Source organism: Ictalurus punctatus, chromosome 21, assembly GCF_001660625.3.
Source record: "Ictalurus punctatus breed USDA103 chromosome 21, Coco_2.0, whole genome shotgun sequence".
Taxonomy (NCBI): domain Eukaryota; kingdom Metazoa; phylum Chordata; class Actinopteri; order Siluriformes; family Ictaluridae; genus Ictalurus; species Ictalurus punctatus.
The window spans coordinates 664,192-808,370 of NC_030436.2; the positions used below are offsets into that span (position 1 = coordinate 664,192).

Consider the following 144,179-nt stretch of genomic DNA (forward strand, 5'->3'; position numbering starts at 1 on the left):
TAAATAGAAACTTAATGCAGTGACCTTTTAACATAAATTACAGAGGCCTTTTTTTGCATTCAGATTTTATTTAACACTGGTGATGTCATGAGGAAGAGAAAGGGAACAGACATAAGGCATTTTTTTACTAGCAAGAAAAAGACGAGTAATTTGAGGAGTAGTTCAGAAGTACTTAGGCCTACTACTTTTTGAAGGCATTCATGGCACTATTCGTCACATTAAACTGAACAGAATTGTATGAATTGTAGCATTTAAAGTATTGTGTTCAACTGTTTTAACCCTAGGAATCCTGTAACGCTAGGACATTTCACAGTGATTCACTGAAGCAAGTATCTGCATTACACAAACTAGTTAATCTGGGCAAACTGAAAAAAAAAAAAGGATCAGCGGCTGACTTCAAGCTGTGCATGCAATTTTTGCAATTTTGCAAAAAATGTGTAATTTTTGTTTGACTTGAGACGACGCCGACGCCACATGAATATGATGTATGGCATCAAAGTACCGCGATAGTGATACAAGAACAGCCAACTCTCTCATACGGAAGGCCAAAAGGACAAATATGTCTTTAGGTGTTACATGTAAAGATGAATTTCCTGTAAGGATGACATACCACCTGTATGCATTATTGCGCCTAAACACATAATTAAGTGAACAAATGTCTACTCATGGACACATGATTGCGTGTAGACACGTTAAAAAATATATATCTATATTTTTTCATAATAAAAGCACATGGTCTAGCAATGCAAACACAAACATTTAAACGTGTATATGTATTTAATATTTATTATAATAAATAAACATTAATTATCGTGAACATACATTAATTTTGTTCTATATAACAGTTAGGAACTATTAAAATTTTCTTTTAATATATATATTTTTTAAAATAAAATGGCCTATAATGAATTAATACCAAAAACCGGATTGCAATTTTGTTTTTTTTGTTTTTTTTTCTGCATGGGGTGTACATCTGATATAACAGTATATTCTCACTGTTTATGTCAGTAAATGAAAATTACATTAAGTGACAATATACACCCATTTCTGTTAAAATTATAATTGTAATTAAAGATTATAAAAATTTAATTATAACATTTGTTACTGTAAAAATAACATTTTAGTGAGATGTTCTAATTAAGTTGTATTTGAATTATTACCAGATTTTTTTTTCAACCAGGGTTGACCTCTAGTTCTTGTCATTTGTGAAAATGTTGTACCATTCTCTATATTTGTTTTTCAAAAATGTATTATTTAACTAAACTTATAAATTACATGCTCATTACAAATGACACATTTGTTTATTTAAAATATATATTTTTTAAAGGGTACGTACAATATATGAAAACATGTCAGAAAATGTAAAAATAAGTTTTGTAATATTAACATTTAACCTTCATTGCATAATTGTTCATACAGTGACAGTGAATTTGGTCACGGGCTACCATTCGGTCTAAGATCTTATTTTTATACATAGTTGTCCATCAAGGGCTGTTTGTGCCTGACCCTTCATCTCTTAAATATAGATGAAGAAATGGAGCAGGGAAAGAATCATCTGTTTACATCTCTTTTAGTATACTGGATGAAATTTGCCTTGCTCTTCTCACATTTGCTCTCTAGGGAAAAGCTGAGCCCATTTTACACAATTTCCAGGCTAGAGAAGAGTAACAAACATTGAAGCATAAACAACTGGGTTGGTCAAAATAATATTTGGGGGGAATTTATGGATGATGGTTTATAAAGTACTTCAGTCAAAAGAACGAGTGGAGTTTTTTTTTTTTTCTTTTTTACAGATGCAGCAAATGGAATTGTTTGTTGCTGGAGGTACAGTAAATAGGCTGCATTCAAAATGTAACCATCTTTGAAATAGCAAAAGCTTGGAAAAGCCAGCCTCAAATTTTCTGACACAGTGGAGATTGATTAGTTGTAATGTCTTAACTTAAGTCTTAACTTCCCGTGTTCCCTATAAGGCTCCGTTAATAGGGAGTTGTCATGTCCACTGCAGTGCTAGCATGTCCTCTCACTCGCTCTCTCTCTCTTTCCGTCTCTCTCTCTCGCGCTTGCAATGTGACTGACCCCCATGGGCAGTTGTCATGTCCACTGCAATGTTAGCATGTCCTCTCTCTCTCTCTCTCTCTCTCTCTCTTGCAATGTGACCAACCCCCAAACCTCTGGAGTTTTTTGGGGGGAGGTGGTGGGGGTTCATCATGACAAAAAGAATCAATATGTAATGAACATTGAGGTAAAGGGGTGAGAGTGAATGGTCCATGTGTTCATATCTGTGTGTGTGTGTGTGTGTGTGTGTGTGTGTGTGTGAGAGAGAGAGAGAGAGAGAGAGAGAGAGAGAGAGAGAGAGCATTTGTGCACATGATAAAAGAGAATACAGAATAGACAAAGCCAGTCTGACAGCTGTTTGGCACAGGGATTTCTGTTCCAGCTAAAGCTCTTTGGTAATAGTCCAATCCCAACCCCACAACCACACCCACCGAGCAGATAGTTTACTCATTACAAATAACTGTGGGACACAATCTGGAAGTCAGCAGCTGTAGTCTGTTGAGTTTTGTAGGAACGCTGCACTTCAGCTTCCTCCCCCATTCCCCCCTTCGGTTCTGAAGCACATGGTATGTTCCATTTAAAAGCAAGCATGTCATCTTTCACTGCACTGGGTCCCCTCCTGGAGCAGCTGCGGAAGAGAAGAGGAACCCTGGCTCATTTGTGCTTTTTCTCATTCTTTCACACACCATTTCTTCTCTTGTATAACCGTACTCTCACAACATACACAAACCACATCTTTTCAGTCAAAAAGAGAAGGACACAGAAGGAAAGGGAAGCTTGTTATTGGGATTATTTGCCTTTCTGCACATTAAAAGGAGAGAGAAGGGGGAGAGGGCATGTTGTTTCCCCTATGCTGCGTTTGACACCATGCTCCTTTGTGTGGACTGGCTCCTCCCCAGGGTAAGATCTTGAATATGATGGAAGATAATAAGCAGCTGGCGCAGAATTTCGATGGTGCCCTCCACTCTGCAAGCCAGGAGGTGACCAACTTGCACTCAGAGCTCTCGGCCACCAGTCGCAGACTGGCTGAGCTCAGAGCAAACAACCCTACCGGAGTTGAGAACAACCACCAGCATGGTAAGATTGCATTAACTTCCAACAGATGTGCTACACAAAGTTTAGGAGCTCTGGTTTCTGTGTAGTGCCATTTCTCCAGTGACAGTGTATCTGAAATGTGAAATCAAAAGCCTCATCCTGTTTTCTGGGCGCCTGATGGAATGACAATTGTACATTATGTAGTTTTGCTTCGTAGAGAGAAAGAAAGAGGGGAGATATTGTGGAAGAAAGAATGAGGATGAGTAACGTGTGCTTGAGTTCTAAACATTCATGAATTTCTGTGTCTAAAAATTTTGTGCATGTGGTATATCTGCAATATTGCATTTACAGCATGTAGCAGATGCCCTTATACAGAGCAACTTACATTTATCTCATTTATACAGCTGAGCAGTTGAGGATTGTTCAAGGGCCCAGCAGCTGCAGGTTGGCTGTGCTCGGATTTGAACTCATGACTTTCTGATCAGTAGTCCAAAGCTACCACTGCCTACCTTAATAGCAACCTTCAGTTTTAAATGTCTGTGTGGTTATAATATGTCAATATGTCAGTAATGTTTCTTGGTCTGACTCAGCAGTTTAGATAATAAGTGTCTAATTTATTTCATCGTACATCTTGTTGCTGTGTGATTAACATGCCAATCAGGGTGTTTGGCATGTTATTGAGAAATAAGAAAGTTGTACTGTTTGAACAGGTGTCATTAGGAGTGCCTCTCTGAAAAAGGTTTCTTTTATGCTCCCTTCTTCCTGCTTGGATTTTTAATTTCTGTCTTCCATCTGTCTTTCTATCCAATGCGTCCATTCATTAATGAGGCTCTGTAAATGTGTTGGAATGTCCAGCATGGCTCTGTTGTAATGGCTCTTTTTATGCATGTCTCTGACATGGGACACATTCTGGTGCAGTCAGGTTACTGTTACATGCCAATGCTACTGAATGAGTGTGCAGAATATAATCAAATATGCATTCCTGCCCCAGGCTGTCCATGGGAACTGCTCTTACAGTTCAAACAGCCAGACACCCTGCCCTCGGCTCATAAATAGTGTAAACGGCTCACTAAGCAGGGCCATTCTATCTAACACTATTACCTTACACTGAGTCAATCCACATAGGTTTTAATGCCACAGAGTTAGTCTTTTTAGTGTATATATGTGTGTGTAACATGATAATGCAGGGTGGATAAGGTTTCCAACACTTAGTCGTCATTTACTTGCTTAATATTTACATTCTATAGGAGAGAGCTCAGAGCTAAAAAGAATTACAGTATTTTGAGATTAAAGACATCACCAGCTCTAATTATAAATATAACCAATCTGATCTATCGAAGATTAAGACCAAAAATGCTAGTGAACATAATGTAATCAGAAGACACATTCACTTAGGTTTGTGGTATTGTCATGACATTAACAAGTTGACCACATGAGTTTTATTACTATGCAAAAACATAATCTGTTTTGTTATAGTAGAGACTTGGATAGAAAGTTGATTTGCACATTTCCTCATATAATACACTGCATATTTTCCCAGATAAAAAAGGCCAGAATTGTTTAAATTGTTTTTCTTTTAGGCCTCACTAGAGTAAAATGAGATTAAAGCTATCAAAAATAATCTTTGCATGATCTCACATTCTCTTAGAGAATTTCCTGCATGATTAGCTACTATTGTCTCAGTGTAATTAAACCAGTGTGTGTGTGAAACAATATTATAATATGAAATATTGTAATATATTTACATGTTATTATTATTTATTATATGTGTGACCTTGTGCACATGCCCATCCTCTAATGCTGTTATGGCAGATATGAAGGTTTATCAGACCTATAGGCAGCCATCCAGTACATCAATTGGATTATTGTACTGTAAATTAAACACATAGTTAATGTATAACACTGCTACCAACATTTTAATATTTGCTGTGGGGGGAAAACATCTGACCATTAAATATTTGCTCATCACTTAAAAATGACAGATTTGCATCCATTAAAATTAATAGTCTGAGGCCTCTGTTCGCTTGGTTTGCTTGTGTAAAAGAACTATGCAAATGTGATAACACTCAACAAAAACATGTACACTGATAAACTAACAGTATCTACTGAGGATTATGTCTTTCATATGAACAAAAATTCATGTGTTGGACATGTATTTGCCTTAACAAAGTCAACATGAACGTTAGAAAAGGTTTTCTTTGCATTTACCATGTAAGAAAAAAGCACCCTCAAGTCTGGGTTCATATCATATTTGTTCTTACTATTTTTAATCAGCAATGTATGACACACAATTATGCATTCTGTACATGTGGCAAATGTCGGTTTTACTCTTTTGGGAGTCTCTTTGAAGTCCCAGCTCAAAAGAGCTATCTAGAACAGATACAGGGGTTCCCAAATGAAGGGTCTCAACCCTAAGTGGAGTTGCTTGATTTACAAATGGGGTTGTGAGGAAAAACTAACAATCTTCTCTTTAGTTTAATTCATTTATATTACAAATTAATATGATCAATATCACTATGAAAACATATTTTTTATGCTAGAATTTTGAAATGTTGCTGGGAATCACAATAAAACAAGGCAAACTTAGAGTGTACACATATTTTATTCTCACTATCATGCTGCACCAGATTAGGAATTCAGCAACAATAACTGACAAATTTCTCTGTCGAGCTATCTCTGCCAGTTCCAAGACTTTGACATGAAACATGAAAATGTGCCAAAATTAAACATCTATTTATTATTGATTTACAAGTGTGATGGTACATAATGAGGAGAAACTAAAATGCCTCATTTGTGGTAGCATATTGGCATGCTGCAAAAACACCCAGTATCCAGATATTTATTACTTTGCATGCACTGAAAATGTTGGTTTCCATTTTAAGTGCCTATCTGTGTGAAGCTGGATTCAGTAGTTTTGCCTGCATTAAATAAGGAATAACGCACCAGTGGGCCTTCGGGGTATAAGAGGAATGACACACTGCTAGTTGTGCTGTTATTGGAAAATAGTAGACTCTGGCATGGTAACAGTAACTTTGCTTAGTGTTGGACTATATCACACCATCCCGGTGTGGATTACTTTCCTGTAACAACATGCCCCATCATGTTTTTTCTTTACCTATTTTTAAAGCTGGATATGAGAGCAGAAATGAGACACACCTTTTCAAATACAATTTTGGACTCTGAAAAGTTCTGTCAAGAAATGCAATCTCACCATTCCCACTAGTCTGAAGACAGCCAGTGTAAGGAATTTTTCCCTTTGGTTTTTAGTCACATACTGTATCTTACATATACATATGTATGTAACTGACATATAAAATATTCAAATATTGCAATAGTCCTAAATTTTATTCGTTATTTTTTTTTCTTTTTGTTTTTTCCGCCATTTATACCCAAATCTGGGCTAAAGGTCTGACCTCTGCTTCATCTCCATTTCGGTATGTGTCTGTGAGAGTTAGAAAAACAAGAGAGAGAAACAAATGCTAGGAGAGAAAGATGGGGAAGTGCATAGGGAAACCAGGAGAAAGAGAGAAATGGAAAGAGAAGAGAATGAAAAAGAGAGAGAAAGAATGAGTTAGAGGTAAAAAGGTGAGGAAATGGAGGGAAATGAAGGAGGCAGAGGAAAAAGTGAGACAAAAGGAGAAGAAAGTGTGTGTGTGTGAGAGAGAGAGAGAGAGAGAGAGAGAGAGAGAGAGAGAGCACTGCAACAACTGAGAGTGGTGGGAAAGACTGCTAGACTGGCAGCCGTCGCCGTAGAAACGAGTGGCTATGGGAGCCTGCAGGGCAAACAGTGGAGGTCTGTGAATGTGCGCATAGGCATGTTCACACTGCATTTGCATGCCTGCTTAGTTGTTTTACTAGTTTGAATTTTATTGGTAAATAGTTGTGTTGTGGGTCTAACAGTGTTCATGAACTCACGTGCAAAGTAAGGGGCAAAAACTTGGTTACGGTGTTTTAACTTCTTGATGGCCATGGCAATCTTGGATCTCAAAGAAACTTATACATCTGGTATAAGGATGATTAAAGATGGTGAGAAATGTTACAAAAACTGTACAAAATATGATATGAACATAAAATAACACAGCATAAATAGTTTGCATTCTGTTCAAAAGGTATGTGAAAAGAAAACAGTTTCACAGTCTCCTCAAATGCTATTGCTATCCAATATGTGACCACACAAAAGATCACATTTAGATTTGTTTGCTAGTTTGGTAGGTTTCAATCTTTCTGTGAGCATGAAGAAGAGATTAAATGTTTGTGCCTTCTTTGAAATCTGAAGATGAGGCTGTCATTTATGGTATTTGGCAGATGCCCTTATCCAGAGTGATTTACATTTGTCTCATTCATATAGCTGAGCAACTGAGGATTAAGGGCCTTGCACAAGGGCTCAACAGTGGCAGCTTGGCATTGCTGGGGTTTGAACTCATGATCTTCTGAGCAGTAGCCCAATGCCTCTAATCACTGATCTACCACTGCCCAGGCTGTCAATTCTGTAATTTTATTTTGAGTGATTTGATCTTACATAAAATAGATTTTAGCTCTATTGTTAACCCTAGCAGGCCATGTGAGATGAATTACAGTAGAGAGAAAGTAACATTACCCCCTCCCCCCAATCCTTTTTTAAAAAAAAACAAAAAACAAAACTTCTTTCCTATCTTGGCCCTCCTTGTCTTCCTGTTGGCCCCTCCTCTGTAGGATAAAATCCTCCCTCCACCAATCTTCAAAACAGGGCCTGACTGCTATAAACCACACCCTGTTTTAAGCATGAATGGGGCTGTGTGTCCAAACAATTGCCCTGGCTGGGCTTCACCATAGGAAAGGCCTAATTACCCAGGGAACACCCACAAGCTCTTCTCTTGGGGCTCCAATAGAAACCAGCTGGAGGGACATTTGGGGAAAGTAATCTGTTTTCATGGGAAGCACTTGGGACCTCTGATCCCTGTGATAGTCTGCACTTTCTATCCAAGTACCTCCTGTGATCATCCATCTTAGTGGCTTTAATGGAACAAAATCAAATTTCTTATATAGGTGCGTGGCCGAGTTTGCAGTGTGTGTAAGTTATTCAGCCATAGCCATTAGGTCTTCTGCACTATTGTGCATAAATAATCCATTGTTTAAGAGGTCCATGTTGGCTCCTCAGTGCCACATTTGATGGTTGATTTAGAAGAGAATGAGTGACTGAAATGCAAATATAACTAGATGCACAAGGTTCGTAGCATGCTCCAGATGTACCCAATTTGTAGTGAGACAGCGGTTATGAAGGATTGATTTTAGCAGCTTTTCCAAGGTTGAAGTGCATCATATAGTCCCCACTGGATTTTCTTTCTCAGCGTACTTATGAGCTAATTCCTAAGACCTTCGTGGGTTATATCATACGAAACCAACTGACACAATGTAGGACCAGTTTCAGATCACTTTTTGATCTTTTAAAAGATAGATGAAAATATTTTTTGTAGAATGCTTCTTTTTATTGCTATTTTTCCAACCCCAAAAAGATGATCCTTCTTACTGCCAAAAAAGGAAAATAAAAATCATGAAGAAATTTTCCCATCTCACTGAATGGAGTTGAAGGTGTCATGTGTTGATTTGAGCTACCCCATCAATCCACATCATTGACTTCCGACCTCTCATGATCCCCACGGGTGTTGTGGTTACTGCAGCTGGTGGCAGAAGCAGTAATTGGGGCAGTAGTGATGATGAACTCAATAGCAGATGGCCTTTTTTCCCAACACCAGCAATCAGTGACATCAGCTGTAGCATTCTATTTCTCTAACACACATGCGCGCGCGCACACACACACACACACACACACACACACACACACACACACACACACACACACACACACACACACACACACACAAAACTGAGCAGGATGGAGAAATATGCTCTCAGTGAGGGTGTTAGCTTTATTTAAAGGTCAGAGAGAGAGAGAGTGGACACAGAGCTAAGCCTTAGTGACAGGGATTCAGCTGATGGAGAAATGGTAACTGTAAGAGTAAAACGCTTGTGATCATCACTAATTAACATGTTAGGCCCTTGATTTGAGTTAAAGCTAAGAGAATAAGAAAGAAGTAACATTATTACTGATGCTGCCTCAATCTGATTCACTTTGCTTTTTTTTCTAACATTTTCTGAGATCTTGAACCCTGTTTTCCACTCCACACTGACTTCACAGCTCCCCCCTTCTCCGACAACCCCTAGCAAAAATTATTGAATCACCACACTTAGAGGATGTTCACCCAGTTTTTTACTTTGAGGCAAATAAACATATCACAGATATGACACAAAACTATTTTTGTTTAATAGCTGAACATTCTGGCTTTGTGAAATGTACCTCAAACAAATAAAATTAAATAGTTTTAATTAATGGCATATTTTTTCCAGATCATGTACAGGAAAAAAAATAGAATCACTCAATGTTGAGGACAAAATTATGGCATCATCAACAAACAAAATCACAATTATTACGCTGTTGCTCCTCCTCTCGCTGTTATAACTGAATTCTTTGAGGCATGGACTTCACTGACGAAAAACAATATTCTCCCTTAACTTTCTCGAATAGCGGTTGACAGATCAGCATTGCAGGATGGAACCTTGTCATGGACCATTTTTTGAAATTCTGTTTGCCAGCCAGGTCATTACGTTGATATACCTTTCCTGAAGAAAAGCTTTAACACCTTTTGCTCTGTGGCAAGAGGCATTATCATCCTTAAACATGTCTTCATCTCCAAACCTATTTTCTATTGATGGAATGAACAAAGTGTCCAAAATTCCAATGTGCATTGACTATTAAGGTGTCCCCTGGTCCTTTACCTGACATGCAACCCCATATTATATTTGAGTGGGTAAAATTGATTGTTTTCTTCAGGCAGTCACTGTTTCTTCAGGCATATGTTTCATTAGAACGGCACCAGACAAAAGTTCCAGCATCATCTCCTTGGCCAATGCAGATTTGTGATTCATCACTGTGTATCACTTTCTTCCAATCATCCACACTCCATGATTGTTTCTCTTTAGCCCACTGTAACCTTGTTTTCTTCTGTTTAGGTGTTGGTGCTGGTTTTTATTTGCCTTTTCTGTATGTAAAATCCCATTACATTTAACCAGTTTCTCACAGTTCTGTCACAAATGTTGACTTCTGTTTCTGCGCATTTGTTTTTTATTTCTTTTGCTGTGCATTTTCTATTTTCAAGGCATATTGCTTTGAGTTCCCTTTTAAAGGAAACTCAACGTTGCGTGAGCTCCACGCTGTGGGAAGCACCATCGCATGTGACGAAGCTTGTGTAATATCATGCCTATTTATAGGCCTGCTGTGATCAGGTGAAGTAGTAATTAAGCTCGTGATATAAAAACGTCACCTGTGAACCGTGCTGTCAGCCTTAGTATCTTCAGAGAGACTGCATGTCAGTCATTTGTGTAACGCTTGCAAAAAGACGCTTCATTTCCTGTCTATCTTTAAAAAAAGAAAGAAAAATCTCTTTACTTTTCTGTCACTTTAAAAAAAGAGAGAAATGTATGAGTGAGAGAGAATTCAGGAAGTGTGTTACGCCTTGCTCCTGTTTCATCATGGGGGAGGACGGACACACTTTCTGTGTAAAGTGTCTAGAGTGGGAGCATGCCAGGGCAGCCTCGAGAGGTCTGACTGTCAGCATTAAGAAAGCCTTACAATTAGGCAGCTCCGCTCGTGGCCGAAGGGAGTTGGGTTTCAGAGCCTCAAGGATCTGGGCCGGCCGCTGCCGAGGCAGCCAGCCACGTCAGGGCCTGTGGATCTCATATGGATTTGAAAGAGGAGCCGGAAATGAGCGCTGCTCTATCTCTTGCTTTGCCTTCTGGGTCTGGCGGCTGAGGCCTATCTGCAGACACGCATACCTTCCTGGGACCTCTCTGTGGTGCTGCATTTTTAGAATTGTACTGGTATTTGTTTTAGAAATGCAAATTACAAGGTGATTATTTTTTTCCTCTACTTGATCTGTACTTGAAATGCCATTAATTAAAATAATTTCCTTGAACTCATCTGAGGTAGGTTTCATAAAGACAGAATTCTCAGCTATTGAACAAAAATTGGTTTGTGTCATATCTGTGATTTGTTTATTTGCTACGAAGTAAAAAAGCCGGCCGAACATCCTCTAAATGTGGTGATTCCAGAATTTTTGCCAGGGGTTGTACTCTTCACTTCCGACTGAGCTGCTGTTTTTCTTGTCTCCCTACCCAGGCCTGCTCATCCTAACACAATAAGGAGTGACATGGTGCATATTTTCTATAATGACAAGAGTAACAGGGCTCTGGCACAGGAAATGAGATGTGCCTTGGTGGGAGCCTGGTGTTTATTAAGCCCATATGTCAGCTCTGAAAAAAGGGAAGCTTTGCATATATGGAGAGAAACAATTTCCTGTGCCTGCCTTGGACAGTTCAATCTGACACATCATCTGTTCTGTCTCATGTCTGGAGAGCATGGTCTGGGAGTTTCAGTAGGAACTTTAGACAGAAGACACAGCTCTCACAGCAGGGTCCTGAGGTCGTGTAGGTTTCTGGAACACATGTTGGCCGACTTACATCATATGCCATCCATTTCAAACACTTTGAAGTTGCAGAAATAGCTGTACAAAGCTAGTCATAGCAAAAAGATGCATGTTTGTTTGTTTTCATCCATTCATCTTCAGTAGCCTCTTTATTATGGTCAGGGTGGATCCAGAGCAAGGCAGTAATACCCACTGGATGTGACTCCAGTCCATAGCAGGGCACCATGCACACACACACATTCATACACATATTCACACACCTGGGGCAATTCAGAATTGCCAATCCACCTACCAGCATGTTTTTGTGAGGTGAGAGGAAATCCACATAGACATACTGAGAGCACAGGTAACTTAACTGACCAAAGCTCAGGACTGAACCAGAGACCCTGGAACTGTTAGTCAGTAAAACTATCTGCTATTTTTGGGTCTTTTTGGGTAGGAGTCTATCAGTGTGGCAGATCTTGATATTATCCCACTCTTTCTTGCAAAAACATGCTAGATTGGTCAAATTGTGAGGGCATCTCCTGTGCACAGCCCACTTCAGGTCACCCCACAGAGTTTTAGTTGGATTTAGGTCTGGGCTCTGGCTAGGCCATTAAAAAACTTTGATCTTCTTTTCTTTGTTGATTTGGATGTATGCTTTGGGTCATTGATGTGTTGAAAGGTGAAATTGCTTTTCATCGTCATCTTACTAGCAGACATCTGAATATTTTGCACTAAAATCACTTGCCATTTGTAGCTATTCATGATTCCCTCCACCTTGATAAAAGCTCAAGTTCTGGCTGAAGAAAGCCATCATGCTGCACTGTGCGTTTGGTGTTCTTTTGTTGATATGTATTTTTTTGCGCCAAACAAACATTTTGGAATTATGGAATTATTATATCTTTTGGAATTGGACTCTTCTATCCATAACATATTTTGCCACATGGTTTGGGGTGATTTTACTTGGGCTTGCATGGTTTTTGTCAGAAAGGGTTTCCATCCAGCCACCCTACAACACAGCCCAGATGTGTGAAGAACATGAGAGATTGTTGTCACATACAGAGAGCAATCAGTACTTGTTAGATATTCCTGCAGCACCTTTATTGTTGCTGTAGGTCTCTTGGCAGCTCCCTGGTAAGTTTTTGTCTTGTACTTTTATAAAATTTTGGAGGGATGGTCTGTTCTTGGTAATACCACTATGGTGCTCCATTTTTTCTACTTGTTGATGATAGCCTTCATGGTGTTTTATGGTACATCTTTCCATCCCATTTGTGCACCACTTATCCTACACAGGATCACAGAGAACACCCAGGGTGCCAACTCATCACACACTTAGTCTCACAATCACACTTTAGAGATGCCAATCAGCCTACAATGCGTGCATGCCTTTGGCTACCCTCCCACTGTGAGACCCTGTATATGCAAACTCCACACACACACAGGGCATCAGCGGGAATCGAACGCCCAACCTCAGAGGTGTATGGCAAACATGCTAACCACTGAGCCACCGTTGCCCATGATACAGCCCGATCAATTTCTTTCAACAGTGAGACCCTGTACATGTGAGACAGTGAGATCCTGAGGGCTGTGTGTATCTGTCTGCGGATCATGGCTTCAGCATTCAGATGAAACCAAGAAGGTGTCAAGAAAATCCTGCAGAAACAGCTGGTCTTTAATTGGGCTTAATCAGAATAATTTAATTGATGACAGCTGTATGAGCATGTCTTTTGAACATGAGATTTAATGTGATTGAATTGAATGTTCATTCTGAACAGCCCCCATTAAAGGGTGTGCACACTTATGCACACTGGTTATTGTACATTTTTTATTTTCCCCCTAAAATGTTTCTATACATCATACATAAATATAAATATAAATGTAAATATATAGTTTTTATACATTGTAATTTCCCATTTGAGGGTGGAAATAGTTCTGACGTGATTTATCTTGGTTTAAGTGTTTTCCATCACAAAAACTTTTTAAACTGTGTACTTTTTTATCCACTGTACAGTGGATAAAGGTTTACACACACCTGTTAAAATTGCAGATTGCATAGCAAACAACATAATTAATGGTGGAAAATTATTTGACATGGTTTACAGTACTGTGAAAAGAACTGATTCTGTTTTTGTGTATATTCTTTCAGAAATTAAAACAAAAATCTAAGATAAATCAAAGGCAACCTGAGTAAACACAAAATACAGTTTAAATTATTATTTATTGAAGCAAAAATGTTATCCAATACCAACTGGGTCTGTGTGAAAATTTATTTATCCCATAGTTGCTAATTTTCCAAATCTATGAAACTGCACTCATAATGGGGTTCAGCTGGACTAGACACAACCAGGCCTGATTACTGCAAACCTTGTTCAATCAAATCAACACTTAAATAGAACTTTTTCAACAGCATGAAGTTGGTTAAAAGGTCTTACCCTTACCATACACTATGCCAAAATTGAAAGAAATTCCAGAAATGATGAGGAAGAAAGTGATTGAAATACATCAGTCTGGGAAGGGTTAAAAACCTCTTGGCTCTGGGACTAGAAAGAACCACAGTGAGAGCCATTATCTCCTATTGGAAAAACTCTGCACAGTAGTGAACCGTCCCAGAAGTGGCCAACATTACCAAAATTCCTCCAAGAGCACAGCAACTACTCATCCAGCAAGTTACAAAAGAGCCAAGGGCAACATCAAAGGACCTACAGGCCTCTCTTACATCAGTAAAGGTCACTGTTCATAACTCCACTATCAGAAGTTTACTGGGCAAAAATAGCTTCTATGGCGAAAACCACTGCTAACCCAGAAGAACATTAAGGCTCATATAAATTTTGACAAAACACGTCTTGATGATCCTAACACCTTTTGGGAGAATGTTCTGAGGATTAATGAGTTGAAAGTGGAACTGTATGGAAGACAGGGCTCCCATTACATCTGGCATTAGATGTAGAATAGAATTCCACAAAAAGAACATCTAACCTATGGTCAAACATGGTGGTGGAAGTGTAATGGTGTGGGGATACTTAGCTTCAGGGCCTGGGCAGCTTGAAATAAATGAGGGAAACATGAATTCTGCTCTCTACCAGAAAATCCTAAAGGAGAATGTCCGGTCTTCAATCCATAAGTTGTAACTCAAGCGCAACTGAATTATGCAGCAAGACAATGATCCAAAGCATAGGAGTAAGTCCTAGTACTACAAGTAACTGAAAGACTGATCTCCAGTTGTCTGAAGTGTTTGGTTGCAGTTATTGCTTCTTAAGGTGGCACAAGCAGATTTTAATTTTAAGGGGGCAAATAGTTTTTCACATTAGTGGTAGGTACTGGATAACTTTGTTTCAATAAAATTGTTTTAATAAAAACTGTATTGCGTTTACTCAGGTTGCCTTTATTTTATGTCGTATTTTGTTTAGATATAAACTTACTTGATAGATATACACAAAAAAAGAAGAAATCAGGATGGGGCAAATACTTTTTCACAGCACTGTACACTATATGGACAAATGCATGTGGACACTTGGCCATCACACCAATATTTGCCTTCCCCAAACTGTTGCCAAAAAGTTGGAAGCACATAATTGTACAGAATGTCTTCATATGTATTCTTTTTTCTTTTTTTCTTTTTTTAAATAAAAGCTTTATTGAAAAATTATGAGCAATACAATTGAAATGAAATATTGATTATATATTAGTCATTTTGCTCCTTGTTTTCCATAATTTTGACTTGGTTAGACATATTAAATACCAGATAATATCATGTGTGTTTGTAGTCATTTTTTTCCTTAAAAATTCCATAACAAACCAAAGTCATATTGGCTTCTATGTTAAAGCGGCAACTTGGTAATTTTTTCCAGACTTTTTTAGATTGATAGCATTCTAGTAAAAAAAAAAAAATGTTCAGGAGTTTCTATACTATTGCATCCGGGCATAGGACATACACTTGTTTTGACGTAGCAACTCCACTTGACAACTGCCCTGTGTCATGGATATGCCAGAATGAACTCAGGACTACAGTTCCCAGCAGCCGCTGCAACCCACTGCATTACTGTCACATGACCACTTGTACACACAAGTGTCATATATATATATATATATATATATATATATATATATATATATATATATATATATATATATATATATATATATATTTATTTATTTATATAAATATAAGTATATATATATATATTTATTTATATAAATATAAATATATATATTTATTTATTTATATAAATATAAATATATATATATATATATATATATATATATATATATATATATATATATATATATATAAATGTGTGTGTGCACTGCACTATTGTCTAGCTTTTGTCTTGGGTTGCTTTTCTTATGTTCTTTTGTCCATGTACCTTTTTGTCTTCTTACCGTGGTTAAATGTTATTTGTGTTTTGTATTTTCATGCAAAATATTTTGTATTATTGTGTTTGCAATAAACTTCAATCTGCAGTTGCATCCGTCTCACCCTGCATTATATGACATCCTGACAGGGAGTCTTCACACAGTGGCCAACTATGATGTATCTCTAAGATGTTCTGATCAAAAAAAATTGTAGATTCTTAACACAAATCATACACTGTTCTCTCAGTTTCCCTTCCCTGTAATTATGGGGTTCAAACCTGACAATGCCCCAGTGCATTAAGCAAGGTCCATGAAGACATGGTTTGTAATAGTTGGTGTGGAAGAACTCAAGTGGCTTGTGCAATGCTCTCACCTCAACTCCACTGAACACTTTTTCGATTAATTGGAATGCTGATGACACCTTAGACCCTCTCACCAGATATCAGTGGCTGACCTCACTAGACAAATTGTGGCAAGTTTAGGACTCCAACCTTTGGCTTACAGCTTGTTCACAGTGCTTATGCCAAGCTTGATTTTTAGCCTGTAAGGCCTCTACATTTTATGACATTGTCAGCCTTAATCTCTCTCCAAAGTAAAGCTGGCCTTCCAGCTAACTCTTTTCTTCCAAGAGCCCACCATTCAGGTTCCTTGTCCTTTAAACATCTAATGAGTCAGTGGTTCTTCACAAAATGAGTTGTCAGATCATCCATCTTTCATCCAGGCTAGCAAACAATGAAATTCATTCACATATACTGCATGTGTGGTTTCACCAGGAAACCTTACTAGACATAACTTAAAGTCCCATAATTAACCACAACTTAAATCTCAGTTGTTGATTCAGCTGTGGAATTTTGCTCTGAAAGCAAACCAGCTCTGGTTGCTTTGCCAAAGCTCTTCTAATAATGGTTGTTCTCATCATATGGGGAGTGTTAGAACATGGCCAACCATTGTAGAGTGGAATGACTTGCAAATTATGTAAATATTTAAGAGCATGCTAAAAAGTCTGCAAAGAACAATGTAGAGATGCAGTCAAAGGAACAATTTGTGACCAAAGGTCATGAGAGACAGGATGAACCCAAGAAAGCCACCACTCATTTTCCTGAGGTTTCTAGTAAATGAGTTTATTTAATAATCAGTGTATGCAGAGTGCTGTATAAAAATACAGAAACTGATGGAGAGGAGATAAATTTTATTAATTTTAAAAGGTAATGTCTGCACTGGGGCTTAGCGGGACCTTTGCATTCAGTCATATCTGAGAATTACTGTATAGAAATAAAACTTTATATTATAGAACTTTAGATTATGGAATTTTTCATTGCTTCTCTACTGTATAAGAAACAGGGTAATGATGCAGGTTATCCAGCATTACCTGCAAAATATAAATCTGTGGCCATACCTGAAGTTACTGCAAGACTTTATTTTATTTTATTTTTTAACTTTATAGATGCAGGAATTCAAGGTGGTTTGAGATTTAGTGAAAGAATAAATAAAGAAAAAAATATTTAATGTTATTTCAAATAACAGATGTTTACATATAGTCCACAAGACTCACTAATAACTGAATTTACACAAATGTACTCATTCAAAAGTTTACATATGCTCAATTCTTAATACAATCTGTACCTGGATGATCAATGTCCGTTTTAATGTTTTGTGTTAGTTGTTCATGAGTCCCTTGTTAGTCCTGAGCAGTTAAATTGCCCACTGTTCTTCAGAAAAATCTTCCATTTTCCCCCCCAGCAATTTTGGCACATTTGTCCCCCATATTTGTAACAGTGGATATATGATGTTGAGATCTGTGTTTTCACACTTGGGACAACTGAGGCACTCATACACAACTACTGTAGCACAAAAGGTGCAAACATTCACTCGCATCAACCTCCAGCTGAAAAGGCTTGGTAAAATCAGGTGCTTTACGTACAGGTTCACTACTCAAAAGTACCTCGACACTGTTAAAAGAATGATCACACACAGAAGACCAGTAAAAACTTATGGTAGGACTGAGAAATTTAGTAAGAGGTTTGACAACAGTGGAGAAATTTCTGCAAAACCCTCGATAATAACCCGCCGTACCTAAAAATCGACACACTCAACATGATGTGAGAATGGGGAACTTTACTATGGCAGTTACTTTTGCTTCAAGAGGATGGACTTGTTAGTGTCCCACCTGTTTTCCTAGACAAGAAACTGTTGCCTGAGCAAAGTCACGTTTAGCAAGATTCAGTGTAAGAGCTGCCTGTTCAAACACAGTACACAATGTATGCAATTTAGCAGTCCAATTGTGTAAGTAAATCACAAGATCGTCTAGATATGCTGAACAGTTTGGCACATCACCCTATATTAATCAATCTCTGAAAAGTTGCAGGTGTATTTTTCAAGACAAAAGCCATCACTGTGTACTGTAGAAAATTATCTGCAGTTACAAACATTGATATCTCCATGGATGTACACTGGGTTTTGGCAAGGCATGCTCCAGTAAATACTGCATCCCCTTATCATTCTTTTAGTAGCATTTACACAATATAGGTGTTGTTTAACTGGCTTATTCACAGTAACTTTAATATCATGCTGAAGAACAGAGGTTTGCTTTAGAACAGAAAGTGCTGACATAATCTAAAACATTTACTGGCTTTCCTTTAGTGTGAGTGTCAATCCCCGAGACGTAAGGGAGATTAGGACGGATGCAAATGCAGTTTGACAGTTTTATTTAAGAGAGACACAGGCAGGTAAATCCAAATCGTGATCAAAAACATGCATAGGTCAGGCGATCGGCAAACGGGCATAAATGGGTCAGAGCAGGGATCAAGGTTGCGGTCACGGAAAACAGGGTCGAGAAACAAACAAGAAACATAAACTGTGACTAGGGACTGGGAGCGGAAAACCAGCGTGGACTAAATGCACTAATCTAACATGAAACATAACATGGACCAGGACTATTTCTATCTACTATCTCTAACGTATCTAAATTAATCTAATCTAATACTCTGTGCCATATATATATATATATATATATATATATATATATATATATATATATATATATATATATATATATACACACACACAAACATAATCAGCTTTTTAAGTGCTGACGACTGACACCAATCTAGAAACATGCTTAAAAAATAGCCAATGACAGAACAGGGAGGAGACCATAGTAAACAATGTCACGAAGTGTGTCGATGTCCTCGGCGGAACAGGAAAGCAGAGCGACGTTCTCGGCGGAACAGAAAAACGGAGCGACATCCTCGGCGGAACAGGAAAGCGGAGCGATGTTCTCCGCGGAACAGAAAAACGGAGCGACATCCATGGCAGGACAGGAAAGCGAAGTGGCGTCCTCGGCAGAGCAGGAAGGCGGAGCGGCGTCCTCGGCGGAGCAGGCAAATAGAGCACCGTACTCGGCGGAGCAGGAAGGCAGAGCGACGTCCTCCGAGGAGCAGGAAGGCAGAGCGACGTCCTCAGCGGAGCAGGCAAACAGAGCGATGTACTCAGCGGAGCAGGAAAGCAGAGTGACGTTCACATTGGAGCAGGAACGCAGAGCGGCGTTCTCAGTGGAGCCTACAGGCTGAACTTGGTAGGCTATATCAGCGGATTCGGGCGTAAGCATAACTTGGTTGATCATGTCAGCAGACTTGGACGTAAGCAGAGCTTGGTTGTACCTGTCAACAGACACTTGGTTGGTCACGTCAGCAGACACCAGTGTGAGTAGGCATAACTGGGCATTACAGTGGACTGGGCATTACAGTGGACCTCTGGAGCTGAGACCCCCTCGTGGGTCTCAGGTTGGAGCTCAGGTTATGAGGTCGCCATGTTGACCTGTGGCTGGAGCTCTGGTGCTGAGACCTCCTCGTGGGTCTCAGGTTGGAGCTCGGAGGTCGCCACGTGGACCTCTGGCTGGAGCTCGGCGGGTGAGCCCACCTCAAGGGTCTCAGGTTCGAGCTCTGAGGTCGCCATGTTGTCCCCTGGCTGAAGCTTGGCGGGTAAGTCCACCTCATGGGTCTCAGGTTCACCGCTAAGCCACCACTGCCCCCCATTTTGGTTTGCTTTCTAAGAGTGCTCCACTTTAACCAATTTAAAAACCTGTTCATGGATAAATACAAACTCATCAGCTAGCACAGCAACTTGACAAACCGAAGAAATGGTCCATTCATTTAAATAGATGGACCATACTTTCTGTAATGCAATTTTTGAACTCTAACTAGATTAATTCTCTCAACAAATCAAAATCACTCACCTTATTTCGCACTGCACCATTTATCAAAAGAGAATCCCTTTTTCTCTAGTGAACTATATGAATGTTTGGGAAGACTTTTTCCTTTAGTTCCGGAAGCTCTGCCAGTATGACTCTGGTACAAGTGCATATGCTCTAACAATCACGGCTTTTACTATATCATATCGCAAACTTTCATTAAGTGACCAAGCTGAACAAACTTCCTGGACTTTCCCATCAAGATTACACTGCAGAAGCAAGGTCCAAATCTCTTTAGGCCAATGGAAAGTCATAGCTAACCTTTCAAACATGCTGAAATAGGTGTCCACTTCAGATTCCTAAAATGGAGAAAATAATGCAATATGCTTACTAATGTCAAAAGTATGTGGATTCAACTCAGTAGTTATGCTAAATGGTGCAGTGTGCAAGGAAGCCACAGGTGATGTCTGTAGCGAGTGGTTTATTCCGAGGCTGCCGCCCCGTGTTTTTTTGGCTAGGGAGAACTCCTTTTCCTTAAGCTCCAAATTACAAAACTGAATTTCCCTTTTACTCTCCAGCTCCATCTTACACATAGAACTTGAACTCATAGTCAGACTGCCGTACCTCAGACCTCTCTTTGCCTCCATTTGGAGATGAGCTAAACACATACTGAATCGGTTCTCGGCCAGAATTCCAGCTGACTCCTCCAACTTGGGAGAGAGAGGGTCACAAGGTTCACCACCCTCTGTGACACCGTCTGGCAACACCTGCTCCTGTGAAACAAGCACATCAGTTGTATCAGCAACCCACTGCACAGGCAATACCTCCAATTCAACCAGACCCTCAAATATGAGTCTGCGAATTTCTCTTTCTACCATAGATCTCACAATGGGAATTTAAAATGGCCAGCTATGACAACCAACTCATCCTTTCTGCATTTCTCAAGAGCTTTATAACTAGGATAAACAAGGAAATTATGAAACTCAAAGGTAGCCATTTCTAAAACTGTTGGCTGACTGCATCAGTACCTTCAAATAATTAATACTAATAACCAACAACTCCAAAGTACTACTATACACTATGTACAACTTTCCATCCACCATCACTAATTCAACAAAATTTCCAGGACCCTTCAACAAATATCCCAGACAATTCCCCCACATGTTATGTGCCCCTATTTTTGTCTAAAAGGAAAACAAAACTATATATAAGTAAAGGTGTGTGATAAGTATACAAAGACTAGAGCTAGCATCAAACGTAAACACAAATATGTACACTGGCATAAAGTTGGTTTGATGTTGGATGTTCAATATTCGCAGATATGCGGAAATTAAGGGACCGTCTCTAAAGTTACATACGACAATGTTATATACGTTTCTAATTTCAATAGCATTTGAAGGGAATGACTTAGAGTCATATAACCAACTGTAAAGTGTTCATCTAGGTGTCAGGTATGACACACAGCTTTTAGATTTTTGATATTTAATAAAGTAATCTAATAAATCATATATAAATATTGTCTTGTATTTTATTACTGCATGGGCTCATACACAAAATGTACCATAATTTAAAGCTCAATAGCATTAGAAGGGAATGATGTTCATCTAGGTGTCAGCTATAATGCACACCTTTTAGATTTTTGATATTTAACCCTACAATGCATGAACCAAAAAAAACTTCACAAATGCATAAAGGGGGTCTGGATTGAATGGTTTTCTTAAAAAAATAGATGGCCTATTAATGAAATAATTTATATATATATATATATATATATATATATATATATATATATATATATATATATATATATATATATATATATATATATATATATATTTATCCATCCATCCATGCATCTTCTATAACACTTATCCTTTTCAGGGTCACAGGGAACCTGGAGCCTATCCCAGGGAACATCGGGCACAAGGCGTCTTGTTAGTGTCTAGACAGAGGGATATTCCTTGCGTGCTTATCTAGAGATGCGTCTAGAACTACCTGTCCACACCATTCGCTGGAAAATGGAAAGTTAAGGAACTAGCGAATAATAAATAAGCCAGCACAGGAACACAAACACACAAAATGTTAGTTTAGCTAAATACATTTGCCAGGACCAATCAAAACTACAAGATATGGAACACAGTATAGTCTTTAACATATTCAAACTTGTCTCTCTTAGTTTACGGTTCTCTTTCTCTATGTCTACATTTACATGTACTCTTTGCTACTGCTGCTTTCCTTTGCTCTGTGCGCTGTGCTTTTCTCTGATTTAAGCTCTCAACTTCCACGTTGTCATCTTTGATGACTTTTATACCCAGAGCTTTGCCTCCTTTGGGGGAAGATACAATGCCGACTGGTGCCGCAACCATGCATCAGCGATCCAGTCACAGACCAAAGGGCTACCTGTAGCTAATCAGGGAGAGGAGAGAAAGCAAAAGGAAGAGAAGGAAAAAAAACCTCTCTGTGTGTTGCTGGGACATAACACAATCATGATCTAATTAGAAGACAGTTTGCTAGGTAGGCAGCATTTTTGGTATATAAAGATTTTTGGAAGGCAGCAAGCCACTAAAGTGCCATATTTTGCTCAAATTAGAAGGTAGCATGGCATGCCACACTTTATTAGAGAAGAATTGTATGTACTGTATGAACATAAACTTACTCAGTGAAAGACAGAAAGGCAGTTGCATTCTCCTCCAAATGGAAAGTTTGAAATACAGAAAAGTTAAAGCTTTGCATTAGTTCAACCCTTTCATTCAAACTAAGTAAGACATAATTGAGTGTTCTGTTGTGTTGTATAATTTATACTTTGGAGGATGAACTATTACATTGTCAAACATTGGCAAACATTGTCCAGTCAAAGTCATTTTTAAAAATGGATGATTGAGTAATCCACCTCATATCAGCACTGAGACCTTTAGGTTCATGTTTATATGAGAGTTTTCTTTATACACAGTTAAGGCCAAATGTTTACATACTGTACAGCTAGGCTATAAAAATTCATATATTTCATGTTAAATCAACCAGAGTATCTACTTTATTTCCATAAGAGGTAGTTTTACAATAATAGCTAAGAGACAAATTTCTCAGCTTTTATTTATGATGTCAGATTGGCTGGTCTTAGAGTCGGGGACGCTTCCTTACATGACAGCCTTTGAGGCCATAACCATGTAGGAATCTCTTAGCTTTGGATGTACATTCTTTGGTACCCGATGCCTCAAACTCCTTCACCAGTTCCTTTGTTGTTGTCTTGGGGTTCAGATGATCAGTTAATTTGTGCCTCTTTCCTGAGCAATGTAACATCTGTGTGACCCCAAGTTTTTTTTAGATTTCAATCCATACACTTGTTTATACAGATGGTCATCAGTTCAGTTGTGTGGAAATTGCTGCTAAGGAGGAACTGGTCTCAAACTGGCTTGGCAGAGTTGCTTGGATTTTTCCATGGTATCAAGGGCAAAAAGAAACTGCCTCTAAAGGTAGGCCCTTTGACACCCACAGACGCACTTCAAATTGACTCCTAATTATGTCAAATAGCAAATCAGAAGCTACTAAAAGCCAAATTCCATGAATTATTGGAATCTGTTTAAAGAGAGAGTCAACTTGGTGTAGGTACATTTTTGGCCCACTGGTATAGTGATTTAATTCTGATATAGTGAATTAAAGTTTAAAAATATGTCTGCAGTTGAGTGTTCTAAAATTACCACTGATATGAACAAAGTAGATGCCCTAACTGACTTGCCAAAAGAAATGTATTAAAATAAATTTGACGTTGTGTGAAATGTGTGAAAAACTGAGACTGAGTCTTTTGCCTAAGTCAGTCATTTTATTTTCCATCAACTTTTCCCCCTATTAGCCCCACTTCGAAGTGTTCATTCATTATTCAATTTTTTCATGTCAAAAAATTCAGCCATTCTTCTCTCATGCCCAAAAACCAACTATTTCTGCTTATATATTCCCATTGAATCCCTAATATAGTTAACTGATGTTATATACTTATTTAATAATAGTTAAATTGACACAGACATACATGATATACTTTATTTTACATTAATGAACTTAAAAATCTCAATTTACCATGACAGAAAGCAATGGCACAATATCAGCACATATGTCAAGCAGAGATCCAAAAACACCTGTTAGGGGAAAAAAGAAGACTGCTCTTTTGGCATCTTTTCATTTTGTTGTTAAAATGTGAAGGTGCTATACAAAATACACTACCAGTCAAAAGTTTGGAGACACTTGACTGAAATGTTTCTCATGATCTTTCGATCTGAAGGTATATGATTAAATGTTTGAAAAATGTGTTGTAGACAAAAATATAATTGTGCCAACATATCTATTTTTTTCATTAAAAAACATTTGATTCCTCAAGAAATTGGTTGCGAAAATGCCAAGAATACATTTCTGGAAATTCTAAGCAAAAAGGCTGTCGACTTTAAAGATGGTAAAATACTAAATTATTTAGATTTAAAAAATTTTTTTTATCACAACATAATTCCCATAGTTCCATTTGTGTTATTCCATAGTTTTGATAGTGATGACTTCACTATTATTCTAAAATGTGGGGGGGTGGCGGGGGGGGGGGGATAAAGAATGAGTGTGTCTAAACTTTTTGTAGTGTATGTAAAAGTTGGCAGGTCTGTACTGGTCATTTAAATATGTATTATTGCTATTATCATGATTTTTTTGTGTGGATATTTTCCATTTCACATCAAATGAACTTCATGTAGTGGTGGTGCTATCGTTCTTCATTTCACAAAAGTTAAAAAATATTCAGATATCCTCAATAGATGCATAAGTGTGAGCTCATTTTCACTCATCTATTTGTTTTTTTTCTATTTTCCCTCCAGTATTTAATGTATTTCCTTCCACAGTAGTCTCAGCCTGAAGCTGATTCCTATCGAGCACAACTAGATTTTACTTGATGGGAAAATATGCTTGGCTTTGGACCATCGTCCTTTGGGACATAGTGAAAGAAGGGGGTGTGAGCATAGAGTATAAAGAGGGCTAATAAAGGAAATGGAGAGTTCAGGCCTTGTCAACAGAGATGAAATGTCTTTAGTGCCTACAATTAAAGTATTTTGTCAGTTAAATGAGTGCACAGTTTGTGAATAATATTAATAATAATACATCAATTATTTGGATGAGAAGATGGCAGAAACATACTTTGTCTCTTTAAATTTATGGATGGGTCAGTCCATCTCAAGTGGTCCAAAAATTGTGAAGAACATTTTTCATTTTCCTAATTTTTTTTTTTTTGGAGTGATTACCTCTATGTATTGGCATTGCAAAAACACCAGTTTAGTAAAATTATTTTTATTTCACTTGGTTTAACTATGACAGCCATCTTTGTGTCATGGCACACAACAAATTTTGGTTAAACAGCTTATACAGCCAGTTTTATTTACATTTTATGTCATTTTGGTAGATGCCCTTATCCAGAGTGACTTACATTTATCTCATTTATACAACTGAGCAATTGAGGGTTAAGGCCTTGCTCAAGGGCCCAACAGTGACAGCACTGGGATTTGAACTCACAATCTTCCAATCAGTAGTCCAACAGTTTAACCATTAAGCTACCACTGCATTTGCAACTGAAAAGTACTTTGTGCGACTGTGAAAAAATATTTATTTGCACCGGTGCGAGTGACCTGTCCGGAGTTCTATAATACAATAGGAATAAAAACTACAGGAAGTCCAAAATGCATCTACACCACGCAGGAGTTACTTTCACACTGCTTTTCATCACCTCAGTCAACCGAACACTTGTGTAAATACTGCAGAGAAGCCATTATGATGAAGCATAACACTGAACATCATCTGCTTCAACTTCCCGATCTCACAAACCACCATCTTTTATTGATCACGCAAAATGACCTGAACCTGCGACTGTGGAGTAAATTAATAATAATGCTAATGCTACAAGGTGGGTTTAAATTCAAACTTCTTTATTAAATAATTCCTCACCAATCATAATCAAGAGTAGCAACTGTTCAGTCTGTAAACATTCAGTACACTGCCACTCTCCTTCACCAAATCTAATAGCGCATTCACTTCGTTTAAACTCATGGTTGCCAGATATTACCTAGAAAAGTCCACTCCAGTTTTCATGTTTTGATTTAATCCCACAAAAAACTAGAGATGCATCGATGTATTGGTTATTGTTCCTGCTATCAGCTATTGGCCGATAGTTTAAAAGCATCTGATGATGATGGCCGATTATATCCTGTCAACCAAAAGGGTTCTGGAAAACAAATCAATTTCGTGCTGTGTGTAAAGAAGATGTCTCTTGTGTGAAATTATGACAAAACTGCAGTTTGTAAGCTCTGCACCGCTAAAATTTTACACTGGAAGTAGCACCAGTGAATCGGGAGTTTCGTGTCGAGTCAATTTTTTCCCCCGCACTGCTCCCACTGAATTAAAGCACCAGTACATCGCTGAAAGATTTAAATGAAGATGGGTTGACAAGAAAGTAGTATATATTGCACATAAAAATATATTTGTAGAGTAGTATGTTTCAAATCCAGTTAATGTTAATATGAGTTAATATCATAAAAAAAAGGTTTATATTAGGCCTATATATTACCAGTTTCATGTTCAGTGATGAAGGAGAAATGCTTTTGTTTGTGGTGAGTGAATGTGAATCCTAAGAGTTTTTTTTTTTTTTTTTTAGAATTCAGTGAATTAATTCTGTTAATATGAATTAATAACATTCAATAAGTTAAGAAATTACTTACTTACTTACTTACTTTAATCTTCAGAATTTAGTTCATGTGTTAATGTTAATTAGAGTAATGTGTCTTCTGTTTAAGAGACCAATTACTGTGAAACATCTTGTTGAAATGGAGAGAATAAAGTTTTTATTTACATTTCCTTCAGAATTGTGGAATTAATTATTATTAATTTAAAAGAAGGCATAAAAGGAAGAACTATCGGTATCAGCTGATATCACTCTGAATAATCAGTTATCGATATCGGCTGAGAAATTTAGTATCAGTGCATATCTACAAAAGACGCAATATTATCAGTATACATGGCAACACTGTACTGGGGGACCCGATCTAAAACTGAAACAAAAAATAAATAAATAAATAAAATGTTCTCTTTCCTAATATGGGCCATTTTTGTTTTGGTCTACTTTTAATTAGGACTCTTTAATTCAATAAAATTTCATTTGTATTGTTAAGTTGTGCTGGGTGGTATATATACAAACATAATCAGCATCAATAATAGCTGACGGCTGAGGGCAATTCAGACACACGTGAAACAACAACCAATGACAAAACGGGGAGGAGACATAACAGAAACATAAACAAATGCACGTGTCGAAATGTCTCGATTGTCAACAAGGGAAAAGCATGCACGTGCGCTCACATGCTCCACAGCGCGCTGCTTAAAGGGGAAACTGTGACACAACCCCCCCATGAAACATCCATCACCATTGGCGGTCCCGGCCACCTGGGCAAAATGTCCCAAGCTGAACCAGGAGACCGCACGGTGTTCTTATGCGCAACAAAAAAGCAGAGCGACGTTCACAGCAGAGCAGGAAAACATAGTGATGTCCACGGCGGAACGGGAAAGCAGAGCGACTTCCTTGGCTGAACAAGAAAGCGGAGCGACGTCCTCGGCTGAACAGGAAAGCGGAGCGACATCCTCAGCTGTACAGGAAAGTGGAGCGACGTCCTCGATGGAGCAGGAAAGCGGAGCGACGTCCTCAACGTAGCAGGAAAGCGGAGCGACGTCCTCGGCTGAGCAAGGAAACAGAGCGACGTACTCAGCAGTGCAGGAAAGCAGAGCGATGTCCCCGGCGGAACAGGAAAGCAGAGCGACGTCCTTGGCTGAACAGGAAAGCAGAGCAACGTCCTTGGCAATGCAGGAAAGCAGAGCAACGTCCTTGGCAATGCAGGAAAGCAGAGCGACGTTCACAACAGAGCAGGAAAGCAGAACGACGGCCTCGGCGGAACATGAAAGCAGAGCGACGTCCTCGGCGGAACATGAAAGCAGAGCGACGTCCTCAGCGGAACAGGAAAGCAGAACGACGGCCTCGGCTGAACAGGAAAGCATAGTGACGTCCTCGGCAGAACAGGAAAGCTGAGCGACGTCCTCGGCTGAGCAGGAAAGCAGAGCGACATCCTCGGCGTTGCAGGAAAGCAGAGCGATGTTCTCAGCAGAGCAGGATAGGAGAGGAACATCCTCGGCTGAGCAGGAAAACAAAGCGCTGTACTCAGCGGTGCAGGAAAGCATAGTGACGTCCTCAGCAGAACAGGAAAGCAGAGCGACCTCCTCGGCGGAGCAGGAAAACAGAGCGACATATTCAGCAGTGCAGGAAAGCGGAGAGATGTCCTCAGCGGAACATTAAAGCAGAGTGACGTCCTCGGCTGAACAGGAAAGCAGAGGGACGCCCTCGGCAGAACAGGAAAGCAGAGCGACGTCCTCGGCAGAGCAGGAAAGCAGAGCGACATCCTCGGCATTGCAGGAAAGCAGAGCGATGTTCTCAGCAGAGCAGGATAGGAGAGGAACATCCTCGGCTGAGCAGGAAAACAGAGCGCTATACCCAGCGGTGCAGGAAAGCATAGTGACGTCCTCAGCAGAACAGGAAAGCGGAGCGACGTCCTCGGAGGAGCAGGAAGGCAGAGCGACCTCCTCGGCGGAGCAGGGAAACAGAGTGACGTATTCAGCAGTGCAGGAAAGCAGAGAGACGTCCTCGGCTGAACATGAAAGCAGAGCGACATCCTCGGCGGAACATGAACGCAGAGCGACATCCTTGGGGGAACAGGAAAGCAGAGCGACGTCCTCAGCGTAACAGAAAAGCAGAGCGACATCCTCAACGGAACAGGAAAGCAGAGCGACATCCTAGGCTGAACAGGAAAGCAGAGGGACGTCCTCGGCTGAACAAGAAAGCATAGTGACGTCCTCAGCAGAACAGAAAAGCTGAGCGACGTCCTCGGAGGAGCAGGAAGGCAGAGCGACCTCCTCGGCGGAGCAGGGAAACAGAGTGACGTATTCAGCAGTGCAGGAAAGCGGAGAGATGTCCTCGGCTGAACATGAAAGCAGAGCGACATCCTCGGCGGAACAGGAAAGCAGAGTGACGTCCTTAGCATAACAGAAAAGCAGAGCGACATCCTCAGCGGAACAGGAAACTTGGACGTGGGCTGAGCTTTGTTGTCCAGTTCAGCAATCACTTGGTTGGTCAGGTCAGCAGACTTGGACGTGAGCAGAACTTGGTCGGCTGTGTCAGTAGACCTGGGCTTGAGCAGAACTTGGTCGGCCGTGTCAGTAGACCTGGGCTTGAGCAGAACGTGGTCGGCAGTGTCAGTAGACTTGGGCTTGAGCAGGGCTTGGTTGTCCGTGTCCGTCCAAACACTTGGGACAGTAACTGGGCTTTACAGTGGATCTGTGGAGATGAGACCCACTCCTGAACCTCAGGCTGGAGCTCTGGTGCTGGGGCCTCCCTGTTGACCTCTAGTTGGAGCTCGGCAGGTGCGAGCTCTGAGGTCGCAAAGTTAACCGCCGGCTGGGGCTCCGGAGCTGAGACCTCCTTGTAGGTCTCAGATTGCGGCTCTGAGTTCGCCAGGTTAACCTCAGGCTGGAGCTCTGCATGAGCTTGCCTGTAGTAGTGGGTAAACGGCAGGGCAGGTTTGCCTGCCAGGCTTAACACCCCCACCCCCAAAAAAAAAATTGTTCTAGCTCGACCCTCGCTTCTGGACTCCCGAACCGCATCATGAACTCCCCCGTCTTCCTGCTGCATCCATGTTGCAGCGGAATATTCTGTCACTTTTCGTGACGCAACGGAGATAAAGACGGATGCAATCGCAGGTTAACAGTTTTATTGAGAGACACAGGCAGGTAAATCCAAAACGTGATCCAAAACGTAATCCACAAACATGCGAAAGGTCAGGCGATCGGCAAACAGGCATAAAAGGGGCAAGGCAGGAAACTATGTCGTGGTAACGGAAAACAAGGTCGAGATACAAAACATGAAACATAAGCTATGACTAGGAACTGGGAGCGGAGAAACCAGCGTGAACTAAACAAACGAATAGAAACATGAAACATGACTATGGTTAACTATAGAAAGGACTCTAAACTAATCTACTCTAATATATCGTATCTAATATTCCGCACCGTGTGCTGGGAGGCGCACAGTATATATACAAACATAATCAGCGTCGTAATAGCTGATGGCTGAGAGCAATTCAGACACACGTGAAACAACAACCAATGACAGAATGGGGAGGAAACATAACAGAAACATAAACAAATGCACGTGTCGAAATGTCACGATTGTTAACAAGGGAAAAGCAGGTGCTCGCGCACCTGCTCATGCACGCGCACTCACATGCTCTACAGCACGCTGCTTAAAGGGAAAACCGTGACAAGAGATATAAGAGAGTATAATCTCTTACATCTTATACATCGATGATAAGATTATACTTTGATTGGATTTTACTTTGATTAAAATATTCCATATATTATCACAACATAATCATATGCTTAATATGTTTAAATACTAGTTGAACATTAAGTCGGGGCGGCTGTTGCTCAGTTGGTAGAGCGGGTTGTCCACTAATCATAGGGTTGGCGATTCAATTCCCGGCCCGCATGACTCCATGTGCTGAAGTGCCCTTGGGCAAGACACTGAACCCCAAGTTGCTCCTGGTGGCAAGTTAGTGCCTTGCATGGCAGCTCTGCTAACATTGGTGTGTGAGTGTGAATGGGTGAATGAGTCACAGTATAAAGCGCCTTGGATAAAAGTGCCATATAAGTGCGCCATTTACGATGGTTTCATCTAAATCACGATGTATAACATCCACTTAGAGGCTTGTTTTCGACGATACAATGCGTATAAAAGTGTCCCCATTTTGCGGCTTGATTGTATATCATATTTCTGACTATTCAACATCAAATTGTTTGCTGGGAAGTGTGTGGATCAATCACAATTGAGCAAGCTGGTAGCGACGATGGCGAGGAAAAACTCCCTAAGATGATATATGGAAGGGAAGAAACCTTGAGAGGAACCAGACTCAGAAGGGAACCCATCCTCATTTGGGTAACAACGGATAGTACAAATGTAAAGGAAAGCTCATTATGCTTTTTACATGAAGACTTTGTTGAACTAGTCTACTGTTAACTAAAGGAGACTTGAGTGCAAAACTACATGTGGTAATTGCAGTCCTAGGGCCATAGCAGAAACCGTAGTCCCAGCAACCACAGCGAGAATGTCCAAGTGGAAATGGAGTTGATGAATGCTCCAATCAGAGGTAGGGCATCCGAACGGATCAGGCAGGTCCGGAGAGCAGAAAGGTTCAGGATCACTGGCATCTCCATAAAATCATGTGTGGCTTGACAGAAGGAGAGAGGGAGAGGGAGGTAAAGAGAGGGAGCTATTGTTAGACAAGACTGTGTGCAAGTCTATTCATGGTAAGCTTGAGTAAACAAATACATTTTAAGCCTAGTCTTAAACACTGAGACTGTGTCTGAGTCCCGAACATTAATTGGAAGGCTGTTCCATAACTGTGGGGCTCTATAAGAGAAAGCTCTTCCCCCTGCTGTAGCCTTCACTATTTGAGCTACCGACAAATAGCCTGTACCTTTTGATACAAGTAGGTGTGGCGGATCATAGAAAACCAAAAGTGTCCTGCAGTGTCCTGTCCTAGTGTTAAGGGTTGTTCACACTGGGACATTTTGTTCAGCGCTTTAAACAGTCTGTTTAACGCCCAGTGTCTAAATAAATGGCTGTCAACGGGAGTGTTCACACCCCTGCATAAAACGAGTGCGTCAAAGTTCTAAAGACTCTGGGTTAGTTTTTTTTTACTCACCGGGTTAAAAATTGGCCGACCACTGAGATTCGCACTTTTGTTTGTGTGCCCAGAGCCACTGAAGTTATATAAAAAGCATGACTTGGTGGCGCTCAAGCACAAAACTGTTTTGAAATGAAAATGAAATGATTATTAGGAAACTGCTATAATAAGTCCACTGGGTCCTCTTGAAACCTCTTTACTAGCATCCACCATTCTAGTGAGAGAGTGTTTAAGTGACATACCTGAAATAAAATGCTCACTGCTAAATTCTTCTGCCTACACAAATAAACAAGGTATCCTTTGAAAGCACAAGAATAAAAATTACCCAAACTTCTACTAAAGTGTATATATATATTGTAGCAAGTTTAGCCAGCAGAGGGCGGAGCACAGAGAGACATGAGGCCGTTTTAAGTGGTAAACGAAGTGAATTTATTTACTGAGAGTGAAAGCATGTGTGTGCAGGAGTGGTCCCTAGGGGGAAAGTGCTTGAGTTCCGGGATCGTCTATGAGTGTTAAGCCGGAGGTTTTCTGAGTGCCTGGAGTTGGTTTCAGTTCTTCAGCCTTGTCCCGGACACAACCAAGGAGCGTCGCCTTCGGTCGCGTGCGAGCTCAGAAGTTAGTATACGCACCTGGAGAGTCCTCTCTCCCTTTGCTAGTGGAGGATTGCCCTTTTATATTCACCCCTCATCTACTGGACGGTGGAGAACGAACTGCTTACCGGCCGCCAGCTGTGTGTGTTTCGGCGGCTCCGCCCTGCCGCCGAGCGCTCGCTGGCTGTCCAAAACATTGAGGGTGCTGAAGCAGAGCTGTCTCTTCAGCACCCCAGCGGCAGTCGTGGGAGGAGTGCTCTTTCCTTTTTGTGCACCAGCCACCGGTCTGTCGCTACAGTACCCCTACCCCCCCCCCCCAGCTCTGAGCCTCCTGCCCCTGTATGTTGGGTCCCCAGTGCATCCCATCATGAGAGGCCTTCTGCGTTCCCGTGTTAGGCTCCCGCCCGGTGCTGGACCTGGAAAGAGACATCTTGTAATGCAAGGAACCAGCATTTTACCCTGGCGTTGGTGTCCTTGGCTTTGGCCATCCACTGCAAGGGAGCGTGGTCTGTCACGAGTGTGAAGTGCTGACCGGCCAGGTAGTAACGGAGCTCCTCGATGGCCCATTTTATTGCTAGTGCCTCTCTTTCCACAGCAGCATATTTCCTCTCAGCGGGTGACAGCTTCCTGCTGATGTAGAGGACTGGGTGTTCTTCTCCATTGAAGGTCTGCAAGAGGACAGCGCCCAGCCTGGTCTCAGATACATCGGTGTGCTTGGAGAAGGGGAGGGTGAAGTCCGGGTTCTGCAGCACTGGGGCGCTGGTGAAAGCCTCCTTTACGGCTTGGAATGCCTGCTCCGCCTCCGCAGACCATTTCACCTGGTCCGGCTGGCCCTTCTTCGTAAGGTCGGAGAGGGGGGAAGCTACAGAGGAGAAGTTAGGCACGAACCTGTGGTAATACTCTGCCAATCCCAAGAAGGCACGTACCTGTTTCTTTGACGTGGGCTGGGGGTAGTCCTTCACTGCCTTGACTTTCTTCGCCTGTGGCTTCAGCATACCCCGGGCAATACGGTAGCCCAGGTACTGTGCCTCGGTCAGCCCTAGGTGGCATTTCTTGGGGTTGGCTGTCAGCCCAGCCTTACGGAGTTCCTTCAGAACCTCCCCCAGGTGGAATAGGTGGTCCGACCAAGTGGTGGAGTGGATGATCACATTGTCCAGGTAGGCAGCCGTGAACATATGATGGGGTCGCAGGACAATGTCCATCAACCGCTGGAACATTGTGGCGCTCCGTGTAGCCCGAAGGGGAGAACCTGCTACTGCCAGTGACCGGTGGCCATGCTGAAGGCAGTCTTCGGTCTCGTGTCCGGTGCCAGTGCCACTTGCCAGTAGCCTTTCGTTAGGTCCAGGGTAGATATGAACCAGGCCCTCCCCAGTCGCACCACGAGGTCATCCACTCGGGGGAGGGGATAGCTATCGAACTCGGAGACCTGGTTCAGCTTCTGGCTTAGGCATGACGACCATGGGGCTGGACCAGGGGCTGTTGGACTCCTCTATGATGTGGTCCCGCAGCATTTGGCAGACCTCTTGATCTCATGTTGGACCAGCTGCGTCATTCCTTGGGAGGTAGAAAACACATCAGTGAATTGGTCCACGAACTCTGTTAGCTCCTGTCTTTGTGTGGTGGTAAGATCTTCCCCCAATTCTACAAAGGTACCCTTACCATGATCTGTGCCTAGGGCCATGAATGCCAACACTACTGGTGCTGGTTCAATCCACTTCACGTGGTAGAACTTTACCTCTGCTCACTTACCAGACTGCTGCAGGCGGTAGTACACGGTGCCTTTCCACTCAAGGACTGTGTACGGGCCTTGCCACTGGGCCAGGAACTTGCAGGAGCTACTCGGAACTAGTAGGAGTACTCAATCGTCTGGTTGTACACCCTTTTCTGTTCTTCTTGGGTGGCTCGCATATGCTCCTGAACGATTGGGGTCACCCGGTCAATCTTCTCCTGCATCTCCTGCACGTAGTCGATGAAAGAGCGGAATGGGTACGGATGTTCCTCCCACGCTTCGTGGGTAACATCCAGCAGTCCCCGAGATCGCCATCTGAAGATGAGATCGAATGGGGTGAAGCCCGTGGACGCTTGAATACACTCCCGAATGGCGAAGAGCACGTAGGAAAAGAGGAGGTCCCAGTTCCTTCCTTCCTCACCTACCACCCGGCATAACCTCTGTTTTAGGGTCTGGGTGAACCTTTCTACAAGTCCATCAGTTTGTGGGTGGTAGACGGACGTCTTGAGGTGCTTCACCTGCAACAGCCGGCACAGATCAGACATTAGTTTGGACACAAAAAGCGTACCTTAGTCGGTCAGAATGTCCTTTGGGATCCCCACATGACTGAACAGGAGTACCAGTTCTCTGGCGATGTTGCGGGAGGTGGCTTTGCGTAGTGGCACCCCCTCGGGGTATCGGTGGTGTAGTCCAGGATGACGAGTATGTACTCGTGGCCCCGGGCGGACTTGGGAAGCGGCCCTACGAGGTCCATCCTGATCCTTTCGAAGTGGATGCTTACGGTTGGAAGAGAGATCATGGGCACCGGCGGGGGCTTTCTGGGGGTGGTACGCTGACACTGAGGGCACTGTTGCCAGAAGTCCCGGACCTCTGCATCCACCCCCAGCCAGATAAAGCTGTCTTTCAGTTTTTCCCCGGTGTTTCGGGGAAAGGGGCCAGGTGCATCAGCGTTTGGCTTCGGCTCTTGGGGACTACCAGGGGGTCCATGGTTTCCCCCTCTGCGCTGGGTCCAGTGATATAGTAGGCCTCCCCTGAGTAAAAAGTAGCAGGTGGGGAGCCTGTGTTTTGGGTTTCGGTCGACCCCCTCAATCTGACGCACCTGGGCGCAGCAATGCTTCAAGCATTCGTCTTCTTTCTGCTCCCGGCCGAAGTTCCCCTGCCAGTTCACCTGTTGAAATACAGACAAAAATGGGTTAGGGGGTGTGTGCGGCACACCTTCGGCTGGGGCATTGTCCCTGCCCTGGGCCATGTAGGTCAGCCGGGCTGGGGCCTCCTTCCTTCGCTGGGCTGGTTTTGGCGGCCCCCTCTGCCCGGCCCGGAGTTTTGACTCTCCTTCGGCATCGCCGAACCGGTTTCATCGACATGGCCCCCTCCTTGGCTGTCCCGTAGGCGGGGCGGTTTCGGATGACCTCTTTTGCTTCAGTAGTGCGCTGGTGGCCCCCTTCCGGGTGGGCTAAGGGGTCGCTGCCCATCCCTGCCGAACTCCAAGAGTGGCAGGGTGAATTCTAGGGCAATTAGCAGCTCCTTGGGGTCCCGGGCGCACGTATTCCCACGGCTTGGCGTTCTGGGGGCGGCAGAGCTCTCAGGAACTGATCCATGGCCACTTTTTCTGCCACCTCGGTGGCGGTGCACTGGTCAGGGTGGAGTCACTCTTTGGTGAGCCGCAGGAGGGTGTCTATCTGTCCACGGGGCTTGGTCCCTAGCTGGTAGCTCCACCGGTGGAACTTTGCTGCCGCCTGGTGGGAAGTTCGGCCACACCATGCCAGGATCTCCTTCTTTACCTCTCCATAGCTGCCGCGTCCTCCGGAGGGAGGGCATAGTATGCGGTGCTTGCCTCTCCGGAGAGCAAAGGGCCAAGGACGCATGGCCAGGCTTCCATGCCCCAGCCTTCTCAGTGGGCGACCCATTCGAAGGCCTCGAGGTAGGTCACGATGTCGTCTTCTGGGGTCAGGCGAGGGGAGAAGGTGTCAGGCTTCTTGGCCAGGGCCCCGGAGAGGTGGGGTCACTTTCAGGGCCAGCAGCTCTTGGGTAGCGACTCGCGAGCTTTGGGCGAGCTGCTGTGTCGTGGTGTGGTGAGTGCCGCACTGGAGGTTTTCCGAATGCTTGGAGTCGGCTTCGGTCATTGAGCCTCGTCACGGACACAGCCACAGGGGTGGAGCCTTCGGTTGTGTGTGAGCTTTCTGCAAGAAACACACCAGAAGTTAGTATACGCACCTGGAGAGTCCTCTCTCCCTTTGCTAGCAGAGGATCGCCCATTTATATTCTCCCCTCGTCTGCCAGATGGTGGAGAGCGAATGCGCTGCTTATCGGCCACCAGCCGTATGTGTTTCGCCAGCTCCGCCCTGCCGCCACGCGCTCACTGGCTGTCCAAAACATTGGGGGTGCTGAAGCGGAGCTGTCTCTTCAGCACGCCAGCGGCAGTCGTGGGAGGAGTGCTCTTTCCTTTTTGTGCGCCATATATACATATATGAAATGAATTTAATGAATGAGTAGAAACACAATGGAGCTAAAGCCTCAAGTCAGCCATATTCTAGTTCAAAATTGAAAACTGATGAGAACAGCATGCCTCATTTAATAAGATTATGTATATATTCTAAGAATATATTCTAAGAGATCCATTTCATTCTTTCATTGTTGCTTTATATATTAAATAGCATTGTTTGTTTCTTTGTCTCTTCCCTGCAAATGTTTCACATCTCATTCAATGATAATCCACTGATTGATAGTCCGTTGTATTTATTTTGCACCTGGCATATTTGCATATAAGTATTCTTGACCTCTTATTCAAATAGCCAACTGCCCCATTATTGCATCGTTGCACATTGACCACAAAAAAGACTATTCATAGTCAACACTTCATGGAACATTAACATTTTTTGGGCACAATAATAGTTGCCTTAACTCACCCACCCCCTCCTAAAAAAGACTTTTACATGAATCAAATCATTACTTATTAAAAATATTGAGAATATTGTTTAAAATTAGCCAGTTCACAAAAAGTGAATTGCTAAGTGTGTGAATTGCTCTTTGCAAACAGGTAAATGCTCTCTCTATTCTTCTTCTCAGTGATAAGCAGGTGTCAGAAACAGAAAGTTGTGCTGCAGCACCTTGTGTACCTGGGTATTTCTGCTTTTCAATAAACTGTCAGGGAGTGAATTTGCACTTTCATTCAGCGCGTCGCTTGTGTTTAACGTGTGGGCCTGAACACAAAGAAAAACGGACCGTTTAACGCACTGAAAAAAAATGTCCCAGTGTGATCAGGCCTTTACTGAGCTACAGTGGTACACTGAACTGATGGATGAACTGAAGAGAGAGAGAGAGAGAGAGAGAGGTGGACTGTAAAGCTTGCCCACAGAGAAAACTGATTGCTCTAGTTTGCAGAAGAGACCAATCAAGATATGCTCTCTGTCACTCTCTCGCTATCTCACTCACTCTTTCTCTGGTCACCTGCTTGCTTGTGCTAAAAAAAATATACGGGATACTGTATATAATTTGCGGCCGTCAGGGAGTCACTATCAATATATGGGAGACTCCCAGAACTTCCGGGACAGGTGGGATGTCTGGATTTAACATTATGAATGAAACGAAATAAGAATAAGAATATAGTATATACAGTATATACGTGATGCAAAACGATACAGTGTCAGTGTGTGATGTGGTAGTGCAGTAGGGTGTAAACATTGAAGATACCATAGCAAATTTGAGTGGAATTTTAAAAAATTGTTAACATTGTAAACTGTGTGAAAAACTTTGAAGTGTTGATGTATATGCATATGGTTATGGATGAGATTAACTCAGTGCAATTGTGTCCCATCACAGTGATCAGCTGTTGTACAGTGTTGTCACAGTTGGTACAAATGATCTCCTGTACTATTCCTTTCTACAGTGAAGCTGAATGAGTCTACTACTAAAGGAGCCCTGCTGTTTAACTAGTATGTCATGAAGGGGAGTCTGTTCATTGTCCAGAATGGTTGTGAGTTTGTTGAGTGCAATCTTTTCCGCCACAGACTGGTAGAAGATCTCTAACCTCTTGCTACAAACATTTCTGAGCTTCCTCAGAAAGTAGAGTCTGCTCATCCATTTCTTGTACACAGCCTCTGAGTTGACCTTCCATTCCAACTTGTTGTCAAGATGGACACCAAGGTATCTGTTGGTGTCAACCAGCTCAATATCCTGACGCATGATGATAATTGGGCTGGTTGTGGTCCTCTTCCTCCTGTAGTCCACCACCATTTCCTTGGTCTTGGGCACATTTAGCAGCAGATGGTTTTTCCTACACCACTCCTCAAGCTGTTGACCAGGTCCCTGTACTCTTCTTGCTGTCCATCCCTAATGCACCCGACCACCACTGAGTCATCAGAAAATTTCTGAGACCTGACGTATACTGAAATCTGGGATGTACGGGATGAAGGAGGAGAGCACAGTTCCCTGTGGTGCTCCAATGCTGCTCAACACGCACTCAGGTTTCCAGCTGCACAAACTAGGGTCTGTCCGATAGGTAGTCAGTGACCCAGGAGATCATGGACGTGTCCATCTGCATTCTAAGGATCAATATTAATGTATATCCTCAGTACACAGTCAAATCTCTAGTATTGAATTAACACCCAGCATGTTCATTTGTGTCCAGTGGAATTATATAAACACTGTAGGGTGTAAATTTAACACTCTGGGTGTTAAATCAACTCTGGAGATTTTGCTGTGTATACCCACTTCTCTTTCAGAAGTCCCTAACCTACTCTTGTCCCAGCAAACACAGAATGTTCCCCTAAAGTTAACATAAGGTTCCTGTTTGGTTATATTTTGGGAGCCAAATAATAATGTTCTAGGAACATTCTCTGTAGGTTCTTTTTTGCAGTCTCCCTAGAACATTGCTGGGAGGTTTTTGTGGGACAACAATAAGAGAACTTATACAAAACATTCTCTAATGGTTATTTCTAGGTCAATTTAGAGAACTGACATTTCCTTCAAGCACTGTCAGATCCATGGGTGGGGCCAAAGGGGCACTGGCCCCAGCTGAAATCTGATTAGCCCTTGAAGTGCCCCTGTCCTGTCACTCATCGCTGATCTATATCAGAGCACTCCGTTAGCTGAGTTGGTTCGTTTAAATTCAACCTGCGTGACCATTTCATTTTACTGCATCATGTAATGGCTGCACTCAGACAGTGCATTTTCATCATCCTCGTCCACTTAAGCTTCAATTGTAAGTACCTAATGAACACTTTAACTAACGTCTCATAGGACATTAGTGTTGTTGTCATTTAACTTCTCTTTGTCTAGCATTAGGAAGCTAGTTAGCTACAAAAACACACCAGTTAGTTTATTATCTAGTTACATAGGCTAAGCAATGTTGGCTAATTAGTTAGATTTCACACATTAGTTAACAGTTGCACAGTTCAGGGAAATAAAATATAGCAACTGACACATAAAATCTATAATGTTTTGTCATTAACTGTTGTAAATAAGACTTGTATGTCCCATATAAGCTGTAGCTGGGAAGTGAATGGAGACTTCGATACAGAGTTCTGACTTGAATGGAATGCAGCATAGCACTACAATTAATTAGTGAAGTTAATTTTTTTAATTAGTATTTTTGTGTTAGCTGCAATGTTTGGCAGAGGTAGAAAACATGAAGAGAAAGGGTGAAAAAGACATAGAAGAAAAAGTTTATGGTTTCTGACCAAAAATAAGCCCAGCCAGCCTGTCCGTGACAATAACCATGTTTCTATCCAAAGGTTTTTTTGTGATAAAAGGTTTAGTGCACTGAAATGTTTACCGATATAGCTGATGGAAATGTAAATTATCGATAAAATTTCATGTGTTGACATAATCTTTTTTCTTTTAACTTTAGCACAGAAACTCTATATCGATACTTTAAATCAGCATTTCTCAACCTTTTTTCAGTCATGGCACCCTTTGAAAATGTAAAAAAAATTGTGCCACCCTACACTAACGCGAGACAGCGTTAAGCCTGGTTTATACTTGACGCATCCGCAATAGTGCAAGAGAGCGTGCGGCAACAATGATGTTATTGCGGAGTGGGCGGTCAAGAAGGTAGAGCAGAGGTGTCAGAGGTACGGCCCGCGGGCCAAAACCGGCCCGCTAGGGGTTTCAATCCGGCCCGCAGGTTGAATTTTGAAAGTGAAAAAAATGCATAGAAGACACGAACTAGAAATTTTAAAGAAAATGCTATTCCTAAATTATCCGCTGGGGCGCACTGTTTTAGTCAGAGTAGAAGACGCGGCACAATTCTGGGACTCAGACTGAACAGCAGATGGTAGCAGTGCGCCTTCTGCTGTTTGTTATGATCGTGTAGTCTAACCTATTTTCTACTCGCCCCCACACCCTCATTAGCCAAAATGTTTTTGTCAAAAAGGAGAAAAGTAGGATACTACTTTTCTCCTTTTTTGACAAAGGACCAAAACATGCCAAGTTTCAGGAGCAAAAACAAAGTAGCCTAGACATGACTAACTCCTTTAAAATGCTGCTTCAGACACTGATTGCAATTAAAGAATACAGTTCTGTGAAAAAGAATCCTTGCTGTAGTAATAGTTTAAAAAATGTGCAATTTAACGTTAGTCAACAGCTTCACTACAAAATAGTTTGGTTTGGTGGAATCCTATTGTTCATGCAATGCCATACATTTTTAATGTGCAATACTATATTTTTCAGTTCCAAATACCTGTGACTTTAACGTTTTTGCATTTGTACAAACACTGTGACCAGTTGTAATGCACACATGTAAATGATAATCATAAGCAAATTGCACATGTTTGTCTTAAGAAATCTGAGGTTGTTCGTGATATGTTTTGTAAAAGGATATTTCATTAAATATGAAAATTTTCCTAATGTACTTCTACTTCTTTGCAGGAAAACAAAGGGAAAAACATGGACTTATTGTTATTTATAGGTAATTCTGCTATTATATAATATAGCATAATAATTATATAATTATATAATATAACTATATAATTAGGCTGTATGTGACCCCTGAACTAAATTGAGTTTGACATTCCTGGTGTAGAGTGTCTTTTGTCTTTATACATAGAGACATTTACATTGATGGGTGAGCATACAGAGTGATCATTCTGTAATATCTTTCTTTTGTCTCTATACATAAAGAGACATTTACACTGATGGGCGAACATATTCACCTGATTTTATAAATGTGAGAAATGACATTTGCAGGAAGCTCCCACTTTTTGCTTATGTCTACATAATTGCTAATATTTACAAAATCAGCCTACAATAAGTAATTATATTTAATGAAAGCAAAGGTCCATGTTTAATAAAAAATCTTAAGGAAATGAATAAAATTTAAAAATGAGGTTGTTCAATTTAGTTTTATACATGTTCTTATATTTATAGCTGCATTTCGTTGTAATGTGACAAGTGATAATCTAAAGGTTTACTGGGTTTTATATGATTCTTTTTTACATGCTGCGGGTTTTAGTGAAGTGTAGTGTAAACAAACATCGTCAACAACAAACACAACAATTCCTCTCCAGCATTCAGCGACTCCACTCGAGACGCCTTGTTTGTAAGCGTTGCAATAGTTGTTCCGACAAACTACCTCTTCTCTCAGCTACTTCCTGTTGGTTTATAGCTTGCCCCTTTTCGGTTCAAAGAATATTACAACGGCGAGCGCGTCACTGGAGGCTCGCGGTGCGGAGCCAGGCGAAAGTATAAACAAGGCTTTAGCTACATGAGGATGGAGTTGATGGTCCAGAAGAATCTGGAGCTTTTCTTTTAGGAAATCCGTACATATTCTTTTGCGCTACACACGCATCGTCACACACTAATTATTAGGATAAAACACACGCATACGTAACACATATCCTACTGATGTCGACGTGCCGCTGACAGGTCAGCGAGGGGGCGAAGGGGAGGGAATTATAGGCTATATATAATTTTTCATTATTATTGTTATGCATGTCTGTGTTATAATTTCAGACATCAGAGATTTATCATATATATTAAAAGTCTTATACACATTTTAGCATTTTAGAAATGTTTGAAGGATTTTTACACGGCACCCCTGCTCTCATCAGACGGCACCCGGGTTGGGAGACACTGCTTTCAATGTTGCGAAAAAATAGTTTGGAAACAGTTTTTGTCGAGAAAAACGGCAAGATGCAGCAAGGACTTATCGTATGCAATTTCACTGGCCTCCGCTACATTCAGCAGCCTGATATAACGTTGCATTCATTTTTCTTTAATAGCTGTGTATACAGCATATACATATTGACGGACACTCGTTTTATTTGCCCAGAAAGTTTTCCCCATTACACTGTACTTGGCACAGGATTCCAGCTTGAACAGTGCAAGAGCAATCTACTTTCGGGTCAGAACTGGTGGTCGGTGGCAACCCGTGATGTGCGCAGCTCTCCAACACTACCTCCCCCATGGGCAAGGCCGGAGTGGGACCCATTTTCAGCTATAGAATTTAATGCCCAAGACCAGCCCTTTTTTTTTCTCTGGTGGCAGATATTTATTACTGACATTTATTACTGACTTTCAACAAGAATATAAAGATAAATAACTGAGTATTGTTTTCTGCTACAAAAAGTCCAACTGTATCATTATGAAAAAAACAAACATTTGCTTGCATTCACACAAATATGAAGTAGCTATTCCAGTAAGAAATATACTATTTTTGGCAGCTCGTGCCCGCATGTGACAGTTTGTTTATATCTCCATGGTAACGACCGGAGTACGCACACTTGTGTGTGTGTGTGTGTATGTTTGAGTGAGAGCGAGAGAAAGAGAGAGAGAGAGAGAGAGAGAGAGAGAGAGAGAGCACGTGTGCTGAGCCAAGTGACGTGACGTGGCACTTTTTAATCCATAAGTAACTGATGCGGTGCTTTAAATACAAATGTAGTGTAATTAGATACTTTAGCTATTAGTCACGCAATAATGTAACATGCTTATTTTATGAGCCCAATTTATGAGCGGCCCACTGAGAATTCTCCCGATTCTCCTGATGAGCCACTCCGGCTATGCCCATGGGCTTCAGCATACTTGGAGCTCTATCAGCTGCTTCATTCTAATGTCGTCTTCTGATATTTCATACAACTGCAATTATTTGTGAAATTAAAATGAAAGTAAGCTGGTCAATCTCATTTAATTGTCTCAATACTTTCTCCGTTTTACAAAGAGTTGAGGACACGTGGGACGCAAAAGGTACACAATTTGCGATATACACAAAATTATGTATGGAAACGGGGCAAGGCCAGATTACTTCTGCTATATATCAAAACGTATGCAACAATTTATTTATTTTTTTTTTTAAAGAATGACATCATCACGCAGGCCATTTTATTGGTAAAAGACCAATTGGATGGAAACAGGAGGGAGACAGCAAATATGGCAAACTTATTTTATGCACTTTCACGTTGTCGATAACAGAAATGGGAAAAAGTAGATGGAAACTTGGTTAATGAAAGCAGTCAGTGTGAGAAGAGGGAGTGAATAAGGGACATCTGCTTTCATTAAATAATGTTAACCAGCTTTGTATGTATTTTTAAACGGGTCATTCCATCTCAAATGGTCCAATGCAGGTTGCTCCACAGTTTTATTATTTATTTATTTATTTATTTATTTTAAAACATTTTTTTAGTGACTGCTTAAGTTTATTGGCATTGCAAAACCACTTTTTTAATTTTTATTTTATTTTATTTTTTACATTTTACTTGGTTTAACTATGACGGGCATTTTGTGTTATGGCAAACAACACATTTTGGTTATACTGTTTAGGGAATCCTCAATATCTCAGCTCAGGATGGTCCTAGCTCCTTGGAACAAAAACTGATCTCTAGAGCACATCACTTCAGTTCCACTTTTAGGGTCAGTTTATAATGGGCAAGGTTCAAGTCTCAGTCTTGTTTTTTTTAGGGGGTACCTAGGTAATATGCAGAACTTTTTCAGGTTTGAGACTTCTCATTCTTTTTTCTTATGGTGGTGTGAGAGTGCAATTTTTTAAAAAATTCCCCTCATTTTTGTGTTGAAGATCTCTGGTCGGGGGATCAGATAGGAACCTGAACTTTTCACAGAAATAAATCCTCTATAGTAGCATTCTGCTATAAATATTGTGAGTTTGAGGTTGGAGGTATACTCCGCAGGACAGTGGACCCCGAGGGTCAGATTTGAGGAAACAGCCTGATGTATCATGTGGTACAGGTGTACAGTTGGTATGTGTGAATTGATTTTATACAAATATGCAATAACAGTGTTCAGTTCAGTGTTTTACAAATGAACAGAGTCATAAACAGAGCTGTGTTGATGTTGTAAGTCAGTTTGGATAAAAGACTCTGCTAAATGAATAAATGTAAATGTAAAGGTAAATCTTTCTTCTGAGCTGTATTCACTTACTGTTTTTATCATGTGGAAAAACAACACCAAAGCTGTGTTTAAGACACTGAACTTTTTTTAAAATTAAAAATGGTCAAGTAACCAACTTTGCAACTGTTGTACAGTGCCACTTGAGATGGAATGACAAAAAAATAAAATATCAGCTCAGGGCAATATCAAAGTCACATATATTATTGCAATGGTGCACTTGAGCGATAATTAGTGTATTTGTCTTGTTTTTCAATATAAATATATAAACATCTTTATCTGAGAACCAAACTGGAGAAGATTAAGTGTATTTTATTTATCTTTGAGAAGGTTTATGACAAAATACACAAACAAGTCTAAATATCTTTGCTTTTCATGATAATTGATATTTTTAAGAAGATTTAGATTTTTTTTTTTGTTTTGTGTAATATCAGCCAACTAGACACGGCTGTGAGCAAACTTCATGATATTAAATGCCTATATAATAGAATTTTATTTATTTAATTCTATAATTCTTTAATGTTCATCTAATTCTAATTGTTTAATCTTATGTCCATGTAACTTATGTTGCATTTTTCATTTCTTTGTTACATTTGCAGATGATGGTGGTTGGAGAGCTTGATCAGAAGTTGACAAAATTATCAGTTTATGCAGTTACAATTTTTTAATGATACAATGCTCATGCACATGTTTATGTATGGAAATGTTTTCATGTTTTTTTTGTATTAAATTATAATTACTGTTTTGAAGGTCCTGAGATTCATGACTTATTTTATTTTATGTAAACAATGGATGAACAAAAACATTGATTGTGCACTGATTATTTATTTATATAGACTGATTATTTTATTTAAAGTGCATCCATTCACAGCGCTTCACTTTTTCCACATTTTGTTATGTTATAGCCTTATTCCAAAATGGATTAAATTCATTATTTTCCTCAAAATTCTACAAACAATACCCCATAATCCCAACGTGAAAGAAGTTTGTTTGAAATCTTTGCAAATTTATTAAAAATAAAAAACAAAAAAGCACATGTACATAAGTATTCACAGTCTTTGCTCAATACTTTATTGAAGCACCTTTGGCACCAATTACAGCCTCAAGTCTTTTTGAGTATGATGCTACAAGCTTGGCACACCTGTTTTTGGGAAGTTTCTCCCATTCTTCTTTGCAGGACCTCTCAAGATCCATCAGGTTGGATGGGGAGCGTCGGTGCATGATTGCTGGAGTGCTGCAGAGATGGTTGTTCTTCTAGAAGGTTCTCCTCTCTCCACAGAGACACGCTGGAGCTCTGTCAGAGTGACCATCAGGTTTTTGGTCACCTCCCTGACTAAGGCCCTTCTCCCCCGATCGCTCAGTTTGGCCGGGCGGCCAGCTCTAGGAAGAGTCCTGGTAGTTCCAAACTTTTTCCATTTACGGTTGATGGAGGCCACTGTGCTCATTGGGACCTTCAATGCTGAAAAAATGTTTCTGTACCCTTCCCCAGATCTGTGCCTCGATACAATCCTGTTTCGGAGGTCTACAGACAGTTTCTTGGTCTTCATGGCTTGGTTTGTGCTCTGACATGCATTGTTAACTGTGGAACCGTATATAGACAGGTGTGTGTCTTTCCAAATCATGTCCAATCAACTGTATTTACCACAGGTGGACTCCAATCGAGTTGTAGAAACATCTCAAGGATGATCAGTGGAAACAGGATGCACCTGAGCTCAATTTTGAGTGTCATTTCAAAGGCTGTGAATACTTATGTACATGTGCTTTTTTTTGTTATTTATTTTTAATAAATTTGCAAAGATTTCAAACAAACTTCTTTCACGTTGTCATTATGGGGTATTGTTTGTAGAATTTTGAGGAAAATAATTAATTAAATCCGTATTGGAATACGGCTGTAACATAACAAAATGTGGAAAAAGTGAAGCGCTGTGAATACTTTCCGGATGCACTGTATGATTTATGATGCATAAATATATGAATATGTTAAATAAATGATGAAAATTGAAGTTAAGAGAACATTACCCTTAGAAAAAAAACCTACAGGAATCCTGCAGGATTTTCATTTTTGTGCAGGAAATTTCTGTAGGTTTTAGAATGGAGCCTTCGGTAAACAGAAACATGCAGGACTGTCCAACACGTGCTGCACAATGTTAATTCTTGAAGGACTGCTACACACCTCCTGCAGAAATAAAATCAAGTTCTTAATCAAACTCTGAAAATAAAATTCTGCAGGATATGTAGTCGAGAAAATAATTTTTTTAAAATGGTAGGAATGAATCGGTTGAGTAAATGAGTCACAGACAATGCACACAAAGAAGCTCACTTTATGCACATACTGGCATAATGAAATAATTTACAGAAAGGGACAGTAATTAATCTTTCTCAAGAAAAGATTCGATTCATTGAGATGATGTCACTCTTTGACACCGTAATCACACAGGTATTCAAATGCACAAATTCAACTTTTACCAACCATTGTGTCTGTAGAAGTATAGTCCTACTTTAATTAAATATTTTTTTTAGACCATTATGGTGTACTAAATTACTGTTCTGTTATGCATTTGTGATAGAGTGGTTAACGTAACTTTAGCTCACATGCTATCAAACACGGCCAATTTATTATTTACACACAGCGGTTAGTGTAAGGTTTCCTCGCTTAAAAGCAAACACTGATAATTTTATTATTTACACACAGTGGTTAGCAAACGTTAGCTTGCTTACTAGCAAACACAGCTAATTTTATTATTTACACACAGCAGTTCACTTACTAGCAAAGTTTATTATTTACAAAAAGTGTTCTTACGTTTTTGCTATTCTGTTTTTTTAGGTGTGAATTACACTTTGGCTTGGGAACTTTACAGATCGTGTCAGTTATTACTGTATACAACATCATTTCAATAAATAAAATAATTCATTTGTGAAAATATTTTGCTTTTGTTGTGAAGTTATTTCCCCTGTATGTGTCCTGCAGGACACTCGCCATGTTCTGCAGAATTTCAGACCTAGCCTACACAATAGTCGTGTAGGAAGTGTGTGTTTTAAATAGACATGCAGGACATAATTCCTGGAGGATATACATTTTTTTTTTACAAGAGCTGGAAATCCTGTAGGTTATCTGCATAATATTCTTGCAGGATTCAAGTTGTTTATTTATTTATTTATTTTTTATAAGGGTAGGGGAATATTAAGGGATCGTTAAGAGAATGTTATGGGAACGTTCTGCAAACCTAAATACAATGTTCTATTCTGTAAAGAAAACTTTCCTGGCTAATCAAAAACAAACCTTAAAAATGTATTTTCTGGGAACATTCTGGGAACCAAAAATTGTTAGCTGGGGTGTTAGCTTCCTCTTTAGCCATATCCTTTTATTTTATTTATTTATTTATTCATTTGTGAAACTCATGACTCTGTTTTGTGCATTTTTATTGAAGTACACCCTTCCCTGCCCCTGAGAACTGCAGTCAATCGCCGTCACCGACTGAGAACAGGAAACAGTCAGGTAAAATAAATATACGTGCTTGAAAAGTACTCAGTGCTTACTGCTGGGATGATTCTACTCTCTTTTGTCCGTGCTCAAGAGAGACTAACACCGAACTCGTGGATTACCTATTTCTTATGCATTACTTTACTTATGATCCACGTATGATATTGTGGTGCATCGTGATGCATATCACAACTTTTAGTATTGACTTAACAAAAATCATTGCATGACTGGCGCTGAAATGAAACAATAATAATAAAAAAAAAAACAGGAAGGTTCACAAGTTGGATTCCTATTATGGCTATTTTAGCAAAGTGTTTTCTTTGTATCCCCCTCCCCCTTACAGTTATTTTGTAATGTCCTTCATTTATTTTACTATACATTTAAATTAAGATATTTTTCACTACATTTTCTTTATGCACTTATCTTTTTTCCTAACTGATTAACATGTACTCGGTAGTTAAACATTTACACTGAGATACTGTGTTGCCAAAGGTACAAATAAATCTTTAAAAATCTGTATTGAGATTACTGGCTCATGCTTTGCCTTTTTTTAGGATTACACAACTGTATGGAACCATTTGAAACAACAACACAGCTCTGTTTATGACACTGTTCATTTTTAAAACACCCAACTGAACACTGTAATTCCATATTTGGATAAAATATATTCATATATACCAACTGTACACCTGTACCCACATGATAGATCAAGATTCTTTGAACATGCCCCTTGAGGTTCACTGTCCTGCAGAGTTTAGCACCAACCCTAATCAAACACACCTTAACAGGCTAACTAAAAGTCTTCAGGATTACTAGAAAATTATAGGCAGGTAAGTTTGGAGGTTGAAGCTAAACCACTATCAAATGCAATAACATTTGAGACCTCATTGACAAGCATAAGCAATTGTACCTCACATATTCAACCCAAATGTGAGGGGAATTTTAAAAAATTGCACTTTCAAACCTGAAATGTTCAGTATGCACACTATATTTAGCTAGATACCCCTAAAAAAATTAAACTAAGATTCGAACCCTTCCCATTATAAACTGACCCTAAAAATGGAACTTTTTTCCAATCTTGAGCATTACATTTGGACATCTGCATATTTGACCCCTTTACAACAATGGCTATATGATTTGATCCTTCTTTTCACACTTTACACAGGACAATTGATGGATGCATACAAAACTATTGTAAAAGGTGTAGACATTCACTGATGCTCAAGGAGGTAACACGGTTCATTAAGAAACAATTGAGGGACTATACACATCTATTCAACAGGATGATTGGTAGAAATTGTTATTATTTCGTCTTCTGGGAAAAATGTAAATATCTTATGTAGCTTCTGAAGGGCAGTACTAATTGAAAAAAAATAAGACCTTTAAACAAAATAATAACAAAATATAGCTGCAAGCATTCCTCCTCAAGATTACTAACCACATGAGACGACATAGTACTGAATAAGATCTACAAACATTCTACATAAAGTGCACTTGCAGATGTGTGCTAAAAACACAGGACAGTACAGTAAGTACTAAAACAGGACAATTGGCACAGTACGTGACAGTGTAGCGCCGAACAGTACACAGTAGTAGTGAAGAAGATGTGGTAGTGCTGAGGAGTAACAATGTAATTTAAAAATGGTATAAATGTAAACATAACATGCTATGACTGAGTATTCAGCAAATTAGCTTATACGAAATATAGATATAGCAGTTATTGTGGTAGCAGCCAGGTAAAGTGTATGATAGTGACACTAAATTAAATACTATATTTTTATAATACAGTAGCAGCGTCAATGCAGGATTGTGCAAATATTGCAATGGGAGTGGGGGTCCAGTCTCTGAGTATTGAGGAGTCTGATGGCTTGGGGGAAGAAGCTGGTCTGGTCGTGAGTGCCTGAATGCTTCAGTACCTTTTTCCAGACGGCAGGAGAGTGAAGAGTGTGTGTGAGGGGTGTATGAGGGGTGTGTGAGGCCCTCCACAATGCTGGTGGCTTTGCGGATGCAGTGTGTGGTGTAAATGTCTGTGATGGAGGGGAGAGAGACCCCGATAATCATCTCAGCTGTCTTCACTATCCGCTGCAGGGTCTTGCGATTCAATGAGGTGCAATTTCCAAACCAGACAGTGATGCAGCTGCTCAGGATGCTCTCTATAGTTCCTCTGTAGAATGTCGTGAGGATGGGTGGTGGGAGATGGGCATTCTTCAGCCTTCACAGAAAGTAGAGACGCTGCTGGGCTTTCTTCGTTATGGAGCTGGTGTTGAGGGACCAGGTAAGGTCCTCAGTCAGGTGAACCCCAAGGAATTTGGGGGGGCCCCTGTGCTCAGTGTGATGGTGCTGGAGAAGCTGTTCCCAATCCGGACTGATTGAGGTCTGCCAGTCAAGAAGTCCAGGATCCAGTTGCAGATGGAGGTGTTCAGACCCAGTATGTTCAGCTTTCCAATCAGGTGCTGAGGAATGATTGTGTTGAATGCTTAACTGAAGTCTATGAACAGCATTCCAACATAGGTGCCCTTCTTGTCCAGGTGGGTGAGAGCCAGATGTAGGGTGGTGACGATAGCATCATCTGTTGAGCGGTTGGTGCGATACACGAACTGCAGCAGGTCCAGTGAGGTATGCAGCAGGGTCTTGATGTGCCTCAAGACGAGCTTCTTGAAGCACTTCATGATGATGGATGTGAGTGCAGCAGGATGGTAGTCATTGAGGCAGGACACTAGAGACTTCTTCAGCACGGGGACAATGGTGGTAACCTTGAAGCACTTTGGAATGATGGCACTGCTCAGGGAGATGTTGAAGATGTCAGAGAAAACATCTGTTAGCTGATCTGCACATCCTCTGAGCACTCTGCCAGGAATGTTGTCTGGTCTAGCAGCCTTCCATGGGTTGACTCTGCGTAGAGTTTTTCTCACATCAGCCATGGTTAGACACAGCACCTGATCGTTGGGAGGAGGGGTGGTCTTCCTTTCTGCCACTTCATTCTGCACCTCAAACCGAGTGTAGAAGTTGTTCAGCACATTTGAAAGGGAGGCATTACTGTCACAGGTGGGTGATGTTGTCCAGTAGTTGCTGATTGCCTGAATGCCCTGCCATATGCACCGCGTGTCGCCGATATCTGTGAGGTGACTGTGGATTTTCTGGGCATGTGCGCGCTTTGCCTCTCTGATGGTCCGGGACAGTTTGGCCCTTGCTGTTCTTAGGGCCGCCTTGTCACCTGCCCTGAAGGCAGAGTCTCATGTCCTCAGCAGTCATCCAAGCTTCTGATTGGAGCATGTGGTGATGGTCTTGGAGACAGTGATGTCATCAGTGCACTTGCTGATGTAGCTGGTCACTGATGCCGTGTATTCCTCCAAGTTGGTGGAGTTGCTGTCAGTTGCAGCCTCCCTGAACATGTCCCAATCTGTCTGCTCAAAACATTCTTGAAGGGCAGAGATGGCTCGTTCTGGCCAGGTTTTCACCTGCTTCAAAACCGGTTTGGAGCATCTGCAGGAATTAGCATACAGCATTAGAGATGTGGTCTGAGTAGCTGAGGTGGGGGCGGGGCTGAGGTGTACACGCCGGGAGTGTTTGTGTAAACAACATCCAGCATGTTCGCCCCTTTTGGTGCAAAGTCCACATGTTGGTGAAATTTAGGGAGCACTGTTTTGAGATTCGCATGGTTGAACTCTATGGCAATGATAAACAGTCCATCGGGGTGTGTGTTCTGCAGTTCGCTAATAACCCCATACAGTTCACAGAGCGCCTCCTTAGCATTAGTGCTGGGGGGAATATATACTCCAATTATAAGGACAGTGGTGAATTCCCGTGGAAAATAAAATGGTGTGCATCTAACAGTCACAAACTCCACCAGCGATGAGCAGTCACTAGAAACTAGCACAGATTTCTTGCACCATTCCGTGTTGATGTAATCACACGAGCCAACACCGTGAGCCTTACCACACAGAGCTGCATTTCTGTCAGCACGAATCGAGGCGAGCCTGTCTAGCTGAATGGTGGCATCCAGTCGTTGAGCCATGTCTCCATGAAAACAAAGATGCAGCAATCTCTAAACTCACACTGCATTGCCTGTTGGAGTCGGATGTAATCCAGTTTATTGTCCAGGAAGCAGACATTGGAGAGCAGGATGGACAGGAAAGCCGGCCAGCTAGGGTTTGCTTTTAGCCTAGCATGGACCTTCCGCTTCCTTGCACACCACTTTCGACATCCCCTCCCCCGGCCACCAGCATTAGGCAATGCCGAGGACTGGAGGCCTGGTCTCTGCAGCAAGCCGAGATTGTATAGTCATGATCTGCTTCTCCAGCAGATCATTATGCAGGTTGGTTGTTGCATGATTTCTGTATCCAAAGTGGTGCTATTTTTGTCTTGTAGCCCTTTTTTTTTTTTTACAGCACATGGACATCAGAGAAACTGGTGTTCATGTTTACCATCGCTAAAAGCAGTGTCTGGCGATGGTAAACATGAACACCAGTTTCTCTGATGTCCATGTGCTGTAAAAAAAAAAAAGGGCTACAAGACAAAAATAGCACCACTTTGGATCTCTAGAGGCCGCTGTGAGCTACTGCTGCACCGCCATCAACATTTCAAGGCATTTGGATCAATGGCAAATTTTAAGTTCATTTTTGTAGTTTTCCACAAATGATCATTGTAGAGAAATATCTATCATGCAGGCATTATGGATTCGTGAGACCTTTTTGTTCCCCATGAGCAACAAGGTATGCATGCCACCTTTCATACATTTTAGCGTGGCAGGGTCAAAATGCCAACATTGTGAATATGTTAACTTTGAGTCGTGGTCTATATCACCACCTATAGTTTGTTTAGTCCCATGTTTTCTGTGAAGTCTAAGTCTAATCTCTAGTTTCAGTGTGCCACAGTAGAACAAACTTTACCAAAATTGACCAAGCATCTTGGTTCTGGAGGAGAAGACTTACTGTTTCTGTTAGCATTAGCCAAATCAGCCACAGAATATCTGCCTAATAGAAAGTCAGACCACCCTTGCCAAAAAGCCATGGATGCGTTTGCGGGGCACCAAGCTGTGTAAGAATGCAAAGGGCCTGAGGAGTCAGTGAGAATTTTGGAGTGTGCAGACTGTGGAGGATGGGAGACATCCACTGGCAGAGTGCACTAGCATTTAGCCGAGCATGCATATTTCAGATATTCACAATGAATCTATTTTTACACTTACATTCACCCATTCGTCAGATGTGTTACTCAACATTGTCAAGAGTTTTCATATGAACTGTTGATTTAATCGGAGTATACATTTTATGATTAGCCGATGTGTAAAGCATTATTTTAGTATTAGTATTCTGTCCTCTGTTCATGTGTTTCTGAATGAGCATATACAGATAGCTAAATGTCTGGTTATGCATGTATGCCACCTGTGAACCTTGCCATCAGCCTCAATTATCTGAAGCAAAGATGCAATTCACATGCAAGCCCCAGTATAACAAAGCTACACAACCCAGACATTCACTTTCAAAGGGAACGCAACGTTGAATGAGCTCCACACTGTGGGAACGACAATACCCACTCCATCATACTGAGGGTATGGCCTGTACAAAAATATCTGAGCCCGAGAGTCACTGCAAGACACTTGAGCCCAGGGTGAGCCCAGGAATGAATGTGCATGGTGTAGACCCCACTGCAGCACACATATCCTGTAAGGGTACCCCTTTGGACAAAGCCTTTGAGGAGGCGACACCCCTAGTGGAATGAGCCCTTATGCCCAGAGGCGTAGCGACACCACGCGCCTCCTGAGCGATAGAGATTGCTTCCACTATCCAATTAGAGATGCACTGCTTTGACACAGCATCACCTCTGCTGTCACCGCCAAAGCAGACCAGCAGCTCCTGTGACTTACGCCACTGGCCGGAGCAGTGGATGTAAGTACAGAGAGCCATTACTGGATACATTAGGTGAAATTCCTCTTGTTTCAGTATGAGGAACAGAGGAGGGCAGAAAGCCTGCAATACTACTGGCTGGGCAGCAGACATAGGCACTTTATATAATCCATCTTAGGATATAGGAAGGCCTTGGCTAATCCAGGGGCAAAGTCAATGCAGGAAGTGGCAAAAGAGAGAGCTTGTAGATCTCCTACTTGCTTGAGAGATGCCAGGGCCAGCAGAAGAGCTACCTTTAGCGTCAGAAGCTTCTCTGAGGCTGACTATAAGGGCTCAAATAAGGCACTTGACAGACCATCCAGGACACATAAAGGTCCCAGAAAGGTATGCATAGTCTTGCAGATGAGCCTCAGCCACCTGACACCATATATAAAGCTCAAAGTTAGAGGATGTTACCCCACAGAGGCTCCATCAATAGGGGCAGGCTGACCAAAATGGTGGTCACATAGACCCTGATTGTAGAAAGTGCCTGATTGTAGAATCTCCCATGGAGTGCCGTCCAGCAGGGATATTATCTCTGTGAACCATATTTGAGCTGGCCAATAAGGTGCTACTAGCAGCAGACGTAGACAGTCTTGGCGTAGACAGTACTCAGTGTCATGGGGCGATGCCTATGTGCTCAAGAGAATTTGGAGGTGTCCCTGGTTTCTAGCCTCAGGTCACACTCCAGGAGCATCTCCTTATTGCAAAAATGTAATGACAGACACCTCCCTCACGGGCTGGGTCACGGTCTTAAAAGGCTGTCCAGCTCAGGGTCTGGAGTGGCCCTCATCTGGAGTGGCATATAAATCGCCTAGAAATGTGGGCTGTGTTTCTAGCACTGAAATTCTTTTTCCTTAATTAACAGGTGGGCGAGAACAACATCTCAAAGAAAAACATGTTGAATCACCAGTTCCCTGGCTCATGGTAGAATTAACCAGTCACCCAGGTAATTTAGTACATGGATGCCCTGGAGTCGCAATGGAGCCAGAACGGCATCTGCACACTTTGTGAAGGTGCGAGGGGATAAAGCTATCCTGAAGAGAAGGACCTGATATTGGTATGCCTTGCCTCCAAACACAAATCTCAGGAACTTCCTGTGACTGGGCAATATTTCCATGTGGACATATGCATCTTTTAGATCTATCACAAACCAGTCCTCAAACTGAATCTGTGAATCTGAAATAATGGCTGTAAATACCTCCCTCCCTCAGATAATGGGGTACATGTTCTATGGCCCCTTTGTCTAAGAGGGATCTTACTTCCTGCATTAACTTTGGACTCTGCTCTGTGCTGACTACAGTGGTGAGCACACCTCTGAACGGGGGGGTCGAGCTCTGAACTGGACTCGGTAACCATTTTCTACAGTACACAGAACTGATGGAGACACATTTGGCAGTAGTTTCCTGGCTGCCAGATGGTCTTTTAGTGACGTTAACTTTTCCACATTCTATGGGAGGGAAAGCATCAGATTTTCATTGCCCTTTGACTGCTTGCTGACCAGAGAACACTGAAAATTTGGGACAGCCTTGGCTAGGGCAGTCCCTACAGTAATACTGGGGGCGAACTGCCCTAACGACCTCATGTCCCCGATACGTCCCTCGGCATCCCCTCAGTACCGCTCCTTCTTTGTCTGCTCGGCCTGTATGATCATGCTCAGATTAGGACTATTAGCAAGCTGCAACTGTGGCCACCCAGTTCCCTTGGCTCTCTGTGGAGGGAGGCAGGCCGCCACACTCACCTTCTGTGCCTCCCTTGAAGTAACGCTGGCCCAGGCTCCACTCATGGATGCCCGGGTGAACTCGACACAACAGGGAAGGAACTAGCTGAACGCCGCCGTATGTCAAGCTCACTCAGCAGGTCTGCATGGTAGGCCTGCAACTCTACTATTGTATGCAGTGACCCACAAGCAAAACCCACTACTGCATAGGACTTGCCTACCAACGCGAAGGTTGCCTTACATGGGCTGGGTGGCAAAGCCAGCTAAATTTCCTGCCGTCCATGGAGAGAGGTACCTCGCAGGTGCCTCCTCCATCTTCGGCATAGCTAAATAGCCGTGTCGTTCATTCCCCACGATGGCCGAATAATCTGGCATCACGGGGTTATAAATAAGGCTTATGTATGGTTTTCACCAGAACTGTGATATTTTGCCATGCAGTTCTGGGAAAAAAATTTTGGCTTTCCATGGCAGAAGGGGGAATCACAACGAGAGCTTCAAAATCTGGTGGAGAGCTGGACCCAGAAAACAGAGCAAGAGATAGAGCAGCGCTCGTCTCTGGCTCTTCTTCCAGATTCATATGAGATCCCCAGGACCTGAGCCAGCTGGCTGCCTCGGCAGCGACTGGCCCAGATCCACGAGGCTCTGAAACCCAACTCCCTTCAGCCGCAAAGAGAGCAAGTCGTGAGTGTACCTGCCTAATTGTAAGGTTTCCACAATGCTCACAGTCAGACCTCTTGAGGGCTGCCCTGGCATGCTCTACCGCCAGACACTTCACACAGAAAGTGTGTCTGTCCTTGCCCCATGATGAAACGGGAGCAAGGCATAACAAACTTCCTGAATTCTCTCTCACTCTCTTTTTTTTTTGAAGGGACAGAAAAGTAAAGAGATTATTCTTTTTTATTTTGAAAAGATAGAGAGAAAATGAAGAGACCTTTTGCAAGTGTTACACAAACAACCGACATGCAGTCTCGATGAAGATAATACGGCTGACGGCGTGGTTCACAGGTACCATTTTTATATCACCTGACGTGCTTTATTGTCATGTCACCTGCCACGGCAGGCCTATAAATAGGCATGATGGTACACAAGCTTCAGATGCCGGTCATACGCGAGGGCGCAAGGCCCAGTGTGAAGCTCACGCAACATTGAGGTCCCTTTGAAAGGGAACACATTTCAGCTTGTCCAGAGGCTTGAATAACCACTCAGGTGAAAAGTTAAGTTGACGCTTTTTACTTTGTTCCATAAGTGCAATCATGTAATTTCACTTGACAATTATCTCTTACATTTCTTGTGAAACTGAAAAGAAATACAAAAACTCTTATTTAACATACATTAGTCGGTAAATACAATTCAGTTTACAATACAGTCTTTTAAGCTATATGCACATTCAAGCCGTTCAAAATGATCACAAACAGCAAAACTCACCAAATACAATCACAAATGATTACAAACTAGAAAGATGAATAACAAACTCACAAGCAAAGCTTCATCCAGGCTTTACACAAACAGAATGATTCAACGCGTGTTCTTCACTCTGCCTAACTAAAATGGCTACTGCATGCATAAACACTACACAAATACAGTTTTGTCTTTCAAAGTGGACTTTGGTTCAGTCCAAGGCAAGCAGCGCCATCTAGTGGATGATAAAGATATTGTTAAACATAATATAACATATTAAATATTATTCCTTTTAATGTCATTGTTTTTGGAGATATGAGGTTGCTGTAGCTGTCGCTGAAAGCATGTATGTGTCATTTCTTTCTTTAAGCCTTTAAAGTATTTATTTGTTATGTTATTATTACAATAATGCACTGTAAATATTAATAGTAATTTGCCTATGTGAGTTTTGTTTTACAAGGGTTGCAGAAATAGTGACACCTACAGGTTAAACTGGTGAGCTGCATTTAATTTAAGTTACTGTGGTCATGTGATTAGCCTAACTAATAGCAGTGCAAAAATGTGCATGCAGTTTGTTGGTGCTACGCTGTACACGGAGTTAGATGCTAAAGAAGAGAATAATTAAACAGTAAAGCGTTACAGCAACTCCTAGATTTCTGGTCGGAAGGCGCACACGGTATGTTAGTTTGTGATGTTGTGCATTTCATGTTTGTGATGTTGTGCATTTCATGTTTGTGATGTTGTGCATTTCATGTCTGTATTGCAATGTAATAGCGCAATGTTTCCTAGGGCCATTAATGCTAGTTTAATATGTGAGCAAGATGAATGAATACTCATGGACTCTTAAGAACATGCTTATGTACAATATGCTCATGTGAGAATGTGTTATGCACTTTATTTCAGTTTTTCACGGTTTTTGACGGTGTTTGACGGTGTTTGATGGTGTTTGACGGTGATTGAATGCGCTTAAGTTGTGAAGGAATGCAATTAAAGAAACGACAAACATCAGTTGAAGCGTACGTTTTAATCTGACCAGAAGAATAAGTTTGGGAGCAGCTACAGTTGCCATCTCACATGGTATCATACAGTAGTGTCCTCCTTGTGTGTGGCACAGATCAAGTTGATAGGTTAATGTTCCATTGATTTATGGACACAAGAAATATGTGCAACAGTTGTTAATTCACCATTAATTAATTCAGGCAATTTTTATTTGAGACTTTATTGCTTATCACCCAATAGAAAGACATGTATCCCACACATATGTACCACAGTTCAAGTCAATCAGACCTACAGTTCATGAGGAGAAAATTTTTGTAGTTTTGGACAAATTTTCAACGTACTGGAAAATCTATCTTTATGGGTCCCAATTGCTTTTTTGTTCCCATGATAAATAATTGGTATACATACCAATTTTCAGATATTTTGGATCTCACAATCATATTGCCACTGTTGGAAAGGGGTCAAATATGCTGAAGATGTTGGAAAAGCAAAGAATTTGCAGAACCTGGAGGATGTTTCTGAAGAACATTGAGCAGTTTAACTTTTATTGATCACTCTTTTAACTGTAGACTTTTTATATTCATTGTAACTACCTCAAATAACTCCAATAATAATAATAATTAGACTAACCGGCTTAGACATCAGTTTAAACCTAGACATCAGGTAGGCAACAGTAGATTACTTATCATTTTTAATGCTTCCCAGAAATCCTTAGCTGCAGTAGGCACTGAGAACATTCATCCATCCATCCATCTACCGCTTACTCCTTCTTCAGGGTCGCGGGCGAACCTGGAGCCAATCCCAGGGAGCATCGGGCACAAGGCGGGGTACACCCTGGACAGGGTGCCAATCCATCGCAGGGCACAATCACACACACACTCACACACCCATTCATACACTACGGACACTTTAGACATGGCAATCAGCCTACCATGCATGTCTTTGGACTGGGGGAGGAAACCGGAGTACCCGGAGGAAACCCCCGCAGCACGGGGAGAACATGCAAACTCCGCACACACATGCCCCCGGTGGGAATCGAACCCTGGACCCTGGAGGAGTGAGGCGAACGTGCTAACCACTGCATTGAGAACAGAAAGGAAATAGCTCATGATCAGAAAGAGATTTTCGTTGCCTTTTCAATACCTTGGCTGAGAGATCTTGTTAAAATTGCAGACAACTGACATTGTCACATCGTGTTTGCTTAATGCAGCCCAAAGAACTTGCTCTTAGTCCAGGAAGCAAAGAAATTGTACCAAAATTCTGTTTTGGAGGATTGTGCCCAGCATGGACCGGCATAAACAATCTATCAAAGCTAGTATCTCATGGGAAATCCAGAGAAATTTCTCTGTTGCCAGTCAGGTCATATTTGTTCTTCCCTTACAGCTTCTAAGAATGAGCTCCTGGTCTTTATCAGACCATTCTGAGCCAACAAGGCAAATCTTTTTAAGCTTACCACACCAGTCCAACCTCCTAACATGAAGTTGAACAGAGCATAATGATCCTGCATTTATGGTGCATTTGACTAAACTTGGAAGTGGGACGTCTGAGCTCGGAATTCCATCATTTTGGCACGTTTGGCGCATTTGAGCTACAAAGTGGAAATACACATGGATACCTCCATGATAGCATTTATTTTGTTAGCAACATATTATCCACCTAACACAAGTACTCATGAGTCTATAATGTATGTAATTTCTCAAAACAGTGAATGGTCAGTGTTATAGAATTAACCAACTAATGTGTCTACGTTGAGTGATCTAAAGCAAATGCTATTATAAACTTTTGAATTAGTGTTAAGTGTGAGTGGCCATGTTGACATGACATCATGCTGAATGTGGGGTTAAAGACACCTTCCTGTCTTTTCAAGTAGGAATTCCAAGTAGAGTGGCTAATTCTTTGTATTTTTGTTCAAAAATTCCTAATCAGCTTTAGCTGAACACAGAATTAGACCTTTTAATGTTGATAGGTAACTGAGTGCCAGCCCCCAGTAAAAAAAAAAAAAAAAAAACCTTTTAAAATAAATAAATAAATAAATGTTTGATTATGTGATATACTACATTAATAACACATTTATTGTAGCTAGCATATATGCGATTGTTTTCGAAATGTGGCAGGCAGGGCACTGTGTGTGCTGTTGCAGTAGGAAGATATCATGCCTAACCTATACAAAAAGCATCCTATGAACATAAAAAAAACGGAGGAAGAGTCAAGAAGCTGAGGGGTGGTTTGCGTTTACCGTCATTGCACTTTTCAATACACTTTCAAAAAAAGGAGCCATCACCAGCTCATGGCTTTTGTCCCGCTCAAGTTCAAGGTTCATATGCATGCTCTGCATGTATATGGGCGTTTGTGTGTGTGCATACGTGTCTTGCAAACTCCTCCAGCTATATCTCCCACTCTCTTATGGGAGACACTGAAAAGACAAATAGAGACAAATATGTAGACTGATGGCAATAAGATACAGGTGAGAATTATTACACGTTACCTGTCAGTGAAAACCAGCCTCTTCTCTGTTCGCAGCTTTACTGGAAAATCCAGTTAATGAAAGTATAATAACCATGGGTTGAAACAAAAAATTTAATTTATTTATTACTATTCAGAAATGTAGGTTTCTAAAGCAGAGCAATTTGTATTAAATGGAATTATTATTATTATTATTATTATTATTATTATTGTTGTTGTTGTTGTTGTTGTTGTGGCTATATGTGAATAAAACGGAAAAACAATGTAAACAAAAATCATTTCCTTCACCCCCGCTGGTCTGATATTGATAACAAGAAAAAAATATAACACTGGAGGTCATCTGATGTGTGCCCCTTTATGCTTGCCTGGGTTTTCTTGCTGTAGACAGAGGTGAGCCTAGATTATGTGGAGACCCTAGGCCAAATAAATATGTGGGGCCCTTCTGACAGATTTATGTTGCTATTATGTCTTCGTGTTCATGTTACCCAGAGATATTGTTGTGACCCTTTACTTCCATGGAGCAATCGCAGTTGACATGTGTTTCGAAGACTTGAGTTCTTTATTGAAAACAATTGTAAGAATGTAGAAAAATGATTAAAAAAGGGATTACCCTTCAATTGCTGAACACGGTCTCAAAACTGTGTCCCTTCCCTCTGTAACAGACCCCCCAGCTCCCATGTCTGCTGCCTAAATAAAATTCATAGGCATGATAGGGCAAGCCCATGTCATCACATCATTATGGGAAAACATAAAATGTTACATAAACACATATAAATGTAAAAGTTTTAACAAAATATTTCATAGACTTCTACAGATATAAGTATACAATGTATATTTAAAAGTAGTCAAAACGCATCTAACAGAACATAACATGTTAATTTTTTTTATAGCTTCATGATGTGTTTTACAAATAGGAAATCAAACCTCAGTGAGAAAACAAAATGTCCATCTTCAACTAATGTTAACTAATATAACCAAACGGATTTACTAACATAATGCATTTCGCATGAGAAAGTAAGATAGAGGTGAGAAACATTATGCGTTACCTGTTAGTTTAACCAACACTGGCGGTGTTGTGTGCATCATTCCCGGTATCTATTGCATTTCAACCCACAATAAGAACTGCTAAAACTACTCAAAACATGCTAACCCTAGTTAACTACTGTATTACCAATAATTCATCTTATAATTAGAGCTGCAAGAACTAATCGATAATAATCGATTATGAAAATCATTGTCAATCAATCTCATTATTGATTAGTTGGTCTGTGTGCGGTACATTTACTCATCACCTTACTTCTGTCCCAAAAACACGCATTGGAGAGTAAATACTAAAGTTGTGTCCCAAATGACATACTATACACTTACATTATGCACTGTGTGCTCTACCGTTTAATGCAACCCTAGTGGTCAGTGGCCAGTGGTGTAATTGCAGGGAGTCCGTGGGAAAGTTTTAAAAATGTTTATATAGCAGATACTCAGAGTCACCGACAATGACTTTCTTCAGTTTACTGTTTATGTCAACGTAAGAAACAAAAACAAACGTACGTGTCCACAGCTCATGCATGCGTGCGCCTCCTCATCGAGTTCGTGACATTCTCGCATCTCACTCTGGTTGCTAGGTTATTTGGTCGCGTCATCAAACACGTCATTGTTCAGTCAAATTTATTCGGCCTTTTCACTTATTAATAATTTCGGTTGCCGGACATTTGGTGCATCCCTAATATATATATATATATATATATATATATACTTGCCATACTTTTGTGGTTTAGACATTAATGGCTGTGTTGAGTTATTTTGAGGGCCAACAAATTTACACTGTTACACAAGCTGTACACTCACTACTTTACATTGTAGCAAAGTGTCATTTCTTCAGTGTTGTCACATGAAAAGATATAATCAAATATTTACAAAAATGTGAGGGGTGTACTTACTTTTGTGAGATACTGTGTATATATATATATATATATATATATATATATATATATATATATATATATATACACACACACACACACACACACACACACACATATATATATATATATATATATATATATATATTGTAGGGAAACTAGCCAGAGGTAGGCGGAGCACAGATACACGGGAGGTAGTTTTAGTGTTACAGTGGAGGATCTTTATTCAAGACAGTCTGGTGGGGGTGTGTCGGTGCACGTATGTGTGTGTGTGTGTGCTTGAGTGTGGGCGTGTAATCGTGCGGTGAGGATCTCAGTCGTCTGCGGGGTTGCTGGAGTCATGCTTTCCGGGGGCTCCGTTCGGCTGTCAGGCAACGCCACGTTTACAGACAGGGGGCGGAGTCCTCGATCGCGTCTGAGTCGTCTGAAGAAAAACACACACAATGACGATTAGTAAGCATGCACTCGCCGATAAGCATCTGTGAAGACACATAGAGCCATGCGCACATGTACTGCGAGACTTCTCTTCCTTTGCAAGTGGAACAGCGCCCTTTTATACTTTCCCCTTGCCTGCTGGATGGTGGAATTCTCCCATGCCGCACACCATTCACCGGCCTTGTGTGTGTTGGCGGCCCCGCCCCGCCGCCACCTGCTCTCCGACTGTCCAAAACATTGTTGGTGCTGAAGCGGAGCTGTCTCTTCAGCACCGGCGCGGCAGTCACGGGAGGAGCAATCTTTGTCTCTTGTGTGCCGGCTGTCGGTCCGTCGCGACAGTACCCTCCCTCAGCTCCGAGCTTACTGCCGCCGCGTGTTGGGCCCACAGTGCATGCCGTCGCGGGAGGCCATCTGCATTTCCATGGTGGCTCCCCGCCCGGTGCTCGACCTGGAAAGAGAAGTCCTATAACGAGAGGAACCATCAGGTTACCCTGGTGTTAGTGTCCTTGGCTTTGGCCATCCACTGTAGTGGGGTATGGTCTGTCACCAGGTTGTGCCGACCGGCCAGGTAGTATCGTAGGTCTTCGATGGCCCACATTGTAGCCAGGGACTCTCTTTCCATGGCTGCATACTTCCTTTCAGCGGGGACAACTTCCGACTGATGTAGAAGACCGGGTGTTCCTCTCCGCTGCATCTGTGTGCATGGTGAATGGAAGGGCGAAGTCTGGGTTGTGTAGCACTGGGGCGCTGGTGAGGGTTTCTTTCACGGCTTGGAAGGCCCGTTCCGCTCTTGCCGACCACTTCACCCGGTCCGGCTGACCCTTTTTCGTGAGATCTGAAAGGGAGGAGGCTACAGAGGAGAAGTTAGGCACAAATCAGCGGTAATACCCCGCCAACCCCAAGAAGGCACGTACCTGTTTTTTGGATGTAGGCCAGAGATAGTCTTTCACTGCCTCAATTTTCTTCATCTGAGGCTTTAGTAGGCCCCGGCTGATACGGTACCCGAGGTACTGTGCCTCAGTCAGCCCCGAGTGGCACTTTTTGGGGTTGGCTGTCAGCCCGGCCTTCCGGAGCTCTTTCAGGACCTCCCCCAGGTGGAACAAGTGGTCCAACCAAGTGGAGGAGTGGATGACCACATCGTCCAGGTAGGCAGCTGCGAAGGGACGATGGGGACGCAGGACAATGTCCATCAGTCGCTGCCCGAAGGGGAGAACCCGTTATTACCAGTGGCCGTTCGCCATGCTGAAGGCCGTCTTCGGTCTTGCCTCTGGGGCCAAGGCTGCTTGCCAGTATCCTTTGGTGAGGTCGAGGGTGGATATGAACCGGGCCCTCCCCAACCGCTCCACTAGGTCGTCCACTCGGGGGAGGGGATAGCTGTCGAATTCTGAGATCTGGTTCAGCTTCCGGAAGTCATTGCATAGGTGCATACCTCCGTCAGGTTTCGGCACGACTACGATAGGGCTGGACCAGGGGCTGTTGGATTCCTCAATGATGTTGTCCCGCAGCATTTGGCCGATCTCCTCCTCAATAGTCTGGAGGCGGGCCTCCGGGACACAATAGGGCTGCTGTTGCACCACCACTCCCGCCAGGTCTTGATGTCATGGTGGACCAGCTGCGTCATCCCTGGGGAGGTAGAGAACACATCCGTGAATTGACCCACCAACTCGGATAACTCCTATCTTTGCCCTGGAGTGAAGTCTTCACCCAGCTGGACCAAGGTACCCTCATCATGACCTGTGTCCCGGGCCGCGAACGCAGACACTACTGGCGCCGGCTCTACCCACTTCTTTAGCAGGTTTGCATGGTATGTTTGTGTCTCCACTCACTTACCGGGCTGTTGCAGGCGATAGTTTATGGCCATCTACCACTCGAGGAATGTGTATGGCCCTTGACTGCGTACACTCGTTTCTGCTCCTCCTGGGCAGCTCTCATATGTTCCTACCAGGTCTGGTTGAACCTCTCAACGAGCCCATCAGTCTGGGGGTGGTAGACGGACGCCTTTAGGTGCTTAACCTACAACAGCCGACACAGACCAGACATTAGTTTGGAGATGAAAGGCGTACCTTGGTCGGTCAAGATGTCCTTCAGTATTCCCACATGGCTGAACAGTATCATCAGCTCTTTCGCAATGTTACGGGAGGTGACTTTCTGGAGTGGCACCGCCTTGGGGTATCGGGTGGGGTAATCCAGGATGATGAGTATGTACTTGTGGCCTCGGGCAGATTTGGGGAATGGCCCTCACGAGGTCCATGTCATCCCTCTCGAAGGGGACGCCTATGATGGGCAAATAGATAAGGGGAGCCGGTGGGGGCCTCAGTGGGGCGGTGCGCTGGCACTGGGGGCACTGTTGGTAGAAGCCCCGGACCTCTGAATCCATCCCCGGCCAGAGAGAACGGTCTTTTAGCTTTTCTAGGGTGTTTCTACGTGGGCTGTCTCTTCACCTACACACAGCAGCTGAAGGACTCCTGTATTTGTATAGTGCTTTTAACAATAGACATGTTCACAAAGCAGCTGTGTAGAAATATACAAATTCAGGATTTAAATTCAGAAATTTTTCCCAAATAAGCAAGCCAGAGATGACAGTGGCAAGGAAAAACTCCCTGAGATTATATGAGGAACAACCCTTGAGAGAAACCAGACTCAAAAGGGAATCCATCCTCATCTGGGTGACACCGGATAGTTCGATTATAAATAATTCCCTGTTATAATCGTATACTACATGGTCAAAAAGTGCAATTGTGTAACCAGGAAATTCATAACCAGGAAACTCAAGTACAGAACTGTTCAAGACAATTGCAGTCCTAAGGCTATCGTAGCAATTCTAGCAAAACTGTTCATATTAGTTGCAGTACAAAGTCCTCTTTGTCGTTTTTAAGTGGCACCATCCTCAGTAATCTTTGTTCATGATCTTTGTTCATGTAGGGCCATCCTCAGCAACAGCGAGTGACTTCCAAGTGATGAGAACTTAACCAGAAGTAGGGCATCAGGATAGATCAGGCAGGTCCAGACAGCAGAAGGGTTCAGGATCACTGGTGTCTCAGGAGTAGCATGTGTAGCTCGACAGAGAGAGAGAACATAATGGGACATAAAGGGGCCACTCACTCCACCATCAAATGCTTGGTGGTGGTTGATGGAAGAGGAATAGGACACAGAACAGGTCACTGAGCTGGTGATACTGGAGCAATTCATTGATTGACTCCACTCCTGACAGGAATGCAACCAGCCTGCATCCCTGGATGATGCTGACAGGGAATCACTTGTTGGCAGTTCCTTGTCCAGGCATCTCTCTTTTTCCTCACTCTCTCTCTCTTCTCCCTACTCCTCCCTAGGACCCAGCTTCCTGGACCCAATGTGCCGGGAACCAAAACCACCACCCAACTCTGACTTTTCCCCATTTTTCCTCACTCCCCCCTTTTCCTTCTCCTCTGATGTCTATTCCTCCAGCTGTTTATTTTTAGTAACACTTACTTTTCCAGCCTTTTGTTGCCACCATCCCAACTTTTTTGAGACATGTTGTGGGAGACACGTTGTGGCCATCAAATTCAAAATTACCTTATTTTTTCCTTAAAATGGTATATTTCCTCAGTTTAAACATTTGATATGTTTTCTATGTTTTCTTGTGAATAACATATGGGTTTATGAGATTTGCAAATCATTGCATTCTATTTTTATTTACATTTTACTCAGTGTCTCAACTTTTTTGGAATTGGGGTTGTACTTGTTCATTTATTTATTAGTAAAAATGATGCAACGTTACATATTTGTGAGTGGCAAAAGTATGTGAACCTCTATGATTAGCATATAATTTGAAGGTGAAATCAGAGTCAGGCATTTTCAATTTATGGGATGACAATCAAGTGTGAGTGAGCACCCTGTTTTATTTAAAGAACAGGGATCTATCCGTGTCTGATCTTCACAACACATGTTGGTGGAAGTGAATCATGGCATGAACATAGGAGATTTCTGAGGACCTCCAAAAGAGTTGTTTATGCTCATCATGCTGGAAAAGGTTATGAAACCATCTCTATGGACTCCATCAATCCATAGTCAGACAGATTATATACAAATGGAGGAAATTCACGAACACTGTTACCCTCTCCAGGAGTGGTCGACCAACAAAGATCAGTCTAAGAGCAAGACATGTAATAGTTCGCGAGGTCATAAAGGAGCCCAGGGTAACTTCTATGCAACTAAAGACCTCTATCAAATTGACTAATTTTAATGTTATTGAGTCCAAAATCAGGAGAACACTGAACAACAATGGTGTGCATGGCAGGCCTGCAAGGAGAAAGCCACTGCTCCCCAAAATGAACATTGCTGCCCTTCTGTAGCTTGCTAAATACCACGTGGACAAGCCAGAAGGCTAATGAAAAAATGTTTAGTGTACAGATGAAATCAAAATAAGATTTTTGGCTTATATGAGAAGGGTTATGATTGGAGAAAGGAAAACACTGCATTCCAGAATAAGAACCTTATCCCATCTGTGAAACAACCTGTTTTGTTGCATCTGGGTCAGGATGACTTGCCATCATTGATGGAAAAATTATACCAACAAATACTAAAGGAAAATGTCAGGACATCTGTGAACTGAATCTCAAGAGAAAGTGGGGCGTGCAGTAAGACAATGACCCTAAGCACATAAGTCATTCTACCAAAGAACGTTTAAAGAATAATTAAGTTAATGTTTTGGAATGATCAAGTCAAAGTCCTGACCTTAAAAAGAAATGTTGTGGAAAGACCTGAAGCAATCATTCATGTAAGGAAACCCACCAACATCCCAGACTTGACGCTGTTATGTACTGCGGAATGGGCTAAAATTTTTCCAACTGATGTGCAGTACTGAACAACAGTTACCAGAAACTTTTAGTTGCAGTTATAGCTGCACAAGGGGGTCCAAAGAGATACTGATATTAAAGCTTCACATAGTACATAAACATAATGTCCCTGTCCAGCTGAGGTCGTCGCTCTGCTTCCCTACGCTGCCAAGAACATCGTGCAGTTTCCTGGCTCTGCTCGGGACATTCAGCCCAGGGGGCCGGGGCCGCCAATGAAATGGGATGACTCATGGCACTCCGGGAGGAGTGCCTTTGAGGGGAGGTTCTGTCACGATTCCCCCTTGAAGCAGTGTGCTCTAAGCACGAATGTGCGAGCACCTGCTTTTCCGCTGTTGACCGTAGTGACATTGGGACACGTGTGTTTTGTTTATGTCTGTCATGTCTCCTCCCTGTTCCGTCATTGGCTGGGAATTCACGTGGGTCTGAATTGCTCTCAGCTGATAGCAGTTGAGACGCTGATCATGTCGGCATATATACCGCGCGCTTCCCAGCACACAAGGAGGAAGATTAAGTAATAAGTCGTAAGTAGTAAGTAAATGTTTAGCGTTAGTTTAGTTCACGTCATAGTCATAGTCATAGTCAGTTCGCGCTGGATTCTCCGCTTCCAGTCCCTCGTGCTAGTTTGTGTCTTGTTGTGGTTATCGACCTAGATTCCTGCCTAGCCCCGTGTATGCCTGTTTGCCAATCGCCTGACCTCTTGCATGTTTATGGATTACGTTTTGGATCACGTTTTGGATTTGTCTGCCTGCCTGTCTCTACAAATAAACAACTGTTGTCCTGCACTTGCATCCGCCTTATCTCTGCTCCGTCACGATTTGTGACACATACATACGTACATACACATATTACATACATATATATATCACCCATCATGCAGTATTTTGTATTTTCAGAATTCATAAATAATATTTTGATGACTGGACCCCCTGAGGTATTTTGATATGGACTAATCTGCACCCTTTTGATGTTTGGTCACACCAGGTCTATTGTCTTATGTAGTGTTCTTTTTTTCATCTTCATTGAGAGACACCTTTACGCAACAGCATTTTATTGTTATTATTGATGGCACTATAAACACTTTCTGGCTTTTCTTTTCAGGAATGTAGAGGAAGTTCAGACAGCTTTGTCTTGCTTTGAATCTATCTGTGCTATGAGGGTGAGAATCAAAGGCGCAGGCAGTTACTGGTTTTTGAGATGATTCTTGTGTGAGAGACTGCAGGAGTGTGGCTCAATAGAAAAGTGAATTTGGGGCAATTATGAGCTTGACTGCTTTTGTTTAAATCAGCTCTCACAAGAGATTCTGATTTAATTTTCACTGCTCTAGCCAGAGATTTCACTCTCTTTTTTCTTTTACTACCACTATTTGTCTTCCAGCAAACAACTATAGAATGTCATAGCACTGTCTGGAAAAAAGTGCTGCAACTTGAGCTAGTCTCAGCAGTCATCATATTAGTTGCAGATGTGTCACTGTTACCATGTCAGAATTAATTTGTTTAAGAATCTCTCAATTCTTGCATTATTTATGATGACGGCAAGTTTTGTTTCTTTATACATTTTTGACCTTATCAGAGAAATGTCTGTCCAGATTGCCACACCCAATAGTTTTCAATAGCAAGTCATGTGTGAGTAACTGTCCTCTCAACTGTCCTCACCCACTTTATTACACATAACTTTATTTATGGACTTTAATATTGTAAATTATTTATATTTGCGGATTTCTTGAGTTAATAATGATGTCTGGTGAAAATTTCATGTGAATAGCCTCTTTGGAAATTATGCATTCAATACTTATTTCCCCCACTGTAAGTGTGCACAGCCCTTGTTGTGGGATGTGGCTGTGTTCAACAGGGCTTTTCACACTTGAAATAGTTAAAACTAGTTCATTCTAAACCTCGGTAAAGGGAATCCTGGGTTATCTTATTTCACATTTCAAACTGTTCATACTTTACAATTAATCCTAAGTATTCATAATAGGATGTTTCACACTGTACATTCCTAAACCGTGGGGTTAACATTCTTATTTGCATATTTACTGTGTCAACATGAATGGATAAATGACTGTGGTGGTGGGGGCGTGGTCGAGTATCAGCTGTGGATGGAGAGGAAGCAGGTAGAACCGGAAGGTAATACGTGATGATTCTCTACTGTGCCTGAGTTTACTGTCCGTTTGTGCTTTCAGGAGCTCGGGACAGGCCAGAGAGAGTGATATCTGAGCAGCACAGAACTGTGTGTGTGTGCATGTGTGTGTGTGTGTGTGTGCGTGTGTGTGTATATACATATGTGCACAGTAAAATTAAAATCATTGAAAGTAAAAATTAGAGATGCACTGATACTAAATTTCTCAGCCAATACCAATGACCGATAATTCAGAGTGATATCAGCCGATACCGAGGCGGAGTATTCTGTCACGTCTCAAGACGTAAGGGAGATTAGGACGGATGCAATTGCAGTTGACAGTTTTATTAAAACAGATGCAGTCAGAATAATCCAAAGGAAAGACAAAGTTCGTAGTCGAGAAACAGGCAAAGGGTCAGGCGATCGGCAAACAGGCATAAACGGGGCAAAGCAGGAATCAAGGTCGCGGTCACGGAAAACAGGGTCAAGAAACAAAACAAGAAACGTAAACTATGACTAAGAACTGGAAGCGGAAAAACCAGCATAAACTAAATGGACTAATCTAAAGTTTAACTTAACTAAATCTAACAAGGCACATAACATAGACAATGACTTTCTCTAGCTAATGAATCTATCTAACGTATCTAAACTAATACTCTGCGCTGTGTGCTGGAAGGTGCACGGTGTATATATACAAACATAATCAGCGCCTTAAGTGCTGACGGCTGACACCAATCTAGACACACACTCAAACAACAGCCAATGACAGAACAGGGAGGAGACATAACAGAAACATAACAAATGCACGTATCCATAGTAAACAATGTCACAGTTGTCAACATTCGAAGAGCGGGCACTCGCGCACCTTGCTTGTGCACACGCACGCTCACATGCTCTCCAGCGCGCTGCCTAAAGGGGAAACCGTGACATTGAACATCAAATTGGTAATATATAATATCAAATTTTTTATATACAGTATCTCACAAAAGTGAGTACACCCCTCACATTTTTGTAAATATTTGATTATAACTTTTCATGTGACAACACTTGAGAAATGACACTTTGCTACAATGTAAAGTAGTGAGTGTACAGCTTGTGTAACAATGTAAATTTGCTGTCCCCTCAAAATAACTCAACACACAGCCATTAATGTCTAAACCGCTGGCAACAAAAGTGAGTACACCCCTAAGTGAAAATGTCCAAATTGGGCCCAAAGTGTCAATATTTTGTGTGTCAACAAAAGCACATCAACAAAAGAACACCATACCCATGGTGAAGCATGGTGGTGGCTACATCATGCTTTAGGGCTTCTTTTCTTCAGCCAGAACTAGAGCTTTTATCAAGGTGGAGGGAATCATGAATATCTACAAATATCAGATGATATTATTGCAAAATATGTAGGTGTCAGGTTGTAAGCTGACAAAGAAAAAGAATTTCACCTTTCAGCATGACAGTGACCCAAAGTATACATCCAGATCAACATAGGGATGGCTTAACAGGGGTGAGTAGACTTTTCAAATCTATTGTAATTTGACTCTGAGATAAACAAATAGACTTTGTTAGTAGACTTTGGCAAGAGAACAACACTGTGAAAGGTAACACTTTGGTGGAAAAGTTCTCTGTGTCACCATCAATCCCACAGCACCTGCTTCTGCCAGGACCTATAAGATAGTGACCAATTTACCACCTCTCTCATTTGCTTATCAGTTGCTCTGTAGTCACCCAAACCTGTCAGCACTAGAAGTAGAGTAGTACTGTCTCTGTCTCAAATAAATGACCACAACCAGCTTCTTTAAGTGATTTAATTCTCATTTTAGTCAAGATTTGCCCTGCTAATGTGATTTAAAAAATTTTTTTTTACAAACTTTTCATGTTACACATAAACCTGATTACAAATATTATAATTAGACAAGAACTTTGAAAGAGCAATGCAGGGTTTTTTTTATTTTGTTGATTTTGTTAGACACATTGAGCAATGAAAGAAAGCCTGGGCTGAGGAGTCATGTTTTCTTTTAAATCATGTGGACAATCCAGGCAAAAGCATGTCTACTTTGAAGATGCTAAAATACAAAATTATTGTGATTTTTTTTGGATTTTACATCACAACATAATTCCCGTAGTTCCATTTGTGGTATATCCATAGTCTTGATGACTTTATTATTATTCTAAAATGTGTGTGTGTGTGTGTGTGTGTGTGTGTATGTGTTATATATATATATATATATATATATATATATATATATATATATATATATATATAAAACGGCGCGGTTCACAGGTGACATTTTTATATAATGTGACACGTTTAATTGCCATGTCAACTGATCACGGCAGGCTTATACATAGGTATGATGTTAGACAAGCTTCAGATAGCGGTCAAGCATGAGGGCACTTCCCACAGCGCAAAGCTCATGCAATGTTGAGTTCCTTTGAAAGGGAACAGAGATTTTTCATTAATGTAGTATTTAGGTAAGAGGTACCCATATGGGATATGTCTCTCTCTGTGTGAGGGTGGGTGTGTGTGTGCACATGCATACTAAAGTTAAGGTGCTAAAGAACACTTAGCAACCTGACATTATGGCTTTTCTCACACACTTATCTAAGCCAGTCACAAGCTGTGCTGTAACTCTCAGAGCCTTCCGATTATGAAAACAGCTAAAATGAATAGTAAGCTCTTTATGTGCTCCTTCTTTGTCATTATTTGAGACTTGTTACTCAAAAGAGGAAGCGATCTTGAAATTTAAACACTGTCATTGTTCATAATTACAGCTTACTAAAGCTTACACACTGTTTCACCTCCTGGCATCCTGCCTTTTCCTTCTTTTTGTCCTTGCCAACTGTGACTTAGGACCAGTTGGATGAGGGGATTGCTCTCTGGAGATTTGGCTCCTTTTTGAAATTTCATCATTTTAGATTGTTGGGATTTACATATTTACCAGTACTGTACATCAAGAGTTTAACCTCTGACTCATGTAAAGTTTTTTTTATGCATACGCTAGCGTGTGCACACAATTGTATATATGGCCTTTCAAATTATGCTTCATTTGAAATGTACGCATACACGGTCGGCAGTCAGTGAATTACGACAACTTGCACTACCCCTCCTGGCCTACAGTCTGTACAGAGCAGTAAAGTAGGTCTGTTGTTATAAAGGACGACAACGAAGAGGAATCACAACAACACTAAAAACAATGCTTGGGCAATCTCTCACCACAATTAGCACCCATATACAAATCCTTATACACTTTAAGGCTAGAATTATACAAATGCAGGTACTTTCTAACTTGCACTCATTTCTGTCTCTTCCGCTTATTCCATTTCTTCTTGAACTACTTTGAGAATCAATGGCCCTGGGTCACTGTTGCCACCTTGTGGAACAACTAAAAAGTGCAAAAGAATTAAATGCGCATGTGCGACCTGCAAGTGCAAAGTACGCTCAATTAGAAAAATCCTAGCGTATGCGTAAAAAGTGAAGCATACTTTGCACTTTAGACTCTGACTTCTAGTCAAGACATTGTGCTCAATAAGAAAGTTTAAAAATCTAGCGCTCATGATGCCACACTTTATTTTCCACTGATTACATTTCACAAAATGCCTTGATAATTATTAGGGTCAAATGTATCTCCATTTCTGTAGTGGGGCTATTTAAATTAGTTATTTAAATAGCAGGGCTATTTAAGCATGACTTCATATTTCACCCATAATATCTCTCTCTGTACACAGTGCTGCTGAGAGAGGAAGTCACTCAGCTGCAGGAGGAGGTGAAACTGCTCAGCCAGCTGAAGGAAATGTTAAATAAGGACCTGCAGAAGATGCAGGGCTGCTCAGCCAATGCACTGTCTGCCACTGAGCTCCGCATACAGCTGGCAGAGAAAGAACATGAGCTGGACCGTGCCAAAGAGGCCTTACAAGGTTTGGACTTCACCTTAGTGTCTCATTCATAACCCACAGCTCTCTGAGTGCAGTATTATAGACAACTAGCCATATTCCAAAAGCAGTGAAATCATTACACTCCATTGTCTGTAAAGGTTACAGTATTGTCACTTAACAACCAAATGTCCTTGAGGTACATGGCCTCTTAGATCTTTCTTAGATGATTGCATGGACTACAACTGTTATCATCCACTTTTAAAGATTCTGTTACACAAGCATGACCTTTAAAGATTTACAAATTAATTTGTGGCTGCTAAATCAAGTCCTACATGTACACAAAGTATTTTGGGAGCATTGAGGCTTTTGAAAGCTTGCTGGAACTTGCTGAGATGTATGCTGGAACTCTACCTTCCTTATAATCTGTAAGCATAACCATAAACACAAAAAAACAAACAAAAAAAACCGTTAGGTTATGGATGCACGTGCAGATAAAGTTTTAATAAGAATGAAAAAAAAAAACCACACAAAACAGGAACGGTAGAACACAAAGAGTTTGAAACAAACATAGAACAATGACCTTAAAACAGCACCAGGAAACAATGGCAAAGAAAGACAAAAGAAAGACAAAATGTGCAGTGCAAAGGGTTATAAAGACTTATATACAGTGCTCATTATTCCAAATGTGAATCAGGTGTGGACAGTCATCTGACATGATCAGGTGAGGTGCAGTGGCTGATGAGAATCGTAGTCTCTAGTCTTTTTCCAGTATTTACATGGCAAAAAGTAGTAAAGCTAAGAAGTCATGAAGTTTCTGGCTAGGCTTACTTTGAGCCTGTCAATACGACAGCACAACATTGAACCATACAAAGAAGACTCCCACCTGGCCTGGCGTGGGTTAAAACGCTTGGCCTGCTGAATGTAGGCCAAGTTCTTATGGTGTGTTCAGTGTCTAGAATCATAGGAAAAAACATTTACTATAACATGGATTAGCCAATGTCAGCTAGCTAAGAAATGTTGGTTTAGTGAGTCAAACCTTTAAAATCTTTTCCCAACTCCCATAAAATCAATATATTTATGTAAATTGGATGATTATCATTTTATATATTTATTAATAATGCTATACTTACTACTTTGATATAGTGTGTCATCTTAATTTGCACTTCAGCTAATAGCTCACAATGTGCACACTACTGGCATGAAGTAGGTGTGTCAATAAAAATAACTCAGTCAAGAGGCGATTTTCAATTCGACCAAATTTAGGCTTCAAAACTGCACAATGGGCCTCATTGTTCAATCTTTTACCAATGTGTATAAATGTTTGCGTAAACTAAAGAGTACAGAAATGTTCTTCCAGATTCACAAATGTTTCAGAAAGGCTGATTTTATTCACCCAGATAAGGACGGATTCCCATTTGAGTTTGCTTCCTCTCAAGGTTTCTTCCTCATATTGTCTCAGGGAGTTTCTCCTCGCCACTGTCACCGCTGGCTTGCTCATTAGGGATTTCAAATTGTGAGTGGTTTCAGTAATATGTTGCAGCCTCATTTATTGAGTCTGTTTACATTGTATAATAATATTGGGCTTGATCTTCTCTTGTTTTTGAAGCTGCAGTTGCTTATTTGTCTCCCAAGAGTTGGCAACACTAATTATTCATATGGGTTGTATATTAGCCCCAATACTTGACAACAGAGGTGCCGGCAGATACAGTTTTCGTGGAGTAGAGGTGTGTTGCTCTCTCTCATAGCTAGCAGAAAATAAGTGAAATTTACCACATTGACCATAGCAAAAAAACAAACAAACAAACAAAAAAAAACCCTAGGAAACTCAATACCTAGCTGAATCAAGCAAACAAGTGTGATAATGTTAGCTAACTACCTATTGAGACACTGAAATGTCTTACCTGTTCAGCAGAAAAAAAGCCATCTCTGTGTTAGTATTCAATCCTTTCAGATCTCTGAGTTTTCACAAACCTCTCAAAAGCCATGCCGTATTTTATTCTCATTTTAGCACAGGCTCTCTGCAGTTCAAAATCACACCTGGAATACAACGGCCGATTAATTTCTTCATACAGGAAGTGTCTTGAAGCTATCATAACAAACAAAGGCTTCTCCACTAAGTATTAAATAAATTTCAGTTAGCGTGCTCAATACTTTTTCCCGTGTCATTCCACTTTATTACACATAACTTTATTTATGAATCTTAATGTTGTGAATTCTTTATATTTGCGGATTTCTTGAGTTAATACTGATGTCTGGTGAAAATTTCATTTCAATAACCTCATTGGAAATATATTTACTGAAAAAAATATTGATGTGCCCAATACTTATTTCCCCCACTGTATATACAGAAAAGGGGGAAGAGGGTGGAGGTCTGACAGTTAGATTATTGCTTGACTTCACTATGAACAGAGAGTTTATTGTGTCAGAACAGGGACAGGGACTTCTGTGTACTCAAATAAGAAGATGTACAGGCTATCAGAGAGAGAGAAGCGGGAACAGGGAGAATAAAGATAACAGACAGAGAGCATGCCTAAATGTTCTGGAACTTGCCTTCTTAGGTTCCAACGGGAAGAGTGCATGCTGCACCTGCCCCAAGTCATCCGTTCCCTTAAACAACAAAGATCTTTACAACCACACATTTACAAAGGGTCAGGACAATATAAAGGGCATAGAAGAGTGTTAATTCAGTGAGTTAAGTGATGTATATATAATCAGAGGCTTGTTCCCAGTAGGCAAGCAATGTTGCAGTTAATATCGCACTTGTATATGTTAACAACAGGTTGTGTTCTGATGTGTTTTCAGTAAATTGATTCTAGACAGCAAAGAAGTAAAGCTTCGTCAGAGTAGAAGATAGAGTTCATATGTGTGTTTCTATTACAAAATAATGCTATATGTGCATGTATTAAGGTGAAATGAGAATAGGCCCCCTAAGGGCTACTTGATAGCAGTATTGACTCTTGTCACTCATGAGCAGCACTTGTTATGGCTGGCGTGAATCCACTAGGGTTGTGAAATTGTCAGGACAGTGTCCTGGAAGGAAAGGGTGGATAGGCTGTTCTGTGGGTAAAGGGAGAGAAGCAGAAACATCACCATGCATGCTAGTTAATTTTTCAAAGAGAGACTGAGTATAGTTGGTGACAATCACGTCCAGGTCTCCTGTAAAACAAACACCTGGGTTACTCTTTGTCCATGGAGTGGGAAATGGTCTGGCCATAATGATCTCAAAATGAGGCAATTTCATTTTCTGATTAGGTGTCATACGAATAGGATGGGCAAAAGGTCAACCAAATTGCTGGAGGCATTCTCTAGTAGCGCCTTAGCGAGGCAGTTCTTGATGGTTCTTTCCATGATCCCTGAACTTTGAGGATGATATGGGATGTGGAAGTGGGATGTGGAAATCAATGTTCAGATATTTGCAAAGTTTCTGTGTTGCCTAAGAAACAAAGGGTGTTCCATTATCGCTATCGATAACCTGAGGGATACCATAGCGCAGGATTATTTATTTGGCTAGAATTTTAACAACGTTGTTGGCATTTTCTTTTGAGCATGGGAAAGCTTCTACCCATTTGGAGAATTTGTCCACAATGACTAAAAGGTATTTGATACCTCTGACAGTTGGCATGTGTGTGAAGTTAATTTGCAATGCCTCTCCTCGGAGGCAAATACATCCACTTCCACTTGGCCAAACCTCCCACATATGGACTCCACCACTTGTGGATGGAGCCTCCAATTCCTGGGTCTCAGCCCCTACCTCAACAGGATGTCTGCCCCCACATTCCAGTTGCCAAGAAAGTACATTGCATTCACTGACAAAAAATTTCCCTCTGCCCAGAGAAGAATTAGTTGCGCATGCCTGAACAGGGGGCGCGAACATAATCCTTCCCCCATCCCATTAGGGAAGTGTCTGTCATTACCATCTTGTGAGAAAGAGACCCCCCTAGAGTGTGACCCGAGGCTAGAAGCCAGGGACACCTCCAAATTCTCAGAGCACATAGGCATTGCCACATGACACTGATTACTGACTTTTCAGCCACCACTTAAACGGTCTCATGTGCAATAGGCCCAATGGTATGACATTGGCTGCTGCTGCCATAAGCCCCAATAGTCTCTTGTAAAGACTGGAGGGGATGTCAAGATCCAGCATTATCTTGCTCGATGTCAATGGGATTGACCCTATGCATGTTGGGAATAGAAACACCCTCATTGTAGTAGAATCCTTATAACCTCTAGAAAAGTTGTCCTCTGCACTGGAGAAAGCATACTTTTCTTAAGGCTCAACTTGAGCCCCAAGCTCTTAATGTGGGCAAGAACAACATCTTGATATTGAATTGCTAGTTCCCTGGATCATGTAGAATTAACCAGTCATCGAGGTAATTTAGTACATGGTAGCCCTGGAGTCGTAATGGAGCCAGATTGGCATCCCTGCACTTTGTGATAGTGCAAGGGGATAAAGCTAGCCTGAAGGGAAGAACCCAATATTGGTATGATTTGCCTCCAAATGCAATCCTCAGGAACTTTCTGTGACTGGACAATATTTCTATGTGGAAATATGCATCTTTTAGATCTATCATCACAAACCAGTTCTCATGACTGGAACGATAAGTTTGAGTGTCAGCAGCTTCAACCTATATGTCCAAAGAGTATGGTTCAGATGACACAGATCTAAAATTGGCCACATACTCCTGTCTTTTTTGTGAACAGGAAATAACAGCTGTAAAAACCTCCCTCCCTCAGGGAATGGGGTACATGTTCTATGGCCCTTTTGTTCATTTACATTATATCTGCATTTGGCAACTTACATTTCTCTAATTTATACAAATGAGCATTTGAGGGTTAAGGGCCTTACCCAAGGGCCCAGCAGTGACAGCTTGGCAGTGTTGGGATTTGAACTCATAATCATCCAATCAGTAGTCCAACATCTTAACCACAGAGCTACCACTAACCCCATAACTTTTGGAGAATGCGGGCATCGATCCCGCTACCTTTCAATTCGATTCAATTTTATTTGTATAGTGCTTTTTACAATAGATATTGTCTCAAAGCAGCTTTACAGAAATATCAACATGGTATACAGATATTAAAGGTGCGAATTTATCCCAACTGAGCAAGCCACTGAGTGGCGACGGTGGCAAGGAAAAACTCCCTAAGATGTTTTAAGAGGAAGAAACCTTCAGAGGAACCCGACTCAGAAGGGAACCCATCCTCATCTGGGTAACAACAGTTAGGGTGAAAAAGTTCATTATGGATTTATATGAAGTCTGTATGGCCTTAGGGGCAGCCGTAGTCCCAGCAGTCTGGAATTAAAGAAGATTTGAGCTCCATCCAGAGGCAGAAAGGATCTGGATCTCTAGTATCTCCATAAATTCGTGTGGGGCTCGGCGAAAGGAGAGAGGGAGAAAAAAGATAATTATGACTGCGAAGTAGTAGAACAGAATCTAGTCAGGGTAGGCTTGAGTAAACAAAAACGTTTTAAGCCTAGACTTAAACACTGAGACTGTGTCTGAGTCCCGAACACTAATAGGAAGACTGTTCCATAACTGTGGGGCTCTATAAGAGAAAGCTCTTCCCCCTGCTGTAGCCTTCACTATTCGAGGTACCGTCAAATAGCCTGCATCTTTTGATCTAAGTAGGCGTGGCGGATTATATAAAACCAAAAGGTCGCTTAGATATTGTGGCGCGAGACCATTTAGTGCTTTATAGGTTAATAAAAGTATTTTATAGTTAATGCGAGATTTTACTGGGAGCCAATGCAGTATTGATAATATCGGTGTGATATGGTCGTACCTTCTAGTTCTAGTTAGGACTCTAGCAGCTGCATTCTGGACTAACTGGAGCTTATTTATATTCCTTCTGGAACATCCAGACAGTAAGGCATTACAGTAATCTAATCTAGAGGTGACGAATGCATGAAATAGTATTTCCGCATCATGTAGTGACAATATGTTTCTTATTTTAGAAATATTTCTGAGATGAAAGAAGGCTATCCTAGTAATATTATCTACAAATAATATTATCTCTTGCATGCTAAGCAAGCGCTCTACCATTTGAGCTAATTCCCCTCTTCGAAAGGGATCTTACTTCCTGTGCTAATGTTGGGCTCTGCTCTGTGCTGACTACTATGGTGAGCACACCTCTGAACCGGGGGGTGAGCTCTGAACTGGACCCGGTAACCCTTTTCTACAGTAGACAGAACCCATGGAGACACTTTTGGCAGTAGTTTCCATGCTGCCTGTTTTTTTTTTTTTTTTTTTTTAGTGTTTTAGTGACGTTAACGTTTCCACATTCTGTTGGAGGGGAAACATCAGATTTTCTTTGCCCTGCTTGCTTACTAGAGAACACTGAAAACTTGGAACAGCCTTGGCTAGGGGTCTAATGGCCCTAACAACCTCATGTCCCCTGATGTCCCCTGATGTCCCCTACGCTGCCCCTCAGGACCGCTCATCCTTTTTCTGCTTGGCCTTTCTGATCATTCTCAGATCAGGCATATTAGCAGGCTGCAAATGTGGCCACCCAGTTCACCTGGCTCTCCGTGGGGGGAGGCAGGCCTTCCGTGCTTCCCTCACACTAGGGCTGTGAACTCAACACAACGGTGAAGGAACTGGCTGAATGCTGCCATATGTCGAGCTCTCTCAGCAGGTCTGCTTGTTAGGCCTGCAACACTGCCATTGTATGCAGTGACCCACACTCAAGACCCTCTACTGCATAGGCCTTGCCCACCAATGCCGAGGTGGCCTTACATGGCTTAGATGGCAAAGCCAGCCCCCATAAATTACCTGATGTCGATGGAGAGAGGTAGCTTGCAAGTGCCTCTTCCACTTTTGGCATAGCAATATAGCCATGCCATTAATTTCCCACAATGACATTGGAATAATCCGACATCACGGGGTTATAAAGATGGCTTATGTATGGTTTTCCCAAGAAGCATGACATTTTGTCATGCAGTTCTGGAAGAAGGGGAGTTTTCTGCAGTGTGAGGGAGATTAATTTTCACTGGGGAGAAAAAAGCTCATCCAGCCTTAGTAACCCTTAGTAGAAGGGCACACCCTTCTGGCTCCTCGGAGTCAGAGAGGAATAAATGATTTTTGGCTTTCCATAGCGGAAGAAGGAGTAGCAATGCGAGTTCCAAAATCCGGCAGCGAGCCGCACCAGGAAGACAGAGCAAGAGATAGAGCTGCACTCATCTCTAGCTCCACTTCCAGATCCATATGATATCCCCAGGTCCATAGCCACGTGTCTCTGAAACCCAACTCCCTTCGGCTGCAAAGAGAGCAACTCGCAAGCGGAGCTGCCTGATTGTAAGGCGTTCACAATATACACAGTCAGACCTCTCAAGGGCTGCCCTGGCATGCTCCATCACTAGACAATTCACACAGAAAGTGTGTCTGTCCTCCCCCTGTAATGAAATGGGAGCAAGGCGTAACACACTACCTGAATTCTCTCTCACTCATACTTTTCTCTCTCTTTTTTTTTTAAAAGATAGAGAGGAAATTAAGTCTTTTTTGCAAGCATTACACAAACTATCGACATGCAGTCTCACTGAATATAACAAGGCTGACAAACTATATATCTAAAAACTGATTTTTTCGTTTTCTTAGGGAACTAAACCCACATTATAAGGCCAATCCTCATCAACACTCTTTAAATATTGATTCTACAAATGCTGCCTACAGGCCATGGTTAGTGCAAATGCAGCCACTATCTCCTCCATATTTATCACATTTGCCTGCCTTGCCTGTTCACAAGCTGCACCCCACTTATTATCTTAATTTTATGTTGTTATTTATTTTTTATCTTTCTTTTCAAGTTCATAACGCGGACTGAACTCTGACAAAATCCATGTCCGTGTCAAGTTCAAGTGCAAATTTACCTGAGTGCATGACAAGTCCGAATTCGTTCATAATTGGGCTCTATTTCAGACTCGCGTCCAAATCCGGGATTGAGTACCCCAACTCTAATAGTAAGACAAGTGTGTAAGTGTGTGTGTGTGTGTGTGTGTTTATAAATGTGGAGGGCTCTTTTCCAACAACAGAAGAACTATTTGTACCTTGTCCTCCTGCTCTAACCAGCTGACAATTCTGTTGCATATCTGTGCTCTTATATTTAAGTACAGTTTTGGGGGTTTTTAGATTATTTTATAATTTTATAGCAATTTAAAATGATAGTCTAATGTCTTCTGAATTATATAGCTTTGTTCTAAATAAAGATATTTATATCCGTTTGTGTTACTTAGGTGCACTTTTTTTTAACCTAGGACACTGCAGAAATTCCTTTTACATTAATTAACAAATCATGCTTGGTCTGTAGGGATCCCTGAGGGTGTACTACATACTGCACTTTAAAATTGCATTATAATCTACTGATAAAATTGAACATATATTTCACATTGCAATCCAGGATTAAAAGAAATGATGAGTGCATTTTTACACTTTAACCTGAGGGTCAAAAAAGAAAAAACAATGAAACAATTTTTTTTTTAGAAATGAAAACATGAAAACAATGTCTAAAAAATAAAATGTGTGTGCATGTGTGTGTGGTTGTGGATGTCTAGCTATGAAATGCGACCGTACGAGGTTAAAGGCAGAGAAGGTTGACTTAGTGAACCAGATGCAGCAGCTGTACACTACATTAGAGAGCCATGAAGAACAGCTTCGAGACTTCATCAGGAACTACGACCAGCACAGAAAGGTCAGTGTCACTCATTACACCCATTAGCCTAAGTAAATCTCATTATTCACCACAACCTTCTGATAGCAGAAAAACAAAACCCTTCCTGTTACTCTCACATTACTTATACGTTACTGAAAATACAGTGAACACCGAATCAGTTGTTATGATGCTGTAATATACACTGATCAGCCATAAAATTAAATGTGAATAACATTGAATAAGATTAACAAAGTGAATAACATTGATTATGTTAATAATACATTAATACATTAGGCAGAAAGTAAATAGTCAATTCTTAAAGTTGATGTGTTGGAAGCAGGAAAAGTGGAGGATAAAAAAAGGATCTGAGTGACTTTGCAACGTCCAAATTGTGATGGCTAGACGGCTGGTCTCTAAAATGGCAGATCTTATATGGTGTTCCCAATGTGCAGTGGTTAGTACCTACCAAAAGTGGTTCAAGGAAGGACAACCAGTGAACCATTGTCAGGGTCATGGGTGTCCAAAGATCAATGATGCATGTGTGGAGTGACCTGTCTGGTCCGATCCCACAGAAGAGCTACTATAGCACAAACTGCTGAAAGTTAATGCTGTCTATGATCAGTCAGAGTTCCCATGCTGCCCCATATCCACTGCCAAACATGATTACAATGGGCATCAGACTTATACCATAGAGCAATAGAAGAAGGTGGCCTGGTCTGATCATGTTTTCTTTAACATCATGTGGATTGCACTATGCACAGATGGCACTAGGATGCACTATGGGAAGAAGGCAAGCTGGTGGAGGAAGTGTAATGCTGTGGGCAATTTTCTGCTGGGAAACCTCCGGTCCTGGAATTCATGTGGATGTTACAATGACACGTACCACTTACCTAAACATTGTTGCGGACCAAGTACACCCCTTCATGGCAACAGTATTCTGTAATGGTAATGGTTCAAAGAACAAGACAAAGAGTTCAAAGTGTTGACATGGCCTCCAAATTCCCCAGATCTCAATTTTTATTGAGCATATGTGGGATGTGCTGGGCAAGTCGGATCCATGGACACCCCGCCTCGCAACTTACATGGCATAAAGGATCTGTTACAAACATCTTGGTGCCAGATACAACAGCACACCTTCAGAGGTCTTGTGGAGTCCATGCCTTGACAGCTGTTTTGGTGGCACAAGCAGGACCTACACAATATTAGGCAGGTGGTTTTAATGTTATGGCTTATCAGTGTATATCAGTCTGGAAAGTGTCATAACAACTTCATATCAATAATCCCCATCCCTGAATTGGCTACATAAATCTCTCCCCTCCACTAATAGCTGGTGTGTGGTGGGCGTTCTGGTGCACTATGGCTGCCATCACATCATCCAGGTGGATGCTACACAATAGTGGTGGTTGAAGAGAGTTCTCCCCCCATACTAAATAAAGCACTTTGAGTATCTAGAAAAGTGCTATATAAATGGAACTGTAACTTTATTTCTACAAAAATGTGCATCACTTCTACTCAGCTGGTATGCCAACCTTATGCCAAAGGAAGTCTCTTTGAAAGTATTCATGTAGCTTTCTCAGGTGTTATGAAAGTGTGTGTGTGTGTGTGTGTGTGTGTGTGTGTGTGTGTGTCTGTGTTTGTGTAGGAGAGCGATGATGCGGTGAAGTCTCTGGCGAAGGAGAAAGACCTGCTGGAGAGGGAGAAGTGGGACCTGCGCAGGCAGACCAAAGAGGCCACAGAGCACGCTGGCCTCCTACACTCACAAATTGACATGAAGGAGAACAGAATTAAAGAGCTGGAAGCTGAGCTAAGCATGGTAAGATACACAGACACACACACACACACACACACACACACACACCTTACCATTTCTCTTGTGCTGAGAGACATGACAGAGATGAGATGGCCTCTGGTTTCCAAATGGATCTCTTCCAATCTTCAGTACTCCACTGTAGACAAATGGCCACTGCTTATTTAAATTAAACTGCACTCACAGGCACACTGAGCACTGTGGAGTGCCTGAAAGCTGTTCATAGTTTATTAAGAACATTATTTCTCTGCTTAAAGATTCTGTCTGCCCAACCTACAGTTTATCTTCCCAATAATTGTCATGACAAGCTCCCACCATTATACACAGATGTAAAGTTTCTTGATTTTCCAGGATATTATATAATATATGTTCAACATCTACTTTATTAGGAATTCCTATACACCTGCACATTCATGCAGTTATCTAATCAGCTAATCATGTAGCTCAATGCAAAATATTGCGCAGATACAGGGCAAGAGCTGCAGGTAATGTTCACATCAACCATCATAATGAAAAAAAGTGTGATTTCTGTGACTTTGATCATAGCATGGTTGTTGATACCAGGCTGGTTTAAGTATTTCAGAAACTGCTGATCTGAGGCTATATGAGGCTAATCTGAGGCTATATGAGGCTAATCTGAGGCTATCATCGGCACAGACTCACCCAAGCTTGACAGTTGAAGACTGGAAAAACATCAGGTGATTTTTTTTTATCGTCAACTGTCAAGTTTCAATGAGCCTGTTCCCATGATTTAGCCCATCCATTTCAAGGTTCATAACCCATCTGGTACCAAAAAGTATGCCATAGTTAGTCACAGAGATCAGTCCCTACCCCCCCCCCCCCCCCCCCAACCCCCAACCCCTATTAAAGTGACCAGTGGCTTGTTTGGGCACATAGTTATTTATTTATTTATTTACACTATACATTCTGAATGGAAAGCCATGGAGAAGGAAATGGTCACTTCACTTACAGCCATGACCAGTTGTCTGCACTTTGCAAGTTAGCATATTCATCCTTCATTTGTTTAAACATTCCTGAAGAAATAAACAAACCATACAGAGGATGCAAAGTTGGACTCAAAAATAAAGAAAAGAGAAGATGGTAAAAGCCCTCACTGTTTTCCTACAATAACCCCTGGAGAGGTAATCCTCCACCACCATCTGTGGCCCCCCACCTGTGGACCACCTCAAATTTGAATGGCTGAAGTGCCAGATACTAAGGAGTGATTTGTATGTTGGCATAATTCATGCAGTGGAGCCATTGGACTGGGGTGTAATCAGAACAGAGGGTAAAAGGTGCCCCAGTAAGTAGTACTGAAAGCAAGAGGCTGATGTACACTCAGTGCACTTCTCCCCCTCCACCATCTGGGACAAAATGGCCCCAGCCACAGGAAAGCAAAGTCTTGAGAATGCAATAGTAGGCCCCCACACAAAAAAAAACCCCAAAAAACTTTTACCTGGCACAAAGCCCATTTGAATGGCTCTGTCCTCTTGATTGGATCTGACACTCGCTTGTTAGTGAGGTCAGTCAGCAGGCTGGTGATGTCCCAAAAATTATGTACAACTTCTGATAATATCCAGCCAGCCCCAGGAACTGTCTCACCCCCTTTTTGTTCTTGGGTCTTGGGCAGGCTGCAATTGCTTCTGTCTTATCAATTGGGGCCCAAGTGGAAGCCATACCATACTTCCACCCGTCCAGTTGCTTCTTTAGGTGTACTGTGAGTTCTGCCCCTCTCAGGAATCTCAGGATAGGCTTCAGATGTTGTAAATGTTGCTGTCAATCATTACTACAATTGATTATGTCATCTAAATATGCAGCACCATAAGCATTGTGTGGGTGGAGTATACTGTCTATGAGATGTTGAAACATAGCTGGGGCTCCAAAAAAATCAAATGGAAGGGGGACAAATTGGTTTAACCCAAACGGAGTGGAAGAGGACATTTTTTTTCTCAAGATATTGGAGTCAAGGGAATCTACCCATACCTTGGCTAAGTCTAGTGTCAAATAAAAGCAAGCTGTGTCTAACCGATCGAGCAGTTCATAAATATGAGTCATCGGGTATGTGTCAAATTTAGACACAGCATTTGACTTTTCTAAATCAAGCTTTGCTCAAACAAACAACTCTGTATCATCAGCATTACAGTGGAAGTTAATACCATTTTTTTTATTATTATAATTTTACCCAGAGGTAGCATATAGAGAAATAAGAGGGGAAAAAACAGTCGCCTCTTGAAGAGGAAGGTGAAGGGAGAAACACACAAAACACACAAAAACTGAAAGAAGCTATGGTACAACCTTGGAAAAGCATCAGAAAAGAAGAATTCAACAGTTTGATGATATCAGTGAGTCAAGGGCTTGATGCCATTATTGCAAGCAGGGGCTATGCAACCAAATATTAAGTGTTATTTACTTTAATTTACTTTACATGATCTTTTTCCATACTTTTTCTCACCTAAAAATTGGGTGCCATGTTCCAAGTTGTTTAACATATCTAGATAAATATCTAGAAATTCTGATATATCATATCATAGTTATCTTTTGATCTCAAACCCAAATGTATTCAATGTATGGCAAAAAAAAAGAAAAAAGAAAAAAAAGAATTGGCATTACCATTCCAATAATTTCAGAGGTGGCTGTATGTACAGTATCTCACAAAAGTGAGTACACCCCTCACATTTTTGTAAATATTTGATTATATCTTTTCATGTGACAACAATGAAGAAATGGCACTTTGCTTTGATCATTGTGATACATCCAAAATACATCCATGAGCAAGCCAGAGGTGACTGTGGAAAGGAAAACTCCCAGATTCGACGAAAGGAAGAAACCTTGAGAACCAGACCCAAAATGGAACTCATCCTCTTCTGGATGACAGCAGCATAATAATAAATCATTTATCTTCTATAACTGCGTACTATAGTCAAGTAGTGCTAAGTGTGTTAAAAGGAACTTGAAAAGGAAATCTGACCAGAGAGCACATCTCCAAAAGGCCAGGGTTTCATCCTGGTGATCACCTACAAACTTCAATTTGGCTTCAATTTGGCTTTTATGCCTTGGAGTATGTCTTGGAGTAGAGGCTTCTTCCTTGTGTGACAACCTTTCAGGCCATGGCGATATATGATTAATGGCGGATGTACATACTTTGGTTCCAACTTTGGTATATACTTTGGTTCCAACCAGTTCCTTTGTTTTTGTCTTGGGGTTCAGGTGAACTTTTCAACATTTCATTCACCATTCATTAATTTGTGCCTCTTTCTTGAATGACATAATGTCTGTGTGGTCCCAAGAGTTTAAGGTTTGCATACAATTTATTGTATAAATGCTTGTAGTGTGTTCAGTTATTAGGAAATTGCTCCTGAGAAGGAATGGGACTTATGGAGGTTCACAACTTTTTTTTCTGAGGTTTTGGCTGTTTTTTGGATTTTAGAACGATATCAAGGGTAAAAATGCTGTTGTTCTAAATGCAGCATATAACCAATTAACGTCTAGTTATGACAGCTAGCCAATGACTGTCACCGATTCCTCGTAATGTAGGTTAGGATGGATGCAAGTGCAGAAAAGAGCTTTTAATAAAGAGAGGCAGGCAGACAAATCCAAATCATGAGACAATAGTGTGGTCGAAAAAACAGCAAAGGGTCAGGCGATCTACAAACAGTCATAAACTAGGCAAGGCAAGAATTGAGAATGAGTAACAAGAAACTAGATCAATGAACAATGAACATCAAAATAAGATACAACCGCTTGGTATGGTGATGGTGACACTCAATACTACGTGAAGTACAAAGAGACACGAGGGGTTTAAATGACAAACATAATCAGGGGTGAAACACAAGACAGCTGAAAACCAAAAATGATAATACAGGTGCGGAGACAGGACATAAACCATAACAAAAGAACGAGTTGAAAGTAAATAAAGTCGATGTCACTGAAGACCCAAAAGCATGAGTTTGTTAAGAGCTCGCGCTTTCGGTTTCTGAGCATGCTGCATGCTACAGCGCTAGCTTGAGGGGAAATCGTGACTATGACATGCTTCTAAAAATTATTACAACAATTTCTGGAATCTTCCAGACTATTCAAACAGACCGTCATATTGCCATATGTAATCTTTGGAAACTGGAATTCTGACATAGTGCATTAAAATGGAAATAAATATGTCTAATCAATTGTTTTAAAATTACCTCTGATGTGAACAGAGTAGATGTCCCACTCTACAAATTATATGTCCTATGAAACACTTTTGAAGTGTTCTTCATACAGTGGATTGTGATACCTTCACTTCTGTCCCGTGAAGGAGGTTGGTGTCACTGACTGTTGTTTTTGGGTTTTTCTTCACAGCTCACAATGTGTCTGTCATCAGCTGTTGTTGCTGTTTCCCTTGGCCAACCCATTCGGTGTTTGTTGCCCAGTACAACAGTGGCTTCTTTCTTTTTCAGGACATTCCAAATTGTTGTACCGGCTATGCCCAATGTTTGTGCAATCCTTCTGATTGATTTTCCATCTTTTCTCAGCTTCAATATGGATTGCTGTTCTCCCATAGACAGCTCTCTGAGCTTCATGTTGGCTTATCCTTTTCAACAAGAAATTCAGTCTTCACAGTTGAAACTAAAAGCTACAACCAAGAGTAGATGTTCAGAGCTATTTACTGTTTAAACATTCAATCTAACAGGATACACCTGCATAACAAGAAACACCTGCCTGTCACATGTTCCAATGTTTTTGCTCACCTACAAACTGCTCAACAGTATGATATCACCTAGTATCTGTTGTTGGTAACAGGGCATCTATTATGAGTATGAGTACATGGGCATGGTATTGGACTGATACCATTAACAGTATTATTTCATTCCTAATTATTACACAGTAATATTTTATAACCAGTGGCATAATGTTGCAACATAAATCGTAGGGAAGAGACATTTCTATCTGATTTAAGGAAGCTAATGATACATGACATACTCTTACCTTTAACTGTTATCAAACAGTCCACTTCTTCTTTTCACTAAAATTTTGGTCCAGCTGCATGATAATTAAATTTAAAACTAAAACTTGTAGATGACAATGATATTTGAGTTTTTGCCTTATTCAGTTATTCATTTTTCTGTAGTGCATTTTTTTTTTTATTTTGTGTGGTTTTTTGTATTGGGTTTTATTAAATGTGTATTATTTACAGTCTCAGAATGTCACAGATCGGAGTTGAGCCAGAAGCAGATGCAGATGCAGATAAGGACATTTATTTAAAGAAACGTACTAAGAAACAAATACACTATGACAACCTTGAAACACCCTGTGGCAAGAAACAAACATCGAGACATGAACAACGGGAGTCTAAGACAACGAAAGACAAACTAATGGTGCAGACAAGGACTATTTATACCCATGAGTGCTCATTAACCAAAACGTGAATCAGGTGCAGGTGGTCATGTGACAACTAGTGCAGTGCAGTGGCTGATGGGAAGTGGAGTCCAGAGTTTCCCGATACGTGACAGAACCCTCCCCCAAGGGCGCTACTCCCGGAGCGCCCAAAATTATACGTCCTCCATCTGGTGGTCCTGGCCCCCTGGAGAAAATGTCCCCCGCAAAACCAGGAGGCCGGGCGGCTTCTACAATGGCACAGGGAGGCTGAGATATTTCCTCGGCAGAGCATGAAAGCGGTGCGACGCCCCCAGCTGAACTGGAAGGCCGAGAGAAGTCCCCCGTGCGGCCAGGGAGAGGAGCGTGGGTCTCCTTGAAGCAGAAGGGGGGAAACGCTAGTTGCCATGGAGCAAGCGGGCTGAGCGACGACCTCAGCTGAATGGGGAGCCTGAGCGACGACCTCAGCTGAGCGGGGAGCCTGAGCGACGACCTCAGCTGAGCGGGGAGCCTGAGCGACGACCTCAGCTGAGCGGGGAGCCTGAGCGACGACCTCAGCTGAGCGGGGAGGCTGAGCGACGGCCACAGCTGACCAGGGCAGCGGGACAGCCTCCTCGGCTGTGCAGGGCAGCGGGACAGCCTCCTCGGCTATGCATGGCAGCGGGACAGCCTCCTCGGCCTGTCCCTCTGAGGTCGCCATGTTGACCTCAGGTGAGAGCTCCACAGCTGAGACCTCCCCGTAGGCCTCAGGCTGGAGCTCTGCTGTCCTCATTGCCCCCCCCAAAAAAATTTCTGGGCCAGCCTTCACCTCTGGACTGTGCAGCAAGGTGTGCCTCCCCTGCAGTGGAAAGCCCCAGATGCTCAGGTTACTTTGCTGGCTGTGTCGCAAGGCGGACTGTGGCGTGAGCGGAGCTTGGCGATGCGTGTCGGCGGACTGTGGCGTGAGCGGAGCTTGGCTGTGCGTGTCAGCGGACTGTGGCGTGAGCGGAGCTTGGCGGTGCGTGTCGGCGGACTGTGGCGTGAGCGGAGCTTGGCGGTGCGTGTCGGCGGACTGTGGCGTGAGCGGAGCTTGGCGGTGCGTGTCGGCAGACTGTGGCGTGAGAGGAGCTTGGCGGTGCGTGTCGGCAGACTGTGGCGTGAGCGGAGCTTGCCGGTGCGTGTCGGCGGACTGTGGCATGAGCGGAGCTTGGCGGTGCGTGTCGGCAGACTGTTGGCGCAACGTGGCCAAGTACTCCACTAACATTGGTGGCATCCTGACGCCCCAGATATCCATCTTGGCGCTCTGCTGCTCCTGATTGTGGGTCTTTCGTTCTGTCACAGATCAGAGTTGAGCCACAAGCAGATGCAGACGCAGATGCAGATGCAGATGCGGACATTTATTTAAAGAAACGTACTAAGAAACAAATACACTATGACAACCTTGAAACACCCTGTGGCAAGAAACAAACATCAAGACATGAACAACGGAAGTCTAAGACAACAAAAGACAAACTAATGGTGCAGACAAGGACTATTTATACCCATGAGTGCTCATTAACCAAAACGTGAATCAGGTGCAGGTGGTCATGTGACAACTAGTGCAGTGCAGTGGCTGATGGGAAGTGGAGTCCAGAGTTTCCCGATACATGACACAGAAAGGATGTGTTAATAGAATACACACTTTTTATGTTATTATTATTTCAACATGTGTTAAATTCTCCAGTAAATGTCTTTTTAAAAAAAAGGAAAAAAATGAACACAAGTGACCAATATGTGTTAAATTATTGTCCAATCACGTGGACTGGCTGCCAAGGTCATCATCCAACTGAAATCGCTTCAAAGTGAGTGTCCGTTGCTTTGACCTTTTTCATTGTGACTGCGGAGTCCTGAGGCGAGGAAACCAAATGACCACAGGTAAGTTAGCTTTCATCACTATATAGCGTTAATGTTGCTGAAAATGCCTGGCCTAGTTTGTGATATTTAGGCAAGGAGCTCTCGAAAATGTATTCATTGGAAAACTCAGTAAGTGATAACTAACTTTACCTATCATGATGGCTTCAGAAGTGAATATCATGTACTGCTTCCTCACTGTTGGCATTGCACTACTACTGTTATGTGTTTATGCTGGCTGTGAAATATGGACAGAGGTTATTCTATAATTCTCTGTGTCTGCATCTTATCTGAGGCTCCAACTTAGGGTTTGCTACATGGATGCTGTCCCCAATCACAGTAGGGATGAGTGATGCTAACCTAGACACTCACCTCAGTTGATAACATTACTTTAGCATACAGATCGCGGTAATGTTAGACATTCCCATTCCCTTTTTGAAAGATAACCTAGCATTGCAGCTAGTCACCATGAGAGTGGGTTAACATTAACTACATTTAGTAAGTGTTTTGGACAAGGTAAGTTGTAGTAATTTGCATTAGCAGGATGGGTTAGGGCCATGTTTCTTCAGGTATTTGATGAATGTAAATGCTGGTTAACCGGTGCAGACAGTCAGTGGCTAAAATAAATATTAGCAAGTTACCTAGATTTTCCTGTTGAGTCTACAGTGCCATTTTGTTCATTGGGAGAGTGGAGATCACATTTCAAAAATTACACAATTTGGGATTGTATAACACAATTTCTCAGTTGAAGCCCAAAGGCATTTGTCCATATGTTGTAGCTAACAACTAACCAACACCCTTTTTGTTCTTTTACAGCTTTTCAAATGGAAGACAGTGGGACTCCTATCTTCCTTGATGGCAGTTTTGTAAGAAGATGCAACAACTCCAATTCTTACATCTGTCAAATGTTTAAATGATTTTAATAAATGTCACCTGGATTTCATGCAATTGTTTGTTTATTTTGTGAGGATTTTAGAATTTTAGCATACAAACAAATGTTAGGATAATTATAGGAGGAAAAATATAAACACCACATCCTTGTGTTATTCAGGGTGTCCACGGGTCCTTATAAAGTCTTAAAATGTCTTCAATTCCTTAATGTTTAAATAAGGACTTAATTAGCATTAAAAATGTCTTAAATTCAGGTTTCAAAGGTCTTAAAAATGCAAACGAACTGACAATGCAAAGAAGATTTAGGTTTTATTTTGGCTCGTTGCTGTTTGAAATGGTAAAGCTGTGTTACTGTCTTGCACAGGGTGTGTGTGGTTTATCAGTGTTTTAGAGCCTCTCGGTTCACCGGTTCTGTTCCATACCAACTTCATCTCTGTCTGTGCTGTGAGTTTGAAAAGTTGCTCAGATTTGTCAAAAAAGTCGCTAGATTTGTTGCTAGGCACTTTTTTTTGCAAACAAAAAAAATTGCTAAAGGGATCTGAAAAGTTGCTAAGTTGGCAACACTGGTCAACACCGCTGTAATCTGTCTCTCTATTTTTTTCCCTCTCTTGGAAAGTCATGGAAAGGAAATACTGGATTTTTTTCTTTCACTTTTGCAAATGGTAATGCATAAAGGATATTTGCTCTGGTCTCCCATACACCGCTATAGAAGTTTACCCTGTTACAGTTTACTTAAACCCAGAAATGGATGTATATGCATAAACACAGTCCATTATAGCTGATGCATCATGTAGCATGAATAAAGTGATGTGCAGGTCTTAAAAAAAAATTTTTGGAATATGGTATTAAAAAGTATTACATTTTAACTGTTGATACCTGCCGATACCCTGGTTATTTTTTAACACATCTTTGTGTGGAATTGTACTGACACACACCATGTGCTAAATGTACTAACATACTGATTGTGTTGAAAGCAACACAAAATGTGATGTCCTTAACTAGACTTGAAGGTGTGCTAAAAATGAACACATGATGTGTTATTTTTAACACATCTGTTTTAAGAGCATAGGTACATTTTCCTGTCTAAAACAGACTGAAATGTAATTAACTTACTTATGCAATATCAGTAAATGGCTGCTCATATGAATGTGTATGTGCATTATCACTAAGTGTTTATATTAGGAGATCATAAATATAAAATCAACAGAAAATGCAATTGTTACATGCAATTGTTTTATGGCAATAAGCTCAAATGTTCATGATGTTAATGAAATATTTGCTCTCCCCCAGGCCAAACAGTCTCTGGCCACCCTCACTAAAGATGTTCCAAAACACCACTCAGTGGCTATGCCCTCAGAGCCGGTGGTGAACGGTACTCAGGAGTGGGTGATGCAGGCCGAGCTTCCTCTCACTGCAGCCATCAGACAGAGCCAACAGACCCTGTGCCATTGTCACCCTGCAGACAGACAAGGTACACACACACACACACACACACACACACACACACACACACACACACACACACACACACACACACACACAGACAGAGCAGACCCTGTACCAGTTTTTTCCACTTTGTTGCAAGATTTACTAGTGTGTAAAGCCCAAAGTCTGTACCTATGAGTGAACATCAAAACAAGGGTTTAAAAGTGAAGCCAAATTTCTCTGAAGCCATCTAGTGGCTGGCCCATTTCCCCACCCATTCCCATGAAAGTGAGAACAAGCCAAAATTATATTTTTAATTTTCCACAAATTATTTTCTGGAAAAGTACTCTGTCATTTTTACAAGTACAGTTGAGCTTAATATCGACCTCGGTATTTTTCCTCATGATAAATGCATTTTATAAAAGGTATTTGGTGATAATTAAAAGGGATTAGTTGATGAAGTGATTGACAGTATTGGATTGGGCTGTTGAACATCTTCATATGACTGTTAATCTTCATGAACACACACACACACTTTCCAACAAGCAGCTGAAGCTTTTACTAAGACTATAGCCCAGCTAAATTCATTTGACATATTTAAAACTTTGGGCGCACGGTGGCTTAGTGGTTAGCACGTTCGCCTCACACCTCTGGGGTTCGATTCCCGCCGTGGCCATGTGTGCGCGGAGTTTGCATGTTCTCCCCGTGCTGCGGGGGTTTCCTCCGGGTACTCCGGTTTCCTCCCCCAGTCCAAAGACATGCATGGTAGGCTGATTGGCGTGTCTAAAGTGTCCGTAGTGTATGAATGGGTGTGTGAGTGTGTATGTGATTGTGCCCTGTGATGGACTGGCACCCTGTCCAGGGTGTACCCCGCCCTGTGCCCGATGTTCCCTGGGATAGGCTCCAGGTTCCCCTGCGACCCTGAAGAAGGAGTAAGCGGTAGAAGATGGATGGATGAATGGATATTTAAAACTTTGTACCAAATATTTTACAGTGTTGACAACTTCTGCAACTTCTGAAAATTCTGTAGCAAAGCCATGTCTTGTTCTGCTGTAAACTGTTCTGACAGACCCATAGGGAATTCTCTTCAGTTTTTCCAGTATATGACTCATTATGATGCCTAACCTAGCTTATTAACAAGCTAGCTAGCTGCTAGACAACATCAGCAAACTGAAATGTCTTGAAGGAAAGACAAAAAATGTGAGACTTTTTCTAACATTACTAGACTAACAAATTGTCAGCACCCCACATGAAACTATGAAACACTTTCAGCAGGATCAAATTGTTTTAAATGCTTAAAATAATATATTAAGCAGGGAGATGTAAGTATATGTGATAATTTTATTGATATTGTAAATATCAAACCAATGTGAGTGAGAAAAGTGATGATGTAAAAACCAAGCCAGCGAACACTGGCTAAATTTCACATCAATTTACTATTTAATGTATGACCTCAACACTAAGTAGCTCAGCCAGTCACTCCTTTTTAAACATACTGTACATCTCCATTCAGATGGGTATCATACTGCACGTTATGAAAATCATGGAGAGCAACAAACGTTTTTTGTTTGTTTTTTTGTTTGTTTGTTTGTTTTTAACAAATTATTATTATTATTATTATTATTATTATTATTTTACAGATGTCTTGAGTGTAAATGGTGACTTCTGTTTTTAGTTGGTACATTACATTAGCTACATATTCTTATTACTTTGGATTAGCATATAGGATCAGCTGAGGTATGATAAATTAGCAAGTGATCAATTATAACTCAAAGCTCTAAAATAATTCCCTGACCCCATGCATGCTCCCGGCATAAAGAAAGTGAGGGACCATGAAAAATAAGTAATTCAAATTGTTCTTGTTTCTTTTATGTATATTTCCTGACCCCTGGCTAGTTCTGCTTAATTTTGTCTGATTTCTTCATAGAATTATAGAATTTTGTAAATACTTAAATAGTTAGTTCATGGTACCATGACTAATGGTTTCTTTTTATAAGAAATAAGTTTGTTTTGATAAAACTATATTCTATTCTATCTTCAGAAAATCCTCTTTCTTCATGTAACACATTTTAATGTGCAAATTATCACGACAATTCAATCAATATGTAAATTAGTATATGACATCATCTGTTGATGTCTAGCAATTTATTTAGCAGGCATTAGCTACAGTATTCTTGCCTAAAAGCAATTGGCATCACTGCCTTGTACCACTCTCATTCTGTAGAAAGACAAAGTACAACAAATTATACACGCGCGCACTGTCACGTAATGGAGGCGCAGACAGAAGCAAATGCAGGTATGGCATTTTAATACAACAACAAGTCCAAAGGATAAGGCAGAAGATAATAATCATGAACAGGCAGATGTCAGGCAATCAGGCAAACAGCAAAAACAGGGCAGGGAAAAGAGATGAAGTCGTAAACGTAAGCAGAGTCAAAGCACCAGAATAAACAGATACAATATAGGGCTTGGTTAATGACAGAGACAAGGCAACTGATCGTATCCTTTTGTATTCTTTGTGAGTGTAAAGGGGAACAGGTGTCTCTGATTAGAACTCCATCGAAGGCGAAGGTGAACGTGTGTGTGTGTGTGAAGTGTAGTCCTCTTCGGCCATGTTTATAGGTGGTGGTGGTGCATTCTGGGAAATGGAGTTGCTGGTTTGCTGTGATATGTGCTGGCTCAAATTTTGCCTATTACTTGAAGACACTTAACATAGAAACAGATACTCACATATTCAATTGGAGCAATAAAAATAAGACACCAGCCATGAGTAAGAAGAAGCAAGGGTCCAGGTTTATTCGTTCCGTTCCACCACACGAGATCCACACGGTTTGAGACGTCCCAAAATGCAATCTTAAAAACCAGAGCTGAAGCTCTTCTATTTATACGGTTTTCTTAGGGTCAGGATGACCCAGACACCCATATGTTTAGAGTTAGCTGTCCCAGAACACCATTACGTATGTTAACCCTTATCTTTCAGGTGCAGCTTGGCTCCAAAATATATTTTGTTTTGTTTCACTCTTTAACAATAACCTGACCTTGTCTGTGTCACTGTGACTGGATTTTCGTCGAGAACGGACACTTTCAAACACACCATCTCAACATTATGAGTAAATTTTATGTTTGTTCTACATTTCTTTTTTTGTTTATAGTGCTTGCATGTACATTACCCTATAATAGTTTTTCATGAAACAGAATATGAAACAGATTAATTTCTGTTTTCTGCATACACACCAGGCCTCTGTGTGTGTGTGTGTGTGTGTGTGTGTGTGTGTGTGTGTGTGTGTGTGTGTGTGTGTGTGTGTGTGTGCGTGTGTGTGTGTGCGTGTGTGTGTGTGCGTGTGTGTGTGTGTGTGTGTGTGTGTGTGTGTCTTAGGTGAACATCTGTTCATACAGTCCACCAGCCCAGTGAATTCTCAATACGATTACATATTACTCATACTAGGTCTCCCTCGTGTTTATTTCATGTATATTTTATATACAACATATGACACACACACCATTCAATATATTTTTTACCTCTTCCTACAGTAATACTGGACATGAAAACTACACTGTTCTGCTTTTTCAGCCAAAGAAATGGTCAGAACAAATGTGAATATAATTCACACATCTGAAACGCCAGTTCAGTGAAGGGGAAAGGATACAGGATGTGAAAGACATTTGTTTTTGCTCACAGTACTTTACACCTCTTTATCTAGATGAACTTCACCATGTGAATTCATATGCTTCAGTCTTGTGAGCTAATAAAAACAAGTGGCACGGACAGTGGTGAGTAAAAAATAAAAGGAATTGCCACTAATTAGCAGTCAAACTCAACTTTTGCCTCGCTGCTTGGCACACATCTGAAAATAATTTTAAAAATAGCAAATCTGACAACAATCTCAAAGAAAAACACCTGCTTTCAGTAGGTTACACAATAAGCTGTGATTGCTTATAAATAAATTTTTGAGGATATTTTTTAAATATCCATTCAACCACTAAATGTTTTATCATTATTGCTGTGCATGGGGCCATCTCATCCAACAACATACTCTGTGGGTTTTCATTTAAAATTATTTAAGCTGGATGCTACAGCTTAATGAGGGACACTGAGTAGAAAATCCTATCCTCAACATGCTGCTTTAGCTGTCTATGTGTTTCTCACAGCTGCGTTGCGAACCAGCCTGTGTCACTCACGCCAGCCCTCAATACTCTCAGACACATCAGCAGCTGATGGTGATCGCTCATCTACACCCAGTGACATGAACTCTCCACACCATCGGACTCACTCCCTCTGCAATGTAAGAGCTGCCTGGCACCCTCGACCAAGTAATCATCCCTCCCAAATTCTCTTTTTATTTTCTTTACTTCTTCCTTAACATCTCTGTACAGCAGCAGGGCTTTAGGGTTCAGCCTTTGATTTTAGAAAATGGGAAATCCAAGCAAGCCGGGGCTTTAATACACTAAAAAAAAGGCTAAGCAAACATAAGGTAATACGTTACTTAAGTGCTCATGGCTCCATGAAACCTAAATAAATCCTTCATGATAACTAATATACAGTCATGGGAAAAAGAAATGACACCATTCACTTCTATTTGTGTATTTATCAGGGCTTAAATAACAACTGGAAGGTCCTCACCAACTTCTATAAACAAACAAATTACTTCAGATGACAGCAAAACAACACAACAGATTTCAAAATATAGTCATTCTTTTCCAAAAAGTTAATCAACATCCAGAAATCAGGTGGGACAAAATAAGTACACCCTTCCTATTTTCACAATAATTAAGAGAATAATTAGCAGCCAGCTGTTAATAATGAAATGCATTAGTTATAATGAAAAGATTAGTTAATCATCAGGAAGTGTGACTACCAGTATAAAAGCAGATCCTTTGGCAGTTCGGTGTTCTGGAGTACTCAGGTGTGTGTCAACCTCAGAGAAGCAATTGTTGCTACTCAACAATCTGGGAAGGGTTATAAGGCCATCTCCAAACAACTTAAAATTCTCCAAACAATTTGAAATTCACAGTAGAACTGATTTGTTTACAAATGGAGAGCCTTCAAGACAGTTGCCAATCTTCCTTGGAGGGGTGTCCCAGCAAGTTCAGTCCAATGTCAGACCATTTCATTCAGTTCAATTCAATTGCATTTTATTTGTATAGCACTTTTAACAATGAACATTGTCCCATAGCAGCTTTACAGAAATATATTAATTCAGAATATAAATTTTTTATTTATGAATTTGTCCCTAACAAGCAAGCCAGAGGCAATGGTGGCAAGGAAGAACTCCCTGACAATATGAGGAAGAAACCTTGAGAGGAACCCATCCTCATCAGAGTGACAACGAATAGTATAATTATAAATAAGTACCTTCTATAAATGCGCTAATACTACATGGTCAAATAGTGCAGTTGTGTAACCAGGAAAATTCATTATAGTTTTACATAAAGCCTGTTTTTTGAGCTTCTCGACTGTTCACTGATTGAGAAATCAGTGCAAAACTGTTTATGGCAATTGCAGTGCTTAAGCTATAATAGCAATTTGTAGTCCTGGCCATCATATCATAACTGTTCCCATGAATTGATGTCCAAAGCAATCTCCATGGTCTTCAAGTGATCCTCAGCAATCTCAGTGATCTTTAGGTTGCACCATGTGGGGCAATCCTCAGCACCAGCATGTAACTTCTAACTGATAAACTCCAACCAGAAGTAGGGCATCAGAATGGATCAGGCAGGTCCAGAGAGCAGAAGGGGTCAGGATTACTGGCATCTCAGGAATATCATGTGTCGCTCGACAGAAAGAGAGAGAGTGAGAGAAAGAAAGAGCGATAGATCATTAGGTATGATCTCTGTAATGTCCTGTAATGGTTAAGGACAATGTACTTTGCGTGAGTGTAAGCAGGGACTCCGGCAAGTCTAGCTATGAAAGCATAACTAAAGCAGAGAGCCAGAAGGTAACACAGACATGAGGGAGCCCTGGGACAAAAGGCAGCCAGCCACCCCACCATCAACAAACCAGGGTGAGTGCAAGAAAGTGGCGGGGAGGGGTTGCTGGGAGAGGAGGGGTGACAGCATAAAATCATCCCAGTTCACCACAACACTCTATGGCTGTGAGCCCTCTAGATCTACTCCCTTACCTAAGAAAAACTATTCACAAAAAGTTTTTTGTGAAGTTTTTGTGAATCCCGAACACCAATTGGAAGGCTGTTCCATAACTGTGAGGCTTTGTAGGAGAAAACTCTTCCCCCTGCTATAGCCTTTACTATTCAAGGTACAAACAAATAGCCTGCACCTTTTGATCACAGTTGGCATATCATAAAAGACCAAAAGTTTGCTCAGGGATATAAAGAAAAACCCATGAGCTACATCATTTGACATACAGGCCTCTGTAAGCACACTGAATGTCTATGTTCATGACAGCACAATCAGAAAAAGACTTAACAACTATGGCTTTCATGGACGGGTGTCTAGGAAAGAGTCTCTTCCCTCCAAAAAGAATATTGCAACACAACTTAGGTTTGCAAAATTTTATCGGAACAAATCACAAAGGTTCTGAAACAATATCCTTTGGACTGATGGGACAAAGGTGGAGATGTCTGGTTATCATACACAGTGCAATGTTTGGCAAAAATAAACACAGTATATCACCACAAAATCTTCCTACCAACTATAGAGCATGGTGGTGGAGGGTTGATGATTTGGGCTTGTTTTACAGGCATAGGGCCTGGGAAACCTGCAGTCATTGAGACAACAATGAGCTCCACTTTATACCAAAATATTCTTGAGACTAATGTGAGGCTATTTGTCCAGCAGCTTAAGCCTGGTTGAAACTGAGTCTTGCAACAGGACACTGATTCCAAGCACACCAGCAAATTGGCATCTGAATGGCAAAAGAACAAAAAAATCAAGGTGTTGGAATGGCCAACTCAAAGTCCAGACCTCATCCCCCATGGAGATGCTGTGGCAGTATCACAAGAGAGCTGTGCATAAATAAATGACCTCCAAACATCAATGAACTGAAGCGATATTGTAAAGGAGAGTGGACAAATCTTTCTCCGAAATGATGTACGAGACTGATAAACTCCTACAGGTGGTTCTAAATGTTCCTGAATTATAGGGTGTACTTATATTTCCCACCTAGTTTCTGAACATTGGTTTACTTTTGGGGACAAAATGACTACATATTAAAATCTGTTGTGTTTTTTGTTGTCACCTGAAATTATTTGTTTGTTTGTAGAAGTTTTAGAGGACCATACAATTATTATTTAGGCCAAAATAAGTAAAAACATAGAATTGATGGTGTGTATACATTCTTTTTCCCATGATTGTAAGCCTACAAAAAGACTGCATTTGTCAGTTTTTGTGTTAGTTGACATGAAACCTGAGTTAAGTGATGAGATTTTCCGTATAAGCTTGTATTATCACACTTTCTGTGCTGACTTATGTTAGAACAACAACAAAAGCTGACTTTGTAGCTCAGTGCATTTCTGGTATGTTTATATCGCAAAAAGGTGATGTATTAAGCACATAATACATATGCACGACCAAAAATAAAAAACCTTTGCATCACCTCCTGAATTGAGCACTTGGTGGTATCAGAAGCATGATAAACCTAATGCATAAGGCTGCTATATAGTTAAGGCATTAACAGTGATTAAAAGGTAACATCAGATACATCTGCAACATCAGATACAACTATATACAATGCCCTCCACTAATATTACCACTCTTGGTATATATGAGAAAAAAAAGGACTGTGACAAATTGTCTTCATTGTTAACCTTTTGTTTAAAAAAAAAGTCACAAAAATACTCTGCTTTCATGTATATCAAACAATTAAAAACAAAACACAGGTTTATCAAAAAAAACAAAAAAAACAACACATTTGTTAAATATGTGTGTGCCACAATTATTGGCACCCTTTAATCAGTGAGGTTGGAGAATACATGGCAATGGATCAGAGACCATTCCTCCATACAAAATCTCTCTACATCCTTCAAATTTCAGTGTCCAAGTTGGTGGAATCTCCTCTTCAGTTTACCCCACAGCTTTTCTACGAGTATCAAGTCAGGGGGACTGGGATTGCCATAGCAGGGCCTTGGTTGAGCAGTTCACACTAAAACTGTGTACTGTTCGGTGCTACACTGTCAATTACTGTGCCAATTGTCCTGTTTTAGTAGTTACTGTACTGTCCTGTGTTTTAGCACACGTATGAACATGCACTTTATGTAGAACGTTTGTGGATCTTATATAGTTCTGTGTCGTCTCATGTGGTTAGTGTGTTGTTTTATGTAGCACCATGGTCCTAGAGGAACGTTGTTTCATTTTACTGTGTATTGTACCAACTGTATATGGTTGAAATGACAATTAAACCACTTGAACTTGATTTTGTGGTCAGTAAACCATTTTATTTTGATATTGATGTATGTTTTGAATCACTGTCCTGCTGGAAGATCCAACCACGGCCCATTTTAAGCTTTTTGGCAGAGGCAGTCAGATTTTTATTTAATATCTGTTGATATTTGATAGAGTCCATGATGCCATGTATCCTAACAAAATGTCCAGGTCCTCTAGCAGAAGAACAGCCCCGAAACATTTAAAGAACCCCACTGTATTTAACCATGGGCATGAGGTACTTTTCCATATGGCTACCTCTCTGTGTGCACCAAAACCACTTCTGGTGTTTATTCCCCCAAAAATTTTTTAAAAATTGTTTGATTTCATCTGACCATAGAACCCAATCCTATTTGAAGTTCCAGTAGTGTGTAGCAAACTGAAAGCTTGAGTTTTTGGATGAGAGTAGAGGCTTTTTTCTTGAATCCCTTCCAAACAACTTGTGGTGAACTTTTGGAGACTTTCTGATCCCAAGACGCTACTAACTTCTGCAGTTCTCCAATTGTGCTCCTTGGAGATTTTTTGGTCACTCGAACCGTCCTCTTCACAGTGCATTGATACAATTTAGATGCACTTCCACTTCCAGGTTGATTCATAACATTTCCAGTTAACTGGAACTTCTTAATTATTGCCCTGATGGTGAAAATGGGCATTTTCAATGCTTTTGCTATATTCTTATAGCCACTTCCCATTTTGTGAAGCTCAACAACTTGTCTAACCCATAGTTATGAATGACCAAGGGAATTTTGCCTATGTGTTACCTCATATTTATACCCATGTGAAAAAGGAAGTCATGGTTGAACAATTTCCTGTACGTAGTCACCCAGGTGTAAAAAAAAAAAAAAAGTACAATATCAGTGGGAATATACTATTTGTGGCACACATATATTTAACAAAGATTAATTTTTTTGATAAACCTGTGTTGTGTTTTCAAGTTTGATATCCATGAGAGCAGAGTATTTTTGTGAATATTTTGAAAAAAAGATCAAAAGCGTAAACAATAAAGACAATTTTTCACAGCCTTCTTTGCTTTACCAAGGGTGTCAATATTAGTGGAGGCCAGACCTTTAAGTAAATTGAGATAATGATGTTGTGATGTATTTTGATGTTTGACATCACATCATGACCGTTATGTGATATTTCATAGTAGCACAATTTTGAAATCCGTTGCTATGATGTTCTAATGTAATTTTGAAATATCACACCTTACGTCAACAAAATTCTGTATCAATTGGGTGTTATTTCAACTCCATAACAAATTTGATGAAAGCAATCTTTACTATAGCAGAATCCTATTTAAAATGTTTATGTAGGTTTATTTGAGTTGTAATCAAGGGATTGTGCAGGTTTTATGTGGTGCCTATAACATGACCCTTAGGTAGCAAAGGTAGAAGAGAAGATGAGGCTAATACTGAATCCCTGTTTCTGAAGAGATACAGTGCATCCGGAAAGTATTCACAGCGCTTCACTTTTTCCACATTTTGTTATGTTACAGCCTTATTCCAAAATGGATTAAATTAATTATTTTCCTCAAAATTCTACAAACAATACCCCATAATGACAACATGAAAGAAGTTTGTTTGAAATCTTTGCAAATTTATTAAAAACAAAAAACAAAAAAAAAGCACATGTACATAAGTATTCACAGCCTTTGCTCAATACTTTATTGAAACACCTTTGGCACCAATTACATCCTCAAGTGTTATTGAGAATGATGCTACAAGCTTGGCACACCTAATTTTGGGAAGTTTCTCCCATTCTTCTTTGCAGGTCCTCTCAAGATCCATCAGGTTGGATGGGGAGGGTCGGTGCACAGCCATTTTCAGATCTCTCCAGAGATGTTCAATCAGGTTCAAGTCTGGGCTCTGGCTGGGAACCTCAAGGACATTCACAGAGTTGTCCTGTAGCCACTCCTTCGTTATCTTGGCTATGTGCTTAAGGTCGTTGCCCTGTTGGAAGATAAACCTTCACCCCAGTCTGAGGTCCAGAGCGCTCTGGAGCAGGTTTTCATCAAGGATGTCTCTGTACATTGCTGCATTCATCCTGACTAGTCTCCCAGTTCCTGCCGCTGAAAAACATCCCCACAGCATCTTTGTTTCATCATGGTCTGAGAGTCCTTCAGGTGCCTTTTGGCAAACTCCAGGCGGGCTGGAGTGCCTTTTACTGAGGGGTGGCTTCTTTCTGGCCACTCAACCATACAGGCCTGATTGGTGGAATGCTGCAGAGATGGTTGTTTTTCTGGAGGGTTCTCCTCTCTCCACAGAGACACGCTGGAGCTCTGTCAGAGTGACCATCGGGTTTTTGGTCACCTCCCTGACTAAGGCCCTTCTCCCCGATCACTCAGTTTGGCCGGGCGGCCAGCTCTAGGAAGAGTCCTGGTAGTTCCAAACTTCTTCCATTTATGGATGATTGAGGCCACTGTGCTCATTGGGACCTTCAATGGTGCAGAAATCTTTCTGTACCCTTCTCCAGATCTGTGCCTCGATACAATCCTGTCTCAGAGGTCTACAGACAGTTCCTTGGACTTCATGGCTTGGTTTGTGCTCTGACATGCATTGTTAACTGTGGAACTGTATATAGACAGGTGTGTGCCTTTCCAAATCATGTCCAATAAACTGAATTTACCACAGGTGGACTCCAGTCGAGTTGTAGAAACATCTCAAGGATGATCAGTGGAAACAGGATGCACCTGAGCTCAATTTTGAGTGTCATGGCAAAGGCTGTGAATACTTATGTACATGTGCTTTATTTGTTATTTATTTTTAATAAATTTGCAAAGATTTCAAACAAACTTCTTTCATGTTGTCATTATTGGGTATTGTTTGTAGAATTTTGAGAAAAATAATCAATTTAATCCATATTGGAATAAGGCTGTAACATAACAAAATGTGGATAAAGTGAAGCGCTGTGAATACTTTCCGGATGCACTGTAGCTGCTTTCTGCTAATCTATACATACACTCTGACTAATTCACCCCTACTCACTTGTTTTGCTTTTGTTGGCTCAGTCCATGGAGGACCTCGAGGATCAGAAGCATAAGAAGAAGAAGGAGAAGATGAGCCTGGGCTCACTCTCTCGAGTGTTTGCCCGGGGAAAATCCCAGCGCAAGTCTCTGGACCCTGGCCTGTTTGATGGTACTTCCACCCTTGATTATTATATTGAGGAGGATGCCGACTGGTGATTGAAAGTGTGCATGTGTGCGTGCATGTTTGAGCATATATATGTGTTGGACATTATGTTTGAGTACATGGGTGTGCTATATTTGCTCAAAACCACAAAAAAGTTAAAGACCTACTGCCTCATTAAAGTGTACATTATACATTAAAATATTGTATGTAAATGAAATATATATATATATATATATATATATATATATATATATATATATATATATATATATAGATATAGATATAGATAGATAGATAGATAGATAGATAGATAGATAGATAGATAGTATGTAGGCATATGTAGATATGTTTGCATACATATAATATATACAGTACTGTGCAAGTCTTAGGCACCGTAGATTATTTTGATACATTTTGTATTAGATGTTTATTTTATGTATTCTGCATCACTTTGTCATTACAAAGAGAAAATTTTAGGTTTACAATGATTCATTTTCAAAAAAACCCAAAATTTTACAAAGAAAAGTCTGTATACCATTAAAGAAAATAGCAAATTAAGGCCACTTTTAAGATAAAAACATTGTAAAGGTGGTCTGGTATTACCTGCAGAAACAGAAGCAAATGAATCAACCAAAGTGACTTAAAAGTTTTTTTTATGAAAGAAATAAATATAATAATGCCTAGTAACAGGAATGCAGGTAAGTTTAACGCCGCTCCAGCTGGCTTGTTTTATTTGCTATTTTTGAAATTAATTGAAAATTCAGTGTAGATATTGATTCTTGATTTTTTATAGTATTTTAGTCAAGTTAGATCGTTGTAAATTAGTGACATGTTTATTTGTTTTCTGTCGCGTTTTTACTGTGTTCTGCCTGGAGACATTGCTATTCAAATCACTAAGATAGCTTTGAGATTTCTTTGCTGATAAACATCGAACTGCTTGAGGTAGATTACAGTGAAGTCTGGCTGAAGTTGGCTGCTGTCCACTCTGAAAACACTCCATCTGATTATTAAAGATGTGGAAATACTCAGCAGGTGAACTTTACCAGCTGTGGGGGTACTATGAGCCTCCTGTAGAGCTCCTCTGCCAACACGACATTCTTTGGCATTCAAAATACATAGATCTATGATAAAGTGATCAACAAAAATGATTTCAATGCTATTCCTTCCCTCTGGTCTGTAAACTGCCGTCACTCAATGATCCCTGACCGACGCGGTGTTGACTGCACTGTTCTAGCCTGTCTGCCTATGTCAGATGTGCACACGCACACTAACTGCCTGAAATTTGGATTATACAATATTTAGACTCTCACCAACAAAGTTGCTATAATCAGTGACTTTATTACTGACCATAAACTGGATTTTCTAGGCTTCACAGAAAAACAAAACAATGATTTCTAATGATTTCATCTTAATCAAGCAGCCCCACTGAGATTTGTTCACATCTGTAAATCCCGTCCTTCTGGGAGAGGAGCCTGTCTTGCAATGCAATATCACGCAAATGTAAAACTGACTTCACTCACCTTGCCTGATCAATCTTCCTTTGAACTGCTGGCTGTCAAACTCTGTGGACCTACACCCACTGTTATTGCGGTACTGTACAGATCACCTAAGCCATCAAATGTGTCAAAAACTTTACCTATACTAATGACTCTGAATATAATGTCTCCGAATGTGATCCTGATGGGTGACTTTAGCATCCATTTGGATAATTCTTCCAACCTATTTAGAAGAAACTTTATGGCCATGCTTGATTGCTTTGATATTACCCAATGTGTAGACCTTTCAACCCACAGCAAAGGCCATATTTTAGATCTGGTCTGCTGCACTGGTATTACACCCTGCCACATCAATGCTGCTGAACTACCCATCTCAGAGCACAAAGCTATGCTGTTTGACACCTACCTGCCTAAGAGGACTTTACCACTCTAATTAAATCCTATCCCTATCCTGCTCCTAATACTTCATTATTGGATCTAGTGCGCCATTAGAGCTACTGCTTGTCTTCTGCACTTAACAGTCTTGCTCCTCTGAAGACTCGGACCATTTCATTTGTTCACACTGCACCTTGGTATACATCTAAACTCCACCAGATGAAGTCCATGGTTCGGAGTCTGGAGCGGTTATCAAAAAGAAGTGATCTTTTGGTACATAAAGAGATGTATTGTGATCACATACTTCATTACAAAAATGCCCTTTCTGTTGCAAAAACATCATATCATGCAAATATCATCAGTGCGAGAGAAGGAAACACCAGAGCTCTTTTTTTTCAACATGAATGGACTACTTAAAACACCTGATAATTCCATTCATCTGAATCTCTCTGACGAATGCTGTTCGACCGTCCTGAATTTTTTTCACTCTAAAATTGCGACCATTCATTAACAACTGACTTGTTCAATTAATGAGCAAAAGGAATCATGCTCCCTGAATATTACGGGCCACATACCAGTGCATTTAGTCATTTCAGTCTCCCAGTGGAAAGTCACGTCTTGAATCTCATCATGAAATACAATTCCTCCACCTGTCAACTGGATCCTGTTCCAAGCAACTTACTTAAAGTGTGCCTGCCCTCTATCTCACCACTGGTGTGGTCCCCCTTCATTAAAAACTGCCATTGTTAGGCCAACACTGAAAAAGCCAATCTGAATTTCTCCCTAAACACAGCTGAGAAACTGCCATGGTTAAGATAACCAATGACCTCCTTTGCGCAGCTGATTCTGGACTACTCTCCATTCTCATCCTCCTAGACCTCAGTGCAGCCTTTGACACCATCTCTCATCGGAATGTTCAAGAACACCTAGCTGTCACTGGAGTCCTTGGCACTGTATATCAGTCGTTCACATCCTACCTCACTGACAGGACACAATTTTTCAAAATAATGAGCTGCAAGTCAAAGAGCTCTGCTGTCACCAAGGGGGTTCCCCAGGACTGAGTTTTGGGGCCTCTCCTATTTATTATCTCCTCCCACTTGGCAATATCCTTTGGCATCATGGTGTTCACTTTCACTGCTATGCTGATGATACTCAGCTTTACATGGCCATGTAACCCTCTGCCTCTCTTCCTCCCAGTCGATCATAGCCTGTCTTCATGACATCACCTTATGGATGACTAAGAACTATTTGAAGTTAAACAGCAATAAGACTGGGCTACTTGTTTTTGGCTCTAAAACAGGACTTGCAAAGATGAACACGTTCACCCTCTTCACTGATGGCTGCACCATGCCATGCTTCACTCAGGTAAAGAGCTTTGGTGTCATTTTAGATAGCACACTCTCCTTTGCTGCACACATAAACAATGTTTCTTGCAGTGCCTTTTTCCATCTACAGAACATTGCAAGACTATGCACATCCCTCACCCAACACAGCATAGAAGTCTTGGTCAATGCTTATGTTACATCCTGCATTGACTACTGCAATTCCATCCTGTCTGGCATCCCTAATAAATTACTTCACTGGCTCCAAATAATCCAAAACTCTGCAGCAAGGATCATTACACGCTCCAAATCAACCAGCCATGTAACACCTCTGCTCATCCAGCTTCACTGTCTTCCTGTTGCCTATCAAATTAAATTTAAAATTCTGCTTCTCACATTTAAGGCCCTGCATAATCATGCTCACACTTACCTCACTAACCTCTTGGAGAACTACACTCCTTCACACTACCTGCGATGCTCCTGAACAGGTCTACTAGCAATACCAGACATTAACTTTAGCACCATGGCTGGAAGAGCCTTTAGTCTCATTGCCCCTAAGCTCTGGAATTCACTTCCCAAGCACATCTGCAACTGTGAATCAATTTCAATATTCAGAAGTTCTTTAAAAACTCATCTTTTCAAGCTTGCATATTCTCTGTGACATTGCAGCATTACAGCACAGCATTTGGCACATGCCCTTATCCAGAGCGACTTACAATTATCTCATTTTTATACAACTGAGCAGTTGAGGGTTAAGAGCCTTGCTCAAGGGCTCCACAGTAGCAGCTTGGCAGTGCTGGGATTTGAACTAATGATCTTTTGATCAGACGTCCAATGTCACTGAGCTACCATTTCCCATGATTGGAACCTGACATGGTTACATAATACTAAATTATAATATGTGTTTGTGTTTTAAGCATAATATTTTATAATGTATATATATGCATGTGCATCATTGTGTGAGTGTATGTGTGTGTATATATATATATATATATATATATATATATATATATATATATATATATATATATATATATATATATGTATTTGTGTGTGTGTGTGTGTGTGTGTGTGTGTATTATTCAGGGGTCCTGAATAATCTGTATCTCTTCCCAGAGGGCAGAGGGGAGAACAGGTGAGGTCCAGGGTGAATGTGGTCCATGGCTGTGCTGCCCTTACCACCCACCGCAGGTCCTTCCTATTCTCCTCTGTGCAGCTAGTGAACCACACCATGCAGCAGTAGGTCAGGAGGCTCTCTATAGCTGCTCGATAGAAGTTGGTCAGCAGGTTGTGACGGAGGTGAACATGTTTTTACATAATTAGGAATTAAAGCCTCAGTTGGGCCTCACCTGATGAGAGATGTGTATGGTCCACATGAGGTCAGCCGAGATGTGCACACCAAGGAACTTAAAGCTCTCTGCACTCTCCACCTCCTCCCCATGTACACAGAGGGCAGAATGCTCAGTACGCTTAGATTTTCTAAAGTCCCTATCATTTCCTTGGTTTTTGTAATGTTTAACTCCAGGTTATTGAAAGAACACCATTCTATCATATGTTGAACCTCCTCCCTGTAGGCCGTATGCCGTCTCCTTGTTGTCCGATATCAACCCTTCTATGGTAGTATCATCAGCAAATTTGACTATGGTGTTAGTAGAGTGAATGGGTGAGCAGTTATGGCTAAAGAGGGAGAAGAGGAGGGGGCTAAGGACCCACCCCTATGGTTTGCCAGTGTTCAGGGTGAGAGTAGATGATGTGTGATCTCCCACCTTGACGTTCTGGTGTCTGTTACTGAGGAAGTCCAGAATCCAAGTCCACAGTGAACTGCCTAAGCCCAAGTTGCTCAGTTTTTGAATAAAAAACTTTTTGATTAAAAGCTGAACTGAAATCCACAACCAGCATTCTTACATAGGTGTTTTCCTTGTCCAGGTGTATAAGGGCTGTATGGAGAGCTATGATTACTGCATCCTCTGTCAATCTTTTTGCTCAATATGCAAACTGATGTTGGTCAAGGTCAGCAGGGTTGGCAGCTTTAATGTGAGAAAGGAGGAGTCCCTAAAAACATTTGGTGATAATGTGAGTTAGAGCAACTGGGTAATAGTCATTAAGGCAGTTGCCTGTACTTTTCTTTGGTACCGGAATAATTGTAGCTGACTTAAGGCAGCTGGGAACTTAAAATTTTCAGTAGTAACAGGTTAAAGATGGTAGTAAATACCTCTGCTAACTTGTCTGCCCAGGCGTTGAGGATCCTTTCAGTAACTCCAACTAAACCAGCAACTACCCTACTGCAGGGTAGGTCTGACCTGATGTTGGTGTAGCTGAATGGGGCCATCCTATCCTGGTAGTACAGGATGAATGCTGGCCTCTCTGTCCTGGCGTTCGAAACAAGAGAAAAAAGGTTCAGAGTGTCTGTCAGTGTGCTGTCTGGAATTTGTGACTGTGTAGCTGTCCTTGTAGCCAGTGAGAGACTTTATCCCCTGTTACATATATTTGTAGTTATTACTATTAAAGTTTTCCTCTATTCTCTGCTCGTACCTGCGCTTGGCCTCTCTGATGCCCCTCCTCAAGTTTCTCTGTGCCTCTTTATAGACTTGCAGGTTCCCAGATTTAAATGCTGAATCCCATGCTCTGAGCAGGGTCATCAATTCAGACACATTCTCAGCACAAAACAGCTGATGTGTGCCCCTCCAGGTCTGTCCCTTAAGCAAAAAATCCCCACCCCGTGTCTTGTCTCAGTCCTGCAGGGCTGAGGTGGTTTCATTAGTCCATATTTTGACTGTCTTCATGACTGGTCACTGTCTACAGCTGAGTGGTACATATGCTGGAATCAGTGACAGAGACAGGTGATCTATGTGATCTGCTCCAAATGTGGCAGAGGGCTGGCTTTATAGGCATGTAGAATGTTGTAGTAGACTTGATATAATGTGTTCTTTTCTCTTGTCGGGAAGTTTACATACTTATGTAATCTGGGCAGAACAGACTTCAAGCTGGCATGATTAAAGTTCCCTGCTACTATAACAATGCTGTGTGGTTGTGCCGACAGATACTGGCTAATGGAGTGAAGTAGCTTCTCCATGGCTAACCTCATGTTAGCTTCCGGTGGTACGTAGCAACTAAAGTAAACTCCCTAGGCAAGTAGAAAGGTCTGCACTGTAACATCAGGTACTCAATATCTGGGGAGCAGTGACTATCTTTTGATTATTGCATCTACACACCAGCTGTTGTTTGTGTAAATACAAAGTATTTCCTCTGCTCTTACTGTAACGATTAGTCCTATCCGCTCTGAAGAGGGCACAACCCGCCAGCTCAATAGCAGCATCCAGGATGTTCTGATCCAGCCAAGTCTCCTCACTGCACAGTAATCCAAACTATGTGAAGTAATCCGCAGTTGTAACTCGTCCATTTTGTTGTGAAACAACCGTTTGTTGGTGAAAAAAAAGACTTGGAATGGACGGTTTGTAGGGATTAGCCTTTAGCTTAGCTTGTAACCCCCCCATCCCGCTTCTGTTTTCTGTGCCTGTGCCATCTGCACCATGTCAATCAGGGGATGGTGAGCTCTCTGCTCACGGGAGAATGCTGGATCTCCGGCCAGATAAAGTCCCAGTTATTATTGTCCAACGTGCAGTGATTGTGATCTACAACCATTAACAGTTCAGCTCTACTGTACTATATGTATATGGCTGCTAATGCACGTGTAAAATCACACAAAAAATCACTGTAATCCCAAAATTGCTGACAACAGCGCCGCCAACTATTACTCTCATGTGCAATGAGATGTTTATAGTAAACAGAAAAGAAAATCCTTTATATATATTACATTTTATTACTTCATAGAAATTATTCATTTAATCACTTTTAGGTATCTTTGCTTCATAAAATTTATGTGCCTTTTGCACAGTACTGTGTAATATATTATATAGACTCAGTTGCATGCGAACTGGTTGTGGTAATATATGTCTCTTTTTATAAACTGGACAATTGAATTACAGCTGTGCTATTAATAACAGTTTTGTGCACCTTATGTTTGTTTTACATCTGTCCTGAATTCCTATTTTCATTTCTGTTCTTTTATTTGGAATTATTTGGAATTTACATTTCCTGTTATTAGATCCTCTATGGTCCATATCCATGCCATCATTGCCACTCTTTCCAAGAATGTCTGTTTATTTTACATTCATTTATCATTTATTATTACACAAATCTATCTATTTCTGACTCATATATATACCTGTAGAATTTCTATTAAATCAGGACAAATGCACTCATATTAAACCCCTTCACAAAGTCACATTGTCTGGGTACAACATCATATAAAAATCCACAAAATAATTTTTCTTAACAAAATGTACAGATGGAATAAACCTAGAAATTATACAGGACAGCACTCTTTTCATGGATGGAGGGAAATCACTGCTGTAGTGAACATAAGCATGCTGGTTTCAGGGTGGATCAGACTGTCAATGTGTAACTGTGTAGTAGCTAACAACCACACTACAGCTGTAATTTTACATTAGATATTAGAGTAACAAGCTTTTTCTTGTTCTACTTCCTATAACATTATGAGCAGTATGCCAGACCAAATAATTGTCATTCAAATCGAACAAAATATATTTTTTAAATGCCTTAATTGGGCATTGTTATATGTTTGACTTCAAGAGCTCAAATGGAATATATTTCAGCACTGACTGTGGACTGTATACTCTACTCAATTTTCTCCACACAATGACTGCTAAACCTCAAGCAAGTGTCAGTGGTTTCAAACTAAGGGAGCATTCCCATGTTCAACTTCGATAGGACTGCATTTTCATACAGATCCACTAAAAAATAGGCTGTGAAAAAATAATCTACACTGCTTTCATAACTTTTTTCATAAATAATTTATTTATAATTGAAACCAAAAACACTATGCTTTTCCCACTGTTGATGTATCAATCACCATTTTTTTTTAAAGGTTTTCTTTAAGCACTCGTCATGTCATTCTAATGAGTTTTTAAGTTGTAAGGTTTGTAATATAGATTATTATGTCGGACACAAGTCTATTTAAAGAGTAGGAACAAGGTTATTTAAGTGAAACAAAACTACCGGCAATTTCACTGACAATTTTTTTAAACATATTATTAAAACCATATAAAAAAATAAAACCTTATTTTAAAATAAATTGCCTCTGTGTGTGTGTGTTTGTGTGCGCGCGCGTGTGTGTATTATGTGATTTATGTGATATATATATATATATATATATATATATATATATATATATATATATATATATATATATATATATATATATATATAATATGTGTCACATAAATCACATAATGGAGGTTAGGACAGATGCAAGTGCAGATAAGAGCTTTATTAGATGATAGATAGGCAGACAAATCCAAATTGTGAAACACAGGTGTGGTCAAAACGGGGAAAGGGAAAGGGAAAGGAAAACAGGCTAGACTAGAATCAAAGAACACTATGTTATAAACAAGATCAAAATGAAACAAAACACATGGAACAAAAGCTTGGCACGGTGATAAGTCAATACTTCGCATTGCATATAGACACACGAGGGGTTTAAATTACAAACATAATCAAGGCTGAACACAAAACAGCTGACTAATGATGACACATAAGGGAACAACCAATTCATATGAGAAAAATATATGTGAAGTATATTCCCATTGATATTTTACTTTTGCAATTGTTTGATATCCATGACAGCAGAGTATTTTTGTGAATATCTTATATATATAACTTAAGGTACAGTGCCACACACATTCACACGCATTTACACACTACAGACAATTTAGACATGCCAATCAACATAGAACTTTGGACTGGGGAAAATCCCGAAGTTCTGTGTGTGTGTGTGTGTGTGTGTGTGTGTGTGTGTGTGTGTGTGTGTGTGTGTGTGTGTGTGTGTGTGTGTGTGTGTACAGTAGTGGTCGGAAGTTTACATACACTCATCATGGACATGAATATCATGGCAACATTGGGCTTTCAATAATTTCTTTGAACTTTTCTTTTTCTGGAGCAGAATGATTGCACAACATACAACTTTATTTAAAAAAAAGAATTTGGTTCACAAGTTTTCATTCATTTGGGGTTTTCTGTAATCAACACACGACTAAAATTATACATACAGGGTCAAAAATATACATACAAACACTTAGATTATTAATTGAATGGTGCTGAAAGTTCCAAAATGTCCTTTAATTTGCCAAGATCAAGGCGTCTTAATTTCTTGTTAGTGATCATGATTGACTACAGCTGGCAGCTTCTCTGTGCAAACATAAAAAGGGTTTGTTTGACAGCACTCATTGGATTGACCAAAACACAGTACTATGGGAAAGTCCAGGGAGCACAGATCTGAAAAAGAGGATGGCAGATTTACACAAGTCAGGAATGTCTCTTGGAGCCATTTCTAAACAATTGCAGATTCCAAGATAGTCAGTTCAAACAATTGTACATAAGTACAAGTTATTGGGAAGTGTACCCACTTTGCCAAGGTATGGAACAAGACCCAAACTGTCACCCTCAGCTGAGAGGAAATTGGTTTGGATGATCAGGGAAAAACCCAGGAACCACCAAGGGACATACCTGCCGTGAACTGGAAGCTGCTGGAACATCATTGTCACTGTCTACAGTGAGTTTTACATCGCCATGGACTGAAAGGCTGCTGTACATGTGAACAAAGAAAAAGCCTTCTGAGGGAAAGTTTTATGGTCAGATGAGACAAAGATTGAGTTGTTTGGCCACAATGACCAGAGGTATGTTTGGAGTAGTAAAGAACATTGTACCAACTGTTAAGCATGGTGGTGGTAGCATTATGCTCTGGGTCTGTTTTGCTGCCAGTGGTGCATTGCACAAAGTGTATGGAATAATGAAAAAGGAGGGCTACCTTATAATTATTCAGCATAATCTCAAACCATCCGCCAGATGGTTGAAACTTGGACACAATTGGGTGTTCCAGCTGGACAGTGACCCCAAACACACATCAAAGCTGGTTGTGGAATGGATAAAGCAGGCTAAGATTATTAAGATTTTGCAATGGGCTTCCCAAAGTCCTGATCTCAACCCTATCGAAAATTTGTGGACTGTGCTTAAAAGTCGAGTCAGGGCCAGGAAACCATCAAATGTCATTGAACTTTATCAATTCTGCCAAGTGGTTAAATATCTAACCAGAATTCTGCCAGAAGCTGATTGATGGCTACCAAAAGCATCTCCTTGAGGTGAAACTTGCTAAGCGACATTCAACTAAATATTGTATGTATAATTTTGACTTTGTTTTGACTACACACAAACATATTAAAGATGTATGTTGTACAATCATTCTGCCCCAAACAAAGAACAGTTCAAAGAAATTATTGAAAGGCCAATATTGCCATGACATCTAAACTTCCAACCGCAACCGTATATACATACATACCTTCAGAAATCTGGAACCCACGGACAACTGTAGCTGCCTTAAGTTGTTGCTTTTTTGTCTGTCTTTCTGCCTTCAGTTTTGTCTTCAGTAAATGAAAAGCATGCTCAATTGGTTTGAGGTCATCAGATATTTAAGAGCATTTCATGTCTTCGCTTTTTTCCTTATGTAAATTGTGTCACTGTCTTACTTACTTATGTACCTTATTGTATGTTTTCTGACATAAACATTGAGACATGTGGTCCTAGTAGAAGTACTTCTGTCTTGTCAGACTTAAGTACAGGTGCATCTCAAAAAATGGAAAAGTTTTTTTTCCCCGTAATTTAATTTAAAAAATGGAACCTTCATATATTCTAGATTCATTACAAATAAAGTGAAATATTTCAAGCTTTTTTTGTTTTAATCTTGATGATTATGGCTTATAGCTCATGGAAATAAAAAATCCAGTATCTCCAAATATTAGAATAAAGAATTTATAATACAGAAATGTCGACCTGAGAAGAGCTCTAATTAGGTAATTAACTCAAAACACCTGCAAAGGTTTCATGAGCCTTTAATCTCTCAGTCTGGTTCAGTACACACAACCAAATTTATGGGGATGATGAAAGTAAATTTTGCATTTCATTTGGAAATCAAGGTCCCAGAGTCTAGAAGAAGAGTGGACAGGCACAGAATCCAAGTTGCTTGAAGTCCAGTGTTAAATTTCATTGATGATTGGGGTGCCATATCATCTGCCACCGTGTTTTCTCAAGTCTAGAGCCAATGCAGCCATCTTCCATGAGATTTTAGAGCACTTCATGCCTCCACCTGCTGACAAGCTTTATGGAGATGTTCATATCCTGATGGCCCTGGTGGAAGTGGTAGTGGGTGACAACAGTGGATCAGTCTGATTGCCTGAGGATATAAACTGTCCTGGAGCCTGGATGTTCTGGCTGCAGTAATCAGGTGAGGGGAGATCTGTCCCTGTGATTTTCTGGGTCAGCCTTATCACCCTCTGTAGTGCCTTCCTGTCATGTGCTGTGCTGTTGCCAACCCACACAGTTATACAGCAGGTTAACACACTCTCTACAGCGCATCAGTAGAAGTTATGGAGTGTTTGTGGTGACATGCCGAATTTCCTCAGTCTCCAAAGAAAGTACATTCTCTGATTGGCCTTTTTTAACAGCTGCACCATGTCCACTTAAGGTCCTCACAAATGTGGACACCAAAGAACTTATGTCTGTCCACTCTTTCTACCTCAGAGTCTCTGATCAGTAGTGGCCGATAGAAATGCTCACCCCTTCTCATGTCTACACCCATCTCCTTGGTCTTACTGATGCTCAGTGTGAGATTGTAGCCTCATAGCATGTGACCAGTTCTGACACCTCTCTCTGGTAGTCTCTTTCATCATTTCCCCTTGATGAGACCAATGACTGTGGTGTCATCTGCAAACTTTATGATGACTTTGTTTGGCTGGGCAGGGACACAGTCATGCCTGAAGAGAGTGTACAGCATGGGGCTGAGTACACAGCCTTGAGGAGTGCCTGTGTCGATTCTGAGAGTACTGGAGGAGTGTTTTCTGAGGCACACATGTTGTGGTCTGCCAGTGAGCTCAGTAGTATCCAGTTACACAGTGCAAAAGGCAGCCCCAAGTTATGCAGCTTATTTATGAGTTTTGAAGGAATGATGGTATTAAATGCTGAACTATAAAAAATAGTCTGGCATAACTGTCCTCATCTTCCAGATGAGTTAGGATTTTGTGAATGGCAAATGAAATAGCAGCCTCTGTGGATCTATTAGTCCTGTATGCAAACTGTAGCAGGTCCAGGGTTGCAGGTATGGCACTCAGGATGTGTTCCTTGACAATACTTTCAAAACACATGAGAACCGATCTAAGAGCCACTGGTCGATAGTCATTAAGACAAGAGACTGTGGCTTTCTTTGGAACAGGTATGATAGTGGTGGTCTTTAAGCATAAAGGAACTGTAGCCAGGGTGATGGAAAGATTGAAGATATCTGTGGCTACGCTGGTCAGTTCTGAAGCACATAGCCTGTGGAGGCATCCTGGGATGTTATCTGGACCTGCTGGCTTGCATATGTTCACTCTGTTCAGTGACATACACCCGTGTAGGGGACAATGTGAGTACATGTTCCACCTCATCAGGTACCACTTCCATAAAAAAGGTTGAGTTCATCCGGTAGAGATACAGAGCTGTATAACACAGAGTGCCGTCTGTGTATCTGCCTGTGGTTGGATGTAAACAGAGGTAATAAAAATAGCACTGAATTCCCTCGGCAGGTAGAAAGGGCAAACCATGTTTCAGTAAAAGTTAAAGTGCAGCAGTCCCTGTACTCTCTTTAAATTGAAATGCTGGTTCAGATCTCATCCATTTTATTCAGTAGCGACCTGATACTTGCAAGCAGCATGCTAGGTAGGGGTGGCCTGGTTGCCTGAGCCTTTAGCCTAGCATGCAGCCCCCCTCGCTTGCCACATCTCCACTTCTGTTGCAGTTCCTGTCGGTTACGTGTTCCAGTCAAGATTGGAGATGTTAAGATTGCTCTAGGTGTAGCCAGGTGAATAATGCAATCCAAGTCCGGGAGACTAAAAGACAGTTCTTGTTTTCTTGTTCTAATCTTTAGTAAAGGCTCTGTCATATCTTCTGTGTGCACAGCTTTTCCATAGTGTAAGTACTAGCATAACAAGTAAGTAGATGCACCTATAGAAGGAAGCTAATAAGCATCCAGTGTTTAATGTCATTTAAACTGTCACGATTTCCCTTTGAGACAGTGCTGCAGCTTGCAGCGTGCTCGGAAAGCCGGAGTGCATGCGCGTGTACAAGCCAGGTGCGCGAGCGCTCATCGAACGCACGCTTTTCGGTTGTTTATGACTGTGAAATTGTTTACTGTGGACACGTGCATTTGTTTTGATTATGTTCTGTCTCTACACCTGTTTAGTCATTGGTTGTTTTCCAAAGGTGTGTCAATAGTGTTTCCATCTGTCCGTGTTTACCCATTATTACGTTAGTCATTTAAACCCCTCGTGTCTCTGTGCAAATTGCCCAGTATTGAGTTTAGCTCTTTACCTAGCTCTTGTTTCTCGTTTCCCAATTCACGTTTCATGTTTCTTGTTATTGATCTTGTTTCTCATTTCCTCATTTTGATTCCAGCCTAGCCCAGTTTATGCCCATTTGCCAATTGCCTGACCCTTTGCCTGTTTTGGCCACATCTTCGTATCACGATTTGGATTTGTCTGCTTGCCTCTCTCCTTAATAAATGTCTTTATCTGCATTTGCATCTGTACTAAACTCCATTACGTCTCGGAATGTTACAGAATACTGCGCCCTAACATGGATACAGCAGGAAGATGGAGGAGACGTCACACAAGGAAAACCAAGCAAACCGTTTCCGCAGTGGAGAAGAACCGAGCTCCCGGAGCTGTTTGATGGTTTGTCAGGTGATCCTGAATTTGTTCTTGGGGACTGCCAGATATACTTTTCTAGCCTAACGGACCCCAAGCCTGATGAGAAGCAATGGCTAGGGTTACTGTTGTCCCAGTTTTGTGGCCCAGCACTCCAGTGGGCACATCCTTTCGCAGCCATGGGATCCAGGGGACTGGAGAATGTCAATCAGTTTGTGGGAATAGACGTGAGGATGTTCAGCAGTCCAGAATCCTGGGCAGTCTTTGAAGATCTTGTGGGGGAGCCATGCCTCAGAGATGAACCTGACATGCCGTTTACTACATATTATGAGCAGGCTAACTGGGTGACCTCCTACTCAGAGCTCCAACATGAGACATACGAGGTGGTCTCACCTGCTGAGCTCCAACCAGAGGTCAACGTGGTGACCTCAGAGCTCCAGCTTGAGACCTACGAGGTGGTCTCACCTGCTGAGCTCCAGACAGAGGTCAACGTAGCAACCTCGGTTCCAGAGCACCAGCTCGAGACCCATGAGGTGGTCTTGCCTGCTGAGCTCCAACCAGAGGTCAACGTGGCGATCTCAGAGCTCCAGCTAAAGACCTATGAGGTGGTCTCACCTGCCGAGCTCCAGCCGGAGGTCAACGTGGCGACCTCAGAGCTCCAGCTCGAGACTTACGTGGTGGTCTCACCTGCTAAGCTCCAATCCAAGACCCACGAGGTAGTCTCCTCCCCAGAGTTTCAGCCTGAGACTCACAAGGTTGTCTCATCTCCAGAGCTCCAGCATGAAGCAAAGTTCCTGTCCAAGGTCGAAGAGGCGACCTTTCAAGACAAGTTCCGGTCAGACGTCTAAGAGATGACCTCTCAAGCCAAGCTCCTGTCCAAGGTCGACGAGACGGCCTCTCAGTTAAAAGTCAACAAGGTGGCGTCCCACGCCAAGTTCCAGTCTGAGATCAACGATGTGACCTTCCACGCCACATTCCAGCCCGAAACCAACGCCACAACCACCTAAGTTCTCTTCACACCTGAAACTGACATCACGACCATCCAAGTTATGCTCATGCCAGAGTCTGTTGATAAGACCAATCAAGTTCTCCTTATGCCTGAAACCGACATCACGACCAACCAAGTTATGCTCATGCCAGAGTCTGTTGATACGAATAACCAAGATCTCCTCATGCCTGAAACCAACATCACGACCAACCAAGTTCTCCGCATGCCTGAAAACGACGTCACGATCAACCAGGTTTTGCTCACGTCTGAGTCTGCTGACACGGACGACCAGGTTCTGTTCACGCCCGAGTCTGCTGACAAGGACAACCAAGTTCTACTCATGTCTGAGACTGACAACACAGCCAACCAAGTTCAGGGTTCAAAGTCAATGGAGAACGATGCTCAGACTCTCTGTGGGACTGAAGATGCCACTCATTTTACATTTACATTTACATTTATTCATTTAGCAGACGTTTTTATCCAAAGCAGCTTACAAATGAGAAAAATACTAGCAAAGCGATATATCAAGCAGAGAACAATACAAGTAGTGCTACCATACAGGATCTGTTAATTGAGTTCCAGAAGAAGCAAAGTGCACAGAGTAGAGGTGTAAGTGCAAATTTATTATTATTTTTTTTATGTTTACTCAGCCACCGTGTTCAACTGAGGAAGTTTCTCCACATCCCATTGCAGCCAAAAGCTCCGTTTTGCTTCCTTACGCTGCCATGGAAACCACTATGCCAAGATCCGCTGAGGACTTCGCTCTGCTTTCCTGCTCCGCTGAGGATCTTGCTCTGCTTTTCTGCTCCACTGAGGACAGCGCTGTGCTTTCCTGCTCCACTGAGGACGTTGCTCAGCCTTCCAGCTCCGCTGAGGACGTTGCTCTGCCTTCCTGCACCGCTGAGGATGCCGCTCAGTCTCCTGGTTCAACTGGGGACATTTTGCCAAGGGGGCCGGAACCACCAGGGGAGGGGAGTGTTTTCTGGTGCTCCATTGGGGTTGGGGGGAGGGGGTTCTGTCATGATTTCCCCTTGAGAAAGCCAGAGTGCATGTGCAAGCCAGGTGCGTGAGCGCTCAGCGAACCCTCGCTTTTCGGTTGTTTATGACTGTGACTTTGTTTACTGTGGACACGTGTGTTTGTTTTGATTATGTTCTGTCTCCGCCACGTTTAGTCATTGGTTGTTTTCCAAAGGTGTGTCAATGGTGTTTCCAACTGTCCGTGTTTACCCATTATTACGTTAGTCATTTAAACCCTTCGTGTCTCTGTGAAAATTGCGCAATATTGAGTTTAGCTGTTTACCTAGCTCTCGTTTCTCGTTTCCCGACTCTAGTTTCATGTTTCTTGTTATTGATCTTGTTTCTCGTTTCCTCATTTTGATTCCAGCCTAGCCCAGTTTATGCCCGTTTGCCAATTGCCTGACCCTTTGCCTGTTTTGACCAAGTCTATCAAAACCAGATCTTTATCTGCATTTGCATCCATACTCAACTCCATTACGTCTCGGAACATTGCATACACATTCTTGCATTGCACTAAGGTCTTTAATATGGTAGTACCTTAAGTACTGTAATGTTGTATATGCAGCAGTTAATACTATTTTCACAAAAACGACACATCACACTGCTTTTGCAGAATACACAAAGGTTAGTGATACTTAATTTAACCTAAAATTTTTATCTTAATCTTGAAAGATTTTCTGTTTGCTTCCAAGCGGGCTAAACTTAAACAAGGTCCTGCTTTCTTACTGCAAGTACACCTCTCTCTGCGGCTACTCTGGTCAGTGAGTGTCAGAGAGGAGCAGCACATTCATTTGCTTCTAACTTTTTCTCTGAGTGAATCATTTTACATATAGCCGAAATCACAGCACAGCCATTGTCTTTAACTTATGTGTGTGTGTGTGTGTTTTTGATAGAGGACATCATTGTTATAAAATCATTTTAACAGTGTAGAGCAGCGGCTTGGAAATGGTTAGAATGTGACGTGTTTCAGTCACTATTTCATACTCATTCCTTTGTCTGACAACAGAAACATAAAAAATATGTAAATGAGAACAGCTATATTGGGAATGAGGCTGTATTAAAATATAGGATGTGGGCACACAGAGTAGGAGAGAAGGAATCAGATGTAAAGGGCTGACACTAGGCAGAATGCAAATACGACGTGCTAGCATAATGAATATACTATTTAGCACATGACATCATCTAGCGACGCTCAGCAACTTTCCATAGAGAGTTGTTGGCAACAGTGCTCCTGTCAGTCACCTGGAATATATTGGCATTATGGTGAAGAAGAAGCAATGCCTGGGCAATGCAAATTTGGTCCAGCATGGCTGGAAAAGACACAATATAAATTGTTGCTTTATTATAATTTTTTTTGGAATTTAAAAAGAATAAATAAAAAAAAAGTTTGAATTAAAGCTGCAATCAGCGATGAATTGGCCCTCACACCATTCTGATGCGTTTGCAAAGTTTTGTGAGTTTTCGGGTATGTTTAGGCCCTCTAAAATGTGATTAATTTGAGAACGGAAGAAGAAGAAGAGGAAAGGAGCAGATCCAATAGTGCTTTGCACCAGCGGTGCTCGGGTACTACTGACATCTTTTGTCAAATAATTAATCTTAATAATCTTGTCAAATAAACAAAAAATGATGCTTGAAAAGTCTTTGAACGTCCTGGAATTTCATTGTGAAACATCTGTACAAACCCTGTAAAATTAGCTGTGTTTGACCAGAAGTGAGCTAAGGGAGCTAATTTGGAGTTCATTTCCAAATTCAGTTATTTATTCCTAATCTGTTCATTCTTAGTATTCTGCATGATTTCATTGCTCTAGGGAACAACAGAATAATATATATGACACGATTTTCCCTCGCACAAATTGCTGAAGCATGTAGCGTTCTCCGAAGCTCAAAGCGCAAGCGCGTGCTTCCGAGTTTCAATGAAATTGACTTTGTTTACTTTTGTGTTTTGTTATGGTTTATGTCCTGTCTCTGCCCCTGTATTGTCATTGCTTGTTTCCTTTATGTGCCATCATTAATCTCAGCTGTTTTGTGTTCACCCTTGATTACGTTTGTTATTTATTCCCCTCATGTGTCTATATGTGTTGAGTGATAACACTCAAGTATTGAGTGTTATCACTGTGCCAAGCCTTTGTTCCTTGTTTCTGTGCCATAGTTTTGATCCTGTTCTCTTCCTCATTTTTCAATTCTGTTTTGCCTCATTTATGCCCATTTGCAGATCACCTGACCTTTGCCTGTCTTTATTTATCCCTTTTGCTTTGCCCTTTGGATTACATGTTCTTAATAAAACTCTGAACTGCACTTGCATCTGTCCAAGCCTCAAATACGTGACAATATTGAATTAGTTGCTTGTCAATTGTATAATTGTTCTTCAGTTTTTCCAATAGCCCGTTATTCACTCTCATCAATAAAGTATTGAAAGGAAAATCTGGTTTGTCTGTTTTCATTTATATCTATGCATATATCTAGCATGATATTTCAGCTGGTATAGTGTCATAAGATATGTTTATGGTATCATGACAACCCTACTCTGTGCAATGATGAGGCCTAAATCCCGACTGATATATTTCATAAATGTTATTCCTATGTACAATGGGGGAAATAAATATTGAACTTGTCAACATCTTTTCAGTAAACATATTTCCAGTGAGGCTATTCACATGAAATTTTCACCAGACTTTGGTATTAACTCAAGAAATCCAAACATTAAAGTCCATAAATGAAGTTATGTGTAATAAAGAGGAATGACACAGGACAAAAATATTGAACACACTAACTGAAATGTATTTAATACTTTGTTGAGAAGCCTTTGTTTGTAATGACAGCTTCATGTATAAAGAAATTAATGGACCACAGTATTCAGATTGGATTTGACATAAACATATTGTCTTTAAATCTTGTTCAATTGGATTGGAGTCAGGTGATTGACTGGGCCACCTTGTAACACCTTCATTTTTTCTCTCTGAATCCAATTGAGAGTTTGCTTTACTGTATGCTTTGGCTCGTTGTCCTGCTAGAAGGTCCACCCACGTCTCATATTCATCATCCTGGTGGATGGCAGCAGATTCTTCTATTTTTGTGTGATGCTACATTTGGTTTAATCTCATTTGGTTTAATCTACGTTTCTGTTAAACATAGTAAATTTAACTCTTGATCAGTAATAGTTTCAGTAACAATAATCACTTTAGATGAAAGAGATCTTGTAAGTGATCCTAGCTTCAGATCAAATGTGCTGGCTATGCATTCAGTATGATCTAATTTTATATTAATTAGCTTACTAAAACAAACTTTGAGAATTTCTAAATTTTTGTTTAGCTCGGGGATAAGACAAAGTCTCAATATAGTGGAACCTGAGTGATGACTAAGTGCAGCTTGCAGACGGTCTGTATAGACTGCTTGTCTGTTCCCTGTCCTTGACTCTGGATTGTCACAGATTAAATAGGCCTGTTCTGAGACTACATGGTATGCTGCAAGAAATGAGAGCAGCACCTTCCCCGAGTGGGATGGATACCCTCCTGCCCTAACAGGCCAGCCTTGCCCTCAAAACTACTCCATTTATCTATGAAGCCTACCTGGATATCCAGCAGTTCAGCAAACATAACCTGCTGTAGTCTACATTGCCACATGGCCTTTGAGATAGGTCCAGAGCACATTGTTGCATTGGACATGATATTCTATGGAAGTATTTTGGAGACAATATTCAAAAGCAATTGCAGTTTGTATTTGAATTTCCTATATGTGGATACATTAATTGTGAACGTATAGTGTCTGCCAAATTTCAAATGGAAACATAGTCGATTTGCAATTCCATATCCCGTGTGTTACACGTTTTCACCCTGTCATATTGAAATAGCAATAGAAATTACTCTGTTTGCTATTTCACTTTGTCATTGTCGCATTATGGAGCCTGCCAATATTCAAACGGAGTCACAAATCCCTTTGCATTTGCATTTCCTATGCCTTGCACAGAAACTTGTCATTCAGTGTTGGAGGTGGGAGTATATTATGGGGCGTGTTTATATTCGGAAGTGACGTCACTCAACCGCATTTTAGACTGCCTTGCGATCACCAGACATTCATTTCTAAAAAAAAAAAAAAAAAGCACACAGAAAGGACAAAATGTATATTCTCTTACTCCGGAGTTTAACGAGAACCAAATACAAATGAATATATTTAAAATGTTTCTCCTGTTAAATCCCCCTGAAGCTATTCTCACAGAAATGCAGCTCACCAGCGATTTATAGTAATGGAGTCAGTAAGGGACCATCAAAAAATTGCATGACCCGGGCAACTATGCTTACACCTATCCCAAATATTCTATATGAATACAGTATTTATTTATTTTTTAATAGCATACATTTTATTAACAATTATTAATGACATACATTTTAAATGAGTGATTGCACATATAAACAATTATTATTATTATATAAACCCAGTTTAATGTATTATATAAATTAAATATATTATTATTGTGCCACATAAAACCCATGGTTAGTCTTAGCAACTACAGTAAAATGCTGTAAAAAAAAAAAAAAAAAAAAATTAAAAATTAAAAAGTGGTTTTCACTGATAATTTTTTTCTGCAAACAAATAGAGGTGTAAGTCAACAAATTTTATGATTCACACTATATTATATTCCATCGACCCATCAGAGGCACAACTCAATTTTGAAACTGGGGGGTATATATATATATATATATATATATATATATATATATATATATATATATATATATATATATATATATATATATATATTCAAATTCAACAACTTTTTAATTGTAAGAGTTACTCATGTAAAACCAAATATATTAGGATACAGTTCATTATTGCAAAAGCAAATAGATTTTTTAAAATTCTTTGTTTTATTTTTTTAAAGAAATGTGTTTTACATGTGTATCTAATATAGTTAAAAAGTTATTGAATTGTAATTATTTTTCTCTTAAAAAAAACAATAGACAATAATATTGGTAGAATCTTACACAGTTTTCCAGGTCATGCAATTTTTAGACTGTCCCTTACTGCAGTGGTGAGCTTTATAGTAATGGAGACAATATAGTAATTTGGCAGATACTGTGTGTTCGTGTAAATGAAAATATAAACGGTATTACACTATTTGCATTTCCATTCGAATTAGGTCACAATTTATGCATCCACAATTAGGATATGCAATTGCAGATACAGTTTGCAATTGCTTTTGAATATTGTTTGCAAAATACTTCCACAGCCTTCGCTAATTTACACACATCTACAACGCTACTTTTAGTAACCTCTGAAAAAACTACCTTTGAAAACCTATGCTTGCCTAAGACCCTAAGATTGCCTGCTATGTCCAGTGCCCTGGCTCCTAACTAGTGCTGCTGTTGCCCCTAAAGGCATTCACTGCCCTAAATCCATTACACCATTGCTGAGATATGTCCTCACTTCCTGTTTGTTGACTTCACCATCAAATTTGTTTGTGTGTTATGGATAAATATGTGTTTGTTCATGTCAATAAGTGTTTTTACTGTCAATATTTAAATCTGAGCCTCGTCCCAAGCATTGCAATGCCCAGTGTACCCAGTAACGTTCTTACTGGGTAACGTTCCTACTTTTTAAAAGACGCACAATCTTCTCCTCTCCAATCCCCGTGCACCATGTCAGCATGTCCAATTAGGGAGGAGCAACCTGTGAGAGCGAAACGGGGGGAGGGGGGTGACAGAGAGAGAGAGAGAGAGAGAGAGAGAGAGAGAGAGAGAGAGAGAGAGAGAGAGAGAACACACACCAGCACAATACGTCTCCTGATGTAACAGTAAGAAGACCAGAAGCCATTGGGAGCATCATTGATTACTATCAGAATAGGCAAAACATCACGCAAATTTGAAGGCAAAACATCAGGTAATTCCTGAGATACTGCCACTCTTTCTATTTTCTGTGGCCCTCCCAAGTTGCAAATGAACTAAAATCTTGTTTGTTAACTTTAATTCTTGTCACTAAATATATGTCAAGTTTGGTGTCAATACATAAAAAGCATTGTTGAGATAAGCCATCACTTCCTGCTTTATGGCTTAGCCGTCAAAATCATTTACAGGTTATGGACAAACTATTCCACCTATTAAAATATGATACACAAGTTTTCTTCTGAATGGTCGATGCTGTGATCCTTAATTTCTTGATGATTGGACAAATATTTTAGGAGAAGTGAAAAAACAGTTCTTATCAGATTTCAAAATGGCTTACATCCTGATTTGCAAATCACTTTACATTACAAACTTCTTTACATTACAAACTATTAGGCACCTTCTCAGGGAATCAAGAGAAAGAAGAATCATGATTGGATGTTGAGTGCTTAGAAAATTATGAGCAGTTTTATTAATTTGTGACTTATTGTGCCCAGCAAAGGGGATTTAGACAAAAGTCTCACAATGCTGTCTTCCAAATTACATGGACAAAATTTGTAGGAAAGGAAGCAAAAAAAAGTTTTTTGTTAATCTCAAAATGGCTGACTTCCTTTTGGACAAATCACAAATTCATTACACCAATAACACTTGGGACCTTCTGGGAATCAAGAGAAGGAAGGATCTTGATTTGATGTTGAGCAGTTGAAAAGTTATGAGTGGTGTAATATTTTCCCATTATTCACCACAGTTATGTTTCTTTCTTCATATCTTATCTATGATGGCGCAAGTTCAGTCATCTTAGTTTATTAAAATGTTTTCACTTCAACAGACTTCTAAAGACTTCATTGACATCAAAAGATACAGATTAAAACAGAATATGATTTTTCTGAGAAATGACGGAGTAGGCCTAAAAGAAAAGATACATTAGTAACTACACTGCATTTGTTCAGTGATCTCACCAAAATGATCTTACCAGCTTGACCTGAAATTATCTTAGTTTCTTTGATTAATATACTGATTTCTCTTTTAATACCTTATATATTGGTCATACATCATTGGATTTTACTATTGATTACTTAACCTTAACGTACTGATTCATTCAATGTTTTATTTTTTAATATACACCATTGACTTTAAATATATACTATATATTCCTCCCTTTGGGACTTAGTAAATCCCACCTACCTCAAGAGAGCAGCTTCACGATCCAGTCCCTTAATGTCACACTAACTAGTGATCAACTCCTTATCACTCCCTCCATTTATCAATGACCAAATCCTGAAATAGCTCTCCTGCAGAGAACAGGACCAAACATCTCTATCCACACTTGCCCAGGAAGGAGTAAAATATCCTGTATCCCTAAGCCTGACACTCAAAAATCAACATTGTGTTGAAAGCATGTGCATGTATATGGTCCAGCTCTTGCCTGTGGGTATCACAGTTGTGTAGAGTACAACAGTTATTTTACAGAATCAAAAATCCAATAATCACTTAAACATAATCAACTTCAAATTAAATTACGCAGAAATGATTGCAATAATAAACTTCTTGTAATCAATATTAAATCATGTGATTTGAAAATGTGATTAATGACAATCAGTTAGAAAAATAGAAAATATAAAGAGTAAAAAATATAAAAACTCAGCCCTTTCTCTCGTTTAGATGGTAGTTGTTTTACAGCAAAAGATGTTATTCTTCAATCCAGATACTTTGCGCATCATAGACGGTCACCCTTGGGGAGAGGTTAGGCTAACACTTACACCCAGGGTATGGCTAATCACACTGCTTCTTCTTTCTCACTTGAGAAGCTGGAACTAGTATCCATTATTGAGATCATCCTAGAGTAATGGGGTGCTTGCATGTCTGTGTAATCAGAATTCGCATCATCCTGCAGCTGTTCCGGAATCCAGTCTGGCTTAGGAGGCCAGCCTGGATAAGTATCATGGGATGCCTCCACCAGTTCATGGTCCTTTCTCACATCCATAGTTATCCCTTTCACAAGAGACATCTTCTTGTTCAGCAGGAACAGGTGACAGTTCATCTCCTTCCCCTTCAGCCATTACAGTAGGCTCAGAAGCAGGTGGCACATCAACTGAATCAGTGTCTCTCTCAGGTCCTATTGAGGCAGGTTCTGGCTCTTCTCCTTCAGGTTCTGCTTGGAGAGGCTCTGGCACCTCTCCTTCAGGTTCTGCTGGGAGAGGTTCTGGTTCCTTCCCCCTTTCTTCATGACTTGGGCCTGCCTCTGGCTCTCTTTCTCCATCATCCAAGTCTACTCTTACCGCTTCCTGATCGTCCTCTGAAGTATCGGCTGCTGGACCTTCCTCTCCTTTGGCAACCTGTTCTTCTCATGTTCTAGGTCTCAGTCTAGATACAATAGTACAAGGATTCAAATGATACCAAGCAGTCCTACCTTCCACTTGTACTGCTATTGGGGTGGCTGCTGTCATTTTATATGGTCTTTCCCATCTGGGCTCATTCCACTTTCCCCTGAACACTCTAAGATACACCTGGTCTTCAGGAATCACTGCACAGGGTGCTTCTTCTTGTTTTCTGTGCCCCCTGTTTTATTCCTCTGAATAGATTTGCTCATGTATAGCAGTTAGTTGTCAGTTCCATTTGTAACTGTTCTAGGGCCGGTCCTTGGTAGGGACCTCTCAAATATGGTACTGGCATAGGTTGACCGGTAAGCATTTCATGCAGTGTCAGGTTAGTAATTCTGTTAGTCTGCATGCGATAGCTCATTAGTGCAAGGGGTAAGGCATCTACCCAGTTAAGTTTAGTGTCAGCACAGATCATATTTAGCTTAGCCTTAAGAGTACCATTCACTCTTTCACCCAATCCCTTGTGACTGAGGGTGATACACACATCTCTATTTTATTCTCAACTGCTGTAACACGGTTTTCATTGTTCCATTTTCATCTCTAGGGTCACCTCTCTGTAGACACACTGCTTGTTCATAAGCATTTGCTTTATTATTACAGTCACAAAATCAAATGTAAAGTGTGCGACTAAGTGTCAGCTATAACACACATCTTTTAGATTTTTTATATTTATTAAAAAATAAATGATGAAATCATGTGTATACATTGCCATGGATTTCACTAACAAATGGGCCCATACAAAAAATATACCATAATTTAAAGCTCAATAGCATTTGAAGGGAATGACATACAGTCACAAAACCAACTGTAAAGTGTTCGACTGGGTGTCAGCTATAAGGCACACCTTTTAGATTTTTGATTTTTAATAAAATAAATTATGAAATTATGTGTAAACACAGTTCCCTATGTACGGTTTTCAAAAATTGCACTCAGTTACCAAAAATGTCAGTTTGTGTAGGTTTTTTGGTTCATGCATTGTAGGGTTAAATATAAAAAAAATCTAAAAGGTATGCGTTATAGCTGACACCTACATGAATACTTTACATTTGCTCTTGTGACTGTAAGCCATTCCCTTCAAATGCTAGTGAGCTTTAAATTATATTATATTTTGTGTACGAGCCCATTCAGTAATGAACTACATGGCAAAATTTACATATGATTTAAAAGTTTATTGTATTTAATATCAAAAATCTAAAAGGTGTGCTTCATACCTGACACGTAGATGAACACTTTACAGTTGGTTTTGTGACTGTAAGTCATTCCCTTCAAATGCTATTGAAGTTAGAAACATGTATACCAATGTCGTATGTACCTTTAGAGATGGTCCCTTAACATCCGCATATCTGCAAATATTGAACGTCCAATGTCAAGCCAACATATTGCCAGTGACATCCTGTGACTGTTTTGTTTGCTTCCATCAGATGTAGCTAAAAGAGCTGTGAATAAATGGGATAACAGATATCTTAAGATAACTAGATAACGTGTTTTCTTATTGAAACAATAAGTGAATAGCTATTGAATTACAGTACATAATTTAATAAGGTTTTGAGATTGGAAGAGCTGATTGTTAAATACATCACCAAGTATGGCTCACAGGGAGTGTATGACAATATAGAGAATGCTGCTGATAAACCGTATGAACGTGCTATCTCCCGGTTTGAAAATTATATAAAAATTCCTAGAAATAATAAAGGAAAAGTTGCAAATGCGCTTCAAGCAGTTTTTGCCTTGTATAAAGTAACGAAGCAAAGGCTAGATGAACTGGAGGCTGAAAATGCGTGGCTTCATTATAGACTCAGTGATGGGGTAATTTATACAAAATTGTACCAGGCTAGTGAAATGATCTGGAAAGAGGAAAAGATCAGAATGCAGAATGAGGTCACACAACTTAAAACTAACAGTAGCATGCTTAGATCATTCGTTGAAGCATTGTCTCGTGAGTTGGTAAAGCACAGGCTGCTTGTCAGTTTATGATAAACAATAGTACAGTTGAGAAAAACACCAGTGGGAGATCTGTGGGTGCCATGCTTTGTAACCGAGGTTCAGGTGAGGGTTGGGCAAAAAATTTTCAATCATTTAGCAGTACTCAACACTCTGACTGTACAGTTAGATTTCCCATTGCACCAGTCCACGCCACAACTACCATACATAATAATGAAGAAGGGGAGGGGCCATTGACTTCTACTATGGTCAAAGGATTTCATCCAAATTAACTAGAAGCTGTGATTAAGAAAATTTGACCCCACCAAATCCATAAGATTTTTTGAAAAACTTGGAGCAATATTCAGACATGTACAAGTTTACATATGGTGATGCATGCGTGGTGCTAACTGTCTTCCCAATACCCTGTCCAAAGCCTTAAATGAAAACGTGAAGGTCAGAAATGCAAATAAAGGAAAGGAAACAGGCATTGCTTGAAGTTTTAGGAATGATGTCAGTTGATTGGGATAAAATAGCTGAGATGACCATGAGGAAAGGGGGGCACCCAGTGGTATTTTCAGAACGGTTACTGGAGGTGTTTAAAACTTTCTGTGGCAATCCTGACATTACTCAGGATGATGTCGGCTTCAAATCTGCCCTACTTAGCAATTGTGACCTACTCACCCTTTCTGCTGTGGCAATGCATGTGAGGCATCTCTCTGAGTATAATGACATTATTGGGAAAATGACACAGTTTTCCAACAGTTATGCTAATTCAATAAAATCTCATCTTGTGTCAGCAATAGGTGCTAAAAATCCTACCTGAATGGAGGCCACAAGGTTTCCTGGATAAATTAGGGCCATGCTACGGGAGCGTAAACAATAACAAAAAGAAGGTAGCAGAAAAGATGGGGAGAGAAGATGAAATAAAGGGAACCATGCCACTGTGCGAGAAACTACAGGAGCCTGAACCACCACCCCCGGTACTGTCTAAAAGCCAAGCCCAGGGCACGCCCGCCAGCAGCTGGAATATACATGCTGCAGGCACCAGAGGATGGATACCTACTGAGACAGAAATCAAAGGACAGTTCAGGGGCTTCCGCAGGCTTGTGGAGGAATGGCAGGAGGATATAGATGAGGAAGAAGAAGGCTCCACGGGGGAACAAGAGAACATGATTAGGGTGCCTGGTGTGGACAGCAGACAGGAAAACGCCTGCATGCGGGAATACTGGGTGAGATACCCAAATTATCAATATACAAGCACTCCAGTGGTAAGAAAAAAAGACAAAGAATGTGCAGGAGACCAGAGACACCCATAGGAGCCCCACAGACTCAAGACTGAAGGGAAAGGTGCAAGGAAGTGAGCATGACCTCATCAAGTGGAACAAAGCAAGTGAAGAAAGAAATGGAGAAGGACAGGGTTCCTGCAACAAGAAAGAACACCACACAACAATGCATAGAGAAATGGAGGACGAGCATGAATCAAGGAAGGGCCAGGGACAAGTAGTCCACCTGGAAGGAGAGGTAATGATTACCCCCTGCCCATTCGCAAATGGAGAATAACTGAAAGAAAAAGTACTCCAGTTAAAGAATCGGGAGGTGGATAAGGAGGAAGAAATGAGAAGGCTGGGGGAACTTACAACCAAAACCTGGGAAGCAGCAGAGAACATACGATCAGTAAACGTCATGCAGCAGGAAAGGATGGTAAAGATACAGGACATGGAGGAGGTACTAGACCGTACAACAGCAGAACAATTAAAGACAATGAAACACACTACCAAAGTCCTGGAAAAAGTGCAAGCCCTGAACCAGCCGCCAAGGGCAAAAGAAAAGAGAGACAAGGAGGACAAGTTCAGACATGGACCTGATCGAGGGAGGAGAAGGAAGCAAAGACGAAGAGGACAGAGGGGAGGGGGCAAAGGGGGGAGAGACAGGAGAACAAAACACCAGAATGACAATATCAGACAGAGGGCAGTTACACCCCCCAACCAAGTACCAGCATCATCAGGAAGGGAGCAAAAATGAAAATTGGAAGACCGCACAATGCCCCTTGATAGTGAAGGGAAAAGGCCTACAGTATGCACCCTGGAGTTTTCTGGACTTAACTGGTCTTATTCAATGGCTACCCAGCCTGTGTGATGGGGGAAAGAAATGGATCACCCAGTTCAAAGAAAAGATGGCAGGCCAACATCTTGCCATTGGAGACATAAAGGCCATACTCTGCCATATGGTGGGTAAGGGTCGAGTGGAAGACATCATGAATATAGCGAGTCTCGAAGGAATGATGAAAGACCCCATGAATGATCCCATCACATTTGGGTTGTACTGATGCGTTGAGAGATATGTATCCCACAAAGATGGATCCAGGGAAACTGGAAATTATCAAACTAAAAGATGATGAAAACATAACCAAGTTTGTGCAAGATTTTCAAGATAAATGGAGAGATGAAACAGGTGGAAAATGGGATGAATTGGCAGCAAGCATGTGTCTGTTCAGAATGTTCAATTCAATTCAATTCAATTTTATTTGTATAGCGCTTTTTACAATAAACATTGTCTCAAAGCAGCTTTACAGAAATATCAACATGGTGTACAGATATTAAAGGTGCGAATTTATCCCAACTGAGCAAGCCACTGAGTGGCGACGGTGGCAAGGAAAAATTCCCTAAGATGTTTTAAGAGGAAGAAACCTTCAGAGGAACCAGACACAGAAGGGAACCCATCCTCATCTGGGTAACAACAGTTAGTGTGAAAAAGTTCATTATGGATTTATATGAAGTCTGTATGGCCTTAGGAGCAGCCGTAGTCCCAGCAGTCTGGAATTAGAGAAGATTTGAGCTCCATCCAGAGGCAGAAAGGATCTGGATCTCTAGTATCTCCATAAATTCGTGTGGGGCTCGGTGAAAGGAGAGAGGAAGAAAAAAGATTATTATGACTGCGAAGTAGTGGAACAGAATCTAGTCAGGGTAGGCTTGAGTAAACAAATACGTTTTAAGCCTAGACTTAAACACTGAGACTGTGTCTGAGTCCCGAACACTAATAGGAAGACTGTTCCATAACTGTGGGGCTCTATAAGAGAAAGCTCTTCCCCCTGCTGTAGCCTTCACTATTCGAGGTACCGTCAAATAGCCTGCATCTTTTGATCTAAGTAGGCGTGGCGGATCATATAAAACCAAAAGGTCGCTTAGATATTGTGGTGCGAGACCGTTTAGTGCTTTATAGGTTAATAAAAGTATTTTATAGTTAATGCGAGATTTTACTGGGAGCCAATGCAGTATTGATAATATCAGTGTGATATGATCGTATCTTCTAGTTCTAGATAGGACTCTAGCAGCTGCATTCTGGACTAATTGGAGCTTATTTATATTCCTACTGGAACATCCAGACAGTAAGGCATTACAGTAATCTAATCTAGAGGTGACGAATGCATGAACTAGTATTTCCGCATCATGTAGTGACAATATGTTTCTTATTTTAGAAATATTTCTGAGATGAAAGAAAGCTATCCTAGTAATATTATCTACATGAGCATCAAATGATAGGCTGGAGTCCATAATCACTCCAAGGTCTTTTACTGCTGTACATGATGAAACAGAAAGACCATCCAGAGTAACCATGTGATCAGAAAGATTACTTCTAGCTACACGTGGGCCTAATAAAAGTATTTCTGTTTTATCAGAATTTAGTAGAAGGGAGTTAGTTAACATCCAACGTCTAATGTCCTTTACACAATCCTCAACTTTACTAAGCTTCTGTCTGTCCTCTGGCTTCACTGAAACATACAACTGTGTATCATCAGCATAACAGTGGACGCTAATTCCATGTTTATAAATAATTTGTCCTAGGGGTAGCATATATAAAGTAAAGAGCAGTGGGCCTAAAAAAGAACCCTGTGGAACTCCAAAAGTAACCTCAGTACGCATGGAGAAATCACCATTTACATCTACGAGTGTGTTGAATAGGAATACGAGAATGTTGCTAAGGAAGGCCCTCCCAGAGGAGGTGCAAAAGAGACTGGAAGAAGTGGTAGGTATGAGCTCCATGGAATGGAACCCTTTTATGGCATACATAACCCACCACGTGGAGCAACACAGAAAACAGAAAAAGGAAGCTAAGGACGCTACAGAGGGATTAATGACACAATGATACAAGGCAGAGCTGGGAGAGATAGTCAGGACCAAACAAGAAGAAAGAGAAAAAAGAAAAGTGAATGTCAAACAAGCTGCCTTGATGGTAGCTTCACAGCCAGCCGCCCTCCGATGCAACCACAAGCTGCCCAAATACAGCCGCAAGTTCCAGTTGCACAGGTCCCAGTAATGATGCAACCAGCTCCAGCCGACTATATGTACAACATAGGACCCCAATATGGGGCCAGGGAAAAAGGATATAGTCGAGGTGGGTTCCCTCAAAGATGAAACTTAACAGCCGAAGGATGTTGGGGATGTGGAGAAATTTCCCGTTATGTGGCAAGGCAAACGTGGGGAGACTTAGTGGACAGAGCAGTAAGAAGAGGCCAAACACTACAGCCAAGGGCCCCAAACCCAATGCAGGGAAACCAAGGGTTGGACCAACAGTGGCAGCCCCCAGTACGCCCCGGAGGCCCAATGTATGGCCCGTATGGAGGGCCAAACCCCAATCAAAGTTGCGGAGGCCTAGAGAAGCCTGGTGGGAAAATGATGCAGTACGTCAGCACACTGCACCCAGAACGAGAACCAACAGTCACAGTGATGATCGGACATCTTTTTGATTTTTCATATTTAATAAAATAAATTATGAAATCATATGATCGACACTAGAGCCACATATTCAAGAATTGTAAAAGAAGGCTCACAGCTCCCCCTCATCCGTATGACAATTCAAACCATGGGCTTCTCAGGAAAAACATAGATCATACAATTCACTGAGCCTGAGGAACTTACTCTAGATGGCGTAACTATACAAGCCCCATTGTTGTACTCACTCAAAACACCGGTCAACTTGTTAGGATGGGATGCCCTGTGCAAACTAGGGGCCCAAATATAGTGTGAGGCAACAGGATTGTGGGTAACATTCCCCAAACCCATAGCAACACACTACCTTCTTCTGCATGAACCCAAGGCCAAGCCCTCTGCCAAAGACATATAATATTAGTTGGAACTGCTGTACCTGAACAAGTCAAAACTATGGGAAAAGTATATGGAAGGGAGACCCTGGCTCGAGTACATGCGTCCTGACTGCCGGGAAAGATTCTCTGCATTGCACTATGAAATATGACAAAGGGGCAGAAGACCAAGAATTTGCCCAGATGTGGGAGGAAATGGAACAAGGACAGGTATTAGACACATCAAGACAGTGGACATAGTGACATACCCTTCTGTCCAACATACCACAAGGGACTAAATTGTATACTATGACAGACGTATGCTCCGCCTTTTTTAGCGTACCCCTCCATCCAGATTCTCAACACCTTTTTGCTTTTATTTATGAGGGACAACAATACACCTACACCAGGTTTCCACAGGGATATTGTGAGAGCCCGTCAATATTTAATCAGGTGCTAGCTCATGATCTCGCAGCCCTGGCCTGCCAGAGCACAGTGCTTCAATACGACAACAATCTTTTGGTCTGCAGCCTGTACAAGGAACAATGCCAACAAGATTCACGAAAGATAATGACAATGCTCACTGAAAATGGGCATAAGATAAGCAAGGAAAAATTTTAATTCTGTAAACAAAAGGTGGAATATTTGGGCCAAGTACTAGATGGGGAAATCCGCACTATATCACCAAAACATTTGGAAGCTATAAGCAAAGCACCACAAACACAAACCATGTGACAGATGTTAGCTTTTTCAGGAATGGCAGTATTTAGCAGACTGTGGGTGTGAGTTCGCTCTAAGGGTCCAACCTTTAAGGGATATGATTAAGGCAGCCGATCAGTCACAGCCATATGCTCCCCTTGTCTGGACATCTGAAGGACTAGCCACCTTTGCCAATATCAAAAGTGCACTAATGACTGTGCCCGCTTTGGCTAACGCAGGTTACAGTAAACCATTTCACCTATATGTCTATGAGAAACGGGGATATGCATCAGCAGTTGTAACACAGCGACAGCATGGCATGGACAAGCAGGCGACAGCATATTATAGCACCACGCTTGTAGAAAAGGGAATGCCTCCCTGTTATCGCTCTTTGGCAGCCACCACATTTGCGTACCAGAAAGTGTCAATTACGATGGGGCATCCAGTAACACTGTACAATACACATGTGTTATACGCCCTTTTGACAAGTCATATGTTTGTCATGACAAATTCTCATCGAACGGGGTATGACTATATTATCGGCACCAGAGTTAACCATTGAGCGCTGCACCACAATCAATCTGGCAGATAAGATGGTAATTCCTTTGGATGGCACTCCCCATGAGTGCATGTCGGAATCAGAAAAATTTCTAAAAGCACGAGCTGATCCGGAGAATCAAACTCTAGCAGACGCTCAGTACATGTTTTTTGTAGACGGGTCCTGCTTCCGTACTAATACAGGCAACAAAGCAGGATATTCAGTAATTTAAGCTAAAAGTAACCCATTAAGGTGATGAGTGTTCCCCTCCCACAACCCTGTTCTGCTCAGCTGGCCGAGATAAGGGTATTGACTGCAGCGTGTAAATTAGGGAGCGGCAAAAATGCACTATCTATACGGATTCAGCATTCGCTCATAGGGTCTGTCACATATTTGGGCCCATCTGGGCATAGAGAAGGTTTCAACACACTGATGGCTCAACCATAACACACGGGCAGCTATTTTGGACTTTCTACCTGCGATGTCACTACCCACTAAGCTAGCCATAGTCAAATGTAAAGTGCACAAAACTGATGATTCTTTTGGTACTAGGGGTAACACGGTTGCTGATAAGGCAGCAAAGAAAGCTGCAGTAGGGCCCACTCAAATGATGGCCCTGATTAACCCGGGGAAAGTAGGTGAACGCCACCCCAAAGAAAGAAATTCACACCTGGTAGAGTTACAAAATAACTGTGAAATAACTGAGTTACTCAATAACTGTGAAATATGTATCAAAAATAATGTCAGGAAAAATTTCACTGCCCCTATCGGGCACATACCAGAACCGATGGGTCCCTTCCGGCATCTAATGATACACTACGTGTATATGGGGGCTGAAAATAGGAAAGGGAGGAAAGGTACATTTTGGTAATAGAAGACCGGTTTAGCCAGTGGGTTGAGGCCACTGCTACAGAGAAGGAGGACGCAGAGACAGCTGCCAAATTTCTCTGTAGAGTGGTTATACCGAGGTTTGGCATCCCAGATTATTTAAGCTCGGACAATGGTGCCCACTTTGTGAATAAAACGATTGAGGCCTTGTGTACGGACCATAGGTTGGGATGTGTGTATCACTCCCAGTCGCAAGGAATGATAGAACGGGCAAACAGGGTACTAAAAAGCAAACTAACAAAAATTTGGGAGAGTTATCGTTTAAATTGGGTACAGGCCCTGCTGTTAGCCCTGATGAAAATGCGGTCACAGACTAACCACATTACTCACTTAACCCCACATGAGATGCTCACAGGCCACCCCATGCCAATGGCATTTACCCGTGGTCCCTACAAAGGGCCATCCCTAGAACAATTAGAAGACGAAATGCAGGAATACATATGTGGTCTAACCCAGATACACAGAGAACTATATTCGCAGGTGTAGGAGGCAATCCACGGAGGAGAGGATGTGACTCCAGAAAGACTGGTGGAGCCAGGTGACAAAGTGCACATACGTGTCTTCAAAAGGAATGGCATCTTTGACCACAGGAGGGAGGGCCCTTTACAGTGGTTGCAGCTACCCCAAAGGCAGTAAAAGTCATGGGCAAAGACCATTGGTTTCACTTAAACCCCTGTAGTTGAGGAGCAGGGAAAGGACCCCTGCTACGTCCAAGGGAGGAGGGGGAAGCCTCCATTTCCAGGCAGGGAGAGCAGCAGACCTTGCTGAAATCCACAAAAGCATGTTCAGACAACGAAAGTGAACCCAACTAGCAACTGAGCCCCGCACAAGGGACACGTGCTCAAACCAAGTGTAGGGCTGCCAAGCTGTCTCGAGAATAAATAACAAGTGACAATACACCAACCACGCCGGCATCCTCCCCCAAGCACGAACCTCCTGCGGCTCCTGACAGTGCACAGAGTGTGACAAATATCCCTGTGGATTCCCTTCTGAACAATGAAGAGACCTGCTCAAGAATAACCCAAGTTATACAAGGCACAGTGGGCCCAACCGAGACCCTTTTTCTGACTTTAGATTTAGACGTTCTGGTCAGCTTAGATCATATACCCATAGTAAGTGACCAAACCCTGCAAAGCATGCCTTCAGGCTCACTCCACCCACTCTGGGCAGCTGTGGCTCAGGTCATAGAGTGGGTTGTCCACCAATCGTAGGGTAGGCGGTTCGATTCCCGGCCCACATGACTCCACATACCGAAGTATCCTTGGACAAGACACTGAACCCCAAGTTGCTCCTGATGGCAAGTCAATGCCTTGCATGGCAGCTCTGTTACCATTGGTGTGTGTGTGTGTGAACAGTTGAATGACTGTAAAGCGCTTTGGATAAAAGTATAAGTGCAGACCATCACTCTGCCCAGTGAAACCCATGAGTCACCAGCCCCCACCCAATATGGAATCAGGCCATGGCGGGCCGCTACTTAACAAACGCATGGTGTCAGATATGATGGTAATAACCACCTGGGTGGCCACCGGCTTTGCTTGTATAGTTGCACTAATTGTTGTCTTTTACGCTGCTACCTCCCCTGCAGTTGTGAACTCACACAATATGACAGCCCTCATGAATGTTAGTTCTGTGTCTGAGCCAGCCCTGCTATGCCTAAAGTTCCCTTGGCATGAGTTAGACATACTGTGTGGTCACGCGGCTGGTCACAGACATGGACCCGGAAGAGGAAGCCCGCGGCAGGCAGACAACTCCCCATACAAAAAAATTACACTCTAGCCACAACATTGGTGAAATTCCTCCCGCCACTTGATCCTGACACAGCGTGCAAATTTGATTTGTGCGTTGGCCCTTTGAAACAGGCTTACAGTGAATCACTAATTCAGGGAAGTCCTCATCTGGACACATATTTCATGAATCCTGATCATGCTGAAGTGCAAATTGGGCACATTAAAATCATAGGGGCTCCCAAAAAGGCCTGGTGCTCCTATAATGACACATTTAAAAGTATCTTACCATGGTGCACCATTGGCGTCTCTCGCAGTGAACATAGGCCGCCATAGAGCACCCGGTTTGGCTGTCCTTTTTCCGCTCTAAAGCCGCATGCTCTAACCTATGCCAGGGTGGAGCCCTCACTTTATGCACCCCCTGGGGGACCTAGGTGAGTGCCTCAATGAGCCCTACACTGAGGACTTTCCTACTGTCTGTCTGCTTGGGGCTATTTCAGTTGCCTTTGGGTTCTCCTGGATGCAGAATATCAGCTCTAACTTTGGGTTTCAGCTCGTTCAGACAGAGGGAGCCAGGTTTCTGCCTGTACGCGGTGATCTGCCACTCCACTTTCCACTTCTGCTTGTGCTCGCAACATGGGACCTACCTCATGGGAAAGCTGACCACCCGCTGTAACACTTCCCTACCCATAGACAGTTTGAGTATAACCACGCGTTCAACTTGTAACATAACTTCTGACTACCCGTGCATTAATGCCAGCATAGCTCTTATCTTCTTGCCCAACCTAGGAGAAGGGACTTTGCCTCTTGCTGACATTTTCTGGTACTGTGGGGGTGACCGGGTGAGGAAGACCACCAGAGTGGCACCAGAGTGGCAGGTGTGACACTGCCCTCTGGACCCAGTATATTCAGGATGCGGGAACCATGAACTACTCAGACTGGGCCTCTGACATAGCCATTCGCCTGGACTTTGGTGGGACTCCAGTAGGCGTCCCAGACTGCTTCAAAGCAATGGGCGCTTTGGGAAGTGGGATCGCATCTATCCTTTTTCCAAGTGTACAGATAAATCATAACACTGCATGGATCAACTATATATGGTACAACCAACAACGCTTTATGAATTACTCCATTGGGGCACTTGGCTTTATCCACGACCAGTTGCACACAACATCTCTCATGGTGGCACAAACTCGGTTTGTTCTTGAGCAGATGCACGCGCCAGAGGAGGGGGTGTGCACCATGATTGGCCCAGAATGCTGCGCTGCCATTCCCCTACACTCAGAAGCTCGCGGTGCCCTCACCCAGGTCTTAGATCGCCTAAAAGCCAGACAGGAGGAGCACATGCATAACATTGGATTTGCCCCACACTTTCCCTCCTGGCTCTCCTGGCTACTTTCTGGGGACTGGACCGCTACCTAGACCCATCTCGGAATAGCGCTTGTCGGCATCCTCTGCATCTTGGCCCTCATAATGTGCTGTGTTATTCCTTTGGGCAGACACTTCGTGCTTACTACTGTGGCCACTGTCTCCAAAGTTTCTGGCCAATATGTGAACATAGGGGGCTGTGAGGCATCACCGCCTCATAGGGGGGAGGTGATTGGCACTTGTATAAGCGAGAACGAAGTTATCGCACAATGAGCTATCACAGTACAACCGCAAAGAACCCGTAGGGCTCTGGAATATGAGCCGATACTTCAAAATGTACCGGAAGAAACAAGGTTTTGATCACAGACTGTACCGGGCCTCTGAGTGGCGAATTAATATTTTTAAAGTCTGTTGAATTAATGTGTTAATGAATTGTGTTGTTTCATAATCTGGATGTACAGTTAGCAGTAGAATTTTTTTGGAAAAATTCCAGGTAGAGAAAACACCATGAAAACTAACACTACGGTTGATCATGTAAGTTTAGTCTGCTAGAAGGCCTACGTATTGGAATACATTATCACGCAACTAAACTGTTATGCGCCTAATCAGTAGCTTATAGTGAAATTGAACTGTTAAGTCAGACCTGATTGATGGATGTTTTTATTTTGTGAAGGGGTGAAGAAGAGGTGATGAACCATACCCTGAATGTAAGTGCTAACCTAACCTCTCCCCAAAGGTGGTCCTCTACGATACGTAAAGTGCCTGGGCCGAAGACAACCAGCACAAGGAAGACACTGCCATAACCACCGCTAAGGGACACTTTAAGCAGAGAAAGTGGACATTGATATGTGACAAATTGTTGTAATACATTTGAGGTGTGTTAATGTTGACAGGCAACCAGGTGTAGAAAAAGTTAAAAGGCACTGTCAAGCACAAAAGTGCTGGCAGGGTGGGAATTTTTCCTCAAAGCATTTTTTTCGCCCAACCCTGGATGCTTAATGTGTGAATTTGGGAAAAGCAAGAAATAGCAATAATTGAAAGCCTTGAGTCCTGAAGAGTACAAGACGGAAGCTAGAGTAGCCTTGTCAAGAAAAATAGGGACAAAAGAGGTCAACTTTGAGCCACTAGGGCACACGTATAGACTCAATAATCAGTATCTAACCTCACTAAATTAGGAAGACTCAGTATTTAATCGTACGAGAAGTATTCAACCATAATCAGTATTTTACCACGTTAAAAAAATAAGAAATTTGAACCATACTAACCAGTGTAAATCATGAGAAAATACTTTTATGTAGCACCAGCGCAAACTAGGAAAAATGGAGCATTGTGCCCCATACTTCAGTTACCCATCTACTTCGAAGCACTTAGGAGAATGGCTTTGAGTTCTCTCCCACCAGCCATCCAAGCCCTCCTTAAGAAATAGCCATGTCTTCATCAGAAGGATTCCCAGATTTAAAAAAATGAGGGTGTCTCTGTTTGAGTAGCATCCACAAACCGTAGCTGGGTAACATAAAAGGGGGGAAACCAGAAACACCAGGTTCAGCAGCAAGGGCTTCAACTAACTGTGTCAGATCATCTGAAAGGTGCGCTAGTTGATAGTGTGTGTTTAGGTCCAGGCCTGTGTCCTGGAAGGAAGGAGGGAGAAAGGGACGCTGCCCAGCTGAGAAAGTAAACAACAAAAAGAATAGGGTTACACTCTCCCACACATAGAGGAAGCCACTCTAAGTTAGGCATTACATGAAGTGCTACAACACACACGCACACACAGGATGGATCAAATATAAGGAATAGAAGAATAAGTTACTAATACTCACTTACATACCAGACGTATAATGATAAGAAGAAGACAATAGCGATGATTGCAGAAAACAAGTAAAATAAATACACTCACCCACTGTGAAAAGCAACGGGAAATTGAAGAAAAAGGTCAAGGTCCTCACCCGTTGATGGCCAAAACGATAATGCCCTAGGGAGCTGATGAGGTTTTTAAAAAAGGGAAATTGAAAACAGCCGAACATAAGGGCATGGGAAAAGCCGGAAACATAAACATATTGGGCTTGGGAAAAGTCTGAAACGTAACATATTGGGCTGGTAAAATGCTTTAACTGTAAAGATATTGGGAACAGAAGAAACCTAAAACTCATACATATTGGAAAAGGGCAAATTATGGGGCAGACACAAGTGATAGCAAACTATATATAAAGGAAGCCCGGACTAAAAGGAATTCAGATCACTTCGGGATGTCTCACTGTATGGATCTCGTGTTGGTGAACAATAAAACTTGGACCCTGCGTTTCTCACTTACGGTTCTTTGTGTATTTCTTCATCCACAAGCTGGTCTAGCTGATGTAAGTATTGACTTTAAAATTGGTAGTAACTTTTGGTGCAACAGATACACAGCTAATCATACATGACAACATGTTACTGTACAGATGTGGTGACACTCCAGTGTGGGTTCCACCTATAAGAGTGCGGTATGATATTTTGTATTATATCCACAATCAGGGGG

General features: G+C 41.2%; 1 protein-coding gene and 1 long non-coding RNA gene across 5 annotated transcripts; one reads left to right on the plus strand and one right to left on the minus strand.

Annotated features, from left to right (window-relative positions):
- The first annotated feature begins 2,640 nt into the window (after positions 1–2,640).
- kaznb (kazrin, periplakin interacting protein b) lies at positions 2,641–105,393 on the plus strand. Of its 4 annotated transcripts, XM_053674056.1 has the most exons (8): positions 3,015–3,132; positions 48,011–48,078; positions 73,553–73,741; positions 82,248–82,384; positions 83,988–84,158; positions 93,552–93,732; positions 97,836–97,969; positions 103,833–104,822. In XM_053674056.1, exons 3-8 carry the CDS (start codon positions 73,618–73,620, stop codon positions 104,427–104,429), a joined length of 1,344 nt encoding a protein of 447 aa, XP_053530031.1. In that variant the 5' UTR covers positions 3,015–3,132; positions 48,011–48,078; positions 73,553–73,617; the 3' UTR covers positions 104,430–104,822. The 4 variants fall into 4 exon arrangements, with proteins under 4 accessions (XP_053530030.1, XP_047005592.2, XP_053530032.1 ...); XM_053674055.1 differs by lacking the exon at positions 48,011–48,078 and having other exon boundaries at positions 2,641–3,132; positions 103,833–104,821; XM_047149636.2 differs by lacking the exons at positions 48,011–48,078; positions 103,833–104,822 and adding an exon at positions 105,070–105,393 and having other exon boundaries at positions 2,653–3,132.
- On the minus strand, positions 62,613–69,095 carry LOC128628910 (uncharacterized). The gene is made up of 3 exons (XR_008393171.1): positions 64,710–69,095; positions 62,952–64,502; positions 62,613–62,868 (listed from the first exon to the last, which is right to left on the minus strand). It is a non-coding gene; the product is annotated as an uncharacterized LOC128628910 (long non-coding RNA).
- Positions 105,394–144,179: the final 38,786 nt, after the last annotated feature.

Bases quoted from the DNA above. Each gene is read 5' to 3' on its own strand.
- kaznb (XM_053674055.1), top strand. From the start codon at position 2,970: ATGATGGAAGATAATAAGCAGCTGGCGCAGAATTTCGATGGTGCCCTC. The intron at 73,742-82,247 runs GTTTGGACTTCA...GTGGATGTCTAG, and splicing joins TGCCAAAGAGGCCTTACAAG to CTATGAAATGCGACCGTACG. The intron at 84,159-93,551 runs GTAAGATACACA...GCTCTCCCCCAG, and splicing joins TGGAAGCTGAGCTAAGCATG to GCCAAACAGTCTCTGGCCAC.